The following is a 144,179-nucleotide window of genomic DNA, read 5'->3' as shown; positions in this document are numbered from 1 at the left end:
AGATTATAGACACTGATGCAGCCATCATTGCAGCAAATGGACTGCAACTACATATTTTGAATTATTGAAGCAGTGGCTCGAAACTATTCAGTAGATCAGATGTATCCCCTTCCTTCATGAGATTGATGAGAATTCAGTTCTGCTCGCTACACTCCAGTGCAGAGGACTGGAGGGCATTTAGCAAGCTGAGAAAGGTCAAAGTAAGACTGTATTGGTTTCTGAACCTAAAAATTCCAAACTCCTTGCTCCCCATTAAAATGAATGAAGAAAAGCTATGTTTTGATAGATAGCATCCCAAAGACTTGCTTGAGGCATAAAGGAAAGAAACTACCATGTCTAAGACCAGGAAATGCTCATTTGCCACCTTGTAGAGCATATGAAGGAACACAGTGCTGCACACTACCTCATTCATGAAACATTATCATCTCAAAAGTTATAAGCAGCTTAAATAATGGAGATTCCAACATAGAAAATACATTAATAAGAGGGAAAAAGAGAGAGAGAGAGACAAACCAAGATACAAACTCTTAACTATAGAGAACAAACTGATGGTTACCGGAGGGGAGGATTACAGCAGGGGGGGGGGGGGGGGATTTAGATGGGGGAAATAGGTGAGGGGGATTAAGGACGGCACTTGTGAGGAGCACCAGGTGATGTATAGAATTGTTGTATCAGTATACTGTACACCTGAAACTAATATTACACTGTGCATTAACCAGCTGGAATTTAAATAAAATTTTTTTTAAAAAGGAAAATACATTACTATATTTGGCTCTTCTTTTTGGCAGATATTCCAGGAACAAAACAGCAAAGTAATTTTGCTATTGAAATTGATTGTGAAATGGTTTTTCGTACAAAAGCTGGAGTCAGATTTCACTGTAGGCAAAAGTTTTAAAAGTTTAGGAAAAGCACTAGTTATGCAGAATATTCGATTTCTGAGAAAACTTGTGACCAAATATATTTAACTCTTAAGTTGAGCTCAACTCTTAAACCACAACAGCTCCAAATTGTATGACATGTTTTTGCATGTGAGGAATACCCTCAGTCAAATATGTTAAGTGAAAATGTTAAAGGGAATCAGTTGCTCTTCGACCTGAAATAATGGGAATTTGAAATGAAGAAGGTTCTTTCGCTGCTTGTGTGCTTCTTGTTAGCGTGTCAGATCAGTCAGAACTAGGATTCTGTCACTCTTTCCCACAATTTCCCCTTCCTCTGACTCTCTAGCATCAGAGATCACAAAGAGCTTGACACATCTATTGAAAACTTCTGGAAGAAGGAAATGCGATTAATAGTGTGCTTGTACACACACACAAACACACACACACACACACAATTTCTTCTCTTTGAGTTTATTTCTGAAATTTTTCTGCTATTCTTAGCCAAATTAAATAATAAGTCTCCAAATAAAATCTTCGTTTGAGGCCCCATGATCAGTAATCTCCTGGAAAAAGAAGGGCGATATTCGTTACCAGTAATTTAGAATGCCCATGGTAACAAAAAGGGATACGTTCATCAATTAGATTTCTATTCTATCGTTTTACTAATTAATATTTGGTATATATATGAATATATGTAACATAAATTATTTGAGACACAATGAATTGAACAGTTACTAACCTACCCCCAACTTATGAATATTGCCAATAATGTTGTATCTGTGTCTCTTTTCTTTGCCTCCCTATGCCCCAGGAGGTATGACTATTATGAAATCTGTGTATATCCTGTCCCATGTTCCCCCTGTCCCATAGTTTTATCACAAATGTATTTAGGTCTAAACAGTACACTGTTTGATTTCTTGCTTTGAAGACTGTAAAACCAGAAACATACTATACACATTCTTCAATTATTTTCTTTGTTTAAGCAACATCTTGTTTCATTCATGTTGTTGCATATAATTGCAGATCGTTCATTTTCACGACTGCATGAAATCGCTTTGTGTGAATATTCTAAATATTCTAACAATTTAATGATCCATGATGTTGTCAGCAGACATTTGGGACATTCTAACTGCCACCCAGTGATCCCAGACTTTATCATCACCCATTTCAGGTTGGGTAATCCTGACTATCAACAAGCTACAAAGTTTCTTCAGTAAGAACAGGATAAGCACCATGATAAATTATAGCCCTTTGTAAGGAACAACCCAAGAAGGCTCTTTAAATCCTTCTGATCATAGGATGCTTAGCTCTACTGTAAGACATATTACTGGTTCTAATTTATTCCTTCCCTTTTTGGGATACAGGTTTTGTAATACTATAATATGCATTGTGATTAATTTGAATAAACATGGCTTGAGTTTTGAAAACTTAAATGGAGAAATATTTTCCACAATGGAAAGAGCTTGTGCTTCGGATTCAGTCACATTTGGATTTAAATCCTGATTCTGCCACTTTCTAGCTATAAGAGCTTGAATAATTTATTTAACTTACCCAAGTCTCAGTTTCTTTTTCAATAAAATGGAAACAATAATACATATCCATGTGATAGATATCATTATTAAATAATATATTAATGCTTCATATAATGTCTAGCATATAGAAGACATTTAATAAATGTTTAGGGAATAAAGGATTGAAAAATGAATAGTCAAAGTGTGAGCAAGGAGGCAACATGAATACCTACAGAGCAAAGAAGGTAACAAAACTGTGAATCAGGTGCGAGAAAATACTTAGTGGTGGGTCCTGTTAGAAGGTGGCCTTATTCCCAGGCCTACCATGTTAAACACAAGTGATGTTCTCTAGAGTTGTGCAACATGGCAGCCTTGTTTTAAGACACTTATATTCTTTTTTTAAATTTAATATGCTGGTGAAACAAAAACATGTCTGCAAGTGACAGTCCTGGATAACTATTATCCAATTCCTGATTTATAGAACTCTCATCTGGGGATGTAGGAATTATCAAATATGTGGCAAAACCAAAGCTAATATCTTTTGTGTGCCTACTATATGTCACGTATCTTCTGGGATGAGAAAAAGGAAAGTGCTGTTGAAAACACCTTGTCCCTTTGCCTGAGAATCTAAAATTCACTCCTTCTGTCTTGACATAGTCTTCTGACACTTCACTTGCTTGGTGAGTTCCTCTTTGTCTAGGCCTTGTGGAGTCCAGTCCAAGCCGAAGGGCTTCGAACACCTAAGATATGCTTCAAAACTGCAACGTACACAAATTTATTTTTTTATTTTATTTTATTTTATTTTATTTTATTTTTTAATTTACATCCAAGTTCGTTAGCATATAGTGCAACAATGATTTCAGGAGTAGATTCCTTAATGCCCCTTACCCATTTAGCCCATCCCCCCCTACGACCCCTCCAGCAACGCTCTGTTTGTTCTCCATATTTCAGAGTCTCTTATGTTTTGTCCCCCTCCCTGTTTTAATATTATTTTTGCTTCCCTTCCCTTATGTTCATCTGTTCTGTGTCTTAAAGTCTTCATATGAGTGAAGTCATATGATATTTGTCTTTCTCTGACTAATTTTGCTTAGCATAATACCCTCTAGTTCCACCCACATAGCTGAAAATCACAAGATTTCATTCTTTTTGATTGCCGAGTAATACTCCATTGTGTATATATATACCACACCTTCTTTATCCATTCACCTGTCGATGGACATTTGGGCTCTTTCCATACTTTGGCTTTTGTTGATAGTACTGCTATAAACATTGGGGTGCATGTGTCCCTTCGAAACAGCATACCCATATCCCTTGGATAAATACCTAGTAGTGCAATTGCTGGGTTGTAGGGTAGTTCTATTTTTAATTTTTTGAGGAAACTCCATACTGTTTTCCAGAGTGGCTGCACCAGTTTGCATTCTCACCAGCAGTGCAAAAGAGATCCTCTTTCTCTGCATCCTCACCAACATCTGTTGTTGCCTGCATTGTTAATGTTAGCCATTCTGACAGGTGTAAGGTGGTATCTCATTGTGGTTTTGATTTGCATTTCCCTGATGATGAGTGATGTTGAGCATTTTTTCTTGGGTCAGTTGGCCATCTGGATGTCTTCTTTGGAGAAGTGTCTATTCATGTCTTTTGCCCATTTCTTCACTGGATTATTTGTTTTTTGGGTGTTGAGTTTGATAAGTTCTTTATAGATTTAAAGATTTATAGATTTAAAGATTTTAGTCCCTTGCCTCCAAGGACGTGTTGAGTAAGAGGTTGGTGCGGCCAAGATCAAAGAGGTTTTTGCCTGCTTTCTCCTCAAGGATTTTGATGGCTTCTTGTCTTACATGGAGGTCTTTCATCCATTTTGAGTTTATTTTGTGTATGGTGTAAGTAAGTGGTCCAGCTTCATTCTTCTGCATGTAGCTGTCTAGTTTTCCCAGCACCACTTGCTGAAGAGACTGTCTTTATTCCATTGGATATTCTTTCCTGCTTTGTCCAAGATTAGTTGGCCATATGTTGTGGGTCCATTTCTGGGTTCTCTATTCTATTCCATTGATCTGAGTGTCTGTTCTTGTGCCAGTACCATACTGTCTTGATGATTACAGCTTTGTAGTATAGCTTGAAGTCCGGAATTGTGATGCCTCCTGCTTTGGTTTTGTTTTTCAAGATTGCTTTGGCTATTTGGGGTCTTTTCTGGTTCCATACAAATTTTAGGATTATTTGTTCTAGCTCTGTGAAGGATGCTGGTGTTATTTTGATAGGGATTGCTCATAATATTCTCTTGTTATTGTTTGTATTTCTCCTGGGTTGTTGTATTCTGTTGGTTGTGATCTCTCCTCTTTTATTCTTCATTTTATTTATTTGGGTCCTTTCCTTTTTCTTTTTGATCTATAGCAAGGATACACTTGATATTAATTTCTACCAATTTTATTCTTCCTATCCTCCAACCATTTTGTAATATTTCCTATTTCTGTCATCTTTCTTCAAAGCCCTACTCCCTAAAGCAAAGAGGTTCTAGGCCATCCATCTCTAATCCCATTTATTCACCTTATCCTGGAAACAATCATTTTGTTTGACTAATTGATGTAGCTCAAGTTCTTGGTTTGTCTTATGCATATTATCTACAGCATTAGTGCAGTGAAACCCTTCTCTGCCATCCCATTATTAATTCACATAAGTTATAGTCAACCATACAAAATTTAAAACATAACTGAGCATATTTCAAGGCCGAAATGTACTGAAAAATAGTGACTACATTCTACCAAATTCTGACTTGTAAAGTACTTATTGAACTTGAAAAATATTAGCTATTCTGGCCTCTTTCCCACCCTTTTGAAAACCTGGTCTTATATATATCGCCCACTATTGCCACTGGGTGATTATCCTAGGCTTGTCATCAATCAGAGCTGGTTGCCTTGCATGCCTTAGGGATTTCATTTTATCTTGCCTAACCCTACCATATATCGCCTGGCAATTTCAAATAATATCTTTGATGATTTTCTCTTTTCTCACTATGTTAGAGGTATCTGAAACACAGAACAGGTATAATCTGACCTGCCCATTTTGTAGCATTGCTATGACCAGATTAATAATAAAAAATGATTAATACACAAATTAAACATTATATGATAGATGACATATAATAGTTGCAACATTCCAACCTTTAGGACATGTTGGCTTCATTCATAATGGCTGGGAAGTGAAGAGGTCTAATCTGGCTTTCCTACTTCTCTCTGTTGCATGCCTCATGATGTAGTACTCCTGTTTCTTCTTCTCTGGTTCCTTGTATGTCTGCATCACTTCAGATCTTTCCAGAACCATAAGCAACCTTCTGGCCTATCATTTATTCTCAGTTCTGTGCTCCATTCTCCAGGCTACTATGATATCCATGAGGACTAATTCTAATGAGGAGGGCTAAGGTAAAGCTCATTTCCTTTCTGAGAACATGTATGTTAATGTCATCCCCCTTTTGTGTTGTTAGTATGTCAGCTGCTCACTATAGTGGCATGCTTCAGTAGGAAGAGCTTGCCTTCTAGTCTTTATGCCCTTGGGAGACTCTCCCCCATTTGAGAGCAGCAGAGCAAAAGCCACCCACTGCCTATTTATGCATTCAGCTAAAAATGGAAAGGAAATATTATTAATACTGGCTTAAGCAAACAGTTTATTTCTCTTATATAAGCACAAATTTAGAGGCAGGAAGCCTACTGCAACTACTTTACAATGCTGTCACAGACTAAGGCTCATCTAGGCTATCTTTTTGCTCTGTGTACTAAGCATGTAGTGTTTGTCCTCACATTTACAAAATGGCTACTGCACCTTCATATATCACATCTGTATTCCAAGCAGGAAGAAAGCAGAGGGTATTTGTCATTTTATTACAGAGTTTATCTCCTGGGCTTCCCTTCCCAAGATGTCTCTGTTTACATTACCATTGACCAAAATAATCCAGCCTACAATCATGGCTGAGAAATCAAGTGTTTTTACTTTCCAGTCCTCATAGTAGAAGACACAAATTTTACAAACATATTACTCTTAGAGGTTGCCAGAGAATTTTTCTTAAAGTTTAAGGAAATTTTATTCATGAAATATATATTTCTCTATGTATATCTGTTACACTTTATTACGATTTTGACAAGGGTGCTTAAGGCACTACATAAGTAACTCTCAAATGATAGACGTTTTGCAAAATAACTAATATCTTAAACATTATACTGCAGGGCCAAAGTATGTGAAATAAATAGGGGAAGATAACAGGGAGAGGACAGTACAAAAAGAAGTGCATTAGGAAATGGAAGAGGAGAGAAAACTGAATTCAATATGATAACAATAAGTTAGTAGCTATCTTAAGTACTTGTTCCTCAAGACCAAAGTCAACTTGTACTCAATCTCATCTTCCCAGGATGCTGATGAGGGTGGTGCAGGAGAGAAAACCTCCAGATCTTCAGTGCCTCCACAAAAACATGTATGTAATAATTTTCAAATATAGAAAAATTTATTGATTTTATTATGCTACAGAAAAGTATTAGACCACAGGCTTAAAAAATGTTGTTTCTATCTGAGGAATTCAAAACAATTATTAGACTTTAAAATGTACTCAGAAGAAATTTGTTAGCAATATGCTATATATAGAAATTATAGTGAATCACAGATCCTTTTCTCGGGATGCCTGGGTGGCTCAGCTGGTTAAGCATTGGACTCTTAACTTAGGCTCAGATCATGATCTCACAGTTCATGAGATTGAGCCCCGCGTCGGGCTCTGTGCTGACAGTGTGGAGCCTGCTTGGGATTCTCTCTCCCCCACTCTCTGTCCCTCCCCCCACCAAAATATAAACTTTTTTTTTAAAGATCCTTTTCTCAATCTTTCTCTTTTCTTCCATTCTTTATTTTGTGCTCTCATGCTTTCCCTTACTCTCCTTTCCCTACACACATATGCATAAACACACACAAACTAATCCAAATGATATTGTATTTCCTAATGTTTTGATAAAATATACATTTTAATAACAAATATGCCTATTTGTAAATAAAAGCAAGGTATTAGAGTAGTAAAGCATATGGTTTAAGAGAACAAATGTTTTAAATTATTCCCTTTAGTTCTCACATTTTTTTTTAATTAGACAAGATAGGATGGCAATAACACCTTCCATTATCTGACCTTCTCCTTTATCCTAGCTTATACCCTTCTGCATAAAAATGCAAATACAATTTGCTACACATTTATTATGGTGCCCAAAAATAGTTACAAAAAATGTTATTTACATCTAGGATATGTCTCTAACATCCTACTACAATAATAATAGCTTCCATTTCCAGTAACACTTCAAGATCCACTTTTAATGTTTACACATATATCTTGAATTTGACAATTGTGAATATATCTGTAACCATATTATAATCAATACATTAAATAGAAATCTCGGGGCGCCTGGGTGGCGCAGTCGGTTAAGCGTCCGACTTCAGCCAGGTCACGATCTCGCGGTCCGTGAGTTCGAGCCCCGCGTCAGGCTCTGGGCTGATGGCTCGGAGCCTGGAGCCTGTTTCCGATTCTGTGTCTCCCTCTCTCCCTGCCCCTCCCCCGTTCATGCTCTGTCTCTCTCTGTCCCAAAAATAAATAAAAAACGTTGAAAAAAAAAAAAAAAGAAATCTCATGAATGGGATTTGATGTTTTATCACAACAAGATAAACAGTTGCATTTTAAATTTATTAATTCATTTGACATAATTTTTTGAGGCCTGCTCTGTACCAAATATTATGATTGCTTCTTTTCTTTTCTGAAGCCTGTGATTAAAGGCTGGAGACTAAGCATGGGGTGTATCTTATTCTCCACTCAGTTGCTAGCATCTAACTTAGTATCTGGCACATAGTAAGTGTTGAATAAACATGTGTTGAATGCATAAATAGACATTCATCTTAAAAGTCTGTTTCTGTTTTCTGGTTCACTTTTTAGTCATTGTGAATCTAAACTTTTCTTTCCAAAAAAGTAATCCTTTTCCTTTCAGCAGACTTTCAGGCTTGAATGGTGGTTACATTTGTTTCCCAGCCATCTACGCATGTGCCAAACTGCTTGAAGCAGTATTTGAGTGAATTCTTAAAGCATCTCTCTTGCTCTTCCCATTCACCATTACCTGAATTCAGATCACGAGCCAGGAACTTCTTGACTATCTTCTCAGAGACATTCTGTTGTGAAAATCAAGCACTTTAAGTAAAAGCATCATCGAGTCACCCAAAAGATTGCTCAGCAAAAATTATCCTCCCCACAGAGGGCAAAACTTCTATGAATATCCTTTTTAGGTTCATTTTCTTAAGAAGTATAAATGAATAGAACATTAAATTTCAATAATCTTAAAATAAATAATGCTAAGATTGCTTTCCTTCTGAGAGAAAATATTCAGGCCATGTTGTGACTACTGGGAGTTTCCATGTAGTTCTCAGGGATTCTGGAACCATCTTGTACTTTCAACAATATGCCACAATACTTTATGTAAACTGTTTGTAAGGTTAATGGCCATATAAAATAAGGCTAGTGGAGGTGAATGTTTTCTTTCTAAGAAAGATTTTTGTATGTGAGAACACATGTACTGGATTGTTAAGGTTACAGTTGTGACATATCAAGACTGTGTGAGTTTATGCTGCATACTATACATATTTTATTAATAACTTTGTGAATCATCTCAGAGATGCATCATAGATAGAGTAAAAAATTTTACATATACTAGACATGTCTAATTCCATATTTAGAACCAACTGCCAGCCCACCATGACCCAGGGCCTAATTTTATGACTAATTATGAAGCAGGTAGGGCATGAATTATCTCTCATCAAAAATCATTCCAGGTCAATGAACTTCTAAATAGTTCCTGGAGCTACCTGCTCCCTCATGCAATTCATAGGAATCCATATGTTTAGATAGCTACAAATGTTCTCAGAAGCTGTGAATTCTAATCCTGTTCTACCACTAAAGTGCTTTGTAATTCTATATTGCTTTTCTACTCCAAGTTTTTTTTTCCCACTATAAAAATGAATATGAACATAATACTCTTCTCACGAGGACATTGTGAGGTATAATTAATTAATGTATGTAGCACATTCTGGGAAACTCAGAAGAGAGATATTGTATAAGTATAGAGTATTACACTAAAATCTCTAAACTGACTTAATTATACAACAATGCACATTTTCAATATGGATATTGTGGTGCTGTATTTTCTGTGCCAATATTATAATTTAAAGTAATTATAGCAGCTTTACTTTTCAAAAAAAGACATCTTTTTCTTAGAATACCAGATGCCACTAGTCTTTTAGCTACGGTTACAATGATAGCCTTAGTAAATTCCTATTAGGAGCCAAAAGTCATATATAAGAAATTCAATGAGAGTGAGGAAAATGATTGCCACAGTTAGTCTGGACTATGGATGTTTATAATGACATGCTGAGACCATTAGTGATGCATTAGTGTTCAAAGGGTGGGCTTACCATGGTTCTGCATAGAGAGTCAAATTTGAATTTAAAGCAAAACTTGATTAAATAGTGTCTATGTAGCAAAAGGCAACAATTTTAAGGGGTGGGGAAAACTGAATGTCACAATGACAACCCTAAATTTTCTTTTGTTTGTTCTACCAAATTGAAAGCAATAACAACCCATCATCCACCTATTATGCATTAAGTCCCATAACTTGTCAGCTGCTGAAATAATTGTCCAACCACTTAAATATTTCCAATATATGTCAGCAAGCAATGACAGTGTCAAATTCTCCCAAAGTGTAGAATTTATGATCTTAGAATCTACTTCCTTTCCCTGTGGAATCCTATATATATGTATGGGATATACATTAAACCCTACTTCTAATAACAGAATTATTTGAACTTATCATGCCTGTCATCTGTTATTCTCAAAGTATTTTACTAGTAATAAATAATCTGTGAAATTTTTCTGTGCTATGGGCATTACTACTTGTGTTTCATCAGCATGTCTCTGACTCTGGTCCCATCTATTACTGCCAAGATGTCTGATTAGGGGAATTAGGGGTGAAACTGGAAATCAGAGCTAGATTGCAAGACGGGTGGCTAGTGGTTCTGCTACTTTTTTGTGTGTTGTACTTGTCAAAAAACTTCCAGCTGTAGTTTCACACAGGGATCAGTTTCAAAGCCTGACTCCCTGAGGGCGCCTGGGTGGCTCAGACGGGGGAGCGTCAGTCCAGCTTTGGCTCAGGTCATGATCTTGCATTTTGTGAGTTCAAGCCCTGTTGGGCTCTGTGCTGACACGTGCTCAAACCTGGAGCCTGCTTTGGATTCTGTGTCTCCTTCTCTCTGCCCCTCCCCTGCTCATGCTCTGTCTCTCTCTGTCTCTCAAAAATAAATAAAGTCTGACTCCCTAGCCAAACAGCAGTGCAATGAAAGTCAACACAGCAGTCACAGGCCCGGGACAAAAACACTGCCCTAATTCACACCTGTTCTGAGCTCCTGCAACCTGCACTTGATTCACTGTTCCTTGCTCGTGTTTCCATTCCACTCTCCCAAGAAACCAACAGAAGACCAGAATGACCGCTCACTTTTTCTGAGATGATCAAGTGGAACTCATAATAATCTTAGAGCATTGGCATCAGGAGTAGTATATCTTGCTTGTCTATTTCCTACTTTTTTGTGATAGTAACACTGCAAAAATAAAGTTGCAAGGATAGTAAATGTATAAGGGGAGGCATTGGATGGTCAAGTGGTTCCCATTAAACAACTTAATAAATATTTGTCATTTCAAATATTGTATAATACACAGCCTCTTCAGTTTTCTTGTGGTTGTTAAACCTCTGACCCTAAGCACCAAAAGATTATAAGTTTATTATTATCTATTTATTAGTATTTGTAGATAATGCCTAAGTAACACTACCAGCCTTAAATTAATTTTAATTAATTTCCAACCTGCTTGGCTATTTCTTACAAACTTTCATTAATCATTTACACAAAGAAATGTGAGTCTTGTATAGAAATGGAAATTCTTCAGATTTGTGAAGATGTCAAGTGTCCTAAGTGTATTCAGAAGTTCTAAAGTAAATATTAGAGCTGGAGTGAAGTCTTTTTTTTTTTAATAAAAATGTGAAAGATCCTGGAGTAACTGACATTGTTCAAATTATCAAGTAAAGCTTCTGAACTCACATTTTTATATCCTTTCTTTCCCAATTCCATGCAGTAAAGTGAAAAGATCTATATTAGCACTGCAAGTGGTTAAAAATGCTGTTTGCAGACCAGACATTTTGATAAATTTCAGGAGAAAACATGGATGAGATCATATTCAGAGTGCTGACCACATAGCACCTTTGTGAAAAGTAGAGAAGGACACCCTCTGGGGAGACAGAGCCCTGAAATCACAATCACATCTCTCTAAATGCTAAAGGGACCCAATATTCAGTTCTTGATCTCTCCTCTACCTACCCTTACTCATTAGAAAGTTCTCATGTCTTTAAATATCATCTTAAAACTGACAGCCAGATTTGTATTTCAGCCCCATTTGCCTGTCTCAGCTCTTGATTCATGTATCTGTTCACTCAGCATACCCAACTTGATATCTCATTGGACAGTCAAAGTTAAAATGGCCAAAAATAACTCTGGGTTCCCTTACCCTCACCCAAACCTGATCTTTCCTAAGTCTTTCCCATTACAATTAGTGGCACTACCCTTCACATGTATATTTAGCCCAAATTCCCAGAAATCATCCTCAATTCTTTTCCCATCTCCTACGGTAACCCTGAAGCATCATATTTACCTTAAATCCCGAATCAAACCATTCTCACATCCTTTCTGCTGTGACTAGCTAGTACAAGCCACTATCATTTCTCATCACGACTCCTATCATAGCCTCCAAATACTTCTCCTGATCTTTATTTTTGCTCTCTATACAGTTCATTCTTCACGCAGCAGTTATTTTTTTAAATTATAAATCAGACCATGGCATAACACAGTTCAGATCCCTCCAACAATTCATCATCAGAGTTAGAATAAAATCCAAACATATGATCATAGCGAACAAGGTTCTATACAAAGGTTCTATATATCTGGTCACTAACTCTCAGACCTCATCTAAAACACTCTACCTCTTGCTCTTAGCCCTCCTACTATTGGTGTTTTGGTCCTTTCTCAAAAGGGTCATGCTTGTTTCTGCTGTAATATTGCTCTGGTCACCCATGCACCCATGCTACACATGTTTACTGAGCACCTATCTTAGGATAGGTTGTTTTATGCAATGAAACAATGGCAATGATGACAGCAACTGCCCTCAAGGAGTTTACATTCTTGTGCCAAAAGGAATGTTCTATCATCAAGACTCCTAAAATAGCCTCCTAACCCTTCTCCTTGCTTCTATTCTTACTCCCTTTAAAATCCATTCTTCACACAGCAATATGAGTGTGACGTGCTCCATAAAGAGGTTTTTTTCCTAAAGATTCTATATAAAACAGTGCTCTGGGTCCCTATCACTTTTTATTCTTCTTAATTTCCTTCACAGCTCTTATAACTATTTAAAATGGTATTGTGGACTTATTTGCTTACTTTTCTATTACCTGTTGTTCTCACTGGACTATAAGATTCAAAATGACAGAGATTTTGTTTTACATCCCTGTATGGGATGTCACAATACACAAGCACAGGAAAGAGCTTAAACTGAGTGGAATTCATTCCTTCTGGAAATGAAAATGAAAGGTTTCAAACTTGAACTTACCAAGTATGTGGAGTGGAATAGTCCATGGGGGGAAGTAAGGTTATTTACTAGATGACTGTCTATAAAATACCTGAGACAGTAAAGCCTCACCCTTTAAATGCCCTATATAGAATGATTGGTACAGTGTTTGTTCCAAAACCAAAGTCAGCATTATCCTCTAAAGACAGTGAACACTTCTGGAATTATCCAAAACTGTTAATGTAGCTGGTAATACCATAGAGAGAGGAGAGCGGAGACTACCGTAAATGTAGACCTTCAGGGCTAAGGGGGAAGAGAGGACAGGGAAGGCAACTCTGCCTGTAGGAAACATCTTAAGTGAAGCCTGTCTGTTCATTCCTGCACATATGTCTCCAGTCTGCCTGCTCCAGTCTGCTCATCTGCAGGCCATGATTGTTTACACTGAGCCAGAGATCAGTGATCCATTTCAGGAAAAAAATGTTTGAATATAAATCTGCTCAATTGTAATTAGAGTTAACATTTGCATAGCACTTGCCATGTACTAGGCACTGTTATACATGCTGTAAATATATTAATTTATTTAATCCTTATAACTGCTCCATGAGGTAGGTACAATTATTATTCTTCCCATTTTACAGATGATATACAGAAATGGTAAAGGGACCAGCCCAAGCCCTTCCAGTTTTTAAGTTACTTAGTAAGAGCTTTAAATCTGGAAGTCTTTCTCCATGGTCAACACACTTCTCTACTGTCTTTATAGAACAAACCTATGTCATTGCCCAATGTTAATCAACTTTGTTCTTTGTTCTTTAATAGAAATGAAAACTGTGAAAAACAAGACTTTAGATAAATATACAAAACAAACAAAAAAAAAAAAACTAAAGGAGAAAACAGGACAATTAACACCATGGGAAACAAAATTAATTTAGGATGCTAGTAAAATTCTAATAGTATCCTTCAAAGGATTCAAGAAGTTCTTACACCCATAAGACATGATCAGAATGTTTTGAAACAAGGGTAAGTCAGAAATGTGAAATATTGTTGCTAAAACTTTTTAAATAGTAGATCTAAAGAATAAAATGAACACCATAGAAGATCAACCAATAGTATAGAAAATAAAGGTAAAAAAATTTCAAGAAACATAATTCAAAAAAATAGATTAAAATATGATAAAAGTAGCTAATAAACATAAAAAAATTGATCTACAAGGTCCAACATCCAACTATTAAGAGCTCAAGAAAGAAAGAGAGCAGAAAAAGGAAGCAGGGGGGAAGGGAAAAGAGGAAATGAAAGAAAGAATGAAGGAAATGGAAGAGAAGATACATTATTAATGGAAGACATTTGGGAAAATGGCATAATGAAGCAATAATAGAATAAATTGAGACATGAGTGTATATTGAAAGGGCTTGAGTTTTAGTAGGAGAAATGTTTTAAAGACATACATGGAAGAAAACTCATGAAATATAAAAATTCTGAATATTAAGAGAAAATTCCAATATCTTAAAGACAGAAAAACTGCAGAAAATTGCATCAAAAACTTTGGATATTAGAAAATAATACAGGAGGTTCTGACAAAATCTAAAATTGGAAACTATAATTATAAATTTAGTCAAGGACTGGATACATACAAGAACTCAAAATTTACTCCCACAGATGTTTTTGTAAAAGTACTGAAAAATATATTTCACAAAACACAAAACAAACAAACAACACCAATATATTATATATATAAAGAGTTATAAATGTGCTTTCAGGAGCTATGAAATTAATACAGAATATAAAAGTAGGAAAATTACTCACTAATTACTTACTGCATAATTACTGAGTAATTTTCCTACTTTTATGTTGGTAGATAATATCTATGCAGTAAGACTAGAAACTACTGGTTTCTAAAAAGTAATTTTCTTACTTTTGTATAGATAGATAATATCTATGCAGTAAAACTAGAAACTACTTGTCCAAATTAAAACAGAAGAGGGCTCTGTGAAGCATCACTTCAAAAAGATAGATTTCTTTCACAAAAATATGACTGTAAAATGAGAATTTATTCTGTCAGTAAGGAAAAGTAAAGGCAATTAGAAACTGAGGGAAACACAAAAAGCTGTACAAGAAAGCCATGATTCTAGAATGAGAATTAAAAATGTGGCATGATTTTTAGTAATCTATGTTCTGTAAGAAAAAAAAATTCACTCAATTTTAAAACATTCAATGTTGAGCAGCACAGTTTTAATCACCTGTAATTATATTTTCTTCCCTACAGGTAAATCACACAATTTAGATATCAGTCAATGATGTTTTATAATTATTGTAAATACTTTTTTAGTTTATTATATTTAGATCAATTTATTGTCAAAGATCACAAAAGCTTTGATTATATCATAGAATTATTTAAGTTAGCATGTAAAAAAAAATTTATAAAATGACGGAAATTGGAAGAAGTCAGGGCTTCTGGGTGGCTCAATCAATTCAACGGCTGACTTTGGCTCAGGTCATGATCTTGTGGTTCGTGAGTTTGAGACTTTGTGCTCAGACTTTGTGCTGACAGCTTGGAGCCTGGAGCTTGTTTCGGCAAGCTCCCTCTCTCTCTGTCCCTCCCTTGCTTGAGCTCTCTCTCTCTGTCTTTCTCTCTCTCAAAAATAAACATAAAAGAAAAAAAAATTTTTTTAAACGTTTTATTTTATTTTTGAGACAGAGAGAGACAGAGCATGAATGGGGGAGGGTCAGAGAGAGGGAGACACAGAATTGAAACAGGCTCCGGGCTCTGAGCTGTCAGCACAGGGGCCCGATGCGGGGCTCGAACTCACAGACCGCGAGATCGTGACCTGAGCTGAAGTCGGCGCTCAACCGACTGAGCCACCCAGGCGCCCCAAAAGAAAAAATTTTTTTAAGAAATTGAAAGATGGCATGACATGAGGTAGAGGAAAATGTAAGGAAGCTAACTTCTCATATTATATATAAAGAGAACTCAATAGATTCTACCTAAAATTGGTGAATTAAGATACGGAACTAGATATTTAAAATTATTATAATAGCCACTAGAGTAATTAAAATCAGAAACAGAGTGGTAGAGGGAGAGGGGCAATTAGAAGATACTGTAACTATGATCACTTTCTACTTGCAACACTGATTCAGTCAATATTGTCTAAATCAACCAGCACTGGCCATGCATATCACTTAGAGATATAATGGTAACCTCCAGAACAACCAATTTTTATCATTTTTATAGGAAGTAATTAGTTACATGAAAACTATGAAATTCTTGATATCAAGGTGACACAATGGGTAAAATATGGTCTAGAGAAATTAGTCTTCATGTCATCTGGCTGAAAAATAATCAAGTGTCATTACAAAGTCAAAGTGCATGTTCTTGAAAGAATGAGCTCTTTGAGATGTGTACATTAATCTTTACTATGAATTATAACCATTCCTTAGTTCAACTGAAGGGCAAGGAATTTAAGATAAACAATGATGAGTAAATAAAATGTAAAATGTATTTAAACAAACACACTAGTTTTTGCTGCATAAAACAACCAACCAAAACATTCAGCAATAGGCTTTTATTATTATTAATATTATTTTGCTTATAGGTCAGCAATGACAACTTCTTTAACTTTTAGATCTGCTGCAATGACTCAGCTCCATAGTCCTATTTAGAAACCCAGGCTGACCGAGGCATCAGTTTTCTGAAAAATGCTTTTCTCATGGTAAAAGTTGGAAGTTTCTGCAAGGATACATGAAAATACATGCTGTCTATTGAGGTCTAAGTTCAAAATTTACACATTCACTTCTACCTTCATGCCATTAGGCAAAGCATATCACACGCCCAGTCTCAACATCAATGGGGCAGAAAATATACTTTCATGGGGGCAGGGGAAAGGAATAAATACTTGCTGAACAGTCTTCTAAGCTACCACATACACGTAAATGAAATCATTTCTTTCTATTGAGCACTACTGATTTCATTCAGAAATACATTTTAGGAAATTATTATTCCAACCAGACTTTACCTGTCTTTGTTTCTCAAGTATTCTCAAAGGCCAATAAAAGCTTTACAAGTCAAGATGCCAATAAAACTAAGTTAATAGAGTAATATATAACCAAGCCATTATTTATCATCTCACTACAGTCAGACACTAAAGAAACTGCATGGTAAATTATTCTCAAAAAGGAAAAGTATCATTTATTCATTGTCTCATCATACACATTTATGTATACGTTATATTCATTCTAGAAACATAACATTCATCTTTTGTGTGAATAGAATATGTATAGCATTTTTTTGTATAGCATTTGATAGGAAATGCTTACTTTGTTCTGTTGAATAGCACTACCACTTGGAATATTAAAAATAAATTATCACATTGGACACAACATAGTCTGGTGAAGTTTGACTGAAAGTAACGGTTCTCAAATGAACTTCTTAGTATATATTTAAAAGCTCTTTAATCATAAGAAACATTACTTTTCACCCCCCAAAAATTACTGTACAGTGACTTATCTTTTCTTTGATTTAAAAGGAGAAATATTATAGTCTTTAAAGGTAAACATTGATTTGAATTTCACAAATGAAGCATAGCTAACCATTAAGATTTTTTTATTATTTAGATACAGCTAAAAAGAACAGTAATTTTAGGCCTAGAGACATATGGATTTGGTTGATTGGCCAGCATGTTCAACAAGCTAAATTCATTTTAGAAGCATTTCAAATGAATCGGCTGGTAAACTCCAGGCAGAAACAACAACAAGCTAAGTGAGAAGTAGGCCATTTTTCTCTTGATGTTTCTTTGTTTCTCTTTTTCACCATCTTTCTCCATTTCCAGGCTGGGAAATAAAGTAAGTCCTCATGCAATCCTAGTTGGATAACTGTTGTGGTCTTCTTGCCCTGCCTTCCTAGAATCTCCCAATCCCCTCAAATTTCAAAACTGTTAAGACCTACACATATTTTAATGATTAATTTATCTGTACTAGAAAGAATAAGAGTCCTACAAAGACTTGTGTGATCCTCAAACTCTAGAAAACTTATTAAAGGAAAAAAAATCAATAAAATTTACCCTAAATTGAGTAATTCAAATTTGCTGCAAATACATATAGATAGATGGATGGATGAATAGATAGGTAGATAATAGCTAGATACTAGCTATATAGACAGATAAGAGAGAGGAAGATAGACATATAGGTATATATATGTATGTGTGTGTGTGTGTGTGTATACATACATATTATATATATCCATACACATGTATATGTATATATATGTGTGTGTGTGTATACATCCTAATAAACCTACATAGATGCCATGCATTATTTTCATGATGCTCCTGCATAAAATAATCTCACTAAACCACTTTGAATCTATTCCTGACTTATATTTTCATAATAAAGCAATGACTTGGGGCAGCAATATCAGTGGACCCTTCATTAATTCAACTTGGCCAATGTCTTCCACAACCAGGCCAAACTGATAATATTTCCTGGTATGTAAATAGGGAAAGCGAAATACTTAGCAAACAATTATGACGCTTAGTAGGTAGTCACTAAATCTTTGTTGAATGATTCAATGAATGAATCCTATACAAATATGGCTCATTTTTTTAAATTTCACAATATTTCAACTCACAAACATTGGAAATGTCACTTGGTGAAGGAGAAAATGGGTATCTGTATTTAATTCCTTCTACATGAATGCTTAAAAGATTTAAATACAGATTTATATGATAAATTTTTCCTGAATGTATTTCTTGAACAATCTTTTTGTTCCCCACCAGCACCACTGCTTTAAATTATTGATTTGTCATTAAAGTATAAGTCAGGAATACATTTAAAGTAGGTTTAGTGAGAAATGTTTATGTGAGAACATCATGAAATAGTGTTCTCTATAAATTTATGGGTATGTAAATGAATACATTTATTTTTGAAATATTCTATGAAAGAGTTTTACGGATGTGGTCATGAAAGTGTGCTGTTCAGGTCTCTTACTATTAAGAGCAAAATTCACAGGAGGCCTCCGTGGCTGATGCTTCTCTAGATCTACCCCATCCTTGGGCCAGTCACACCAAGGCCAGGCTTCCAGACAAAGACTGAACATAGTGAAGGAAATATGCTCAATCTTACAAGACTTGGCACTACTTTAATGAATGACTTTGGCTCAAGGGCTCTGTATTAGCCTGACTAAAACTTTCTTAGAGCTGAGCTTTGGTCTGAGACTCTTTTTCCTGAATTCTTCCTTCCTTCCTCCTCTCTCACAGGTGTCAAACCTACAAGGCACTTTGAATGCTCTTCCCACTTGGTCTGGCTCTGTCCCCTTTATCTTTTATAGATTTCCCCCAATATATCTCTTGGACTTCCAATCCTACCATATCATCTGTTTCTCAGACCATCCTAACAGAGCTGAATAATTCAACTTAGATGAAATTTTATTGATTTTTTTTTCTCTTTAAGATCTTCTCCAGGGTTTGAGGATCATGCAGTCTCTTAGAGAACTCTTACTCTAACCCATACAGGTAACATATTAGAATTAACCATTGAAAAATGTATAGGTTTCAACAATGTAGAACTTTTATTTACAATGGGAAGTGCAGAAGGGCAAGGCAACCCCAAAATTGGTATTTAACTAAGTTTGTATGTATGTTAGGCCCCAGAAAGGAGATGAGACAGAGAAATGTGGCCTACTTCTCCTTTACCCCACTGTTATTCCTGCTTATACCTTCAATTGCTATTTCAATTAAAATACTTCCAAAGTGAGTTCAGGTTATTGAACAAAATGGTTGTTGAACACAACCAGATCCAGCAGATATTACCATTATGTCTCTAAGCGCAAGAATGACTATTTTAAGAGAGTTTAAAATGTAGTTTTAAAAAATGTAATGGTTAGCCATGCTTCATTTGTGAAATTCAAAGCAAAGTTTATCTTAAAAAATCTTATAAAATGACCCTATTTTGGTAGAATTCACAGAAAATTAAACTAGTCAAGCTATGACTTTTTTCTAAAAAAAAAAAAGTAGTATTTCTTATGTCTAAGGAGCTCTCAGATATATGCTTATGTTAATTAATTTTAAAAACTGCATTTTAATCCAATTTAATTTTCACTAGGATGGCAGCAATGCTTCGGATGTGCTTTGTCTAGCCAATGTGACAATTCTTTTTTTTTTTCATAATTTTATATGAAGCAGATTTCATTGAATTATTTCATTATTATTTTATTTTCATAAACATGAAAATAATTTTGAAAGAATGCCTGGAAGAGGAGAGCAATAGGCTGTATAACTTGTAAAAACGTTACCACATAACATAAAAACTACAATATATAAATAGTTGAATTGCTTGACAAAACAGGAAAAACACATTACTTGAAATCATTACAATTGCATACCTTCAAAAAATGCAAGACTATCAAAGAAAAATTCTTTGATTCTATCAGGGAACATTACTGAGACATCTGTAAGACATCTAGGAAAAGAATAAAATAGTGCTGAGAATTTTGAAAGAAAATGTGAATAAAGAGACCAGTTAGTGCTGCTTAGAATGAGTATGGGGTTTGCTGGCCTATAGAGGAAGCCACTACAAAGACCCATCAAGGTAACAAATTTCTAAGTCCCAGACACATCACAGATTCTACTTCTCAAGTACAAGGCTGAGCTCCCTTGTCCCATCAGGAGTGCCCTTTGGAAGATATGTAATCATGACCATATCATAATGTGCCCACTCAATACCTCTTCCTGGCCATGTATGAGTGGAAATGAGACATGATGGAAATATAGCAGGTGAGAGGGAGTTATGACACAGGTTAGCCAGATCTCCCTCCAAAGGCTACTGGCAAAGAAAAACCCTGGTTTGAATCAGAAGATCCATTATTTATTAATATATTTTACTCATCGTAAATTGGTTGTCTCCCCCCAAAACCACCCCTGAGAGAACATAAACTCAGGGGCAGGTGTCTTTGCAGATTTTGTTCGCTTATGTGCTCAAGCACCAAGAATAGTGACAGGCACAAAATAGGCATTCAAAAAATAACTGGATCGAATGAATAAATCTCCTCCCTCAGTAAACTGTCAGACCTTTAGGAGTAAGAATCATGCTTAATTGAGCTTTGTAAATCCAGCATCCAGTTCACTGACCGAGGCCTTTTCAGCATCAATGAATACATGTTGAATTAATTGACTGATTATTTGGAAGTAGAACTAATAGAAAAAAAAAAAAACTTTTCCTCCCAACTCAGAGATAGCACATTGGAAAGCTGTCTTTGGGCCACATGTATAAGGCTTTGGATTGTCAGGTGTCCTGCAAATTCTTCTAATCAGTTGTGAGTTTCAAGGACAAGAATGAGAATGTATTTCATTTTTCTATGGTATCCAGACAGAAGCTGATACAATTCTCAGGACAGAGCATGACTGAGGGTGGCATTTCTCACAACTCAAGCATTTATTTTCTCTTTTTCTTTTTTAAATGTTTGTTCATTTATTTTGAGATAGAGATAGAGAGCACAAGTGGGGGAGGGGTAGAGAGAGAGGAAGAAAGAGAATCCCAATCAGGCTCTATGTTGTCAGAGCAGAGCCCTAGTAGGGCTCGATCCCATAAACCGTGAAATTATGACCTGGGCTGAAATCAAGACTCTGACGCTCAACCAACTGAGCTACCCAAGCACCCCAGAACTCAAACATTTCTAGAATTGCTCCTTCCCCCTGCACCTCTGCTACACCAATATATTTTTCAATTATTTACTACGAAAAATTTTAGATTTACAGAAGAGTTGTTAAGATAGTATAGATAGTTCCCATGTACCCTTTACCCAATTTTCCCCAAAGGTAACATTTTATATAACAATGGTACTTTTTGCCAACACTACAAAATTAACATTGGTACACTACAGTTGGTATTTGTATTTCACCACTTTTTCCATTGTCCTTTTTTTTTTTTAGCTCCAGGATCCATGTTGCATTTAATCATAATGTCTTCTTAGTCTCCTATAACCTGTGACAATTTCTCAGCTTCTTCTTAGTCTCCTATAACCTGTGACAATTTCTCAGTCTTTCATCATTTTCCATAATCTCAACTAACAGATATTTTTGAAGATTTGTGGTCAGGTATTCTGCAGAATGTCCCTGAATTTGGGTATTATCTATTGTGTTATGATTAGACTAAGGTTATAGATTTGGGGAAAGAACAGCACAGAGGTAAAATATATTTGTCTGTTAATTTTGAATATTCCAAATGATATTGCTATTTTACAAAGCAATGTGAGCATTTTGTATCACATGCATCTCGTGTCAAAATTGATGTCAGTTTCTGGTTACACTAAGCCTAGAAATCCCAATAGATAGCTCTTTTGTGTACCAGAACAATTTAATGCATAATCTAGATGTACAAAGGTAAGCTGGAAGCCTAGTCTGCAGTGGAGGTCAAGGCCTATATTAAATGGTTGGGTGAAAACACCTACTCCTGTTTTGGTCCTTTTAGTTACTGATCCCAGCAGTTGCTGGAAAAGAGGAAATAAGAGCCTACTTGGTGGCATATACCAAGTTACTTATATTGATGTCATGGGGCATTACATATGGTGTAATACTTGACACATAGTAACCGTAATAAGTATTTGTTGAATTTATAAGTAAATGACTAAACAGCCAAGTCACAAAAGCACATCTCCTGGTACCAATGACAGAATATTAGGCTTTCAGGACAATGGATCTGACCCAATATATCTGCAATTTTTCTCTTTAGGGGTCATAGTAATCTAAACAATTAGCTTTATAACAGGTAGTTGAGGAGAAGCTGAGAAAAGATCTCATCAAAGATTACACTGAATATAAAAGCTAGAAATTAAGTTGAGCCACATATAATAAGGATCTTATTGCTTTCTTTTCAAACCAAAAGGAATAATTCTAGAAAAAATATTTGTGTTTTCCTTATTTTAATTAGATCTATGTATCTAACAACCTTAAGTCAAGGCCTTTACATGTCTTACGTTGAAATAAATTGTATTGTGGTCAGTGTGGACCCGAATTTTCTTTCTCTTGCCAAACTTAACTGTTGGATATATTATTGGTAGTATTTTATTTTCGTCATTTTTAGCGTTTCACTTGGAGGAATCTAAAAATGCACACATCACTGAAAAGACAGTTTTTCTATTTCTGAAATAATTCCTCCTTAAAGAATGTTCCTGGTTTAAAGAAAATTCGGAAAAGGTTTTCTCTTTGAAAAAACTCATACGATTGAAGGGATTTCACCTTCAAAGAGTTTTACTCCAGAGGGAGCCCCCTTTGAGAATTTTAAGCATTGCATGGGAAATGTATTCTTTGAAGATTTTCATGTTAAAAAACAGTTGCATGACTTGGGTATCCTCTTTGAAGTTTTTTTTAAAAACAATATTGAAAGGATTTCCCCCTTTGAATGTTTTCATGTTACTAAGTACTGCTTTTCTGAAAAATGTTACTCTCTACTCAAGTGGTTTGCTTCTCTTTTCATTTTCCCCCATTATTACCATACATTTTATTATTTGATCTAATAGGAGAGATAGAAGATGCTACCTTACGAGGACTCCTCCTATATATGGTAAAACTAGAATTGGATTTCCCAGTCTCACCCTGCATCAGATCAGAATCAGAAGTACTATAAAAGATTACTACCCCATATAAAGAACCAACGCAGAAATGTGACCTCATATAGGAGGTTTTATAAGAATTGGTGATGTCTGGATGAATTACTCAAGAACATTATAAATTAGTTATAGGTAATAGAGAACACATCAATGAATAATCTCTTCATAAAATCCCTAAATCATATACAGCTAAAGAAGAGACAAAGATCTTTTGGGGTAGATCGAATGAGGCATATTATCATGACCAATATCAGGTTTCCCTCATTTGACTAACTGCCAGTGAGACTCTACTATGTCCTAGGTGCCAAAGAGGACACGGAATAAATAAGACATCAACGTCACTCTAAAGTTTACAGTCTTACAAGAAGGCATAAAATGCACAAAAATAACTATAACCTCAGGTCTTGTGTTAATAAGTGCATCAATACTAGAAAGCTCTTATCAGAGTTTAGAGAAAGGAAAGGCTATTTGTGATTAGGGGGATAACAGTCTTCATATAGGAAGGGACATTTCAGATAAGCATTAAAGCAATGTTTTCAATTGAAGAATAGTAACCCATATTTGGGTCAAGACTCAATCTGATGGGATAACACTAGCATTTTCTTTTAATGAAACAGAATGGGAGAGAACAGAATACAGCACAATAGAAAAGAAATTTTATAACACTCAAAGTAAGGGAAAATGTGCTTTCTTGAAAATTGTATTGCATTTTATTTTTAAGTACATGCATGTGCCTGTATTAGTTGTGACGTAAAATACATTTCTTACAGTGAGTCTCAGTAAGATAAAGGAAAACAAACAAAAACCACTTGAGAGCCACTTGCTACGTTAAAAGATGGGAAAGATTTCAAGGAGGAAAATGAGCTAGGATACATTTTTGGCAGAAGTCAAAAGACAGAAACATATTAAAGGACAAAGTAGCTCAATATCTGGAAGATAGAATTCACAAGAAGAGTGAAATAAGGTGGGAAAAGTAATACGTGGTAAGGAAAGGAGTGACTTTTGGAGGAATTTGAACTCTAAGCCAAAGACCTCAGGTATTGTTCTAAAGTAGAGGGGAGCTACTGAAGACTTTCGGACAGGAAGTAACAGTATCAGAGTACGTAGTAGGAAGATTAACCCATCAGTGATAGATTGCGGGAAGTAGAAATTATAAGTGGGAGAGATATTAGTGGTACATTGCAATAATGACCGAAGGAGAGTGGTGTTTGTTATTTCAAAAATAAGAAATATATATATAAATCTAAAAAAAGGGTAAAACATCATTACTATAGTCTCGAATAGAGATGTATTATTCTTATAAGGAAATAAGTTTTAAAAAAATCTTTCCCTTTAATTGTGTTCTTTCAAATAAGAAGAATAAAAAGTTACAATATGATGTGACACTATACCAACACTACATATAAATTACCAGCAAACTACTACAAAACTGGCAATGAATTCATAGGCCTTTTCCTGTTTTCTTATTTTTAGCCTTAGGCTTTCCTTTTCCTAATCATTTAGAAATTATAACTCATAGACTTCTTTTTATTTTATTTTAATGTTTATTTTTCAGAGACAGTGAGCACAGGTGGGGGAGAGGTGGAGAGAGAGGGAGACAGAGGATCCAAAGTGGGCTCTGTGTTGACAGCAGAGAGCCAGATATGGGACTCAAATTCACAAACCTCGTGATCATGACCTGAGCTGAAGTAGGACACTTAACCAATTGAGCCACCCATGCTCCCCTCAGAGACTTCTTTTAAAGTTATATCACTGTTATATTTAGTAATTTGTACATAGAGGTAGAATTCATATTGTTAGTATGTCTAAGAATTACCATAACTCGAGAACACCCCTCAAAGGCCAGAATCATATATTATGCTTCGTTAGATTTCAGTACAAAGCACAATATCTGATGCATAGTAGATAATTTTGCTATATTTGATAAAGAGAACTACAGAAATCCCAGTGAAATTTGGATTTCAGATAAACAATGAACTTTTTTGGTATAAACATGCCACATTTCAAATAAACAACAAATAACTTTTTGAGTAGGCCCCAAACATTGTATTACATGGTACATATTTACATGTTCATTGTTTTTATGAAATCTAAATTTCATATTTTATCTGGCAACCCTAATAGATGTTCACTAATGTTAAAGGAATGAGTGAATGCTTGTATGTGGTCTTTTTTATTGTGATACAATATATGTAACATAAAATGTATCATTTTAACCACTTTTAAATGTAGGATTCAGTGGCATTTAGTACATTCCCATTGTTGTGCAAATATTACCACAATCCATCACCAGACTTGTTCACCATCCCAAACTGAACCTCTGTACCCATTAAACAATAACTCCCCATTACCCCATCCCTCAGTTTCTGGTAATCACTATTCTACTTTCTGTCTCTATGAATTTGTCTATTCTAGATCACTCACATAAGTGGAATTATGCAATATTTATCTTTGGTGTCTGCTTATTTCACTTAGCATAATGGTTTCAAGGTTCACCTATGTTGTATTATGTATTAGAATTTCCTTCCTTTTTAAGGCTGAATATATGCGTTTTTATTAGAGCATCTTCTTAGGATGCTGGCATAAAGATCACCCTGTAATGCTCATACAGCTTTCAAGCTTTGCCCCAGTTCCAGCACTTTGAGAGCCAGAATTGTGATTCTTCCTATTGCCTATTTCAAGTCAACAGCTTTCCATTCCCAGGAACAACACAAAGTGGGGTCAGAGGTCAACACCACCTGTAACAGAATCATTCAACAAACTCATTCCCTTCTTCTGTCCCTTAGTGTTGCTGCCTTCAGCAATCATACCTTCTCCCTTTTCTGGACTCTGTAGCTTATCATCCCAATCCTTCCAGACCAGCCACCATTCTAGCTCAGCTGAATTTCCTGATTGTCTAGCCATAGATCCCTAACAACCTTCTTCCCAAGTGTTACTCTGTACTGGGGGTGATAGCCCATTACAATATGTTCAGTAAGCAGTTTTAGTGAATATTTGCTAGCATAAGTTGAGTTCTTTTTTATTATTTTGAAAATTTACAATCACTGACACATTGTTGGCCATTTGAAATGATGTTTGGTGACTATACATTTAATTCCATGGTAAAACTTTTAAAAATCTTTGAATTTATGTTTATATAACAATATTTTGATACAGCTGAGATTTGTTTAATTTTCAGCTCTATTAAAGCAATTTTGTACCATTCTTCATATATATGAGATGGTTGCTAGGGAACTATTCAATGTAAATATCAAGTAATGCAGGTTTGTGCTTCAAAGGGCAAAGAGCTAAATTTGAGAGATCAGAGGGAGATAATAGTGGGTTTTTTTTTCCCACTTGAAAAAGTAGAGAGATATTGCAAAGTCTCCTTATGTTCCTATGCAAGGTGAGTCAACCATGGCACCCCATGCCTTGCCTCTCATGACACTTACCACATCTTACAGTAAGGATGGCTTTGTATTCCCTCTTGTTCCCTCCTCAATTCCCTAACACAAACTCAGGTCTACTGTAGGCTCTCAATAAACACTTCTTGTTTAAGTAAATAAAGGGATAAACTTGCTAGACAAATAGAGTAGCTTCTTTGCTTTTTCTTCACTTTGCCAGGATTTTTCTTTCTTCTAGAAACAACAATCAGTTATGCAGGCAATCTAGCACTGGGAAATGGATGTAACCCATCATCCTGACCCTCACACTGAGAGTGATTAGCTCAGGAATGGCATCGTGATCCAAACTTGACCAAATCACAATCAATTTTGGATTTTTGCTGTAACTCCTAGAAAAAGAGAAGCCCTCTTTCCCCTGAGTCACGAGGGGTCTCCCTATCAGTAAAGCCAACATAGAGCAGACCTGACCAAGAGAAAGACTGAGGCCTCCTGCCAAACCTTGAGTACCTGAATCCAATTCTGCCTGACCTTTTCTATCTCTGTACTTTTCACCTTCAGCAGTCAATGAATTCCCTTTCACTGTTTAAGAGTTTGAGTTTTCCATCACTTGTGAACAAGAGTCTTGTCTGAAGTAGCAAGTTTTAAGGTAGATGGCCCACTTGAAAAACCATAATAGTTACAAGCAAGATTTCTCATTGTGGAGGTAATTTAAATAGCTCTCAAATTTAACTGTTGTTGTTGTTGCTGTTAACTGTATAGTAGACATTGTTGTTGTCCTTTTCCAAATCTATAACTCCACACTGAATTAGCCAGGCATTTTGAGTAGAATCAACCTTACTTCCTACTATGGTACTCTAAGCACTTGAAATCCTTGTCTCACAGTGATCGTTTAAGGATAGGTGTGTGGCCTTAGTTGATCCAACCAGAGTGAAAACCAGAACTTAACACTCAATGGTTTTAGAAAGAAAAATCTCCCTTCTGAATGGATGTGGTGGGCAGCTATATGACCTGGAGTTGCTGCAGCTATTTTGCTACCATGAGGAAAGCCAGCCTGAAGAGAGTCAACACATAGAGAAAGACAAACCTGTGAAAATTAGGAAAAAGTAAAGTCTAATTTTTAATCAATATAGTCTACCTCTGGGCTTTTTAGTTCATGAATGAGTATGTTCTATTTATTGTTGAAGCCAATTGAATTTAGTGTTCCGGGGTTTGGTGTTTAGTGTTCTTGGGTTTGGGAATATTATGTTAAAATATCTTAATTAAACCACAATCAGTCAACTGATAAAATAAGAAAACTCACTGCAGAGTGCCTTATTTTGCTAAAATACCTCTTTTGAGGAGCCAAAAGCACCATATTTGAAAGTACCTACCAAAGATCATGGCGAGTAGGAATACAAGAAATAATGACTTAATTGCTGAGTGTTATTTTTAATACTAGCTATCATTTTAGTTATACCAGGCAATCCTAAGGATTTGACATGCACTTTTTCATTTAATTCTCACATCAAATTACAATAACCATAATGATTGGTTCAGGGTTAGACATATGACCCAAGCTATCCAGAGTGAATCTCAAAACTTTTGTAGGAGATACAGAAGAAGAGGCTTGCTTTTTCCATTGGATATGAAGTTGCAAGAATACAGGCCAGAATCATCTTCACATAATTGATGAAGGTCCTCTCTGAAAATGGGACCAACATAGAAGAAACAAAGCTAAGAGTTAAAGAAAAAGCAGATCTTAACGTAATCATTTAAAGTTCTGTGCTCAAAGTTTTCACCTATTCTGTATCATTTATCTGCTTCTGTGTGTGAAACAAACAAATAAGTTCAGTGGCTTAAAACAATAAGCATTTATATTTGCTCACAAGTCTATGCATCAACTGAGTAGCTATGTTGACCTGGTCAGGCCAGTTCATTTTGACTAGGCTTACTTATATGTATGTGGTCATCTAGGGACTGACTGGTCTATGAGAGCTTCATTTACATACATGGTGGTGAATTGTCTGTAGGCTGGGGCTAAAGAGAACTATAATTGATCTTTCATTGTCTGACAGGAGAGTCCATGCTTGCTCACATGGCTATAACAGTGTTTTAGGGAGGGAGCAGAGAGTGTATAAGGACTGTTTACTCTTGTATAAGGACCATCAATTCTGCCAAATGCTATTGGCAGGTCACAGGGAAGCCCAGATTCAAGTGGGAGGGAATAGATTCTGTGTCTTGATGGAAGTCCCATTGGAAAGAGTGTGGATGCAGGGAGGCATGAAGAATTGGTTTTTAAATAAATCTACCACATGGGCCTAAATTAAGTTCTACTCTTAGATGTCGCAGTTATGTGAAGCAATAAATTCACTTTAAAAATTTTTTTTTTATGTTTATTCATTTTTGAGAGACAGAGAGAGAGACAGAGTGTAAGCATGGGATGGGGCAGAGAGAGAGGGAGACACAAAATCTGAAGCAGGCTCCAGGTTCTGAGCCAGACAGGGGGCTTGAACCCACGAATCATGAGATCATGACCTGAGCCAAAGTCGGACGCTCAACCGACTGAGCCACCCAACAATAAATTCACTTTTTAATCAACCTTATTTAAATCTAGTTTTCTATCTCTCATATCTCTCAGTGTTTTAACTGATACAATGATTGCTTCCTCTTTGTAGCTGTATTTTGGGCTCCTCTAGAGTGAGAGTCACATACACATTTAGGTCCCTCAAAGTTACTCTTATTAGGTGCCTGAAAATTTTACTGTTTTAAGCTACTGTAGTAGAGGAAGCATCATACCAGGACTGTCCAATAGTAGCCACTAGTTATATGTGACTATTGAGCACTGAAATGTGTCTAATATATATAACAAACTTTTAATAGTATTCATTTTTTTAGTATTCAATTTTTTTAAAATTGATATTGAAATAGCCACAGGTGGCTAATGATTAGCCTTGCAGCACACATCTTGACTGATAATCTCACTTATGCCCCAGGCTGGCTGAATGACTATGGGTCAGTCATAGAAGCCTTCTAGTGTTAGATCCCTTACCTATTTGATGAAGTGATTAGACAAAGTGTTATCTAAACAAACTCTTAACTTTAACATTCTATGATTTTAAGTAATTCAGTAATTTCTGCTGGAAGGATGAAAAATTCTGAGGGAAGTTCGGTATTTTGTGAGGATATACAAATGGTATGAAAGATTTTTTTTCTTCTTTAAAGTAGCATTTATAGCTCTTTTTCTTGCATCAAAAGTCATATGTGAGCACTAAGGAAAACTGACAATAAAGGAAAGAAGAAAATCAAAGTCGACTGTAACTGGGATGAACATATAATTTATTGTCCAAACAGGCACTTTTGAGAGTGGAAAGGGCACTAATGACAATCACAATGGGACAAGTAGAATCAGGAACTGTCCCAGACCAACTAGGCTATATGGCCACTGTGTACATAACCCACAATGTGCCTTAATAGAAACTAACAGCATAACATGCGGCTAACACAATGTGTCCAGGTGTATATGCTTTCTGTTACCTGTCATACTACAGGGATAGATTTTATAGTATATAAAGAAAGAAATGGATAATATAGCTAACAGTCAATTCTTCAAAAAATAATTGTTTCCTCTGGCTAGAGCTTCAAAAGGTATTGAGCAATGATGAATTAAAGATCAGGATACCAGGAGAGTACCTCTATAAAATATTGCAGACTAAAAACAAACCCATGTCTTTTAACAGCCACTCAAACACAGGGTAGAATTTGCCTCTTCTATTACTAGAATTAGAAGTCTTTTGTGAAGATACTATTTCTTTAATTCTAGGAAAATAGAAAAAAATAATCTCCCATTTATGTGAATGATAATTTGCTTACAAAATAAGATAGTTTTAACTATGACAATAATAATGGTGGTTTTTACTTTCTTATTACAACATTGGAAATAATTTTACTTTGAAAATAAAATAGACCTTGAAAAGATCAACTACTATCAATTTTATGTAGCATTTCAACCAATAATAACTACTTCATTTTCTTTTCTTTCTGAACCTAGCTGTATCTTTATATTTAAAGTGCATTTCTGGTGGACAGTATATAGTTGGTTCTGTTTTTATCCAGAAACTGATAATATCTGTCGTTTAATTGAACTATTTAGGCCATTAATATTTAATGTTAGTATTGATAAAATTGGATTTAAATCTATCACCTTAGTTTTGTTTCTTCTTTATCCTAGCTGCTTCATCATTTCCTTTTTCTTCTCTTGCCTTCTTCTGATTTTTTTTTGTTTTTTTTTAAGTTTTTATTTAAATTCCAGTTAGCTAACATACAGTGTAATACTACTTTCAGGTGTACAATGAAGTTATTCATCAATTCAGTACTACACCCAGTGCTTATCATAACAAGTGCACTCCTTAATCCCAGTCACCTATTTCACCCATCTTCACACACCTCCTCTCTGGTAACTATCAGTTTGTTCTCTATAGTTAAGAGTTTGTGTCTTGGGTTGTCTCCCTCTCTCTCTCTTTCCCCTTTGCTTTTTCTCTTGTTTCTTAAATTCCACATATGAGTGAAATCATATGGTATTTGTCTTTCTTTCACTGACTTATTTCACATAGCACAATACTCTCTAGCTTTATCCACATTGTCGCAAATGGCAAGATTTCATTCTTTTTATGGCTAGGTGATATTCCATTGCATATATATATATCACATCTTCTTTATTCATCTGCGCATGGACATTTGGGCTGTTTCCGTAATTTGGCTACTGTAGATAATGCTGCTATAAACATTGGGGTACATTTATCCCTTTAAATTAGCATTTGCTTATTCTTTGGGTAAATACCTAGTAGTGAAATTGCTGGATTCTAAGGGTAGTTCTATTCTGCCTTTTTTGAGGAACCTCCATACTGGTTTTCAGAGTGGCTGCACGAGTTTACATTCCCACCAACACTGCAAGAGGGTTTCCTTTACTCCACATCTTCTCCAGCCCCTGTTGTTTCTTGTATTGTTGAATTTAGCCATTCTGACAGGTGTGAGGTGATATCTCATTGTAGTTTTGATTTGTATCTCCCTGATGAAGAGTGATGTTGAGTATCTTTTCATGTATTTGTTAGCCATCTATATGTCTTCTTTAAAAAAATGTCTATTTGTGTCTTCTGCCCATTTTTTCATTGGATTGCTCGGGGTTTTGGCGTTGAGTTTTATAAGTTCTTTGTATATTTTGGATATTAACCCTTTATCATGTATGTCATTTGCAAATATCTTCTCCCATAACACAGGTTACCTTTCAGTTTTCTTGCCTTCTTTTGGATTATTTTTATGATACTATTTTATCTTTTCTGTGGACTTTTTGTCTATAATTCTTTGTTATATCTTTAGAGTGGTGGCTGTAGGTTTTACCATATGCATCTTTGATCACAATCTCCCTTTAAAAATTATACCATTTCTCACATAATGTAAAATGCTTACATTGTTGTTCCATTCTTCCCCTTCCACCCCACAAGTTATTGTTATCATACATTTACTTCTACATATGATATTTTTTATCATTGCAACACTGGAAAACAATCTTACTTTGAAAATAAAAGACATGATGGGGCGCCTGGGTGGCGCAGTCGGTTAAGCGTCCGACTTCAGCCAGGTCACGATCTCGCGGTCCGTGAGTTCGAGCCCCGCGTCGGGCTCTGGGCTGATGGCTCGGAGCCTGGAGCCTGTTTCCGATTCTGTGTCTCCCTCTCTCTCTGCCCCTCCCCCGTTCATGCTCTGTCTCTCTCTGTCCCAAAAATAAATAAAAAACATTGAAAAAAAATTTAAAAAAAAAAAAAAGAAAATAAAAGACATGAAAAGACAAATTTTATCATTTTTATATAACATTTCAACCAATATTAATGACTTTCTTTTCTTTTAACTCACCGTGAGATGTTATTAATTTCTGCTTTAAGCAGTCAATTATCTTTTGAAGAAATTTTATTATATAAAAATTTAAATATAAAAATTTAAATATACCCACATACTTACTTTTTCTAACACTTTTTATTCCTTTATTAAGATTTAATTTCCATCTAGATTTAATTTTCCTTTTATCTGAGAATCATTTTTTTCTTGTTGTATAGATCTGCTGATATTCTCAGCTCTGTGTAAAAAAATTATTTCCTTTTCTTTAATTTTTGGAAGATATTTTCCCTGGATATTGAATTCTTAGTTTGACAATTTTTAGCCAGATTCTAGCTTGGCAATTTTTTCAAAACTTTAAAGATGTCATTGCATTTCTGAATTGCAATTTTTTTCTGATGAGAAATCTGCAGTTATTCTTTATTTTCTCTGTATACTTTTAAGATTTTGTCCTTATCGTTAATTTTTAGCAACTTGCATATGATGTGGCTTTATGTGGGTTTTTGTGTGTTTATTCTGCTGTGTTTGTTGAGTTTCAGATTTGTGGTTTTATGGTTTCTATTAAATTTGGAAACAATTTTAGTCATTAATATTCCAGTCTTCCCCTCTAAGTGCAAACTTCAATTACACATGTTTTAGACTATTTAATATTGTACCACAGGTCACTGAAACTCTACAGTTTTTTTTTTTCGTCTTTTCTTCCTTTTTGTGTATCAACTGGGAGAGTTTCTATTGATTTCTATGTCTTCGAGTTCACTGATCTTTCCTTCTGCAGTGTCTAAAAACTCCAGTAAGCCCAACAAATCAGGTTTTTTTTCATCTCAAATATTGTCTTTTTCAGTGCTAAAATTTTCATGTGATTTTTCTTTATTTTAGAGAGAGGGAGCACAAGCAGGGGAGAGGGGTAGAGGGAGAGAAAAAGAAAATCTCAGTCTCCATGCTCAGCACAGAGCCCAATATGGGGCTCAATCCCACAACCCTGGGATCATGACCTGAGCTAAAATCAAGAGTTAGTTGCTCAGTCAACTGAGCCACCCAGGTGTCTCTCAGTGTAACTGTGTAACTCTTCCTTTTTTTTTTTTTTTTTTTTTTTTTTCTTTGTGACTTTGGGGGGGGGGGTCTTTTTTTTTTTTTTTTTTGAGAGAGAGAGTATGTGCATGTGTACATAAGCACAGGAAGTGCAGACAGAGAGATGGAGAGAGAGAATCCCAAGCAGGATCCATGCTGTCAATGCAGAGCCCGACTCAGAGCTGAAACTCATGAACCATGAGATCATGACCTAAGCCAAAATCAAGAGTCAGACACTTAACCAAATGAGCCACCCACGTGCCCCAAGAGTATTCTTAACACTAGTGCTAGTGACCCCTACTGTTAAGGTATGACCTTTCTGGGGTTCCTATTGAATGTCCAAGGAGTTCAACAAGGGCTCTCTACTATAGCTTATTACAACTCAACTCTCTCCCAGTCCTGTGAATCTCCTGGCCCTGTGTGAGTAATGGGAATTGCTCAGCTTATAGATCCTCAATCATTTTTGACCAGCCTTATGGAGTTTAACCCTATGCATGTGTAGCTCAGTGTTCACTGGTAGACTCAAGGATAACTCTTGAAGTGTTTTGGAGCTCTTTCTCTGTTCTTTCTTTCCAGTTCTCATCAGTTCAAACTGCAGGTGTTTTGCCTCTCTTAAATCTCATATCTGTCACCTCAGCTTATTGAGAGTGTCATTTTCTGTTTTGCTTACCTTTCTCCTTACCATATTCCAGAAAGTGCCTTCAGGCACAAAGCTGGAGTGATCATAAGGTTTGCCTCATTTATTTTTTTTCTCAGTCACGCACTGCCTGTTGCCCAATATATGAAAACAGTTGTTTCTTTATATATTTTTTCAAGTTTTCTGTTTGTTGCTGTTGTTGTTGTTGTTGTTGTTTTTAATGGTAGGAGGGCAAGTCAGGTTCCAGTTACTCTTTAATGGCCAAGGATGCTCATGAGCCTAGCCCAGATTATTAACCGTGGTTGACCTGTCTTGACTCTTTGTTAGGGAAGTTTCTGTTTTCCCCTCCAGGTACTGCTGCTATATTAGTTGAGAACCCTGATATCACTGTACAAAAGTATGTTCAGTCTGATATACTCCTGAAAGCTGGAGACAGAACATTGAAATCTTAGAAAAAGAAAACATAGCATGGCCTACTTCCTGAGGCTATTATTTCTGCTGTAGCTCAAGGATCATGTCCCCAGTATAGCTGAGCCAGATGTCCAGACTGGTGAACCTTGTTGCTACCAGGGATTTACTCAGGATCTTGGCCATTATTTGTTAACCCAGAAGGTCTTAATTTCATTAACATTCTGTAAACTGTTTATGAACATCTGCATACAGTATGTATGAAATATTTCACAATACAGATTAACAGTTTTGCTAACAGTAAGGATAAAATGTTGGAATTATGAAGTTCACATTTTGTATTTTAACCATTGTGAGGCAAACATATTCTGGTGGGCACAGTGTTATCGTAAAATAAAAAGCAAGCACACAAACAAACAAAGAAATAAAAACTTACATGCCTGGGAATGCAAGCTGGTGCAGCTACTCTGGAACACAGTATAGAGGTTCCTCAAAAAACTAAAAATAGAACTACCCTACGACCCAGCAATTGCACTACTAGGTATTTATCCAAGGGATACAGGTGTGCTGTCTTGAAGGGACACATGCACCCCAATGTTTATAGCAGCATTATCAAAAATAGCTAAAGCATGGAAAGAGCCCAAATGTCCATCGATGGATGAATGGATAAAGAAGATGTGGTATGTATATACACACACACAATGGAGTATTACTCGGCAATCAAAAAGAATGAAATCTTGCCATTTGTAGCTATGTGGATGGAACTGGAGGGTATTATGCTAAGTGAAATTAGTCAGTCAAAGACAAATATCATATGACTTCATATGAAGAGTTTAAGAGACAAAACAGATAAACATAAGGGAAGGGAAAGAAAAATAATATAAAAACAGGGAGGAGGACAAAACAGGAGACTCATAAATATGGAGAACAAACAGAGGGTTACTGGAGGGATTGTGGGAAGGGGGATGGGCTAAATGGGTAAGGGGCATTAAGGAATCTACTCCTGAAATCATTGTTGCACCATATGCTAACTAACTTGGATGCAAATTTTTTAAAAATTAATTAAAAAAAAGAATGAAAGTAAAAAAAAAAAAAAAGATGCCTACCCCTAAACAAAGTTTAATGATAGAGGTGAGGGAGTAATTGATGGATCAAGGGCCCAGATGGTATAACATCAAGGAACTGGAAGAGACACCCTTCATGCTCAAAACTAGAGGAAAGGAATACATATGAATGGTTTATATAAATTATTTTGTAGGTGAGAGATCTGAAAATTCAGAGAATTTCTGCATAATGGCCTAAGTTTTGTCAATGAAAGTGGGCTGAAAGTGAGTGGAGAATTGGATGAGATTTGTACAGATTTGGAGTAGTAGTTGAGGGAAAGGAAGCTCAAGGGATTAGTAGGAGAAGCCAAGGATCTGGCTGCAGTTTGAAATTATGATTTTATGGCGGCAGCATCTGTAAGACTGGGAGATTTTTTGCCTAGTGGTGTCCAACCGCTCAGGTGTAGGAAAGAGAAGATGATAGTTTGAAGTTCTAATTCAGTTTTTGTTGCATTGAGTTGAGAGGGTAGGGTTTCAGAGTTTTTCTGAGTAGCAATTCAAAGCTTTCTTTAGATAATCAAAATCCACCTTTTAAAACTTCTCTCTCATCTCCTATAAGGGGGAGAGGTAAAATCAGTCCCCCAAGGGTTCTCTTGGGAAGAACAAAGTATAGTATTATTTGGAAGAATTATTTCTTGGAGTTGTGAGTGAGACCCCCAAATGTATATTGAGGCAATAAATGATGCTCACTAAAATGATATGCATGAGAGAGGGAGGAAATTTTGGTTTGCTTCAACAGAGAAGGAAAGAGTACAAAAACAAGAAGAAAGAAGGAAGGAAGAGAGAGGGGCTACTGATGTCTAACCCCAATACAATATAACAACTCCTCACGGTCATCGCTAAATATTCAGGGACATTCTCACAAAGACTTAGTGGAAACTAATTTATCATGTCAACTACACCAGGGACTGAATTTCACATACAGGTTAATGCAAGATGTACAAATGCAGGAAATACAGACATAGGATCTGGAAGCAGAGTAGATCATGAGAATTTCAGTTTCTAGGACTGGACATTAGCGATCCTTCAAGTTCACCTTCAGAGGCAGGAAAGCCCCATGATAGCTTCTAAAGGGCAGGATTCAGACTGATCCCTCTGTATCTCCTGACTGCCTATCATATGCCTTATACATACAAAGCATTCAATAGATAACTCTATTCTGAGTCATCCTCCTTGAGGATGAATGCTACCTTTTACAAGAAGAACAGAAGGAAAAGAGTGACTGGATCTCTGACCTTTCACTGCCTTCAAATAAACAACACAAAGCACAGCTCAGCACTGTCATTTTCAAATAACAAGGGCACGACATTTTCAAACATTAGAGTACTGTGATAGCACATGTAAATTTTCCAAGAGAGACTGTATAACCAGAAACATGTGTGCATTCCAGAACTATTATACCCTTGTAACAACCCTGTGCCAAAACTGATAGGCATCTGTTCTGAAAGGTGAATGCTGGCTCTCAGTTCTCCTCTGGTCCAGAACCTTATCTGGAAGAAAATTTGTCAGGTTGGTCACTTTTGGAGCTAATGCTGGATTAACCAATCATATTAAATTTGTGTTTAAGATGACAGCAAAGCTGGGGCACCACATTTTTTTTTTCAATGAAATGCTTCCAAGTATAGGAAAATGTGTTGGGCAAGGTTTAGTTTGTGTTTTGTTTTTTATTTTTTAATTTTAGATTATACTGGGAGCTGATGAGATGTGAATAGGAAAGTTTTCCTCAACCTTGTTAGGATCCCTGGCTGAGTCTGACAATTAAACTGATAAAGACAGATTAACAGAAGAAAAGCATACACATTTTATTGACATTTTACATGTACACGGGGGCCTTCACAGGAGAATGAAGACCTAAAGAAAAGACCAGAGTAGGAAGGTGTTCCTTTTTGAAGAATGAAACAAAGAATTTGTGAAGAATTGGTAAGATACAGGGGTTTGGGTTCAGGTAGCAAGTGGTGAAGAAGTAACTACAAGATAAGCATAAGTTTAACAAGGTTTGTACAGATTTCTTGACCTCAAATTCCCCATCTCTGGTTATAAGAATGTCACCCTTCTTCCTTGTACAGGAAGAATATCTTTTACATCGGAGTTTCACGAGTTGTTTCAGGGAAGAAGGGTAAGGAGGATGGTGGCAAGTTATCTTCCTTCTTCTGCCCTTTTCTCAAAATCCTCCAGCTTAAGACATTCAAATGCCAAATTCTCATATTTTGGGATACCATGTCCTGAACCCCGTAAGATGGAAACTATACTTTTCTTGGTTTTGTTAATAATTATGTCTTCAAAAATTACACCGTAGCACTGCCTGGGTGGCTCAGTTGGTTGAGCGCCGCCTCTAAATTTCAGCTCAGGTCATGATCTCAGTTCATGGGATTGAGCCCCTTGTCAGGCTCTGTGCCGGCAGCATGGGTCCTGCTTGGGATTCTCTTCACCGCCCACACCCCTCTGCCTTTTCCCTCACTCATGCTTTCTCTCTCAAATAAACACTTTTTTAAAAATTACCCTGGAGGTGGATATTTTCAGCAGACATAATGGTGTTGCATCCTAAACAAAGAGGTACCAAACAAGTTGGAATAGTAACTAAAGAAAAAGAAATTATCCAAGTTCATTTGACAGAGATAAAGGGCAGAAAACATGTCACAATTTTGCAGTACTCATTCAGCTATCAAGTCTTAAGCAACTCAAGCTTACAGTTAACAATATGTTGACTAATAAAAATCCTTGGGGGACTGATTTAACGAATAGATAAGAATTATTCAAAGATTAATTATAATTAGCATATCAACTGTATGCAAATTAACTACTTCTGAAAGTACTTGAGGGTATTGAAGGTGCTTAGAAACAGTTGATAATCTACATATTTTTAAACATTCTGCTAACACTAATACAATTAAATTGTACTGTTCATAAGCAAGGAATTATTTTTGACAAAGATGAACTCTATTCCAATTTAACTCAATCTCAGAAGTTCTAAATCACACAAAATCGGAATATTGTGAGGAGTATTTTGAAAGGTTTTATTGTAGTTTTTAAGTTCTCTTTTTTCCTTTTTTTTTTTTTTTTGTCTTTTTAGTGATATTGGGAAGGAGTTCCAGAAGATGTGGCCATAATTGACATGAGTACAAGAAGGTCCAAAGATATATTGTATAAACTATTAAAACCTATCTTAAAATATACCCTAATTGGTCACAAAGCATTCCATAGCACATATAACATCTGAATGACCAGATTGGTATCTTCTTTTTAACTACATCCTTGTGCCCAATGGGATACAGGGAAAGATTTAAAAAAGAAAGAAAGAAAGAAAGAAGAAAAAGAAAAGAAAAAGAGAAAGAAAACCACTTCCCCTGCCTACCATAAGTTCTCCAACTGGAACCCAGTAAATTAGACAGACAAAAGACAGATTAACAAGAGAAAAACAAACAAGTTTACTAACGTATATTTCACACGTATCTGAGAGAAACTCAGGGATTAGTAACTCAAAGGGGTGGCTAGACCTTGGGCTTATATAGCATTATAACAATGGAATCATAATTTTTTTAGAGCAGCTGCAAGACAAAGGGAAAATACCTCAAGATTCTAGGGCTCAAATCATGGGAAGACAACTATCTGGGAAACTAATGGTAGATAAAGGCTGGTTAGTAAAGTTTGTTACGTAGATTCCTCGGGTGCTGTCTCCAGGCTGATAAGGGACTAAAGTTGTTCTTTATGTGTTCTTCCTGGGGGAGGGGGAGGAAGGGCATCTTTGTAAAATCTTGTTTTTAGATAAATAGGAGGAGAGCTTTTTTCATATTTGCTTTTTTTCGATTGCCTTCAGCTCAAAATCATCCTTATGCCAAAGTGGCATGTTTTGGGTGGCAAAGTCTTCTACCCTTCAAAGGACAAGATTTTGTTTATTCCTCCCCAAACTTAACAAAACTCTCTGCATTTGAAAATGTGAGAACAAGATAACTTTTTATGAGATATAAATAAACTTTTTCTAATTAATATCAAAAGCAAGTCCATTAGCCCATTAACCAAGGTAAAATCAAGGCAATATTATCATATTATCAGGAATACTACAAGTGGGAAAATATCTTATTGGCCTATTAAAGAAGCTTCATATCAAAGACAGTTTCCAGGCTATACTACGTGTCCTGAAAGAGTAATTTTAACATAAATATCTTGAAGCTTAAGTATCCTTTATGTATTTCAATGCTAAAGAGAAACTATAAATTCTTTGTATTTGCTTTTTTCCCTTTTGAGATATCAAATGTGGCAAATAGATAACAATTTTAGGAAAGTCTTATGACTTCAAAAAGTTAAAATTTCAATGTGTACCCTAAATCTCTACCCAAGTATCTTATAAAGACCTCATGTCCTCCTCTGCTTAAAACCTTCCAACAACTCCCTGCTGCATTTCCCTTAAGGTTCAAACTCATCAGCATGTCTTACACAGACATTTGAGGATCAGGTTTCCTCTTCACTCTCCGTTTCTTACACCCAAATCTTCAACACTATTATCATCTCTCTGTGTACCGGTTCTGAGCACTTTATTCTCTCTTCTGACTCCCTGATTTGCAAATGCTGTTTCTATATCAGTGATGCCTTTCCAGCCTCATCTACTGGCAACCTAACAGTTAAAGCTTCAACCACCCAGCAATCCTGATCATGTATCTTCAACCCTCTCCAGCTTACATTAAAAAGGAAAAATTGTGGTGGCGACCTCCTTTGTGCTTTACCTAGTTGTGCTGGTACTGCACTGAATTTTTGGGGTTTTTTGCACCGAATTTTAATGACTGATTTCCTCATATCTTCTCTCTACCAGAAGTCTAATTACTTGAGGCTGAGGACAGTTGGGTTTTTTTGTTTGCTTGTTTGTTTTCAGTAGCTTGCACAGAGATTGAAACATGGTAGTTTTTTAATAAATACACATTAGATAACTGAATTTTCAAAAATTTTGAACAGCCACAGTGAATGTATTTCTGCATCTTTATGGGTCTGGATTACCAAGCCTACAGGCTCATTCTGCTATCTTTATCTTCTTTTAAGTCTCTGCTTAAATGTCATCTTATCAGAATGGCCTTTCCTAATCTCCCTATTGAAACATATCATTCAATTCTCATCTATTACCCTCATTCTACCCTGCCTTGCTAGTTTTCTACATAGCAGTTATCATTTTCTGAAATACACACACATATATATATATATAATTTTTTTTTCTGTCTCTCCCCCTGGAATGTAAGTTCCTTGAGAGCAGAGTCTTTGTTTTGTTCTCTACTGTATCTCTAGTCCCCAAAATCGTGTCTGAAACATAGAGAGTATAAATTTCATTCATTTAATAAATATTTATTGAGTGCCAGGTACTCTTCTAAGTGCTTAGGATACATTGGTGAACAAAGTAAGCTTTTTCCCTTGTGAGTTGCCAGCAGGAGGAAGTTGTGGGGGAAGAAAAAAAAATAAAAAATCAACATAATAAATGAGGAAAATATTTCCTAGCTTGGAAGATGTTACGAGAAAATGAATGTAGAGTAAAAAGGATCAGGTGTGTGAAGGGGACAGTTTACGCCATTAAATAGGGTGGTCAAATAAATATTTATGAATAAATAAATGTTTATTGAACAATACATATTTGTTCAATGAATGAATGAATATCTTATATTTCATATAGTCAGCTATTTTATATATATTTAAACTAGGATTAGTTAAATAACTTTAGCTCACTAACAACAACATGAATGAAAACCTTTGGAATAGAAAATTACTTCGTTTGAATGGGATATTTTACCTAATGTAAGAAAAAAAGTTAAATGATTCATCCTACTCAGTTTAGGCAGCTAGAAGAGGAGCAAACTCTCCTAAATTATCAGTCCATCGCTCTTTCCATTACATCAGACTGGTTCAAATCCAAACTTTCATTTCTGAGTTGACCTACTAGCCTTACAGAAACACAGCACATCTTGTGTATGTAGGTAAAGTCAACTTGTTTTTCTGTATGTCAGTCTTCCATGCTATGAAACAGGATAAGGAAGAACAGATTTGCCATCTGGTATGCAGGCATATCACTAGAAATATAGTGTTCCTAAATGAACTTTCTTCTAACTTCCCACTCTTGCTCATTTGTCTTATATATCTATGTAATTACTTATTCATATATTCAAACATTTTTATTGAGTGCCAATTCTGGTCCAGGGACTGTGCTAAGCACTTAGGATGTAGAGATGATTGCCACTTGATTTAACAAAGTCTATCCATTAATTCGTTCCACAATTATTTGTTGACTATGTACTTTGTGTCAGGCATTGTTCTAGGTGTTGGGAGGGCAGCAAAGAACAAAAAATGCAAATTCACTGCTCTCTTGTTAGTTGCATTTTGGGAGATGAGACAAATAATAATCAACTAAACATATAGATACACAATATGTTAGGCTGTTAATTCCTAAGAAGAGAAAATGAGGAAGGAAATGGAGTGATGGGATACAGCCGCCTATTTATTTATTTATTTATTTAGAGTTGGTATTTTAAATAGAACTCTCCGAGAAGGCCTACCTGAGCAAGACTTGAATGAAGTCTTCTGAGCAAGACTTGAATGAAATAAAGGAGAAAACCCTGTAAAGATGTAAAGAAGAGGGGCGCTTGGGTGGCTCAGGTCATGATCGCACAGTTTGTGAGTTTGAGTCCTGCGTTGGGCTCTGTGCTGACAGCTCAGAGCCTGGAGCCCGCTTTAGATTCTGTCTGTCTGTCTCTGTCTCTGTCTCTCTCTCTCTCTCTCTGCCCCTCCCCAACTTACACTCTCTGTCTCAAAAGTAAATAAACATTAAGTTAAAAAATGTGAAGAAGAGCATTCAAGACAGAAGGCACTGCCTGAGGCTGACTGTCTTTGGCAGTGGGTTCTAGATACAAGGCAGCCTATCTCAGTGGTGTGCTAGAGCCAGCTTGAACATGCCCTCAAGAGCCAACTATGCTCACTTTTTCCATGTTTAGTCACATTTGTAGCTTGAAATCAACCTTGTGGAAGTATTTATGTCATGAAAATCAACAAACATAACAAATCAGAGTTTTTCTCCCAAAGAGACTCTGTTCTCATGCACTGAGGGAGGGGAGACTGGTAGAGGTGAAACCATTTACTTAAGGGCCAAATCTGACTTCTGTGAGATCAGTTCTCTTGGTGGAGACCTAGCCAAAAGGTTCTGGTTGTTTCTTTATGTATCCCTTCCTGGACCCCAACACTTGAGGTGGGGGAGTAACCTTAGTAGTCACTGCTCCCAGTAATTGGTAAATGGCATCAATGAAAAAGCCCTTCCTCCCTACTCTTGCACTTATGTGTCACTCCCAATTTTTTAAAATGTTTAGATAACACCTGTTTTATCATGTTCACAGTACCACCAACAGCTAAACCTGAAAGAATAAAAAAGCTAAGTAAAGGACAAGAACAGAAAATACTACCAAGTGAGTAGGGCATAATAATAGCAATAATAACGTTAAGGTACCCAAATAGAAATATACAGTGCATTTGTTAAGTCCCAAAATACTCAACATAATAGAACTGTTATCACAGTTTTTAAAGCTTTATGTCAAGTATTAACATGATAGAAATGATAGTTAGGCAACTGATACATTAAAAGAAATGTCATACAACTTGTTTTTTTGAATTAATTGACAGTGTATGCAGTTTCAATTAATAAGTAATATGTATATGTATATATGTAATATGTAATATGTAATAAGAGAGAATCTTATTTTTACCCATTTTATATAAATGATAGAAGATTTAGTTTATAAATGGGGATCCTGTACAGAGATACAGTAGTTAAAAACAAAATAAAGTGTTTACTGATTATAACCCTTTGGTTGCAAGTAATAGAAACAACTTGAGTGGCTTACAGAAAAGAAAGAGAAAGAAAGTGAAAAGAGTTAGTTAGACTCATGGGTGAGAACATCATTACACCTTAGGAAGAACTGGACCTAGAAACTGGAAAGCCTGATAGACAGGCAATATAGCCTTTGTTAGTTAGTGTTGCTCTCTCTTTGTATCAGCTTCAATCTTTTATTCCTTCATGCAGACCAGTTACCTCCACTCCTTATATTCTCCACACGGTAGAATATAGTTGTCCAGTATTTCTGAGTTAGGGTGTTGCCTTTCTAATCACTTAAGAACACTGACTGAGAGTTTTTCTTCCTGTATCTAAGTTTCTAGGTGGAAGAATTTGATTGACATACTTTGCTAGGCTGCCCATTCTTGGCCTAATTAGATATGGCCATAGGAACTGGGCTCTTGCATTACAAATATGGCTGCTGAAAGCCCATCATGTGAAGAGAGTCAAGGAATTGAGAGAGAGAGAGAGAGTTCACAGAGAAAGAACATGTATTTTGAGGCTAAGCAAATATTCTATAAGTGCCCCCATCAAAATACTTCATACCAAATTCAATAGTAGAAAGGGACTCAAAAAATCACCTAGTTCAATCCACTGCCCTGTGCAGTGATCTCTTCCATCCTCTCTCTGATGGATACATTCAGCCTCTGCTTGAGCATATAACAGAGAGCTGACTAAAGCATGAGGCCGCTCATTCCAATGTGAGGCAGTTTTATTGTTAGAAGGTTCATTCTTGCACTGAGCTGAAATTTGCCTCTCTATAACTTTAATCCCTTCTACTTTGTGGAACAATAAATAATATGCTTAAGTCCTCTTTTTACATGACAGCCCTTCACTTATTTGAGGACGACTAACATGTTCTTCACTGGTTTTCCCCAGGTTCAACATCTCCAACTCCTTCAAACATTCCTTTTCTGATATGGATCCCTCATCCTTTGCTATTTTAATAGCTAGTTTGCTTTTGATTGTCTAAAAAAGACGTTCCTACTCTAAATGTATAAAGCAATAAAGGAATCACCCTGGCTCACATCACTGGCAAGTCTACTAGAGTCAGTCTTCAGAAACTAGGTGATCCAGCAGATCCCTTCCTCATTCATTCGTCAGCAAATGCTTGAGAAGTATCTACTCTGTGCCAGACATTTGTATTAGGTGCTTGAAATACATCAAGGCCAAAACAAACTGCCATTCTAGAGCTTATATTCCAATGAGAGGGGGACAGATGGTAAGCAATACATATAAAAAAATAAACTACATGGTACATTAGAATGTGGTAAGTGCCTTTAATAAAAAGAGTAGAGCAAGGAAAAGGGGACTGAGATAATTGGAGCAGGGTGGCAGGTGGCTGTATTTAGTAGTGTGATCAGGGTGCATCTCCCTGAGATTTGAATAAAGGCTTAAGGAAGAGAGAATCGGGGGAGGCATGGGAAGTAGGCAAAAGTATTTGCAGGAAGAGCAGAGAAACAGTTTAAATGAAGGCCCTAAGGAAAGACAGTGCTTGGCATGTTCCAGGAACAGCAAAAAAGGCTAGCACATGGCAAAGAACGAGCGAAGGGAAAAGTCATCAGGATTGAAGACAGAGGACAGGGGACCAGATCATCTAGGATTATAAGTTTTTATAAGGATCCTGCCTTTTACTCAGAATGAAATCAGGTTCCATTTCAGGGGTCTGAGCACAAGAGTGACATGACCTTACCTACATTTAAAAAGAGTCTTCCTATCTCCTACTCAAAATAGATTGTTGGGAGGTAAAAGTTTCTTTCTGTCTTTCTGTAGGTTTTACATTTAGGTAAGTTCATTTTGTGATTATAGTGTGGTTGTTTGCAATGATCAGAGCTGCATACCTCCACATTTGTGTCCATCAAGAGGGAGATGATGATTATTACCCTCATCAAATGATAGCAAATTTCATGCTGATAGACCCACTCCTGAACCAATCCCTGGGCTCAAAGGAATGCCATATTCTGATTGGCCTTAACTAAGAATTACCCGAAACTATCACTATGGAAGGTCAATGATTACCTTGATTGGGTTCTCCATGAAGCTGGAAATAAAGGCTCAACTACTCCACAATAGAGAATAGAACGAATATTGAGCTGCCAACAATAATGCCCTCCAGAAATATACCGGTCTAATGATTACTGTTTTCTTAGCACTTATTCTAAGTAAACATAATCTATGGGCAAAATTTGAGTAGAATACTTTCATTCCATTAACAAATCCTAAGATCGTAATTGTTTTTGCTCGATGCTTTATGATTTCTATAGAGGTTCTGTCATCAAACCATATATCCCCTAATATGTAGAGTGTTTTGCAGCTGTTTCTTTATTTTTTTTTTAAGTTTATTTATTTATTTTGAGAGAGACAGAGAGAGAATGCAAGCAGGGGAGGGGCAGAGAGAGAGAGGGAGAGAGAGAATCCCAAGCAGGCTCTGCGCTGTAAGTGCAGAGCCGCATGTGGGGCTTGAACTCATGAACTGTGAGATCAGGACCTGAGCCGAAACCGAGAGTTGGGCACTTAACTAACTGAGCCACCCAGGCACCCCTTTAGCTGTTTCTTTTAATCTAAATATGAGACCTTACATTCCTTTCAATACCATCTTGAATGTGGATTCTATCTTCCTGACACAGGTTATCTGTCATTTGCAAATTTGGTAAACATACTTCATTGTGAATATTAAATAAGGACAAAATCATATTCTTCTTTCTTTTCTTAAAAAGCCGCTTTGTTTCTCTAATAGAAAGTGGGTGTAGGGGGTCCGGGGATCATGGACGGAGGTGACAATGCTCCAAGAGAGACATCTATTGTAAAATAATTAAGAGATTTAACCAAATCTGAACTATTTTCAGCTCTCATTTCTCAGTTTTTCATTGCCAGTGTTAAGGAGCAAATGTATTCAAACTACTTAGAAAACTTTAGAAATATTAAAAGATTTTGAAAAGGCCGATGGTTTCCATCTGTTATTTGGTTTCTTTCTTTGTGAAGTTATCAAAGAAGAATTTAGTCAGGAAGAGCTACTCATTCCAGGAATGATCTGAAAACCTGCATTTTTATTTGCAAATCACTTGTCAGTTATCATTTATGTGGCTATTTACATAAAGCTACGTGAATTATAATGTGGATTTTATAATATATTTATAACATTTCAGAGTTTACAATATTTTAAAGCAAAATGATGTTGTTTCCTTTGTATGTAGCATGTTTTTTCACCTTTTACTTTTCTGTGTATTTTTCTTTACTTTTCTCATTCTCTTCCCTACTTTAGTTCTTTATGCATGATCATTCTAAAAACTGCTGATCCACTCAAACTATTGTGTTCTCTTCCAAGAATAATCTCTATTATACGCACAGTATAGGAAGGACAGCCAGCTATGCTGAGCTTTTTTCAGTGAGCATGTAGATAAGCAGTCACTTTTGCTGAATACAAAAGAGGCAATGTTTGTGCAAAGATAGTCCTTTGCTCACTGCCATCTAATCCTTTCGTTTTTTAATGTAAAATGTATTTTTATCAAAGTAACACATGCACAAAGCTTAACAAGTAAATAGTTCTGGAAGATTTATCACAAAATAAACAAAACCAAAACTATACTCTTCTGTCTCACCCTTTCCTTATCCCCAAGTACCATGCCCCAGAAACAACCACTTTGAACTCTTTTCCCTGATTTTTCTGGTATTTACCTCTATGCTTCTGAATAATATACTCACTTGCTATTTTCTCACCTATCAATTCTAGACATTATCTGTTGACTTTCTACTTTGGAGTATGAGAATTCATATTCCCACCACACACACACACACACACACACACACGCACATCCATACTTCTCTTCTATCCTCTCATGATAGTGTTTCATAATATTAATTTTGTTAATATTCAATGCTCGCATTGTGTGAAGACATAACTATTTTTTACAACTGATCCATAGAGTGCACTGTGACTTATTTCCTTACAACTTTTTATTTATCTGAGTTAATTTCTTACCCTATGCTTGCCAACAGCATTACAAAACTGCTCAATATAGTCAGACATTTTTGGTCTATATAAGTTCTTTGTTTTGTCTTAGAGACATCTTTCCTGGGGCCTTCTGGTCTCATATCATATTGGAACCCAAGAACTGCTATATAGCTGTGTAGCTGTTGGCCTGAGTGTTCTTTGATCAATATCTAATTTATTTCTCCTCTCTTACGTGTTGGATGTCTGGCTTCCAGGATACCATATTTTCTTTACTGATATATTCCCTCATTGGGAAATACATCTTCCAGAAGATATCAAAGAAGAAATGCATAGGAAACAAACTTTTTGACATATAAATTTAGTGTATTTAGAAGCATGTTTATTCTATTTTCACACAGATTGATAGTTTTGAAAGGAATCCTTTTTCTCAGTAGTCAGGAAGCTTTGTGCTATGTTTCCTAGGGAAGGAGACAGGTGGGCATTGACAGGTGAAAAAGAGTACCCGAGTACAGTTTTATCTCTAATTTCTCTTATTGTAAGTGGGGCTGAGCATTTATTTTTGTTTTTATTTTTCTGTAATATTTGTTCAGATTCTATTTGTATGCTTTACTTATTTTTTCTATTTGGCTGTTGACTTTTTTATTTGTAGTAACTCCTAATATATTAAGGAAATCAGCCCTCTTTCTTACAATAGGAATTGCTAACATTTCCCCACAAGGGCTCACTAACCTGAAAGACAATTTGATAGTATTTTTAAAAATTTAAAAATGCATTCTACCCAGGAATTTAGTTTGTAATATAAAATGACTTAGAAACACAAATATTGATTGCAGAATTATTTGTAAATACTAAAATTGGAGGCAACCTAAATGTTCATCAATGAGATCCAGTGAAATACATCATGATTTACTCATTTGGTGGAATATTATGCAGCCATATACAAAGAAAGAGACAGTTCTAAATGTACCAATAAGGAAAGATTTCTATGATATATTTTTAAAGTTGAAACATAAGTTGCAGAAGTGTGTACTGTAGTTATTACTTTGAAATAAAAACTGATACTATGTATCTAATCAATTTATGCATTAGAACATTATGCAATAAACTGGTAAGATGGGTTGCTTCTGTAACAGCAGCTGGGGAGAAGAAATAGGTGCTTTTTCTTTTTGTAACAGCTTTATTGATATATAATTTATATGATATGAAATTCACCAATATTGAGTATATAATTCAATAAATTTTAGTATATTTGGTATATGTACAACTATCACTACAATCTAGTTTCAGAACATTTCCATCAGCCTAAAAAGAAACCTATGTTAATTTACAATTATTACCCATTTTGTCTGTAGGTATTTACCCTTTCTGGGCATTTTGTATATGCTTTTATACCTTTGGAATTTACTTTATCTATTTTGAATTTATATCACCTATTCAAAGATACATATCAAAAAAATAAACGATATAACTGATCACATTATTATTCTCTCTTCTCATAAGAAGAAACTGCTTTATGAAAACGTTAAAGGAAGCCTTTGGTACTATATGCAGATGAGAGGAGACAGGAATAAAATCAGAACATTATGAACAAGATCCTATTTCCTACTTTTATTGCATCCATATTAGACCTCATTTTGTCTTAGCATACACTGAAATTTAGATTTAATCATTGTTCACATAAGTGTAAATCTCTGTAAAAGGTCAAAACATTTACCACTCAGAAGGGAAAGAACAAATTGTTACACTGAAAAAAGATATGGGTATGAAAATAATACTGTACAGGCACTCACTTTTTATTGCCTTTTTTTTTTTAGGAATCCATAAACACTAATATAATCTTGTCATATATTACAAAGGTTGGCCATGTGCTAATGTTGAGATTAATAATCTGTCTCATGGTTAACTCATAAAAATCATGTAAATTTAGATTTGGATGAGGTTTCAAAACTTACCTATGACATTTTCCCAGATTTATTCCACTAGATACCAGCCAATCTAATTACTTCAATGACATCTTTAACCTTTGTGAAAATCTCTATATCGATTTATTATATGGATACTGTTGATTGTTAACAATCCAAGAGCTAAATTTGTTACCGGTTTCTTGTCGAGTGAATAACAGTTAATAAGTAAAATAACTATGATGATAGCAGTCTTTATTGAATATTTACCATAACCCATCACTGAACTAGAGAGATACTTTACATACATTAAGGCATTTAGACCTCACAACCATCTAGGATGAAGTCCCTATTTTAAATCCCTTTTTCATTTTCAGTAATAAATCCCATATTTTCAGTAACAGAAACTTTTTCCTGGAGGAGTTAGTGAACATACCTAATGTCACACAGCTGCTAAATGAAAGAGCTCAAATCTGAAACTAGTTTTTAATCAACATGTTTTTGTGATATACATTGTTACATTAGCCTCTTTTTGACTCCATGTTATATTTTTGTCCATTTGTCTTACTCCTTATTTGACTTTGATATTTTGTCTAGTATTTTATATGTCTTGACTTGTAAAGAACTTTAAATCTTTTCTAGAAAGTGGAGGGTTTAAATAAACAATCATATTGACTATTATTTGTTCATACTCTTGTACTTTATTAGGAGAAAAAATAGAGAAAAACGTGGTTTTGTGAATATTATAATATCTTTTGCCATTTAAGGACAAGCTTCCCTCATGGAGACAGTTTGTCTTTGACAATCAATCAATATCGATTGAGTCAATATGGAGAATACAGAAAATTATGCTAGAGTTCCTGTCCTTTGGGAGCTTACATATTTAATTGTTGAGGGAAATACATGTACAAAACCACAAATATATGAAAAGTGATAGGACTGATAATGGGTCCTTTATATATTGTAAGTCAATGGTGAAGGCAAAGGCATTGTTGGAAATAGATTTTTTTTTTTAATTTTTTTTTTCAACGTTTTTTATTTATTTTTGGGACAGAGAGAGACAGAGCATGAACGGGGGAGGGGCAGAGAGAGAGGGAGACACAGAATCAGAAACAGGCTCCAGGCTCCGAGCCATCAGCCCAGAGCCTGACGCGGGGCTCGAACTCACGGACCGCGAGATCGTGACCTGGCTGAAGCCGGACGCTTAACCGACTGCGCCACCCAGGCGCCCCTAGATTTTTTTTTTAATATTTATTTATTTTTGAAGGAGAGAGAGAGAGACAGAACACAAGGGGGGGAAGAGCAGAGAGAGAGAGACACAGAATTCAAAGCAGGATCCAGGCTCTGGGCTGTCAGCACAGACCCCAATGCGGGTCTCAAACCCACAAACCGTGAGATCATGACCCCAACGGAATCATGACCCCAACTTCACCGACTGAGCCACCCAGGCGCCCCCGAAATAGATTTTTTTTTAAGGATTGCCAATCCCTGAGGTAAATAACATTTGTATACTTTTAAGAGTTCTATAGCAAAATATTTGGACAAGATGCTCTTTAAGGTCTGTCCACCTTAAAAATAGTATTATTTTATGAATTGTATAGAACGTAGCGGTTAGTGCAGTGAAATACCAATCAATAAAGGAGTAACAGGGTTGCATGTAGGAGGTATAGACCCAGAGTGGGCACTGAGAGTAACTGGAGAATACAGAGAATACTTGTCCTGTGTGTGTGTGTGTGTGTGTGTGTGTGTGTTGTAGTTCGGGGTGATGGATGGAGAAGAGGGTAAGTTGCCGGCCAGAGTCACCCCACTAAGCACATTTCCCCAAAATGGATGCTTGTTCAAATTTTGTCGAGCCCCTGAAAAACATGTTAAAGGAAAGGTCCAATATACTATTAGAATTAAAATGAAGACTGTGAGATACACAGGAAAGGGAGTCAATTTGTGTGGCCCATTTCAATGTTCCTTCCATCCCTAACCAATGAAGACTGAGGCACCACTCTCATCCCCACTTTCCCTTTCGAGCTCCCAAATGGTAGATCCTAACTATCGCTGCATTTTTCATACCTATTCTTTATTACAAGGCTCCACCTGTGTTCTTTTCCATCCAAGGTACTGTGACTGTTTCCTGTAAGTGCTCATTATCATCAGCTGAGGTGAGAATTACATTCTCCCAGTTGGCAGGGAACTACAAGGGTCTGGAAGCAAAAATCTAGGTTCAGTCTGATTTGTACAAAGCAGTGGTTTCATTTAGTGGGGTAAAGGTTGTGTGTGTGTGTGTGTGTGTTTGAGAGGATGGAGAGGGTCTGCAAATAAAAGATGGCGTAGGAGGACAGCTATAAAATGGTTTTCCCTTTGCCCAAGTAGGTCGAGGGTGGCCAAGTTGGGACCTGGTTTGGAGTTAAAAGTGGAGGCTGCTTGGTGGCAGTCGTGCAGTTCTGGGACCACCCCCGTGAGATCCAGGGCAATGGGTGTCAAGGGTTGAGAGGTGTTCCAACCACGCTGCCCAAGAAAGACATCAGGGACTTCTCACAGGCGCGTGCAAAAAGAAGCTAGGCCGCCCTGCTCCACCGCAGCAGGCCTGCGCCCACAGGGCGGAGGGCGGAGGGCCCCAGGCGCGCGGCCGCGCGGAGGAAGAGGCGGCGGCGACGGCGCCCACTCCCCCTCGTCCCCGCGCCCCGCCGCTCGCCTCCCGCAGCCGGGCGCCGGCGCGCTCGGCTCTTTCCGCCGCCGCCGCTGCCGCGCGCTGCCCCGTGCGCTCCGACACCTTCGGCAATTTCCGTCGGACCCTGGCCGCCATTTTCTAGCCGCTTGTGTGTCTCGCTGGCTGCGTGGCTCGGTTCTTGTGAGCGAAGCTTTGTCCGGTTCGGCAATGGACGGGTATGTAATGGGGCCGGGAAGGAAGTGTGTGAGAGGGGATTTGGACCCTCCTTCGGCCCGGTTCGGGGTCGGCCAGAAACCCTCCGGCGGCCCCTCCCAGGGCTGGGCTGCCGTTACCCAACCCCCGCCCCATCGCACACACCCCTCCCTTCGCTTCCCCCGGCGGGCTCTGGTCGAGAAAATGAGAAGAAAGCGGGCTCGTAGACTGGAGAGGCATTGGGGCGATGGCGGGGGCGACGACCCCGGAGAGGGAGCGGGCACGGACTTGGCGGCGGGGGATGGGGTGGGAACCCCAGAACGTCTGGCCCGTCCCTGCCCCCTCTAGGAGCCATTTCGATCCGTAACCTGGGACCCGAACCCTGGGTAGCCGCGCCTGTGGGAGCGAATGTTGTGGCCAAAGAGAGAGGCCTGTGTGGGGGTTGTTAGGGGATGGGAGAAAGGCGTCTGTGTGCACCCCAGCCGTCCTCCATCTGCCGGGCCTCGCCCGGCGGGCCCAGGCTGGGGGAGATGCCGGTGGCGGGAGCTCCGGGGAAAGCTAAGTGGGAGCCGCTGGGGAAGGGGGGGGGGGGGGGGGGGGGGCGTGCGGCGGCGGGAGGAAGGGGGAAGGCAGATGTCATACTCCTTTGTTTTCACTTGAGTCTGGTAGTGGGGGCGGGAGACCGAAAAAAAATGCCTTTTTGTGGGGGCCTAAACGTTCAAGGCTTGGCAAAAGGGCCCAGAAATTAAATCATCTGAAAAACCCAAGTGTTTGTGGTCGGCATCAGTCACATGGGCAAAGGCCAACAGCCATGGCAGAAACAAGAGCAGATAGTCAACACAGGGCCATTTTTTTTTTTTAGCCACTTTGACCGGTTTCGGGAAAAACAAAAAGCCAGAACCGTGCTGCATCTTTGAGAGCCCTAGTGCAGGTAGAATGCTGAGTGAGGTGAGGGCAAGGGCTTTGGGAAGCGACCAGGACCGGGGTCTCCCTGGTACTTAATGCTCTACATCTGAAAAGACTCTTAATGATTTAATTGTTGGAAAGGAGGCACCCTTGAGGGCGAAAAGAGAGCTGTATTGGGCCCATTTGGGGGTATAAAAACGAATCATTTAAAAAGTACATCTATTAGAATCAGTGGCAGTATATGAAGAGTCCTGTAAAATATGAGTTTATTTTAATTAAGTGTTTGGAGTTTGGTGTTTTTAAAAGATATTAAGGGAAGACCATATCAAAGTGAACAAAGTAACCAAACTTAAGTTGTCCGAGAGGTTATCTAGAGATAATTTTCCACATGAAATCTAGATCTAAAGAAGTTTGCTATTTCCCCAGGTTAACATGAAAATTGACGGCAAAAGTTGGCACTGGAATTCATGTTTTCTGATTCTGTCAGGATAACTAAATTGTTTTAAGTTTTAAACTATTAATCTAAGTATACTAGCTTTGTGGAAATGGCATTATAGTTCTGGGGTTTTGTTCTTTTTGATATTTAATAGGTTATTAAAAAATACCATGAGTTTAGTGATTTCATCTTAAGTTTGAAAGCAGTTTTTAGAAAACTGAGTTTAAAATAGTACAAAGAATTGTCACTGGCCATCTGTGTATCTGTTTTCCATTTGCATGGTTAGTGGAAGATTTATGAATGGTGAACTACCCTAAAGTTTTAGAGACCAACAGTGATCATTAAAAGAATAAGAGGTTGAAACTATTTTTTTTTTCTTTACAGAATTGTCACTGAGGTTGCAGTTGGCGTCAAGGTAGGAAAAAATTGTTTGAAACTAATGAAAACAGAATGGCTGAATCTACTATTACCATCAACGGAAATTTTTAAGTTAGCTTTTGAAAGTTAGAGTTAACAAAACCCAAGTGTAAAGTGTTTCATTTAATTTTAAAAGTTGGATTATATAATTTATAATCTAAATAGACAAAACTAAGTTTTTCTAGAAAGTCTGTGAGAACATTCTAAAGTAGGTATGAATGGTGTTCAGGGAATTAAAAATGCTTTCAGACATGACTTTTTGTGAATATAAAAATGATATCCCAATTTTCTGAGGGGAAGTTATGGTTTTAAGTGGGCAGATAAGTGATTTGACATAAATCATATAATTTTATTAATCTAAGTGTTTCTAACTTTTGATTATGAAGACTAAAATGTGTCCGTAGTGAGCCACATTAGAAATCAGTTATCTTGATCTTTAAAACAAGCGAAACTTGTTTCAGTAATTAGCTTCAAATTAGAGTCAGAAGTTAAGAGCTGGTTTGTCTTTCTATTAAAGGAAAATAGCTGTTATGGTATAGATCATTTGGAATCTTTCCCTCACTTTTTGGCCAGGAAAACTACTCCTTTAGACCTTAGTTCTAATACTTAGGCCTTTGATTTCCTTGAATCGTTGCACATTTTAACAGCATAATATGTTAAAATTTTTGTTTGCAAACCTGTCTGCCGTGTTTGGGCATGATCCTTGTCTTCTGTCTTTTTAATTTTTCAAGCCTGGCACAACATACTCCAAACCTGATATACAAATACTTGTTGGATGCAGTAACATTTCCCCCTTTCAAGCGTGAGTAGTCTTGAGAGGCTGTGTCCTTAGTATAGTGATGGTGACTGTTCACAGTATTTTTTGTGATAGTCTTTAGAATACTTTAGGGAATATTTTGTATTTCCTTGCTTATTTTCTGTCCTCTGCCCTGTAGTGCACTGGATACTTTTCCATGCTTTAAATTTTTTTTTTTAATGTTTTATTTATTTTTGAGAGAGAGAGAGGGAGGGAGACAGAGCACCATTGGAGTGTGGGGCAGAGAGAGAGACAGAGAGAGAGAGAGAGACAGAATCTAAAGCAGGCTCCAGGCTCTGAGCTGTCAGCACAGAGCCCAACACTGGACTTGAACCTATGAACTATGAGATCATGACCTGAGCCTGAGGTTATGACCTGAGTAAAAGTTGGATGCTTAACTAACTAAGCCATCCAGGCTCCCCACTTACCATGCTTTAATATTTAGGCTTATTTGTTGAGTTTCTACTATGTACATTGGGGGAGAAAGAGCTTTTTCTGGGGAAGGCATTTTTATTTGGCAGTGTTATTTTGTAAGTTGAGGTAGTTGCAGGATTTGAAATCGGGAATAGCTCAAGAGTGCAAGATGTAAAATGTATAGTTACCATTCAATTAGGTAGGTATCCTGTGGAATTTTGTAAAAGAATGAATGACCCAAGTCTGAGTTGTTCACTGTTAGTGGGTGAGGAGAGAAGGAATTCAGACAGGAGCCACCATGAGTAGGCCCAGAGATAGGAGGAGACTCGGGATTGGATGTCCAGGTATGGTTTATTGGTTCTACCAGTTTCTGTGTTAGTGGTTTGAGGAGAAAAAAATGGAAAATGATGTAAAAATAATTGCCAACCATTTTTTTTATCCTTTGTTCAATATAAAAGTTTGAATAACCGAAGTTTTGTTTTATGAACTTTTCTGAGACAGTGGTTAAGAATTTTTGCTTTGGAGTCATGCATATGTACAAGTAGTTAAGTTCTCATTGTATATATATTTCTATGTGCCCTTAAAAAAATTTAAAGTGGAAGGTAGGTTTCCCCAAATCCCAGTCCTGTTTCTCAGGTGTAGGTAATTATGTTAAATTTTTTCCTGGTGCTTTTTTCCCCTCTGAGGTGTTACCATTTTGTATATTATCAAACATTAGCATCCTTGCTTACTTACACAGGTGGATTCATAACACATGTACTGGCCCACATCTTGCCTTTTAAAAACATAACTTTATTGAGATTCAATTTGATATAAAATAAACTGGACATATTTTAAGTATACAGCATCTATGAGACCATTATCACAATCAAGATAATGAACATATCATTTTGCCCTTTTGTAACCCTTCCTTCTGCCTTTCTTTCTCCAACCACTGATCTGCTTTCTGTCACTATAGGTTGTTGGCATTTTATAGAATTTTAAATGAATCCGTATGTACGCCCCTTTTATTTGGTCTTATTTCACTGTGTGATTATTTTGAAGTTTACCCGTGTTGTCTGTCAATAGTCCATTCCTTTTTATTGCTTAGTAGTATTACATTTTATGGATATTCAGCAATTTATCATTCAACTCTTGATGGACATTTGGTTTTTTTTCCAGTTTTTGACTATTGTAAATAAAGCTGTGAACATTCCTATAAAAGTCTTTGTGTGAACTTTTCGTTTGTCTTGGGGAAATACCTTTGATGGGAATGGTTAGATCATATGATACACATATGTTCTTAACTTTTTAAGAAACTGCAGACTATTTTCCAAAGTGGTTGTATAATTTTACATTGCCACCAATAGGGTATGAGATTTCCATTCCTTCTGCATCCTTTCCAATGCTTGTCTTTCTGATTCTAGACATTCTAGAGGGGGTGAAGTGGTAATCTTGTGGTTTTAATTTGCATTTCACTAATGTCTGTTATGTTAAATATCTTTTCATGTGTTTTCTTTTGCCAGCTGCATATCATCTTTGGTGAAGTATCTCTTGAGATCGCCTGCCCACTTTTTAAATTGGGTTACTATTGAGTTTTAAGAAGCCTTCATTCTGGTTATAAGTCCTTTATCAGATATATGGTTCATAGATTTTTTTTTTTTTTCCCCATTTGTAATTTCATTCTCTCAGTAGTGTCTTTTAAAGAACAGCAATTTTTAATTCTGATGACCTTTACCATTTTTGTCTTCTTATGGCTTGTACTTTTCAGGTCTTGTTTAAGCCATCTTTGCCTAACCCAAGGTCACAAAGATTTTTTTCCTTTGATTTGTAATAGAAGTTTCATAGTTTGGGTTTTGCATTTGAGGTTTTTTTTTTCTTTTTTTAATATGGTGCATTTCTTTTTTGGGGGGTATGGAGTTAAACTTTTTCCAGCACTGTTGAAAAGGCTGTCTTTTGTTCATTGAATTCGCTTTGCACCTTTGTCAAAAATCAGCTATCTGTATGAGTGGTTCTATTTCTGTACTGTATCCTTTTCCATTGACCCATTTTTGTCCATGTAGATGCCAAAAACATACTGTCTTAATTACTGTGACTTTATGTTAAGGCTTGACATCAAGCAATCATGGTTTTCTTTATTTAAAGTTGTATTGGCTCTTCTATGTCCTTCATATTTTTATAGGAGTCAGTTTCTACAGAAAAGCTTGCTGGGATTTTATTGGAAGTAACTTGAATGTAAAAAGCAATTTGAGGTAAATTGACATCCTGACAATGTTGAAGTTTCCCACTCATGAACACAGTTTATCCATTTATTTAGATCTTCTTTAATTTCTTTTAGCAGTGTTTAGGTTTTTTTAAATTTATTTTGAGAGAGAGTGAGAGTGCACATGTGTGCAGGCATGAGGGAGGGGCAGAGAGAAGGGGAGAGAGAGAATCCCAAGCGGGCTCTGTACTGACAGTGAGGAGCCCGATGCAGGGCTTGAACCCACAAACCGTGAGATCATGATCTGAGCTGAAATCAGGCACTGGATGCTTAACCCACTGAGCCACCTAGGCGCCCCAGCAGTGCTTAGTTTTCATTGTACAGTTTTTGGACATTTTTGTCAGATTTATTCCTATTTCAGTATTTTTTGGTGCTGTTATAAATGGTATTTTTAAAATCTCAGTTTCTAGTTAGTAGTGGAGAAAAACACAAATATTTTGTGTATTGTTCTTGTATTACTCTTGCCAAACTCACTTGTTAAGATATAATAGCTTTTTTTGTAGACGCTATCAGGTTTTCTACATAGACCATCTTACTTTTTCCTTTCCTATCTGGATGCCGTTTTTTTCCTGTGATATCTTAGTACAGTGCTGAATAGAAGTGATGATATTAGGGTGAACCCCTAAATGCTATTCTTTCTTAAATGTTTGGGCAATTCACCAGTTTTCTTTGTGGAGGTTTTAAATGACACATTTAGTTTATTTAATAGATCCAGGACTATTCAAGTTATCTATTTCTTCGTAAGTGAACTTTGGTGATTTGTGCCTTCCGTGTGAATTAGTCCATTTCATCCAAGTTACTGAGTGTATTTGCATAGAGTTGTTTATGATAATTAGCTTTTTATACTGTTGATGTCTGTAGAATCTGTAGTGCTGTCACTTTTTTCATTCCTGATATTGATCATTTGTGTCTTTTTTTCGTTGTCAGTCTAGCTAGAGATTATTGATTTTGTTAATAGTCTCAAAAAATCAGCTTTTGGTTTCATTGAGTTTTCTGTGTCCTATTTTATTGATAACTACTGTTTTAATTTTCTTCTGCTTTGCATTTCTTTTTCAAGTTAGTTATGTTGAAGCTGGTATTGTTGACGTGATACTTTTCTAACATAGAGATTTAGTGCTATGTATTTTCCTTTTTTTGTTTTTTTAATTAAAAATTTTTTAATGTTTTTATTTATTTTGGAGAGACAGAGTGTGAGCAGGGGAGGGGCAGAGAGAGGGAGACACAGAATCTGAAGCAGGCTCCAGGTTTTGAGCTGTTAGCACAGCTGGGCTTGAACTTGTGAACTGCAAGATCATGACCTGAGCCAAAGTCAGATGTTTCACTGACTAAGCCACCGAGGTGCCCCTATATATTACCCTCCTAAGTACAGCTTTCGTGGCCTCTCTCAGATTTTTTTTTTAAAGTTTATTCATTTTGAGAGAAAGAGAGAGAACCCCAAGCAGGCTCTGCACTGTCAGTGCAGAGCCGGATGTGGGGCTGGAACTCGGGAACCATGAAATCATGACCTGAGCTGAAATCAAGAGATCCATACTTAACCGGCTGAGCTACCCAAGCTGAGTTACCTAAGCACCCCTGCATCTCTCTAGTTTTGACATGCATACTTTTTATTCAGTTCAAAATGCATTGTAATACATTTTTCTGCCCCATGTGTTATGAGAAGTATGTTATTTATTTAATTGCCAAATATTATGAGTGTTCCATAGATGTTTGTTACTTTTTTCATTTAATTTTTTTTTTTTTAGTTTGTTTTTGAGAGAGCTAGAGCCCACGTGCACTTGCGCACACGCATGTGGGAGAGGGGCAGAGAGAGAGGGAGACACACTCTGAAACAGGCTCCAAGCTCCAAGCTGTCAGCACAGAACCTGATACGGGGCTCGAATCCATGAACTGTGAGATAATGACCTGGGCTGAAGTTGGGTGCTTAACCAACAGATGCCCAGACGCCCCAATGTGTCTATTATTTTAATTCAATTCCATTGTGGCTAGAGAACATGCTGTAAGACTTGAATCTTTGTAAATTTGTTGAGACTTGTTTTATGATCCAAATATCACATATCTTAAGTTTTATGTGCACTTGATAGAGATGTGTATTCTGCTCTTGGGTAGTGTTTTATAAATGTCATTTGTTTATTGATAATGTTGTTGAAGTGATCTCTGTCCCTCTTGATTTTCTGTGTATTGTGCTATCACATTGAGAGAAGGATATTGAAATTTCCTCTTTTACCTGTGCATGTCTTAAGTTTCTCCTTGCAGTTCCAGTTTTTATTTATTTATTTTTTTTAAGTTTATGATTAGTACATAAATGTTTAGGATTACTATGTCTTCTTTGTGCATTGACTCCTTTTTTATTATGTAGTGACCATTTTATCCTTGGTAATACTCTTTGCTTTAAAATCTACTTTTATGATATAGCCATTCTGGCTTTCTTTTGAATAGGGTTCACATGGCATATCTTTTTCCATTCTTTTACTTTCAACCTATTTGTGTCCTTAGATTTAAAATGTGTTTTTTGTAGATAGCATAAAGTTGGAATTCCATTTTTACATCCAACTTACACTCTCTTGTTTTGACTAATAAGATTAGTTTTAAAACTACTACTTTGCTGTTTTTCTGTTTGTGCTTTGTGTTCTTTGTTCCCTTTTTCTGCTGTCTTTTGGATGGATAATGTTTTAATTCCATTATATCTCTTGTTAACTGATTAGCTTATAACTCTGGTTATATTGGTGGCTGGTTTTAGGAGTTGTATCATACATCTTTAACTTACAGTCTTCCTTCAAGACTTATTTCTTCTCTCTTGGCCTCTGTACTATTGGTATCGTATATTTTACTTTTGTATATGTTACACGTCATATATTATTTGTTGAAACAGCTAATTATCTTTTAAATACTACTTAAACAATAAGAAAAATATTTTCTATATTAATCATAACACAGTTGTGTGCATGCATTGAATTTTCGGGGGGATTTTCCACAGATTCCCAGAGCTGCCTCTGTGCAACTCTCTTTGGTACTTTGCTTCAGAAACCCTACTTGCTTTGGTCTCCTTGGACTCATGTCCTCTTAGGGAGTTTTTGAAGTTTGGCCATTTTCTCCACCTGGGCTGTGCCATGGCCTGGTCTTTCAAGATAGTAAGCTGGGGCAATCATGGACTGACCTTGTTTTCTGAATTTCAGGGATCATTGTCCATCATTGTCTGGTTCTTGAAAACCATTGTTACACGTGTCATGTGTAAATTTTTTTTTTTTTTTTTTAAAGTTTCAGTGGGAAACTCGTGCATATTACACTGTCTTGCCTGGAAGTACAAGTCCACCTATTTTTTTCTTTTTTCAAAAAAAATTACATAATGTGGTCTGTAGTTCTAGATCTGCCTCATTCTTTGTTATATGGCTACACCACGATGTAGTTTCTATGTTGATGACATAGTTTGATTCTAGTTTGTAGTTAAAGAGTATGTGGAAATATTTACAATGGAAGTAAAAATCCTGTGTCAAATGAAATTTACAGTTAAAAAGTTTATGAAAACCAGAATGCCAAAAGGATTCTTTCCACAACTATGTATGGGAATGCCTGGGAATCTTTCTTACACTTCTGTGTAAAATTGATTTCCTGTACACATTGTAGGTACATTTTCTTACAGATTATTATTTTGAATTTCTTCATGTAGTGTTGGACATATAGATTTATTTGTATTATTAAGGAGTATAGTTTTTTTTTATTTGATCTTAAATGTTTTTAGCTTCAGGTCCTTTACTTTTTAGATGAGATTATAATAGTTTTGAAGATTAAATGTGATTATGCATAAAAAGTATTTTTCACAAGCCAGGTCTTCAGTTAATATTAACTGATTTGCACTACATATAGAATATCTGAATTTTATAACTTTAGGGTTTGTTGAAATTTCATTTTTCATTACCCTTATAAATTTGATGTAGCTACTCAGTTGATTTTAGACTTGTTTCTTTTTGGTTAGCTTAGTGAGAGTATAAAAATAAATTTGTGAGTTTTTTTTAAAGGTTTTTTAAAAAATTTATTTATTCTGCGTGGGAGCAGAAAGAGAGGGAGAGAGAATTCTTAGCAGGCTCCACATTCAGCACAGAGTCTGACAAGGGGCTTAAACTCATCAGGAGATCACGACCTGAGCTGAAATCACAAGTTGGGTGCTTAACCAACTGAGCCACCCAGGCGCCTCGGAAATTTATGAATTTTTAATAAAGAGATTTGTTGCATTTCTGTAAAATGGTTTTTTTGTTCTTTGTAATTTGTAATTAACTTCATGGTTTCATTTTTATACTCTTAACCATTTTGCCACTGAAATCGCAGTGTAATCGGCCTTTTACTGAGGAAAACAGAAATGAATGAAGTGATTGCACAGTAATTCAAGATTATACTCCTTGTGGTAAAATGTTAACTTTTTGAATGGATATTTTAAACAGTGAAATTGGTGCTAGCTCTCATACTAAATTAACTACTAAATGAAGCCTTTAAAACTGGACAATAGAGGACATATTTGTTAAAATAAGTTATTAGCATTTTCCATGTTGGATCTCACTGGTATATAGAAAGCACTGTTTGTAAATTGCTGAACTTAACTGAGATGTGAATTCACCAACGTGGGCTTTTTAGATAATTGCAATGAAATAATGCGATCGAATATAACTGGTTGTTTATAATAAGTGTGTTATTAAAAACTTCTGTTTGGACTTTTAGAGTGTGATTTTTCTTAAAATGCTACATATGCATGCTTAGGTGTTTATATTTGAATTGCAAGTTGCAGACATTTATAGTGTGTCTACAAAATGCCAACACTGTTAACTGGCAGTTCAGAAACACTGAGAATATGTGCTCTTTGAGGGTAGAGGTAGGGACCTTATTTGTTTTATTGTTCTTCCATCATCAGTAGTATGTGTTAAGTAGTACATACACACTAAATATTTAATAACTCCTAATGGGTCTGGCTTCAGTATGCTTATCATCTCACTTATCATCCACTTATCAGTGAAAAGATAAACATCAATTTTATTTCATAACATTCTTCCTATTTGCTGGAGATCCAAAAGAGCTGTGTCTTCTAGGACCTCATCTGGTTAAAGAGATAACACAAGGTTTAAGCAAGTGCCTATGACTGTTATAAAAGAGATTAGTCTGGTTTGGTAGGATCAGAGTAGACCTCACGAAAGTAGTGAGTTGTGACCTATACATTAAAAATAGTTGGGGAGAGGAGGTGAGTAGTGTATGGTGAGGGAATGACATGGCCAGAGTTGTGATAATGGGCTGGCACAAATTGAGAACCACTGAATAGCTTTTGTGTCAGTAGATTTGTATATGAATTTGAGAGAAAGATGGCATATAGGTTGTAGAAGGTCTCAAGTGCAGGTTATGAAATCTGTACTTGATCTGGTAGGCACTATTCTGTAAATACTGGTAAGTTCCCATACATAAAAAAAGTAGCTCATTATTATCCTCTTGTTAGAATTTGGAGAATTAACTCCAAAAAGACTGGCTTTGTTATTACGTGGGGTGCTATAAATTAGAATCCTGAATCTCTATAAATTTAAAATTTAAACTCTTATGTGGTCTATTTGTGTTGCTAAAGTGTAATATTTAGTTTTGGACATACTGCATTAGGGGCTTAAGGTGGTTAAGTAATATTTTTACTTTAGAAGTGGTAAAGGTATCACAGAAACTTATCATGAAAGATGTGTTTTTGAACAATGATTTTTTATACCTATTGTGAAATTTGAACATAGAAAAAGACCTGATAGTTATGAACCACTATTTGTCACTTAGTCCCAATAATCATCAATAAACCATTGCTAGAATTTGTGATATTCACTGTACTTTTCTATGTTATTTAAAAAAAAATTTTTTTTTTATGTTTATTCATTTTTGAAAGACAGAGAGAAAGAGCACAAGCAGGGGTGGGGCGGAGAGAAAGGGGGACACAGAAACTGAAACAGGCTCCAGGCTCTGAGCTGTCAGCACAGAGCCCGATGTGGGGCTCGAACTCACGAACTGCGAGATCATGACCTGAGCCGAAGTCGGATGCTTAACTGACTGAGCCTCCCAGGCGCCCCTCTCCTATGTTATTTTGAGATGAGTAGCAGATACAGTATTTTACTTGTAATGTTTTGGTGTGTCTCATAAAGATAAGATTTTTTTTTTTTTTTTTGATATAACCACAATACTGTTAGGACAGAAAAAAAAAACATTCCTTAATGTTATCAAGTGCCAAATTAATGTTAAAATTTTTAATTTGGGGGCGTCTGGGTGGCTCAGTCAGTTGAGCATCCGACTTTAGCTTAGGTCATGATCTCATGGTCTGTGAGTTCGAGTCCTGTGTCCGGTTCTGTGCTGACAGCTCAGAGCCTGAGGTCTGCTTCTGATTTTGTGGATCCCCCTCTCTCTGCCCCTCCACCTCTTGTGCTCTGTGTCTCTCTCTCAAAAACTAAATAAAAACATAAAAAGAAAATTGAATAAAAAAACATTTTAATTGTCTCATAAAGGTCAAAGTATTTGTTACAGGGTTTTTTTTTGTTTTTTTTTTTTTTTTTTTGGTGAGAAGGAGAGATCAGGATGAAACAAGATGAGCAAATTCAATAGGTTGATAAGCCTTTTTTTAGTTTTTTTTTTAATCTGCATGTTATCCTTTCACTCGTGAAGTTTTTTTTTAACATTGCATTTTATTAAACATTTTTTTTCATGTTTTATTTTATTTTTGAGAGAGAGAGAGACAGAGAGAGGGAGCAGGGGAGGGACAAAGAATCTGAATCAGGCATCAGGCTCTGAGCTATCAGCACAGAGCCCTGCACAGAGCCTGATGCGGGGCTGGAAATCACAGGCAGTAAGCTCATGACCTGAGATGAAGTCGGATGCTTAACCAGCTAAGCCACCCAGGCGTCTCATTGCATTTTATTTTTGAAGAATACTTGTTGATTCCACAGAATTGCCCCCCGAGTCTGCATCTACTAATTGTGTTCTGATGTTATAATTTAAAATGTTCATGTATCTGTCAATTGGTGTTGGATCTAGAGACTGTCATATTCTTTTTGTTTGTTTTTGGTAATATTTTATAAGTGGTGGTATGTTTTTACATTAGAAGACATATATTTGATTTTTGTGTGTGTCTGTAATGTTATTCCCAATAATATTTCTTATAATAACTTCTTTCACCTTTTTTGTGTTCATCATTGTCTGCTCAGCATAGTTCAGTAGACATCTGTTATCAGTATTCTTAAAGGATATGTAAAAGAAATGTATCTTAAAGTTCACTTAAAATTTATATGATGGAAAGACAGTATTAAAGTTCAACTTAAATTGTAGTTATTGATGGTAGACAAGAATTTTTTAGTGGAGGTCTTGTCAAGAGCATGTGATTTAGAATTTGCTAGCAGGCTAGAGTATGGCCTCTCTATAACATTGAAGGTAATCTCTGAGCTTTAGTTTAACAGATTTTTAAATGGTCTTAATAGGATTTACCTCAAAAGTTGTTTTGGAGATTAAATGAAATAACATGTAAGATTTAGCACAGAATGGCACATAAGTGCTCAAATGAGGATCATGGTTGTTACTGTAGCTCTTTACTCTGTACACCTGATTTGGGAGGAGCACCACAGTGGACTCCCAAATATGAACTTTTTTAACTGGCTATTAGAGACAAAATTTTTTCTTTAAAAATTAAAATTTTTAAAAAGTTTATTTATTTTTGAGAGAGAGTGTATGCACACATGTGCCAGGTAGGGGAGGGGCAGAGAGAGAGGGAGACTAGGATCTGAAGCCAGCTCCCCGCTGACAGCAGAGTCTCTGATGCGGGGCTCAAACTCATGAGCCACAAGATCATTATCTGAGCTGAAGTCAAATGCTTAACTGACTGAACCACACTGGTGCCCCCAAATTAAATTTTTTATTGTATAGTTGACATACATAGTATTAGTTTCAGGTGTACATAAGTTTTTTCAATAGCTTACTAATTTTTTTTTAGTAATCTCTGTAATCTCAAGTAATCTTTAGTAATCTCAAGACCCCAAAATCAAAGGAGTCGCATGCTTTTCCAAGCTGAGCCAGCCAGGTACCCCCTCAAGTGTACATAAGTTTTTTTGTTTTTTTTTTTTTTTAACATTTATTTATTTTTGAGAGAGAGAGAGAGAGAGCATGAACAGGGGAGGGCCAGAGGAAGAGGGAGACACAGAATCTGAAACAGGCTCCAGGCTCTGAGCTGTCAGCACAGGGCCTGACGCGGGGCTCGAACCCACAGACTGCGAGATCGTGACCTGAGCCGAAGTCGGATGCTTAACCGACTGAGCCACCCAGGCGCCCCTGTACATAAGTTTTTAAGAGAGCTTTGAGTCCAGGTTAAAAATAGCTGGGCAGATAACCCTACAGAGAGAATTAGTAAATTAAAACATAAAAATTACTCAGAATTTAACACAGAGCAACAAAAAAGCAGAGGTTAAAAGAGGAAAGGAAGAGAAATTCTAACAAATTATCTAGACTACCAGAAAGTGAAAGTTAAAGATTGCAGGGAAGTGGAATATGAAAGTTTAAAAACCTCCTAATTTACCAAAATTGATGAGCTTCATGAATTCTTAGATTTAGGAAGCACAAGAAAACCTAGCCACGTCACAGTGAAAGAGCAAGCCATTAGACACACGGAAGAGCTTTAAAGCAGCCATAGAAAAACCAGATTTCCCAAGAAGGAGTAACAACTGTAAAGATACAATATGCTTCTTCAGCAACATGGGGATCCAGAAGATGGTGAAATAGTATCTTCAAGGTGTTGAATGAAAATAAGTACCTACCTGTTATTTTGTAGTCCGCTAAATTATCACTTAAAGAGAAGAACAAAATAGTCATTTCAGAAACCCCTTTTCCCTTCACCCTCCCCCAAAAAAGGCAATTGAGGAAATTTATCAACAGACTCACTGAAGAATTTCTAGAGTTTATGCTGTAGGAAGAAAGCTGATGACTCCAGAAAGGAGGTTTGGGGTAGGAAAAGTAAGGTTAACCAAGAAGTTGGTAGGCCTGTGGGTAAATATAATTATTGACAGTATGAGAAAGTGATAGCAGTGATTGTTTGATTTGGGGTTTAAAAAGTTGAACTAAAAATATTATAACAACGTGTAAGAGAGTAGTTGAGTAACTGATGTTTAAGTTCTGATGCTTCTAATATTGTTTTGAGCTATGGTGTCCATTATAATAGCCACTTGTCATACGTACTCATTGAGCACTTGACATATGGCTAGTCTAAATTGATCTCCAGTTGTAAAATGTACATAAACTTCCAAGACTTAGTATGATAAAAAAATGTAATTTTATATTTATTACATGTTGATATTATTTTGTGTTCAATAAAATTGTGTTCTTTTTTTGTCTTTTAAAAATATGGTTATTAGAACATTTAAAAGATCGTCTTACATTATAAGATCATCCTATATGCTCATCTTACATTTCTTTTGGACTGTACCAGTCTGGAGGGTGGAAATTTTAAGACTAAAGTGAATCAGATAAATTTATATTTTAAAATTGTAAGGGTCAACACAGTAAACATAGGGATAGAATATATAACTTCTAAAATAATTGGAGAATTGGGGCGACTAAAATTAAAGACATCTAATCCAAAAGAATTCAGGGGGGAAAAAAGTAAAAAAGGTCACAAAGTGAACTCATTTTAATGGTGTTAGGAAAGGTTCATTGGAGGGTTCCTTTCAGCCTTTAAATGTAGAATTTTGAAGGTATGGAGTTGGACTTAATTTAACCCTAATTATCTCCCAAAGTCTCCATTTTCAAATACCATCACATTGGGAATTACAATTTGAATGTATGAATTTTGGTGGTCATTAACATTCAGTTCATTGCATCCTGTATTTCCCTCCACTTCCACCCCAGGTAACCACTATCTTGAATTTGGTGTTTGCCATTCCTGTGAATGTCTGTACTTTCCCTGTGTGTGTTATTTATGTTTTGTGTCATAAGCAATATATGGTTTTGTTTTACATGTTTAAACTATGTATATGTGCCACATGCTGCTTGTATTCTCTAACTTGTTCTTTTTGTTCAATGTTATTATTTTTTAATTTTTTAACGTTTGTTTACTTTTGAGAGAGCACAAACGGGAGGGGCAGAGAGAGAGAGGGAGAAACAGAATCTGAAGCAGGCTCCAGGCTCTGAGCTGTCAGCACAGAACCTGATGCAGGGCTCGAACTCTGACTGTGAGATAGGTCATGACCTGAGCCAAAGTCAGACGCTTAACCAACTGAGCCACCCAGGTCCCCGTTTTTGTTTTTTTTAACCCAGGTTTACATGTGGCTCTAATTCATTTTCATTGCCATATGGTATATGATTATGTGAATGTACCTTACCCTACTGACAAATATTGTTTGTTTCTAATTTTTTCCTGTTATAAATTACTGCTGTGAGTATTCTTGTGCATGCATTAATAAATGCCACTATTCAGGTTTCTCTGGAAGTGGAATTGCTGGATTATATTGTGTGTCTATTTGCAAGTTGATATTGACATGTTGCATTCCTAAATGGTTGTGCTAATTTATACTTTACTAGCAGTGTATGAGAATTCTTGTTTCTGTACGTCTTCTCTGATAATTGGCGTTGTTGGAATTTTTAATTGTCAGACTGAGGAACATGTGAATAGATCTCTTGTTTTAGTTTGAATTCCCTGAGAATGGATACATTTTCTTATTTATAGGCCGTTCTTGTTAAATACCTGTTCATGGATATAGTCTATCCATTTTCTTTTTAATGTAGTTTTTATCCTTTTTTAAATTGTTTCCTAGGAGTTTTATACATTATGGGTCCTAAAGCCATGTTACTTACGTACATTAACTCCTGTCTGTGGCTTGTGTTTTTTTTTTTTTTTCATTGAATAGAATTTGGAAATTTTAATGTCACATTTATGTTTTAGTTCTAAGAAATTTTTCTTTAACTCAAGATCTTATATATAGTGGTTTTTATCATGAAAGTTTTGAAGTTTTGGTTTTCACATTTAGGGCCTCAGTCTACCTGGAATTTAACTTTATGATAAAGTTGAATGATTTTTCCCCCCTTATGAATAACCCATTTAGTACCAACTTAATTGAATAGTTCATGTTTTTTCCCCACTGATCTGCAGTGTCAGCTGTCAGATTTCCATAGATGGATGGAACTGTTTCTGGGCTATCTGTTCTGTTTCATTGTTTGTCTATCCTGTACCAGTACCACAGTGTCTTAATTTAGTGTAGCGTCACAGTAAGTCTTGGAACCTTGTAGAGTGAATTTCACAACTTTGTTCTTCAAAATTGTCTTGGCACTTTCTTTACCATGTGTATTTTAAGATCAGTCGGCTGAGTTCCATGAAGACTTTTTGGTTTTGATTAAATTGCACTAAGTTTGGGGAGCTTGACTGGTTCAGTCGGTTGAGCATCTGACTCTTGATTCGGCTCAGGTCATGATCTCATGGTTCGTGAGATGGAGCCCTGTGCCAGGCTCTGCACTGACTGCACAGCGTGCTTGGGATTCTCTTTCTGCCCCTCCCCTGCTCCCATGCATGCTCTCCCTCTGTCTCTCAAACATTTAAAGAAGTTTATAGGGTAATTGTAATATTATATTTACATTATCAATAAAATAAGATGGCAGTGCTTGAGCTCAAAGGTAGGAAACTAACATTTGAAAAATTTACCTCTTTCTTCCCCATAATATTTTCTGCAATTATAGAGGTTATGCTTAATGCATTAGCCAAAAAGGAAAGTAAATTAAATCACCAGTGATTTTACCGAAGTTAATCAGCACTGTATATACTTCCCATCATTTCCTCTATATATTACAAAGATTTTATGCAGCTTATATATAAAGGGTGAGGAAAGAGGGATACGTCTTTGATAAATGGTTCAATTTCTTCCAAAGTTACTAGTTTATTTACTGCTTTCTTAGACAATTATATTTTACTGGGCTTCAGATATCTCAGAATTCTATAGCATTTTTAAATTCCTTTTTATTGCTAATTTTGATAATTTGTATTCTGTTTATTTCTCTTGTCAGAGACCTTATTTTACTGGTCTGTAAAAAGAATCAGCTTTTCTTATTTTTTTTTTGTTTCTGTAATTGATTAATCTGTGCTTTTATCCTTATTTTTCTGCCTCACATGAGATTTATTTTATTGTCTTTTAGTCCACTTGAGATCCTGAACTCATTGACTTTCTTGTTTAAAAATGGATTCAGGGGGCGCTCAGTCTGTTGAGCGTACGATTTTGGCTCAGGTCATGATCTCACGGTTCATGATTTCAAGCCCTATGTCAGGCTCTGTGTTGACAGCTCAGAGCCTGGAACCTGCTTCAGATTCTGTGTCTCCTCTCTTTGCCCCTTCTCTGCGTGCGTGCTCTCTCTGTCTCTAAACTAAATAAACATTAAAAAATTTTTTTTCTCAGACTGTCTTATTGTACTGTACTCACCCTTGTGATGAAATAATGGCTATGCAAGGAGATGAAGTGAGGTGAATGACATAGGTGCATTGTGATGTAGGATTAGGATGCTCTTGACCTTCTGACAATACCTCAGAAGAAGGATCATCTACTTCCAGGCTATGGTTGGCCATGAGTAACTGAAATTATAGGTAAGAGGGGACAACTGTATATGACTTGAAAATATTTTCTCCCATTCTGTAGGTCCTCAGGTTGCCTTTGGTGTCAAATCCAAAATATCATTGCCTAGACCCTTGTTAAGGAGCTTAGCACCCTATGTTTTCTTTGAGTTTTATGCTTTCAGATCTTATATTCAAGTATTTAATTCATTTTGAGTTAGTTTTTGTGTATAGTTTGAGATAGTAGTCTAGTTTCATTCTTTTTATATGTGGCTGTTCAGTTTTCCCAGCACCATTTATTGAAGAGACTGTTTCCCCATTGTATATTTTTGCCTCCTTTGTCATAAATTAATTGACCATATATGTGTGTGTGTGTGTGTGTATGTATATGTATGTATGGTTGCATTTCTTTTCTATTGATCTATGTATCTAGTTTTTATGCCAGTACCATCGTGTTTTGATTACTAGTTTGAAATTAGGGAGTGTGATGCCTTCAGCTTTGTTCTTCTTTATCAAGATTGCTTTAACTCTTCAGGGTCCTTTGTGGTTCCGTACAAATAGTAGGATTGTGTGTTCTATTTCTGTGAAAAATGCTGTTGGAATTTTGATAGGGATTGCGTTGAATTTGTAGATTGCTTTGGGTAGTATGAACATTTTAATGATACTGATTTTTTTCCAAACCAGGAGCACAGAATGTCTTTCCATTTATTTGTGTCAATTTTTTTTCCCTTTTTAAATTTTTTTAAAACTTCATTATTAAACTTTCAAGATACATAAAAAGGAGTGTGAATGGTAATGGTACAATAATACACAAATCCTTCCTGTTGGATAATATTAAAGTAAATCTCAGAGATCATTTCATGTCCTCACTCAATACTTTATTGTGTCTCTAACATAATAATCTCCTAAGGATGATATTGATACCATTATTATACCTTAATAAAATTTAAAATAATTTCTTAATATCTAATTTCTAGCAGTAAGAATTTTCCATTTGCCTCAGAAATGTCTTGGCGCCTGGGTGGCTCAGTCAGTTAGGTGTCTGACTTTGGCTCAGGTCATGATCGCACAGTTTGTGGGTTTGAGCTCCGTGTCAGGCTCTGCGCAGACAGCTCAGAACCTAGAACCTGCTTCAGATTCTGTGTCTCCCTCGCTCTCTCTGCCCCTTTCCTGCTTGTGCTGTCTCTCTGAATAAATAAACATTTAAAAAAAAATGTGTTTTTTTCTCTTTCAAATCAGATTCCAAGGAAAGTCAGTATGCTGATTTGGTTAACGTCTTTTAAGTCTCTATAAAGATAACTATGAATCAGTTTACCTTCCATTCCCTTTATTGCTTTTTCTTTTATTGCTTATTAGAGAAACCGGGTCATCTATTCTGTACAGTTTTCCACTTTGTTGATTTTGGTGATTATACTTCCATGTCATTGTTTTACATGTTCCTCATGTCCTGTTTCCTGAGGTGAGGCTTGATCAGATTCAGGTTTAATTTTTAGCAGGAATATTTTGTAGATGCACTGTGTGTTTTTCCTGTTGTATCACACACACCAGGAGGAACATATCTCATTATCTTTTTGTGACGTTAACATTTATCAGGAGGTTCAGGTTTGGTTAGCATGATGTATCCAGTATAGAGTGCTCCCATTATCCTTTCATACCTTCTTGATTTTATTAGTTAATAATTGCAGTTTCGTTGGGTATTGCAAAAATGGTGATCCACTCCTCCCCCTGCCCCCGCCTATTTTAGATTTTTCTGTTAACTTTTTACGTCAGTATTTTGTCATACTGGAATTCCCTTTTTATAAGAAAACAGGCTTCTACATTTATTTCCCAGTCTTATTGCAATGATCATTCTTTAAGAAGTCTTTAATTTTTCATTTTGAGCTGTTGAGAGCTTATAACACCAGTAGCTATGATACCTACTTGCTTGAAGTATCATTTCTTGTTCTAGATCTTAGCCATTTCTTTAAAAAAAATCCTGGTTTCTTTGGGTGAGTAGTGGTCCTTAAGAGACCACAGTAACGTGGGTGCAAAGGTGCTAATTGCTGTTAGGTGGTCATTCAGAGCCCTTTTAGTGAACAGAGCTAGCAAATAATTTGGAGACATAATATTGTGAGCTCATTTGTTATTTCCAATTTAACTTTACAGTTTTTACTTTTCTGATTTTATATTTCTACCTCTTGTATAAATTGAATAATTTTGCTTGCTAACATTAAAATTGTAACATATGTACATATATATACACTAGTTAGTTAAAAAGGAACATCAGTATTACACTGACATTATAATTACTGAATACAGTTTAATGTTTCTTTGCAGTTATTTTTGTCCTTATAGTATAAAAACAGAATATCAAAGTTTATTGAAAGAATTCTGTGTGTGGTTCTACTACCAAGCTGATAGGTTTCATGTTTTCATTTGGTTTTGATTTTTAGGGATTTTTTCCCCCCTAACATTTTTGGCTAAATTTTCCCAAATCAAAAGTAAAATAAACTACATTTATAGAAGTCTGGTTAATACTTCCTGTCCACTCTCCTTTGCTTTGTCTATCCCATTATAGGTGTCATTTTCATCAATTTTTGGCTTATCCTTCTTTTGTGTAATGTAAACAAATGTGAATTGCTTCCTACATTCTCCTTCCCATCACCCTAGAGAGAGTGACAGTGTATACAGGTTATAACAGCTACAACTTCCTTTTTAATGATAAGTTTATCCTGGAGATCACTCCATGGCTGTACAGGGAAATTTTTGTCTTTTTTTTTTTTTTTTTTTTTGTACTGCTGTATAGAAAATATATGAGTGCCTCCATTCCCGATAGCTTGTTGAATAGAGTATATTGTCCAGTGATTGGGGTTTTGCCAGTCTGATAGATGAGGTGGCACCTAAATGTAGTATTAATTTGAATTTGTTTTTTTCTATGATCAGGGTTAAACAGCTTTTCATATTAATCTTTTGCCCAGTTTTTTAAATGGGGTAACTAGTCTTTCTAAAATTTTATAATAGTCTGCATTTGAAGTTTATATTCTCATTTTGATCCAAGTTATATAGGAATTATTTCAAAATTTCATCTGATTAAAACATTGAATTTTCAGAGCGCTGCCTGGGTAGCTCAGCTGGTTAAGTGTTTGACTCTTTGATTTCAGCTCAGGTCATGATCTCAGGGTCGGGAGATCGAGCCTCTTTCTGCCCCTTACCCCCTGTATCTCTCTCTATTAAAAGAAAAAAAAAAGGTAAAACAATTGAATTTTGTTCAGTTTTTTTCCCCTCAAAATATTCTGTTTGAGCAAATATGGTTTGCACAATTTCTTCTTTATGGAATTTATTGAGTTACTCATTACATAGATTATGATCTGCTTTTGAGACTTTCACAGGTATTTAAATACAAGGATGAATTGCACATAACTGAAACATCAGTTGGAGAATTTAAAAAACCGTAGTATACTAATATACTAGAATGCTACGAAGCTGTTGATAAAATGAACTAGATTAGTAGTGTTGATCTTTTTTTTAAAAAATCTCTAAGCTGTTTTATTAAATGAAAGGAGAATGGTGTTAAGCAGCAGGTATGGTGTGATTGTTTTGTATGAATATTAAAAATGTAGATATATATACATTTTTGGAAAGGAATTGTATTGAATTTAAGGACAAATTTTGGACTGTGGAGAACTTTATGTTTTCTATCATTTTGGACTTGAAGTTTCTAAATATTTGGAATTAATTAATATGGAATGTTTTCAGTGCTGTTGTATATGCTTATGTGTTACCCTGCTATGAGTAGTGACTGCCCAGAATTATTTTATCTTTTTCATATTTTGTCATGTAAATGACAAAAATGTATTGTTTTATATTTTTAGTTTTGTGAAAATGGTATGCCTGTTTTCTGTTTCTCTCACTTGTGTTTTACCTTAACAGTGTTTTTAATTATTAGCCATGCTTTTGTATATAGTTATGTAATACTCTTTGCAATGTAGTATTCATCTGTTAAAATACCCTGATCTATCTCTTTTTTTGTTGGAATTCCTCTGGGTCATTTACTGTTTTTGACTTTAAGAATAATGCTGCTCTGAACATATTTGTACTACTTGGTTCATGTGTGCAAAAGTTTTTGAGGGTACATATCTAAGGACAAGTATTGCTAGGATGTACAGTGTGTTAAACTTCATAAGGTAGTACAGATTATTTGTCGGTGTTTTGCTCCAGTTAATGTTAACAGTAGTATACAAGAGTTCTTACTGTTTCAGATTCTCATCAGCAGTTGGTCAAGTGTTAAATTCCTTGGTTTTTGCCATCTTGGTATGTAATAATTTCTTTGGTCTTTCTTTATATTTCCCTAATTATTAATGAGGCATTACATCTTTATTTTCCCCCGACATATTTATGGTCATTAGTGTTTCTTTTGTGAAATTTTATGAAATATCTATTTATGTCTTTGCCTAATAAAAATTTGAATTTAACCAACTTTATAGTTTTTTATGTATTGCTATTGATTCCTGTTATTTATGTTACTCATATCATTTCCTAGTTTGTAGATTTCCTTTTCACTTAATACTGTGTTTTGATGAATAAAAACTGTTAATTTTAGTGTATAGAGTTTTAATATGGCCATGAGTTCCCATTGCCATCATAATTAAAATTATTTATGTGTTCTTTTTCCACCATTTGAATCTTTGCCTTGTTCTTATTGATATCTTTGCTGTTGATTGTTGGAAATCTTTAAAGCCATCTCTAGTAATAGTTTTTATGTTTTCATCTGTTGTTGGGATACAGTTTCTTTTAGAGAAATTTTGTGGCTACTCTGTAGGAGTATTTTCTCACACGGTTCATTTTCTTGTGTTATAACTTAAAAAGTCCTTACATGACCTGAGGGTCATAAAGGTATCTTCATACGTTACAAAATTTTTAAATTAATGCCTCTGACATTTGTCTAACCCATCAGAAAATTACTATTTTTTGTGTATTGTATTAGATAGGGATCCAATTTCAATTTTTGTGACCTTATAGAGATAACCAGTTAAATAAAAATGGCAGTGCCATTTCTTCACATTACGGGTAAATATGTGTTAGGGTGAAGGCTAAGTTACTGTAATAAAATGCAGAACATAGTGGCAGAAATAGGCAAGTTTATTTCTCATAAGCCAAAGTCCTGCTGGCTTAAAATGGTATCAGTTTGTACCATAAAGGTTATTCACTAGGCCAGCTTCATCTTGTGGCTTCCTTATTTCCTAAGCTTTTGTTCTTGTCTGCATGGTTTGGTGATGTATAATTGTGCTGTCTTGTTTCATTTTTTTCCTTTGATCATTCTCAACCTGAGGTTTGTCAAGGACACCAGGAATAGTCATGTGAGTGAGTTCCTTCCTTTCTGAAAATCTAGTTTTTCTCAGGAACTTGATGTTGGCATCCTTGCCCCATGACTTTCTGTCGTGGTTCCTTTTTCTCCAGAAAAGAAAGTCTTTGGGCAGTTCTTAGTCCTGAAACCTGGCAGAGCCCAGGACTCTTGTCAGCCTCAGCCTCCAGTTATTGCTTGCCTTCCTGGTAGTTTCAGCAGCTCTTCCACCTGGGAGTGACGAATGGTACTTGGATTGTACTATTATGATGAACATAATATCTAATAATAAAATTTAAAAAATTTCAAATACTGGAATGATTGTAAAATGTCATTTAAATGTGCTTTTATACTTATCCTATGTGTTTACGCTTATGTTTTCTTTGACGTATAAGTTGTATCTTTCCATGTTAGCATTTTTCTGATTGTTTTTGTGGGATACTAATTTCTCATGAAATGGTCATTATACAGGAAAAAGTTTCTGTGGTCAGATTTTAAAAAGCACGTCAATGCGTATCTTAACACTTCATTTCTTTTTTTAACGGAATCTAAAATCAATTGACATCCATCTTAGATGAATTAATTATAAAAATATGCATTTTTAGTAGAGATTGTTATTCTGAATTTAAGTTCTAATTTAGTTTGTTTCCATAGCCAGTATTGTAGAACAACCATCAATCACGATTCTGTTGAGTCATTTGATTTTATATCTTTTCCAAGTTAAGCATCAGTGTCAAGATATAGCAAATAAAATTGTCCTATAAGTTAATGTGGAAACATTAATGTTATTGGTACTATAGAATCACTTATTTTGGGCATAGTAGTGGTAAGCTTTATATTCAGTGGAAAGGCCAACATAACTTTAAAAAAAACTTTTTTTTAATGTTTATTTTTGACAGAGTGTGAGCAAGCATGAGCGGGGGAGGGGCAGAGAGAGAGGGAGACACAGAATCTGAAGCAGGCTCCAGGCTCTGAGCTGTCAGCATGGAGCCCAATGCGGAGCCTGAACTCACAGCCCGTGAGATCATGACCTGGGCCCAAGTCGGACGCTCAACCGACTGAGCCACCCAGGCACCCCATAACTTTTTAAAAAAATAATGTTTATAAACATATTTTCAGTAATTTTGGTAAAAATATCAAGAATTGCAAATAATTTTATATTCTGACTCTGTTATGAAGGCTGTTAAACCTACTGTATTTTAGCAGCATGTGTGAAATCATTTGAGGGAGAAACAAGACCACAAATAGAATGTTAAAAAAAAAAATTAATTCATTATTGAACATATGTTGTAGGAAGGAGAGTGTTCTGCACACCACACATCAGAATTACAGGCTTTTATACTTCAGAAGACCTAAGATTCCTCACCCCTTATCTCCAGAGTTACTTATGAACCCCCACTGGTATGGAAGGATTATGACTCCCGCAAACATCTAAAAAGTAAACTAATAATATATATATACATGAAAACAGGTCAAGTATACTTTTGAAAAGTATGGGAGTCTGTGTTTTCTGAGAACTTGGGCAACTGTTAATAATAATCAGCATTCATTGATTAGTCAACAGTTATATATGGACCCTGTGCTTGGTTGACACTTCAGAATATTATAGTGAACACTGCTGCGGTGGGCTAGGCACACTGGTAACCACTGTTTGTGTGTTACAGCATTTAATCCCAAGGATTTTAATGTAAATACTTTCTCCATATTACAAATGAGGAAGTTAAAACCTAAGATAGTTATTTACTAGTTACATAGCTGGTAGGTGGAAACTAAACTACAGAGCTCCTTTTCTTAATGCAATATTGCATACTTGTAAAAACAATGAAAACTAGGTTAATCTATTACATCAGTAGACTGAAAAAAGAAAAATCACATTTGACAAATCTAACATCCACTTATGACAAAGGCTAGAAATAGATGAGAACTTCCTCAACTTGATGAAAAATATCTACAAAAAATAAAAAGCCTGCAGGTAACATCGTACTTAATGGTGAGAAACTCAACACTTTCTAAGATTAGGTACAAGGAAAGGACATTCCATCTCATCACTTCCTTTCAACATCCTATTGGAAGCTTTTGCTAATGTGGTAGGGCAAGAAAAGAGAAAAGGTGCACAGATCAAGAAAGAAGAGATAAAATCGTTGTTCACAGATGACATGGTATATGTAGAAAATCTGAAAGAACTGAAAAAAATCTAGAACTAAGAAGCAATAATTGCACTGTTGCAGGATTCAAGGTTCATATACAAACATCGGCTGCTTTCCTATATATCAGTGGTGAACAAGTGCAATTTGAGATTAAAAACACAGTATCACTGACAGAACCGCAGAAAGTGAAATACCTAGGTATAAATCTGACAAAATATATAGAAGATCTATGTGAGGAAAACTGCAAAACTCTGATTAATGAACCAAAAACCAAAATAAATGGAGAGATATTCCATGTTTGTGGATAGTAAGACTCAGTATTGTCACGATACCGGTTCTTTCCAGCTTGACGTACAGATTTAGTGCAATCCTAGTCCCAATTACAGCAAGTTATTTTATGGATATCAACAAACGGATTCTAAAGTTTCTGTGGAGAGGCAGAAGACCCCAGAATAGTCAACACAATATTGAAGAAGAACAGAATCGGAGGACTGATCCTGCCCAATTTCAGCACTTACTGTGAAGCTACCGTAATTGAGACAGTGTGGTTTTGGTGAAAGAATAGACAAATAGGTCAGTGGAGCAGAATAGAGATCCTAGTATAGAGCCCCCTGTAAACATAGTCAGCTTATCTTTGATGACAGAGCAAAGGCAAGACAGTGGAGCAAATATGGCGTTTTTAACAAATGCTGCTGGAATAATTGGACATCTACTTGCAAAAGAATGAATCCAGACGCAGTTAACACTCTTCTGAAAAATTAACTCAAAAATTAACTCATAAACCTAAATGTAAAATGCAAAACTGTAAAATTCTTAGAAGATAATATAGGAGAAAACCTATATGATCTTGGGTATGATGATGCCTTTTTAGATATAACACCAGCGACACAGTCCATGAAAATATAATTGATATGCTGGACCAAATTAAAATTAAAAACTTCTCTTTAAAAGACAGTATCAAGAGAATTAGAAGCTAAGCCCCAGACTGGAGAAGGCATTTGCAAAAGATACATCTGATAAAGGACAAAACAGATCAAGAACTCTTAGAACTTAACAGTGGGGAAACAATTAGAAAATGGACCGAAGACCGTAATAGTCACTTCACCAAAGACGACGTACAGATTGCAAAGAAGCATATGAAAAGATATTCCACAAAACATGTCATTGAGGAAATGTGAACTGAAACAAGATACACACCTATCAGAACTGCCAAAATGTGGAGCACTGACAGTCTTTAATGCTGACGAGGATGTGAAGCAACAGGAATTTTCGTATGTTGTTGGTGGGAATGCAAAATGGTATAATCACTTTGAAAAACAGTTTGGCAGTTTTATAAAACTAAATGTACTCTTACCACACAATGCAGCAATTGTGCATCTTGGTATTTACCCAGAGGAGTTGAAAACTTAATGTACACACAAAACCCTGCACACAGATATTTATAGCAGCCTTATAGTCAAAACTTGGGAGCATCCAAAAGTCTTTGTGGTATGTCTAGACACTGGGATAATTTTCAGAAGTAAAAGAAAATGACCTATCAAGCCAAGAAAAGATAAGGGGGAACCTTAAATCCATGTTACTAAATGAAAGAAGCCATTCTGAGAAGTCTACATACTGTATGATTCTAACTATACAACGTCCTGGAAAAGGCAGAACTCTAGAGACCGTAAAAACTTAAGTGATCACCAGGGATGGGGTTGGGGAAGGATGAATAAAGCAGAGCACAGAGAATTTCTTAGGTCAGTGAAAATCCTCTATATGATATTATAATGATAGAAATACATCCTAACACATTTGTTCAAACCTGCTGAATGTACAACATCAATACCCTCTGGTAAACTGCAGACTTTCAGTGATTATGATGTGTCCATGCAGGTTGATCCTTGGTAAAAACTGTACCACTGTGGTGGGAGTTGTTGATCATGAGGGAGGCTATGTATGTATGGGGGAAGGGAGTAAATAGAAGTCTCTGTTGGCTGCCTTCTCAATTTTCTTGCAAACCTAAAGCTGCTCTTAAAAATTAAAAGAAAAAAAAGAAAGCTTGGAAACATTTTTATTATTGGTAGTGAGCCAATACTTAGGTGAAAGGAAGAAAGGAAGCCCTGTTGGCTTTGTGGAAAAGAGAGAGATTGACAAAGTTAATTTTCTATTTTAGTGGTTACAATTTTAAAATATTTTAAAATACTGCCAATAGTGTATGTAACACCTGACATTTGTTTTTCAGCGAATACTTGGAAAATACAGATAAGTGATGGATTAATATTTTTAAGTTTAAAGATAACTTATGTTAATGTGTTTCTGTTTTTTCTAGAGAGGATCTGACGAACTACTCTCAGGCAGTGTTCTCAGTAGTCCAAACTCTAATATGAGCAGCATGGTGGTTACAGGTAAGTGTTACTCTCTTAACAGTGTTTAATTTAATTATTTGCCATTTTATGGGTCAGAATATTAAAACTAATATTTAGTCTGCTTTACCAGAATAGCCTTTTATAATTTATGGTAAATGTTTTAAATGTTCCTGTTGGAAAAAAGAAATGTTTCTGTTGAAACACTACAGAGGAAGTTTTATTAGAGTATATATGTGTCAAGTAAAATACCTAAAATTGGTCACTTTTGTGGAGAAGTAGTGTTTTTGCCCTTTCTTTAATCACAAAAATATAAACTTTTCCTTTCATGTTAAAAGTCCCCTCATTCTTGCCCCTTTTATCCTTTTGTTTTTAGTTTTTGTGTTTGAGTGTCTTACAGAAAAAATTTTTATAATAGTTCCCCCCCACCTCCCCGGGCTTGTTTTCCAAGTTTTGCAGTGGATGCCTGAAACTGTAGATGGTACAAAACCCTGATATATACAGTGTTTTTTCCTGTACATACATATCTATAAAGCTTAATTTATAAATTAGGCACATTAAGAGATTAACGAAAACTAAAAATAGGACAGTGATAACAATAAACTGTAATAAAAGCTATGTGAATGTGCATACTCTCTCCCTCTGTCTCTCAAAATATTGTATTATACTCACCCTTTGTTTTCCTGTGATGGTGTGAGATTATAAAATGGCTGTGTGATGAGATGAAGCAAGGTGAATGATGTATAGGCATTGTGATACAGTGTTAGGGTACTGTTGGCCTTTTGACAGTATTTTAGAAGGAGGATCATCTGCTTCTGGATCATGGTTGACTACTGGTAACAAATCATGGAAAGTGAAACAGCAGATAAAGGGAATTACTATATTTGAAGTATTCTCTATCCCACAAGCTCTAAAGCCCAACTAAATAAAAGTCAAAAGATTGAGCTAGATAGTTTTCATTTCTGTGTGCTTTCAACCTTTTTTTCTTTGCTATAACAATATTTTAATTCTTTGAATTGGGTTTTTTAATGTTTTCTCCATATTATCTTCATAGGGTATTTTTCTTAAATTGTATATATGTCTGAAATAAAGTTGGTTGTGTGTAAGGTCTGTCTAAACAAATATAAACTAATTTTTAGACTCTTGTTTTATGGATCAAAATTTGATATGGGGATAATGATGATGATAATGACGATGAATTAATTATTCTGCCTATACCCCTGCATTTTACACTGTTCACCTAAAACCGAAGTTCCTTTTTTCTGAACCCTTTCCTGAATTACTTGCTTGAGGAATTAATTGTTTTGGGTAGTAAAAGGATTGTAAAAAACTAGAAGCATTTTGATTTATTTCAGGTAGCCATTGCTTATGTATAGGTGCGCCTTGGCACACACATACATATGCCTGGCAGTTCAGTTAAGTAAAAACTATAATGAAGTACTTAACGTAGTCATAATGATGTGATAATGAATTTGCCCACACATCATTATTATTGACTTTTCCGTGATTACAAAACAAAATCACTAGGCCATGATTTTGATAGTCAAAATACTGTGTACAAATAATTGAACAAATAGGTTCAAATGTCTAACGCTGCTTTGCCACTTTGATCTTTTTAAAACAATACATATAGTGATGAATAGTTGAAATGTTTTAAAAATTAGTATGTAGGGCTATGACAGAATAACTGATAGCACCTTTTCCTTCTCCTTCCATGTGCCCTCCAAAAAAAAATAATAACTACAAAACTGTATAAAATATATTGTCTTGAATTGATGAGCAGACAGTACCAGATAAAGATCCCTGAGAGAAGGGAAATCCATGAGGGGAGTCCCATGATCGCTTTGGCTTTCTGCCTTGGGCTACCCTATTGTTGTAGCACAGGAAAGGAGAATCTAAGCAGAGCATGGAGGTCTCACTGAGCTGGAAAGATAGACTGGAATTCAAAGCTGCTCAGACATCTGGGATTTGCGAAGGGTCCTGAAAAAGGAAGCTCTCCAGGGGTTTGGGCATTTTGCAGGGGTCAGAATTCAGTATGGTGATTCACTTGATTCAGAATTTTGAATAATAGCTGGGCTGCCTGTATACAGGTTGAGAACTCTGCATGATCTGTCAGAACGGACCTGTTCTGGGGTTGAGAGCTAAAGTGGTGATTCCCAAGGTTCTGTAGTGCTCTGAGATCTTGGGAGTTCTGGGAAGTCAGAATGCAGACATCTTGGAGAGAACCTCAGGCATTCAATTTAGACTACTGAAAGCCCAGTCCTTAAGAGAATGGATCACCCATTACACTAAGCACCAACCTTAAAAGGAAGAGTGAAGAAGCTAGATAGTTTGGCCTGACAAGACAATAAGGATCACCAGTAATTTAATTGCTTGCCTAAACAAAACCACACCCCCTAAGGAAGACATGACTCAGTCTTTTTTTGTGAACTATCATTCATAATATCCCCCATACCATCAAAAATTACAAACTATGGAAAGAAGCATGAAAACATTCCATCTAATAGAGAAGCATTCAACAGGAGCGGACACCAAAGTGACCTAGATAGTGGAATTAACACACAAGGATTATAGATATTTTTAAAGCTATAGAGGAAAATACTAGTGAGTGAACACACAGAGACTGTGTGTTGATGTTTATATGACAACAGTTAGCACTAAGTGAAGATAAATAGAATTTTACAGTTGTAAGGTTTTTATTATTTACATGAAGTGATAGAATATTAACTCTAACTTAAAGTAGATTCTATTAAGGTTGCATACTGAAATAATTAAAAAAACATACAAGGAAGTACAGTTAAAAGTGAATAAAGAAAAGGTTGGGAGGACTGATTCCCTGTTTTCACGTTACAATAAAGCTGAGTAATCAAAACAGTATCATAGTGGCATAAAGAAAGATAAATAGATGAATAGAACAGAATAGAATCCAGAAATAAACCTACATAATTATGGACAACTGGTTTTTGACTAAGGTATCTATGCAAAAACCAAAAACAAAACACCAAAACACACTTGGATGTGTACCCCATACCATATTGAAGAATTAACTCTGAGTGGACCTAGAAGAAACATAGTAAAAAAATTTTGTGACCTTGGATTAGGCAGACGTTTCTTTGATAGGACCCCAAAAGTACTATAAAAGAACAAGTGGGATTTCATCAGCTTTTAGACTCTAAGTTCTTTTGCAGATACTGATAGTAGAATGAAAACACAAACCATAGAGTAGCAGAATATCTTTACAGAGCATATGGAACTTTGATCCAGAATATATATAAATTCAGACTGTATAAATGCTAAAACTTAATAAGGCAACAAACAACCTAGTGTAATAAATTGGCAAAAATACTTGATAGTTCAGCAAAAACATATGGCAAATAAGCACATGAAAACGATGCTCTATGTCATTAATCATTAGATGCAAATTGAAGTGAGATAACATTACGCACCTATTATAATGGCTAATATTTAAGAGATTGACCATACTAAGTGTTGGAAAGGATGTGGATGAACTGTAACTCTCATGTTGGTGAGAATGTAAACTTGAAGAACTACTTGGACAAAATAATCTTGCAGATTCTTAAAAAGTTAAACTACCAAATGACGTTTGTCAGCTGTTTATCTCTTAGGCATTTATGCATGAAAAATGAAGGCATATGTTCATTTAAAAAAACCCAAAAAACTAAAAAAATCAGTTGAATGTTCATAATAGCTTGTTTGTAATAAGCAAAGCCATAAACAATCCACATGTCCATCAACAGATGAATGGATAAATAGATTGCAATTTTGGCCTCGTATTCCTTTGCATACAATGAAATACTACTCAGACATGTAGAATAAGCTATTTTTCTTTTATGAAAGCTGTCTGCCCAATGTGGGGCTTGAATTCATGACCGCAACATCAAGAGTCTTATGCTGTACTGAGCCAGTCAGCCACTCCTAGAATAAGATATTGATGCATGTAATAGCAGGGATAAATACCCAAATAATGCTACTCTGTAAAAGAAATGGACGGGGGAGGGGAAATACATTCTGTATGAATTCATTTATATAAAACCCAAGGAGATACAAACTGAAGCAGATTGGATTTGGGAGTGGGGAGGAGCAAGGGGGATGGGTTGCAGAGGGTACAAGGAAATTTAGGGGTGAATGATATATATACTTTCTTAGGGTGAAGATTTCGTGGATGTTTGCATATGTCAGAACTTGTCAAATTGTATACTTTAAATGTATGCAGCTTATTGCATGTGAATAATACCTCAGAAGGGCTGTTTAAAAGGAAAAAGCCCATGGAGGAATTAAAATGGAATATTATCAAATATTCTGTTAGTGCAGTGCAAGAGAAGAACACCATGAAAACACCAGGCAATAAGAAAATAAATAGATGTTAAACATAAATGTGTAAATGTAAATTAGCAAAAAAAAAAAAAAACCAAAAAAAACCAGAAAAACCCTTTAATCTGCTGTAGTAACCACTAGCTATATGAGGCCATGAACTGTGCTGTTCCTAATGGAGATGTATGCCTTTGTGTTTCAAAAACATAGTATCAAAAGTAATAATGTAAAATATTTCATTTTTTAAAGTATTGACTGTATGTTGATATGGTAATATTTCAGGTATATTGATCTAAAATCTATTCTTAAAATTAATTTCACTCCTCATTTTTTGACGTGGTTAATAGAATATTTAAAATTACATGACTTGCAGAATATTTCCTTTGGACATTAGTGGTCTAAGAAGTCCAATTAAAAGGTAAAGATTGTCAGACTGGATTAAAAAGCAAGGTCTGACTGCAGTATCTTCTAGAGTCAGGTTGAAGTACACAGATAGGCTGAAAGTAAAGAGGATTGAAAATAATATTCTGTGCAAACAACAAGCACAAGAAAGTTCATCTGATTATATTAGCCTCAGAGTAAAATTCAAGACAGGAGTATTACCAGATATAAAAATATCATATTTTGTAGTGCTTAAAGGGTTAATATATTGAAAAACACTTTATACCAGTAATAACAGACCTTCAAAGTTTATGAAAAAATACACGTATGTGTAAAACTAAAGAGAGAAACCAGTCCATAATCATTGTTGGATAGTTTAACATTTCTTATAGTAATTGATAAGACAGATCTTTAAAATAAATAGAGGATTTGAACAGTGCTGAACATTCAGCTGGGCTTAACTCACATTCACAAAACTATACCCTAACTGCAGAAAAACTTGTCAAGTGTATATAGCACCATGATCGACTATATATTAGGACATAAAATAATAGATTTCAAATGACTGAAAGCTCATATAGTATCTGATCATAGTAGAATTTGAATCACCAAATATTTGAAAATTGAACTACACAATTCTGAATAATACATGGATTGAAGATATTAAGGGCATCTTTCTGACTGAATGAAAGTGAAAATATTAAAATTTGTTGGCTCATTTGAGAAAGTACATGGGGAAAATACGTCTATGTATATACCCATATTAGAAAATACCTACTTTAGAAAAAGCTTTAGAGGTGCCTGAGTGGCTCAGTCAGTTAAGCATCAAACTCTTGATTTCGGCTCAGGTCAGGATCTCATGGTTCAGGAGTTCAAGCCTTGTGTCAGGTTCTACGTTGACAGTGTGGATGGAGCCTGCTTGAGATTCTCTCTCTCCCTGTCTGTCTGCCCCTCCGCTGCTTGTGCATATGTATGCTCTCCTTGTCTCTCTCAAATAAGCATTTTTTTAAAAAGTTTAATCTGTCAAGAAAAGAAAGCTATATTACCAATATCAGGAATGAAAGTAGAGGTACCACTACAGATCCTACAGAAACTAACTGGAAAATAAGGCAGTACTGCAAAGAGTAGTAATACCAATAAATTCAGCAACCTAGGTGATATAGACAAGATCCTTCACAAACCTAACTTACTAAAACTGACATAAACTGTTACTCCATAATATATACAGATTAGCTCTATGTCTATTATAAAAATTAGATTAGTAATCTTCTCACAAAGATTACTCCAGGCGTAGGTGATTTCACTCATAGGTGAGTTTACTCAGATATGGGTGGTTTCACTGTTGTATTTTATGAAACTTCAAAGTAGGAAATAATAGCCATCTTCAGTATACTGCTTTTAGAAAAAGAGAAGCAGAGTATACTCCAAATTCACTTTGTGATGCTGCTATAACTGATACCAGAGGATATAAGAAATCAAGATTTCAAACCAATATTTTTCATTAACATAAATGCAGATATTCTTAACAAAATGTTAGATTTTAGAATTATCATTTGTAAATGATAATTCATGATTATTAATTGAGGCGGACCCAAGGATTGTAAGGTTTAACATTTCAAAGTGAACTCAGTGTAATTTATCACAATAATAGAATGAAGGGGAAAAAATGTCAATAGGAGAATAGGACAGATACAATAGGACAGATACAGCATTCATTCATGATAAAACTCAGAAAACTGGTAAGGGAACTTCCACAGGTTGAGTGAGGGACATCCAATAAGAGCCTAAAACAAATTCCATTCTTTAATGGTGAAATATTGAATGTTTTCTCTTTAAAAGCAGGAATGAAGTAATGTCTGTTTTCACATTTTCTCCTGCTTTTTCTTTACATAGGGCAAATAAAATAGCATAAAGATTAGAAAGGAAGAAGTAAAACTATCTTCTGCTCAGTAAACATAATTTTTAAAATAAAAAACCCAAAGGAATCTAAAAAATGTTGCATAGAACTGATCAGTGAATTTAGAATGGTTATATGATGCCAGTTCAGTATACAAAAATTGTTTCCTGATATTATTAGCAAATTCCTGGAAAATGAAATGAAAAAAATCCATTTACAAAAATACCAGAAACACAAATATCAAGGAATACATTTAAAAAATAATTTGGGAGACAAGTATATCAGTAACTATATAAGATGCTACAAAGAGATATTAAAGACCTGAATGAGAAAGAAACCATGTTCATGAATTAGAAGGCTCAATATGTTAAAATGTCATTTTCCCCCATATTGGATGGAATTGAATCTATAAGTCAGTCAAGCTCAACAGGCTTTTAAATTGAAATTGACAAGTTGATTCTAAAATTTATGTGGAAATAAAAAAGGACCTAGATGAAAACCATTTTCCAAAAGAAAAAAAAAGTGACACTATCTGATTTCAAGATTCACTGTAAATTTGTGGTAATCAAACAGTTTAATATTAGCAGGATTAGTATTTATAGAATAGTGTGCAGAAAGAAGCTCCTATATTTATGATCAACTGATTATTTACAAAGGTGCCTTGGTCATTCATTTGGGGAAATGGTGCCAGAAAACAGAAACACATATGAAAAAAAGAAACAAACTACCTAATACTGTACAGAAAAGTTAGATGGATGTATATCTAAACCTAAAAAACTAAATACATAAAGCATTTTGAAAAAATATAGAGTATATATCTAACCTTCAGGTAAATGAAGATTTTTTTTTTAGAGAACACACAAAAACCACTACCCATAAAAGAATAATTTATAAACTAGACATTTCATCTAAATGAAAAACTCATCCAAAGTCACTGTTAAGACAATGAACAGGCAAGGCACGGGTTGGGTAAAGATCCTAATATTCACATATTTGTGCATATATCTGACAAAGGACTTGTATCCAAAATAGCTTAAGAATTCTTTCACATCTGTAAGCACAAACGGCCTAATTTTTTTTGAAATAGACCAAAGAAGGTATATGAATGGCTGATAAATGCACAAAAATATTTGTCATCAGGAAAACACAAGTTATAACTGCTGTGAGGTATGTCACACCCACTGGAATTTAAGCTAAAATTAAATGGATTGGCAATGTAAATGTTGATGAGGAAGGATGTGGAGCAATTGGAACAACTTGCCATTGCTGGTGAAAGTGTAAAATAGTTTGGAAAACAACTTTGGCAGTATTTTATAAAGTTAAACATGAAGACAGCTTATGACCTCGTACTTTCTGGTCTAGGTTTTTACGCAGTGTAAACATGTTCACTGTAAGACTTGTACAAATGTGTATAAAAAACTTGATTTATGATGGTCCCAAACTTGAAATTACCCAAATGTCTGTAAATAGGAAAATATCAGTGAATTGTAGTATAATCAAACAGTAGGTTACTACTTACTCATAACAAAAGAATGATTATTAACACAAAAACATGAGTGAATATTAGACCTTCTATGAACCAAAAGAAGCTAGACACAAGAGTACTCACTGTGTGATTCCATTTTTATAAAGAACAGATAATCAAGTTTTAGTATAGTAGCCAGAATAAGGGTTGCCTGTGGGTGTTCGGATGAACAGGAAGTACAAGGGAATTAATTCTCTGTGGTGTTGGACATGTTCTATATGGATTTACAAAGTTTTCAAACAAGTCCAAAATTCGTTTGAAACTGTAGAATACCTCTGGGAACCATGAGCTAGTCCTAGTTTTATCTTGCTGAAATGTGAAATATGAGAAGGGGAGTGACTAAAGTTGAGTTCTGATAGGTAGAGGTTTGCATATAAGATTTGATTTGTTATGTTAGGGATCTTGGACTTTACCAGATTTACATTTTAGAAAAGATTTTTCTTCCATTTGTGTTTCGTGGGGTATGGAGTGAAGGTTACTACTGTACACAGGGTAGACAGTTAAACACTGTACTGTAATCTCCAGAGATATTAAGGTGTTCTGAATTTTAGGTTCTTAGAATGTGGAAGAAATAATGTATCAAGAAATTAGAACTTCTGAGTTATTTGGAAGTAGACTGGTTTGGGAGAAGTATTCATTTGGGTTTAGATAATCACTAGATTGATGGATGATAGTCCCATTAACAAAGGGAAGATCATGGAAAAGGAGATTGGGTTTTGGTGGAAAGAAACAATAATTTGTTACTATCTTTTTAAAAGTATCTTTAGGAAAGACAATGTACTTCAGTGACTAAAGAATGAGTCTTGTGTTCTGATGGAATAAAATTCCTTAAAGCCTTGTTTTAACATAAGAAATTTACATGCTTTCAATTTATTTTACCTTCATTCACATTGGAAACCCTGAGTTTTAAGATGTTTTTTCCTTAACAAAAAAGATGAGAGTCTGTACATGATCTCACAGACCCCAATTTGAATATTATTGCTTATAAGAGCAAACAGCATAAAAGACCTTTAAAAACTTGTGATTCTACTTGCCTGGAAAAATATGCCATTATCAGGGTACTTGGGTGACTCAGTTAAGCAACTGACTTCAGTTCAGGTCATGACCTCACGGTTTGTGGGTTCTTGCCCCGCATTGGGTTCTATGCTGACAGCTCTGAGCCTAGAGCCTGCTTGGGATTCTGTGTCTCCCTCTCTTTCTGCCCCTCCCCACTCATGCTGTCCCTCCCTCCCTCATTCTCTCTCTCTCAAAAATAAATAAAACATTAAAAAAGTTTATTAAAAAAAATGCCATTGTCATCCAAGTGTCTCAAAAAGGTACTTTTACAGACAGTATTACAAGGAAACTTTTATGATTATCAGATACAGAAGAGGATTTCATTCTTCTATTCCAGCTTTATCCAAAATGTTTCCTCAAAATCACTTTACTATAGAATTCTGTTTCTAAAAATGTCTGTTCAATGGCCTTTCCCTCATCTGTCCAGACTTTCTATATACATGCCAGTTTTTTGTGTCAGAAAAAAAAAAAATTTTTTTTTAGAAGTGAGAAAAGTTAACGTCATTAGAATTTTAGTCTCAGGTAAATAAGAAGTCCCTGCATTAAGAATATTTTGTAATAGAGGCGCCTGGGTGGCTCAGTCAGTTAAGCAGCCGACTTCAGCTCAGGTCATGATCTCACGGTGCGTGAGTTTGAGCCCCGCGTCGGGCTCTGTGCTGACAGCTCAGAACCTGGAGCCTGTTTCAGATTCTGTGTCTCCCTCTCTCTCTCTGACCCTCCCCCCGTTCATGCTCTGTCTCTTTCTGTCTCAAAAATAAATAAATGTTAAAAAAAATGTAAAAAGAATATTTTGTAATATATTCCTTCAGAAATAAAAGTGAAACATTAAAAAAATAAAAAAACCTAGCTCCAACTAGTATTGGATTTGGCTTTTATTGAAAGGAATAACTAGTTTTCATTGGGGAGGAGGTTTGACAATTGTAAAACATGGTCTCTTTAATTTTTTGAGTCATTTCTTCATAGCTCTGGATATGGACTGTCCCTTTAAAGTATACATATTTCTGCCAGTAATTCTGATTGTTATTCTATAATAGTAGGATTTAAATATTGTTAAAAGTGTGATATTTTGCTTTATGTGAAAAAACTGAAATCATCCCATAGATTCTGGTATATGTTACTCAGAATTCTTTGAGATTTTAATTTTTATGTGAAGACATTTTTATATAATGCCATTTCATTTTGCTATAATGCTTTGAAGTATTCCAGCACATGAGTCTTCTAGTTTAGCCTTCTATTTTTTCCTAGCTCATGCGTAAGGTACTTCTGGCAAGTAGGCTGTGCAGTGCAGCTTCTTGAAAATGCAGAGTTATAGCCAGTTTTTACATTAAGCCTAAGATTTTTTGTGTGGTGGCTGTTGGACCTGACTAAACAGCTAGCAGAATAACAGAAGTATCTTTCTGTATATACCTGCATTTCTGGTCAATTCTTCTTTGGGTTTTCTGTTTTCCCAGATAGGAATGTAAAGAATATGAGCATTCATTTTTCGTAACTCAGGTTTTTTTTTATTTTTTATTTTTCTAAAGCCAACAGCTTTTATAACATTATGCTTTGCCCTGAAGCTTAACTAAAACTGATTGGAATTGAAACTGCTTTTCCTCTCAGTTTCACATTTGATAAGGATGCTACCAATGCTTTTTTATAAATGGTTGGGTCTGAAAGACTTCAGAGAATGAGAATGTACTTATCTTTTGTTAAATAGTTTCCACTGTATAAATAAGTGGAAGTATAAAGTTTTGTAATGTTGCACTTCAGGCTGATGCAGTTGAAAGTATAGAATTAGAAAATTGGTGAATGAGTGGGACTAAGGTAATAGATTTACAAATTAAATGAGCAGGTGGTTTTTGAGACCCAGGTTTTACATGAGGAAGTAAAGATAGGACTTTGGGGTCAGTACAGCTTGAGGAATTCCCACCATTACTGGGAATGTGTGCTTAACAGAAAGTTCAAACAACTATACAGTGAGTCAGGGAAGTAAGAAAACTAGATGTGAATTGTTAGGGGTGCTGTGAGAACAGAGATATGGTAAATATGAGAGGGCTTACAGTATTTTGGCCATGGATGGATTTAACAAATTACCCAGAATCTTGGTGAGACTGTTACGTGAAAACTGTGATAAACACCAGTAAAAAGCAAAGGTCAGTCAAGGGAAAAAAGAGACTGATTAAAGGTGAATGAACATGGTCACTTTAGAATTGAGGTAGAAAACCACTTTTGAATTTGGCAGAGAAGTATTCAAATAGAAACAGTTTTTGCATATTTTTACATACTATTTTGTTTCAAATTTGAGAAGAACATCTTAAGCAAAAGGCTTTAAGAAGGCTGAATAATATATGGAAAATAATATTAAAGATTTCTGCAATTTATATACAACCTGTATGCATAAATAAAAGTATTACTATATTGTTGTTGCCTAAGTTCTTAGAAATCATTTTAATTGTTACTGGTTTTACATACACAAACCAAAAGTTTCTGGATTTACTTGAGGAGTGGAAGGGAAAAGATCATGGAAAGAGGTTCAAATTATTCTTTGCCTTTGAAGAATCCTAGATCTGTAACCCAGAGAGACCCAATCTTCCTTACTTCTCTGATAGGGTAATAAATGGCATATGTGTTTTATAAGCTAAGGGCTATATATTTTCCTGTGCCCATTTTCTTTTCTAGGGCTGGAGTGTTTTTATATATGAAAGTATGCTTTAGTCAATATGATTAAAGAAGTCCTTATTTCCCAATTTCATGTTCTCATAGTCTCATTATCTAAAATGAAAACTTTAATAATATTTCACACCAAAATATAAATATTTAGTACTAAAGTATGAGTATTTAGTAGCTACCCCTTCTAAACTATTAACTAACTGAGGGAATATCAGAGTGTGACAAAAGTGTCAGTTTTGATGTTACATGGTCTTTGGAAGAAAAGGACAGATCCTATCTTGGCAATTGTGTATAATGCAATATTTGTCTTTGGGATCCTTGTATAGTGTGGTGGGTTAAGACCACAGGCCATGGAGTCCTATTTCCTGAGTTTCAGTCTTTTTCTATTACTTCCTGTCTTTTACTACTTAATGTCTGACCTTGGTCGACTTAACTAGCTCTTATCCATAAATGGGATTGTACTATAGAGTTGTACAGTGTTTGGCATGTAGTTAATTTGCAGGGAATGTTAAATATTGATGTAAAAGAAAAGTAGCTTCAAAAAATAAGGTTATTTATTTTCTTTGACTTTTCAAAATGATTCTACCTTTCCATATTATTTAACTGTTTTATTAACGTTCACAATTCACACTGCCCAGGAATTACCCAACACAAATCCAGAACAATAAACTATCCTATTTTCTTTATAATGGGAAAATGCAAGCTGTTAACCTTTTGAGGATCATATTCTAAAAATAACTTAAAAAGGGAAGCCTTTATGTATGCAATAATAGATAGTATCTTTATTGTGATGTACTTTTTTTTTGCTTTTTTTTCCCCCAGAAAGAAAAGGACAGACTAAATTAGGAAAAACTGAAATTTACTGATACCATAACCTATAACTCCTGGGGCTCTAGATTGGATTATGAAGTATTCATTCTTGTTATTCCAACAAATGAACAAATGAGAACACAAACTGTCAGGATTCTGTACTCCGTTTGCTTTGCCAAGAAATGGCTGTAGTCTTACATAAGAGTATATGTTTGTATGCCAATTATAAGTCTTAAAGTATACATGTATTCTTAAATTCCTGCTTTACTTACATTTTCGGCTAACAGACCCAGTCATGATTTTGTTCAATAAAATGCCACAAAAGAGAAAATTCAGCCTCTTTCTTCTTTCTATATATTCAGATGCTTGTGCATGTACAAATCGTCCTTAGTTATGAAGTATAGAGGGCTTCCTTTAGTTTTTCTTATTTCTGGAGTGATTAGGAGCTAGCCAGCAAGATTTTCATGGTAATATATCCAGAGGCCAGAGCCTACTACTCTTCTGTACAAAGCCATCCAAAGAGGATTTCTAAAGGCATTGGCTGGCCATTCCTGTATATAAACTTCAGTAAAGCTCTTAGCATAAAATATGACTTAAATTTAACTTAATAAGTTAATTATCAAGTGAGTTCACATATTATTTCCTAGAGATACCTTCTTTAATCATCCAATAAAGTCACTATCACACCACCTTCTTCTGGTTCTCTGCTAAGTCCATTATAATCAACAACATTTTGCTTTGCTTTATTCATAGCAGTTAATCACTATAAGAGATATTTTGTTCATGTAAGTTAGTCCACCTCTCCTACTAGACTGTAAGAGAGCATTGGGGATCTTACTGATCATTTTGTTCATTGCTGTATCCCCCAGAGCCTCAAACAGTGCTAAACATGTTCTTGACACTCAGTAACTGGTTGTTTTTTGATACTCAGTAACTCTTAAAGAATCAGTGTGTAAATGAATTTTAAAGCCACTTAGAGATCAAATTGATCTTAGAATTTTATAGATATTGTTGAATATGTATACATACACAACACACACATATAATGTTTATGGGTAGTGTTGATTTGGGGAGTACCATGAAGTACCTAAAGTTATACACAAGTGGAGTATACATATTTCTCAGTGTTATTGAGGATCCTTCATTTTAGTTAGTTTCAGAAATATCCCTTAGTCTTTAGACAATTAGGAACTACTCTTGTGGAATATTGGATAGATTGCAAGTCCTTCAAACAGTTTTACATAAAATATCACCAATTTTGTGTCTTTAGTAGGACTTTTCTTTTTGGTGAGGCTTTGGAATAAAGGCAGGTAACTAATTTGTTGGATAAAAATATATCAGTTTATTTTAAAGGTCAGAATAACAGTAAGTTAATGAAGTCCATGAGTGTTTTATATTACATAGATGTTGATAGTGACAAAATATTTAGGTGGATTAAGTGATAATATTAGTAAATTAGGAGAGACTTATTGTAGTTAAGCTGTAATGTGGATTGACTGCATGATTATTTTTACAGCATTGCCTTCTTTGATTCCACTTTTTGAGTACAATATTTTTCAAATTAAACCATTAATAATTTCTTATCACCCTAATTTTTGCTAAGTCAATATTTCACACTTTTTGTATTTCTGTTAGTCTATAATAAGATGATTAAATTGTAAGATAATTGCGTTCTTTAGCCATTGGAAAATTTCTTTCTGAAATTGCATTTTAATTTTTGCTTGTCATTTATTACTCTTCACGTGTGTGTGTGTGTGTGTGTGTGTGTGTGTGTGTGTGTATACATACATACACACACTCTGTTCAGAAACATTTACCCAGTAGTTACCTTAATTGGTAACATAATTTTATTTGATAATAATTGGTGGATATGATTTTTCTCTCTCCCTTTGAAAGCCCAGTTTTTTAATTTTTAGAAATTATTCAGGCATACTCAGCTATGTTTTTAAGTTAAAAAAAAATTTTTTTTTTAAATGTTTATTTTTGAGAGACAGAGACACAGCAGGGGAGGGGGAGAGAGAGAGAGAGAGAGAGGGAGACACAGAATCCAAAGCAGTCTCCAAGGCTCTGAGCACAGAGCCCGACATGGGGCTCGAACCCACGAACCGTGAGATCATGACCTGAACTGAAGTCAGATGCTCAACGGACGGAGCCACCCAGGCGCCCCTTTAAAAATTTTTTTTTAATGTTTATGTTTATTTTTGAGACAGAGAGAGACAGATCATGAGCGGGGGAAGGGCAGAGAAAGAGGGAGACACAGAAAGCGAAGCAGGCTCCAGGCTCTGAGCTGTGAGCACAGAGCCCAATGTGACCCAGGGCTCAATTAAGTTCTTTTTTAAACTTTGTTTTGTGGGGTTTCTTTTTTTTACACAAATGGGGAAAATTAATAAACTATTTTTTTAAATGTCTTTCAGCCAATGGTAATGATAGTAAAAAATTTAAAGGAGAAGATAAAATGGATGGTGCTCCTTCTCGTGTACTTCATATTCGAAAGTTACCTGGTGAAGTGACAGAAACTGAAGTTATTGCTTTAGGCTTACCTTTTGGTAAAGTGACCAACATCCTTATGCTGAAAGGAAAAAATCAGGTATGCTTCTTTCAGGACTTACAAAACTGTTAAGCCCCAAGCTATCCTGTGTGTGTGAATTAGCTATCTCCTAATAAAAGGGTAGAATATAGTAGGTCCTAACTTTTGTAAAAGAGCATAACAGAAGTTCTTGACTTTTCCTGGTAATGGTGTTTCAGAAATTAATACTAGGGAGCCAAAATGAATGAGTTACTGTAGTTTTAAATTTCGCCTTTTGAATTCACTTTTGGACTCTAATTGAACAGTTTTTATAATGAGATTGTGGAAAATACAAATGAAATATTTCTTTCATTGTGGCTTTGATATCAGAAAACAGGGTGGATACTAGTAGCATCTTCTCCTTTAAGTTTATCTCATGGAAGTGTTTATCTGATAGCATTAGAAGAAAACAGTCATTAATCCTAGATAATTCTTCATTTAATAAATGTATCTGTGGCAGAGGTGCCCTGGCATATTAAAATTTTGCTTTAAAATTTCTAATATCATTTAGAAGAACTTATGAAATTTAACATGCTCTTAAAATATAAATGTCACTAATCTGATATTTAATTCTTAATTTTTTTCTTTCTCTCTTGAGTTATACTGCTTTAAAAATGACTAAGATTTCTTATGTCTCTAAGAGTGGTAAAATTCTGATGTTAGAAAACGTTTAGATTTTATTTTCTTTAGCTTTTGTTGGGGGACTATATTTGTGGTATATGGAAAATAAGGATAAGTAAGGATAACTTACTTGAACATCTAAATGTAACTGGGAAGGTTATAGTCTTGTACTGATTTTTCTTATTAACTGAATATATTACACAGATACTGAGGTTTATTTGAATATAATTCATGGTATTAAAATGTTTGCTATTTAAATTTTCAGGCATTTTTGGAACTAGCAACAGAGGAAGCCGCTATTACTATGGTTAATTACTATTCTGCTGTGACACCTCATCTCCGTAACCAACCAATTTATATCCAGTACTCCAATCACAAAGAACTAAAAACAGATAATACATTAAACCAAGTGAGTATGTGTAGGTACACAAATAAAATGGCCTAGGACATATTAAGAGTCTGAAACATATTAACAGAAAGTAAAAATATTTAACCATTCAGAAGCTATGGGCATTTTCTTGTTATTTTAAAGACATTTTCTTGCAGTATGTCCCTAAGTATTAAATATTATGTTAATTTACAAAATGTATGTGAAGTCTATTATGTGCATGTTTTAAATTGGTACTTGATGAAGTAAATAATACTTTTTCAAAGCTTTAAGGTTCTAGTCAAAATGTTCATTTTCATGTTGCAAGTTCAAATTTTTGTATAGAAACTGCACATGAGATTGGGCTTACTATTAGCGTAAACTGTACAGGTCTGTTGCTTAGAGTTTTAAGGTATGTTTAATACCTTTAGTTATTAATAACTAAAATTAGGAATAAAAATGTTAGAAATAAAAATATTTCTATAAGAAACTTAAGACCTGTAGGTCTTATGAAAATATTTTTATTGAAGATGTGTGAATGGTTTTCTGGTGGGAGTGGGGGTGTTTGGGAATGTAAGAATTGAGAATATATGAATATATTGAATTTTTTTAAGTGTGATGTAGAAGATACCAATTATTTAAAATTAATATGTATATATTTTTTAAATAGCATAGGAATGATTTTAGACCTAAAAACATAGCATTTAAGGAATGGTCTTTTGGCTCTTTTAATACAGTTTTTAGCTAATTATATGTTTTATGTTTCAGTAAAATATAAACTATCTGGCTGTTTGTCTTACTGAAAATGTAATAGAAAATAATTCCTCATATATTTTAACCTTCATAAAAACTGACCTTTCCAGATCATTTTGATAGTTGATAAATAAATATTTAAAATTTTTTGTCTAAAGACCAGGCTGAATTTTCAGCTGGGTTTTGTTTTAATTTGGTAATAATTTTCATTCCTTTTGAACCAGAAATTGTACTTCTAGGAATTTATCATGAGGAAATATGCTAAAAGATATTCTATATTTATTTTACTCAGAATTTAAAATGGCATTCAGTATTTCAATTTTATTTATATATTAGTATTTTTAGTAATTTGTGAATGCATTCTCATTTTAAAAGATTCCATTGCAGGGAACATGAAAAAAGATAAGGCGTCTATAGACAAATGCATGTAAGGGAAGGGGATTTATAATTTTAAATAGAATACTTAGTGAAAACCCCATGAACAGGTGACATTTCAGTTACAAACTTCAAAGTGATTTGGAAATAAATACAATTATACTGGCCTGGACTATTCCAGACATAGGGAACAATCAATGCAACAGTTGCTTGTGTTGGGAAAACAAAACAAAACAATTGTTTTTGCAGCCATATTTTTAATTTTCAGAAGCCCTTTAATCTTTTTTGATAATCCTTTTTAGGTTACAATTAGTCAGTGTTTTGTGATTTCACAATTCTTTAAGGATACTACTAATTAATAGTATTTTTAAAAATACCTCACTCTATCTAAATTATCTCATTCTTTCAGTGTTAGCTGTTATGTTTATCTTCTGTCCATCTGTCTGTCTTCCTCCCCCCAGTTGTGTTTATATATTTTAGAAAGGACAATTAGGTTTTATTGGACTGGTATGCTTTCCTCTAGAGTAAAATAAGGAGTTTGGACACTGAGCTGGGATCCCATAAATACCAAAGAGCACCTTATTCTGGGCCTGTAAAACTCTCTTTAGAATTTCTTTCTTTTAGGGGAGGATTTTGTTGTTTTTTTTTTTTAATGATAAGGGAGAGAGATGATGAGGGAATGGGAGAAAGAGGAATTTGTTCATTACGCAGACTTTCCATTAACCCTTTGATTTTCGTCCTAGGACTCTGCCAATTTCTAATCTGACATAATGTGGCGGTTAACAGTGCAAACCCTGTTTGTTCTGTGTTCACTAAGTCTTCTTTGTTCCCATTTGTTTCCATTTATTTTCTGCATTCCAGGAATTTTGGTAAAAGTATTCTATGCTAATGAGGACATTCTCTCTATTCAGTGTTTGGGTTTATTCCATGTTGTATTAATTTATAGGCATTTTTATTTTTAATTTTAATTCCAGTGTAGGTAACACAGTGTTAATTAGTTTTAGGTGCACAATATAGTGATTCAGCAATTCTGTATGTTACTCAGTGCTTATCATGATAAGGGTACTCTTTAATCCCCATCACCTCATTTATAGGCATTTTTCTGGGCTTTCATAAATAGAAGAGAGTCCAATAAATATGAGTCAACCTTGAATTCTTCCATGATCCTTCCTCAAATTACCAAGTCTTACCAGTTCACTCTTGTTAATATCTGCCTAGTTTTCATCATCTTTCTTGCTACTTTAGTAGCTCAGACACAGTTACCTTTTGGCTGTACTGTGATAACAGCTCTCTTATTGATCTGCTTTTTTGCTTTCCCCTCTTGAATTCTTTCTCCCTCCCTACTTCCTCTCCCCTTCCCCTACACTTCCCCCTCTCCCCTTCCCTATTAGTCTCTTTCCCCTCACCCCGTCCCTCTCTCTTAAATATATATATTTATATATATTTTTTAATAGTTGGTTTATTTATTTTGAGAGTGGGGGAGAGTGTGTGCAAGTAGGGGAGGGACAGAGGGGGCGGGGGGAGAGAGAGAGAGAGAGAGAGAGAGAGAGAATGAATGAATGAATGAATGAATATATATATCCCAACCAGGCTCCACACTGGCAGTGCAGAGCTCCATGTGGTGTTCGAAATCATGAACTGTGAGATCATGACCTGAGACGAAATCAAGAGTCAGGTACTTAACCAGCTGAGTCACCCAGGTACCCCTAAGTATGTATATATCTTTGTAAAACAGACAAATCTGATTTTAGTTACTCTTCTGCAGCCATATCCTTTTCATGCTCAGGATAAAGCCCTTCAGAAGAGATGGCTACTATTTCTGTCTTACGGCTGTATGTTTCCTTGTGCTTCTACCCAAAAGTAATTGTAAATCCTCCAACCTGGCATGCTTTCTCTTATTTCCAGTCTTTTGAGGCCACTATGTTTCTGTGATGTCACTCTTGCCTGGAATATTAAGGCCTGCCTACCCTTGTGCCACTTTTCCAACCCACACTTCACATGGCCGGTTAGTAGACATCGTCAGGTCTCCCCTTAGTTTCCTCTAGAAAGCCATCTTTTGATCCACAGTGTGGGTGAGGTTTGCATTAAGAAACTTTGACACCGGCGCCTGGGTGGCTCAGTCAGTTAAGCGTCCAACTCTTGGTTTTGGCTTAGGATCTGATTTCACAGTTCAGGAGTTTGAGCCCCATGTTGGGCTTTGCACTGCCAGTGGAGAGCCTGCTTGAGATTCTCTCCCTCTCTCTCTGCCCCTTCCCTGCTAGCATGTGAATGTGTATGCTCTTTCTCTCTTTCTCTCTCTCTCAATAAATAAATAAACTGTAAAAAAAAAAAAAAGAAACTTTGACATAAATTAAAACCACATTGAGCTACTACCATGTACTGTGTCAGATTGCCTATGATTAAGATGGGTAATGCCAGATGTTGGTAACAAGGTTGGGAAGCTGGAACTTTCATATATACATGCTAAGAATGTAAATTAGTAGACTTATGTTTAAAAACTTGAAATATGTAGTAAAGCTGAGCATATACATAATCTTTGTCTTAGTAAATCTATCCTAGTTACATACCTGAGAAAATATGTAATATGTGCATCAGAAGATACGTATGAGAAAGTTCATGGAACACTAATACATAATAGTCCCAAACTAGAAATCATCTATATGTTCAGCAGCAGTAGAATATGTTGTGGCATATTCATTTGTTGGAATTTCTTAGAATACAAAAAGAATGATCAAGCTACTTATACTTGCAAAACATGGATGTATATCATAAAAATAATGTTTAGTGAAAGAAGCCAGACCAAAGTAGAACACATATGATGCCATTTTATATAACTGGGAGAAAGCATGAATGTGGCCTCTAGGGTTTTGACAATGCTCTATTTTTATCTAGTCATTTTACAGATATGTCCAATTTGTGATGTTTTATTGAGCTGTATACTCTTAGGATCCGTGTCCTTTTATATGTATATGTAATAGTTCACTAAGTTCAGTTAAAATCTTTGTTGGCAAGCCAACTCTGTTTCATCAATTAAAAAAATATGGAAAGTTATTTGTTAATGATAGTAGAAAACCTAATTGTTAAGCTAAAAAGAGAAGATGGAGAAAAGTGAATAGTACTGGGGGGAAAGGTTTGTAATAGACATATCACACACACACACCTAGGTGATATATGGAAGGGTACCCATGTTTATATCGGTATGGAATGGGTATGAGAAAGGATACAGGGTGACAGGGTTGCAGAGGAAACTTTTAACCTTTTGTTCCATTTGGATAGTATATCATGTGATTCCTGTTTTAAAAAGACATTCCATTATTTGAGGTAGGAGATGTTAGTATTTTCCTAAGTTGTGATATTTCCATGCTTGCAATAACATAAATATATGTAAGGACATGCTTCACTAGTGAAGGAAGTAATATTGCAGTACACTACTTAAAATACTTCAAGTCACCTCAGCCAATATATAGATCTGTAGGTCATATTATTGTTTAATTAGCATTTAAATAATGAGGTTTGACCAGATGGGCATGTGGTCTCTGAATTCCAAACTGCGTGATCTCCTGGTTATGGGACATGTCAATGAAATGACTTTTTTTTTTTTTGTTTCCAGCTTTATTGAGATAAAAATTGATATATTGTGTAAATTTAAGGTATATATTGTGTTGATTTGACACACGGATTGCAAAATTATTTCTACCATAGTATATGTGCTGTCAAAGTTACCAGTTTTGTTTATTCTCATATCTTTTGTGTTCGCCTTCCTTTTCATTTATCATGCTGAGTTTATATTCCTATTCATCTGCCAGTACAGCTTTTTCAAACTGTAAAACAATGTAGTAGTATTTGTTATTGTTACTTAACAGTTATTTGCCTTTGTATAGGTTTTTTGACCCCAGATAGGTAGAAATACTATTTCCTTACTGGTGAATCTATCATAGTAGTAATATTCTAGTATGTATATTTTTTCACATTTTAAAATCTCCGAAATTAAGATGTGTCTTAAGTGTCGTTGATTTGTCTGGTTTAATTAGTAGTATTTTAGAAGTTATGCTACTATGAAAAAGACTTAATATATGTCCTGAATATTTCTCCTTTAAGATTGTATTAGAAATAATAAACTTTACAGGAGTTCTTTTGGATAATCTGGTAATCCCCTTGCTGAGGTTTACTGGGTACCTTTTTTATGGAGTGAATAATGTTAAGTTGAAGTTTTATTGTTCTCTAAAAGTTTGTTTAAAACATTTTCTGATGATATGAATCTGCCAAACTATATTTTGTTCTTTTGAAAATAAATTATGTTGCCTTTCTTCGTTTGTTCCATTATCTAGGTCCCAAACCTTAGATAATTGTTTTGAAGTAAATACCAGTAGATACTTGAATTATAAACCGATAATACCTGGCTCATGGTAGGAGCTCCAAAGTATTTATTGAATGATTGTTAAATTTTGTTTAATCTGTGTGTGTTGTAGAAAAAAATGAACTAATAGTGTAACATGTAGCAAAGTTTAAATGAAAATATGGAGTGTGTTTCTAAAGTGCTTATCTTTTAATTTTCAGCGTGCTCAAGCAGTTCTTCAAGCTGTGACAGCTGTCCAGACAGCAAATACGCCTCTTAGTGGCACCACAGTTAGTGAGAGTGCAGTGACTCCAGCCCAGAGTCCAGTGCTTAGAATAATTATTGACAATATGTACTACCCTGTAACACTTGATGTTCTTCACCAAGTAAGTTTAACTTAATTTTCATGTTTACCTATAAATTGGAGAAATAAAGATAACAGTAGATAAATAATATTTTGATTTTAATTTTTTAACAGATATTTTCAAAGTTTGGTGCTGTATTAAAGATCATCACATTTACAAAAAATAACCAGTTTCAGGCTCTTCTCCAGTATGGTGATCCAGTAAATGCTCAACAAGCAAAACTAGTAAGTCTGGAGCTTGCTTTTTTTTTTTTTTTTTTTTAAATAGATAGTGATCTTTTTCAATGGTGGGTATACATAAACACATATATTGCTGATGTTACTAATATGGACATAACTTGGCAATACCATGTAGCATTGTAGATGGCACAAATTGGTATCATTTACATACAGTTAGAAAAGCTTGGTATTTGTGATAGAAATGTTTATTTCTAAGGATAGTTCTATCTATAGTTATCTATAATAATTGATTTCTGTTACTTTCCATTTTTGATTTAGGTCCAAAGTTTTATGCTCCTGAGGATATGGCAGGATATATTGTGCATGAACACCAGTAAAGATTTTGAGTGTTTTCCAGTGGGAGTTTCAGAGTAATTAATTTAGCTATCAAGACACTTGGGCTGAAATAATCATCACACATGTGGTTCAGATATTATGATAAGCTCTCAGTTTATTTAAGACTACAGTATATTTAATACTCTCTTTAAAGGCTTTTTTTTTTAAGACTGCTTTTTTGAATAGATTCCTGATCTGCTTTTTATTTCCATCATTTACGTTTTTTTTTTTGTTATATATGGAGGATAAGAAACTACTAAAAGAAGTAAAATATCTTCCCGTATCATGACCACTATTGAAAACTGCATATCATATCTTTGCTACCAACTGCCTTAATCTTCTATTTGTGTATCGTATTTAAATCTACCTTTGCTCTAGCTCTTTAACGTCTTGTGCCATGTTATCTCATTGTGATTATTATTATGTTGTTAAACGATCAAATATTCATTATTAAACCATTACATCAGCTGTCTTATCTTCCTTTACCTTCTGTCTTACCTCTTTTTTCTCCCTTTTACTCATACTTTCAAATAATTATGGTCTGTAATACTTCAGTGCTTCCTCTAGATCAAGATAGATTGTATTGAACCCAGACCATTTTTGATTGTTGCATTGTGTTTCCAACTTCAGCATGTCATTTGGGAAGCAAAAATAGCTTCAGATATTTTTGCTATACCGTTTATATTGGCATAATTGAAATGTTTACCAAGTGCTGTTATCTCGTTTTTTTCCTAATATGTAGTCAACAGAACAGGAATTACTCTTGTGTTATAAGGGGATGCTAATATTTAAAGAGGTAAATTACTTACAATGTTCACTATATGTAAGGTAGACATATTTTCAGTCTGATTTTCTCCAGTATGTTGCTACTCACTTGTTCTTAAGTTACATGATCTAATCTTATTATATTTTCCTTTTCAGGCATACATTAACACTTGGGATTCTTTTTTCCAAAAATATTGATTTCTCTTTACATGTCTCTGACCTCTAACTTTGGAGATATTTTATATTTAAAGAGTAACCAAAATCCATGTGGTATGAGGTTTGATCAGTAGCATACGGTCTAGAAGCCAGGATGTTTATGGCACTTTTCACAGCTTCCAAATATTTAAATATAGTGCATGTTTTTCTTAATGTGGAATATTTTTTGTCATCCCTTCTGATGGAGAGGGGAGAGTATTTGGTGGAAGGCAATGGAATGGAATTTAATTTGAAATTACACTGCATTTGGGGTATAATCCAATGGGGAGAGTAGTTTATGTGTTTTGTCTGAGGTAATCTATAGTAATGAGAACAAAAGATTGTACTTTAATTATGTTATCAGATATTTGAGGTTTAAATTTAACCAGTCGTCTGTGTAGGATAATAAGCATCAAATATTTGTGAGGGTTACACTCAATCATGTCTTCTCTACAAAGATCTACAGTTGTAATTCCGAGGGAGTTATTAGGTAATTATTTAATATTCATTATTTAACTATTCTTGTATCTGAACTGAACATCATTTCACTTATTAGAGAAGGAAAAAAGAGGTCGTTTCCCGAACTTGCTTGCCCCATTATCTTGTAATCCAGATTCCTTGTTAAAACATATACTTTTGATGACTCTAGTAATCTTTCTTCATGCCTGTATCCAGACTGTTGGGTGTAGCTAGAGAATATCCTGTAATCTAGCAGTTGATACCAGTTGAAGTTTATCAGCATTAATTACAAATAGGCCCTCTATTCTGCTTGACAAATGTCACCACATTTCTCCAGCATGCTGTCCCATTTTTCACAAAGACTGTATCAGAAAATTAGTCTACCAACTCTCTTCACTCCTCCTTATGAGCTTGCCTACTATTTCTCAGAAAAAATAGAAGGTATCGGATGGAAACTCCCATCAGGTTTTCTCACAAAATCCACTTATACCACACCTATCGTTCTCTTCTAATAAAAGGCATAGATAACTTTAGGACAAGTAAACACCAGATCCTGTCTTCTTCTCCCCTTCAAGAGACTTTGCACTATCGTTCATCCCTCTTTCTCTTACATTTTTCTCTGTGTTGGCTACTTGTCACCAGTGTCACAAGCATCATTAAATTTCTCTCATTTTGAGTGAATTTACCCTGAACTCCACACATGTATCACCCTTTCTCCTCCCTTTTCATTTATAGCCAGACCTACTAAATAAGCTCTCTGTTTGCTGTGTATACTTTTTCCCTTTTTATTTCCTCACCTACTATAATTTGGTTTCAGCCCCGATTTACTGAAATTATTCTTCCCAGTGTCCCCAGGATCACTACAGTAGGTAAATCTCACCAGCCTTATTCAGTCCTTACCCTCTAGGTACCTTTCATACAGCGTGAGCCATTCTCTTTCTTAAAATCTTCTCTTCTCCTGGTCTCAACACTTCTTGCCTAGATATGTTCCACCTCTCTTTGTCTCATCATATCCTTTCCCTTCTTTCTGCCTGGGGGACTTCACCTGTTCCCATAGCTCAATTATACCTTCATGACTGTGACATGCCCACGTGGCTCTTTCTAGCTCAGATCTCTTCTGAGAGACCCAGAGTAGGAACTTAGTGGACCATTAGGCACCTTCAGACTTAGTGTGATCAGTTCAGCTCCTGTCACCTACCCACTCAGCCTTTCTCCCCGCCCCCTCCCCCCCCAAAAAAAAAACCAAACCCTTCCTCACCTGTGTCAGTAAAAAGCTCAGGGTATTGAATTCCATGTCAGTAACAAGCCAGAAAACATGTCTTTTATTCCTCTTCCTTTCATCCTACCACCAAATCTTATTCTCATCCTAAATTTCTGTTGAATCTATCCTTTTGTCTCCCAGCTCTCTTGCACACCACCTTCGTCTAAACCAGGTGTTATTCAAAGTGCTGGTGTCTGATGGTACCAGGAGCGTTTGCCAAAATACAAGTCAGCATACTTCTAGTAGTGTGTTTAGTGCGCTGTTAATACAGATTCTGACACACTCCTTTTCATGCAGAGTGATTTGGACAGCTAGTCCAAGAATCCCAGAAGGCCTCTGACTCACCTCACCACTTTGAGTTCTTCCCCTACACTTATTTTTCTCCCGAGCACTAAGGATGATTCAACATAAAGTCCTATTACTTCCATTCTCAGTGCCCTTCAGTGACTGGCTTTTGTCCTTAGTGTAAACTTCTCAGTCCTTAACATGGCTTACAGAACTCTAAAGCAATTCTCAGTGTTTGTCTTTCCAATCTCATCTCTCTTCTTTTAACTAAATTGGAATTTTTTTAAAGTTTTTCATTTTATTTATTTTAGAGAGAGTGCGTAGGTGGGGAAGTGGGACAGAGGAGAAGGAGGAGGAGGAGACAGAGAATCCTAAGCAGGCTCCATGCTCAGCACAGAGCTCAACACGGGACTCATTTCCACAACCCTGGGATCATGACCCAAGCTGAAATCAAGAGTTGGACACTCAAGTAACTGAGCCACCCAGGCACCCCAACTATATTGGACTTTGTAAAATAGCTTGCATATGCTGTATTTTCTCTGATTTCTCAGGCTTAGAACCTGATGTTTCATTTGCTTCTACTGCTTTCTCTTTGTCTTTTTATGTCCACCTCTACCTGTCTTCCTCTTTCAGGTTTAGAAGTCTCTGAGAAGTCTTCCGTAAACTTCCAGCTACATCACGTCCCTTCCTTTGTTCTCACTACCACACATCAAATTTGTAATTACTTGTGAGATGTCTATATTTTGTTTTCCTATAAGTTATATAAGAGTGGGTGGCTCTTCTGCTTTGTTCCTAGAACATATATTCCTAGAACGTAGCACAGTGTATAGCACATTGTAGGTATTAGAACTTTCATACTGTGTCACAACTCTCCTAGCACTTGCGGAGAACATCACCTGCTGTGCTACAGATCTCTTCCTGTTTTGCAGTCATCCTTGTATATCTCAGTATACTACAAAATGAATTGGTTCTAAACTTTGTAGTTCATTTGCCACATTTTTAAAAAAGTTTTTTTAATGTTTATTTTTGAGGAAGACAGAGTGAGCAGGGGAGGGGCAGGGAGAGAGCGAGAGACACAGAATCTGAAGCAGGCTCCAAGCTCTGAGCTGTCAGCACAGAGCCCAACATGGGGCTTGAACTCATGAACCATGAGATCATGACCTGACCGAAGTCAGGCACTCAACGGACTGAGTCACCCAGGTGCCCCTCAGTTGCTACATTTTTATGCTTATTAAGACAATGAAGGCTATGTAAAAAACAGATTAACAGTGGAGCATTAGTGAGTGTTGGAAAAATTCAACAATCTCTTGAATTTGTCCTAAGGTTCATATATATTTCAGTCCAGTCTTCAAAAGTCTGCAAAAAAAAAAAAAAAAATGCTGGTCTACTACTAAAGTACTATAGTTCTAAATATATACATATAATGGATCTTGGTCTATGTAAACATCAGGCTTAATCTATTGATCTATTATCAGAAGAACTTGTTTCATTTTCATTTTCATGGTGATTTAGCTAAACATTCTTCATTTCTGAACTGTTGTTTTATACAGTAAATGTTTATTCTTCTAATGAAAAATTAATATATTCCCTTGTTCTTTAGTTTCTTCTAGGCTTATATCCAGCTGGAGTAGCAATTGTGATTATATAGGAGCAGGAAAAAAAAACCATAATAATCATAACAGCAGCATGGTCTTTTATAACTCACATTATACTTACACATACGTGATCTTTTGTTTAATCCTCAAAGTAACCTGTGAGGATCATGGCAGCCATTACCATCTTTGTTTTCCAGATTAAGAAAGATCCTGATACTCAGAGAGGTTAAGTAACTTGCTCAATATGACGTAATTGAATGTAGACTTTTCAGCTCTAGAGCCTGTACTCTTCTATTCCAGAGCTTTCCTGGGATGATGTTGGATTTTCTATTTCAAGTTATTTTGATTCAGGTTGAACACCTCAAGTTACGGAAATAATAGTTTTTGCCCCGTTTTATGGGACTTGCTATTATGCCTTATAGTGATACTTACTTGGCTTGAGGCACTTCATAAAATGTGTCATCAAACAAAAGTTACCTTACAAAATTCTAACAATTCTTCTAAGTACTGCCATCCAGCAAAAAATGTGTATAATAAAATTAAAGTATTAAGCAGACTATTATGGTATGACTTTGACAGGACTGTCATCCTTGTTTATTTTTTTAAATTATTTGCAGATATTTTGAATTAAAAGCATTAGCAAATGTGTTCAACTGGTTGTATTTTAGATTTAAGTAGCACTTTCTGTTTAAAGAAGATAGTATTTGTGGAAACAAATAATGTACAGCTGGGATAACGAAGAATGATGCATGATACTTGGTCCCTTTCCTGGTGGCTTTTATGTGCAGGTCTTCAATATTGGGTTTTATTGTCGAAATCCTATTTCTTGCTAATTTTCATTCCTTAAGACTGCTGATATACTTTATTCACTTTTACAGGCCCTAGATGGTCAGAATATTTATAATGCTTGCTGTACACTAAGGATTGATTTTTCCAAACTTGTGAATTTGAATGTAAAATACAACAATGATAAAAGTAGGGATTATACTCGACCTGATCTTCCATCTGGGGATGGACAACCTGCATTGGACCCAGCTATTGCTGCAGCATTTGCCAAGGAGACCTCTCTCTTAGGTATGATTTTTATTGTCTATACCACTTTTCTCCCATTTTGCCAAATGGGAAAGTGCCTATTAAAACTACAGTAAGTATAATAAATCCTCCATTTTGGAATTTAAGAAATTGTGTTAGGTTATTATTATTATTTTTTTTATGATGCATATGAATGCTGTTGGGAGAAAAGCTTAAAGTGTTAATTACAGTTCTATCAGCTATATTCCTTTCATCATCCTCAGTTTCTCTGTTAAAAGAAGAGCTCTAATAAAGAAATACTGTTGAGTTATTTACACGTTAAACTTGATTACACACTGTCTTGGTCTATGTCTAGAGTCTTTGTCCATATTCTTTAGTCTTTAGCAATTCTGATTGCTTTAATTTAGTACTGCACAGAAACGGTGAAAAGTGAACAGGTGAAACATGTAATGGGATTAGTCATATGGGTTTTTTCAATGATAATTATAATCTGTCTCTTAAAAAACAATTTAAACGAAGAATTCGCTATGAAGATTTATTCTGGTATTCACATTTTGTCTCAATCATTTATATTTCACCTTGTTCTACAATGGATTTGAGTCACCTCCCATAAAAAAAATACAAAAATTTGCAACAACTAGTTGATGGAGTAAAGATGAAGATAATAGGGAAAGAAGAATAAGGGAAAATGTTACTTTGTAAGTAAAATGAGTGATTTATAACTTAGGATGAAATTTTAGTTTTATTTGCTGTGTTTCAGAAATTCTTGACATTTGATATTTGTAAGATTTTCTTTAAATCAGAGTGTGTCCATATGGAACCCAAGATTGAGGAGTTAAAAACTAGCTCTTACAGTTTAGTTTGTGTCCCTCAGTCAGAAAAAGCATATTATAATGAAGTAATTCTTAGAAATAGATTTATATTTATTGTGGATATGTAACAATGGTGTTTTCCATTGAAAGTGCAGTATAGGTGATACATCTGTGAACAGAGACACCCTAATGCACAAGAGAAGCAGTTGACATTTGAAATTAATTCTGGTGACTTGAGACCAAACTGACCCTTTATTCTAATGTTCTAACACATCTAGCACAAGCCCTAACTGTCTTTCATGACTTTAACAGAGTCTTAAGGTTGGTAATATTTTTTTCTGACAGAATCTCTATCACAGTGTGGGCCTACTTTAAGCCTTTACTCCCTTAACTTGGCTTCTTAAATTGATTATTTCGTAATGTACCATTTTAAAGGTAAAGGCAAGAGTGAGACAATGAGTGATACATGATCTTTGATTATAATCATTACTATAGATTCTTCAGTTCTTTACTGATAGAAATGATATGATTTTTACAGAAGAGAAAACATGAACATTTATCGAGTAGCTTCTAGGTCCTAGGCATTCTACTAGGCACTGTTCAGTCACATTATTTAATCCTTAAAATAACCAAAGCAGATGATGTCTCTTTTTTGAGAAGTTTAAAAATTCACATGGAACTCGTTGAACAATTTAAGGGTAAAATACCAAGAAATTCCAGCTAGTGACAAGCATAGGACCATAACAATCAGTTCCTTGGACTCTTAAGGAGTTTGTGTGTGTGCTCATTTGGGTATAGTTAGATGTGCCTCTGTGTGTTTGGATTCTGGATGGAATACAGGTTAGAAGTCATGAAGATTCTTCTAGGGAGTTCATCACTGTTTTCCTTGTAACCTCATAGCCCTGATGAAATTTTTTTTTTAAGTAATAGTAAAACATTTTTCTCATAAATATGAAGCACTGGCATAACTAACTTGTGTCTTCCTCTGTACTTTCATTATCCATTTTTCAGGTATTGTGTATTTTTGCACTAAAAGCATATGAGTAAAGTTCACTCCTTAATAAATGTGGCTAGTGTCTTCTCCTTCGCTCTGTTTTGACTATTTTAATATATCTTTGTTTCTGCACTCTTGCTTGATAAGGAAAAAGGAAATGTTTTGTAGTGGAAATATGTGAATTCACCTTTTACTAAATGATTTCATCGTTTATCTATTTCAGTGGTTTTGGATTTTGTTATAACTGGGTTTTGTTTAAGTATCCCCAGATATTTTTTGAATGTTAGGGGAGTTACAAGATTCAAAAATCAGATAATGGGATGGACTCTGATAGTTTTGATCATTTACAAGAGGTAACCACTGTTAATATTTTTGCTCTTATTTTCTATGTAAATACGTATTTTTGTACAAAATTAAAATCACACTGCAGTTTTGTGATATGTTGTTATAATTGTTATTTTGTAAGAATTTTTTTTTAAAACTAATTTTAATATTTTTGAAAGTACCTTTGTTGGACATTGAATCTTCTTCTATACTTTTTATTAATATATATGGCATGTGACAGATACCCTGTACATAACTTTTTGTCTTTCAAATTATTCCCTTAAACTAGATGCCTAGAGCTAGAAATACTAAATCAAAAAAAGTGTTAAAGACTCCTGATTCTTACTGCAAATTTCTTTCTAGAAAGGTGATATTAAACTAATATGAATGGGGGGCGCCTTGGTGGCTCAGTCGGTTAAGCGTCTGACTTCGGCTCAGGTCATGATCTCACGGTCTGTGAGTTCGAGCCCCGCGTCGGGCTCTGTGCTGACAGCTCAGAGCCTGGAGCCTGTTTCAGATCTGTGTCTCCCTCTCTCTCTGACCCTCCCCCGTTCATGCTCTGTCTCTCTCTGTCTCAAAAATAAATAAACATTAAAAAAAAAAAAAAAAACTAATATGAATGGTATATGAGGCTGGCTATTCCACTTTTTTCCCTACTAGCATTGAGTATTATTTTTTTGATTTACTGGATATTAATTTGATAAGAATGTGTCAGGTTATTATTTTAATTTTTTATTATGAGCTAGCTTGTAATTTTTAAATGCTTATTAGACAGAAGTCTCTGAATTGGTTGTCTTTCTATTGGGATGTACATGTAAAGTGTGTTTTAAGGTTATCCATATTTCATATAAGCTGAGTCTTCAACTTGATTCACACAGTATTTTACGCTAGCCAGTTTATAGAAAAATTATTTTTAAATTTATCTCAATCCAAAGATATCTATTTATCGGACATGAAGTTAATTTTTTCCCCCACATTGGTGGATATTGTCATCTTTATAAGGAGCCACTTACTATTTTGCCTTTTATAGTAGCTTTCAGGCACCCTTTATAGCAACATCCAATATTACTTTAGTAAGGTCATGCCCTCTGGAATGGTAACTAAATCTTTTCTTTGTTTATTTGCCTGCAATGATATTTAATGTCAGGTGACTTCAACATACAACAAACTGGTATTGATGGTATTGATCCATTTCCTGCTGAGACTTCCTCAAGCAGTACTTGTTCAAAATGAAATAATTGATAGATGACCCTTTATTTCGAAGATTCTGTAAGAACACAAGTACTAAATATTTTCTGCAAATATTTAGGGAATTCACTTTACCTCGTATAATTTTATATCTAAGGATTTGGCTGAATTCGGAATCAATATTATACATTTTAATTGGTTTATTTTACATAATGGTTTATTAAGACTAGCATTTATACTTGGCTTCTCTTTTTCTTTTAGTGCTAGGGATTACAGTGTCTCAGTGTCTCAGAAAATGTACTTCTTTCAAGAAGTGAGACCTAGTGCTTTGTAAATAATTAGAAATCTGACATCTAAATACATAATCACAAATCCAGCAGACTATTAGTTATTCACGTATTCTACTTCAAAGAAAAAGGTGATAAAAATCCTTGAGATTATAAATTGAGATGTCGTTACTATGATCATTTTATCATGTTTAAGAAGTGTATTTAATTTATTAAGGGGCGGATCACTTTTAGAAAAATTGCTGGAAGTAATTTTTCATGATCATGTTGTCTACATTTAAAAAATTAGGGAAGGTACTGTGTACAAAGAGTACTTTAGAGCTTTCCATGCGTTTTGAGTTGAATAAAGTAATTGTCATCCATTTCTTCATATGGCCTTAACAAAAGTCAATACAAAACTTTTTATACGAAATCTGTTGATGTCAAAATAATTGATAATTGAGGACCGATCTAACAAACATTTGTTCATAAAGGTAAATCTGTAGTTCTGTAGGACAGTGTCTCTCAAATTTTTCTGCATGTGGAAATCACCAAGCCCTACCCTTACACTGAAAATAATGAGGAGTGTGTCCCAGTAGTTTGTAGTTTTTCAAGAATCCCAAGATGGTTTTACTGTGTAATGGGAGTTGATAAATACAGAGAAAAGTTAGTAATTTTTAGATGCTAAATTTAGCTTTTTAGCAAAGTTAACAGAATTCTCAAAAAAAATTCTTTATAGCTATTGAATAGTATTTTAATACTTTGTTTATTCATGCCAAATAAATATATTTTGGCATTTTTCTGATAGAATGTTGTCTAGCTGTTAAATTGAGTTTTTTTCCTGTTTGTTTGTGATGCATAAAATCAACAAGTAAACTTTAAAATATTCTTTTAAAATTATTTTTAAGTAATTTCTGAAAGCTTTTGTTATTTTCGAATGGGTTATTCATATGGTAGGTTTTAAAAACTTTTACTATCAAAGATTTCAGTCATCATATACCAGTATAGTGAATCCTACATTCCCATCATCTTGATTCAATAGTTTCCACACTTGTTTTATCTGTTCATCATTTTTTCTATTGTATTTTGAAGCAAATCCTTGACATCATGTCATGTCATCTCAAACATTACCATAATATCTTTAAAATAATGACATTTTCTTACCAAACCATAATATGATTATCACACCCATCAAATTTGACAGTGACTTCTTAATGTCATTGAGTACTCAATCCATCTTCAAATTTCCCCGGTTTTCTCAAAAAAATGTATTTTAAGAGTTGCTTTGTTCAGAATATCCTCTCGGGCCATATATGACATCTGGTTATTTCTCTTAAGACCCTGGTAATCTGTACTCTCCCTTCATGCCCACCCTCAGATCCATTGACTTAATGAGGAAACCTAATTATTTTGAGAAAGTCCTACAGTCTGGATTGGTGTGGCTCTTTTTTGTAGTGTCATCTTAACTTGTTTCCATGTGAACCAGAAGTTAACTCCAAAAGCTTGATTAAATTTAGATTCTGTTATTTCTATTTCTCAAGAATATTCATAGGAATACTTCATTGGTGTTCTTGTTTCATATTGTATGTCTATTGGAAGCATAAAACATCTGGTTATCCCACTTTTAGTCATGTTTTAAAATAGATTGTAGTTTAGGTGTTATGATCCTTCATTATATTGATCTAATGGTTTGAGAATCCACCAGTGATTGCTGCCTTAATTTATTCTATATGGGGGTTGCAAATGTTGCCTTCCTCCTCCCCATTCACATATCCCTTTCCATTAATTAGTTGAAAATCTTTGTAGAATTTTCCTTCATCACCTAAGGCTGTTTACCTTATAATTGGTTTGTTCTAGACAGTTTTAAATTCTTGCATTTATTTACTAGTTTTAGGTGGAAGAAATTGATGCCCAGCTTTTGTTTTTTGTTAATTATTTAAACCAGTTTATGAATGGGTACAACCTAGATTCTTCCCAACTTCTGCTTTAAACTTCAGAAACTGTAGGTTGCTTCCTGGTTCTGGTAGCCCCAGAGTGGTTTGAGATAATGGCCTTAGCCCAGAGGTGAGCAGTTTTATTTATGTAATAATAATTTTTTATTTTGGTCATAGCCAGTGGCCTAAAAAAAGAAAAGGGTGGTGGTGGATAAGGACTAAACAGAGCTAATTAAAATTTAAATATGTTTCTCCCCAAAAATAATACATCACCCTAAAATAAAGAACTGGGAAGCATTAGTGTTTCTTTACTAAATACCAAAAGAATATAAATCACTTCTCCTGCAGCTACTTATGAGGGGAAAAAAGACCCGCAGATATGAGTGTGAGTTTTTTTCTCAAAGGATTAACATCCCTTAGGTGTTCTTTTCCTTGTATCTGTGGGTATGTGCAGTCTGTCTGTTTATACATTTTTAATATGGTTCTATAAGATATGCAGTAAAAACAAACATCTTTTATGCAACATTGCAATATGCTGTTTCAGTAGGGTGATGAGGGGGAAAACTACAAATCCAGACAAATTGGAAATTAATTAGTATGTCGCAATGAGCAATAGACCAATACTCATCTATTTTCTTATAATATATTTAAGTGATGCCCATGTTTTCCCATGTGTGGTTTTAAAATAAGATACTCATTATTGTCTTTTAGATATTACTTAATAAATTTAGGTTGTTACAGTATCCTCCAAAGGTGAATGCTATTTAGAAATTCTTGTGTGTTTTTTTTTTTTCTGAACCATTCAGTAGCCTCAGAGCTTAGTCTGATTTCATTTAATTATTATGATGTAGGCCATTAAGTAGACTTTTTTAAAAAGATCCTTGTGGAAAGGAGTCTTGAGGATACTTTATACCACTTTCTAAGAAGTGGGGTCTTTTTGGATGATGGGTATTGACAGAAGAGATAAGCTGTTTTTTTCCTAACACTATTTGCTTTCCCTAGAAAAATATGGCTCCACTGTCAAAATGCCTAGATCTTTTGGGTAATTCCCATGAGAGGAATAAATATTTAGAAAATTATTAGTTTAAAAGTAGTTACTTAGATTCCACCTATATTGCTGCAGTTCTTCATTTCATTTATTTTGTAGCAAAAATATTTGAAATACTATGGCTTAGAATGAAATTGTCTGATGCATATGGATACTAATCACTAGCCATTGATTGAATATGCGTTATGTGCCAGGCATTGTTCCTAACCCTTGTGAGTTAGTCCTCACATTGTCCGTAAATGAAGTTAACCCTTAACTGTCCGCCTACTTTATCAGTTTAGAAACTGGAATACAAAAAGATGAGCAGTTTGCTCAGATTCTTATAATTAGTGGGTGGCTGAGGTATTCAGGGATGCTGGCAGTCTGGCTCCAGAGTTCATACTCCTAACAGACAATTGAATAAAATATGCAGTAGACTAGTTGGGCCTCTTAGTCTGACTAAACTCCCCCCCATGGAGTTAAAATAGAATAATGTCATACATATAGTAAATATGTAAGTCTTATAGTTTTAATTTCCTTTTTGTCCCTCCTATACTAAGGTGTTTTGTGTTGCCAAGACATTGGCTTTTTGTTGCCCAGCCCATTAGGTGTTGGACCTGGTTATTATATGATTGCAAAAACAAAAGTATTGTTCATATATCCGTTCAAAAGTGGATCCAAAATAGAGATGTATGTATCATGGAAACCAAAACATAGCAAACTGAATTTGTATTTTTATGTTTTTACAAAATACACATTAAAACTTAAATACCAAAATCTTAATTTTAGCAAAGCCTGTCTATAATATTCCATTATAAGACTGAATTATAGCAAAGAAAATTCTGGTCATAAAATCAAGCCAAATAACTCATTTACTGCAGACACATTTGCAAGTCATCACCCAACAAAGATTAAGATAATTACAAGTATACACACATTCTAGAAATATTTCCCAGAAATATGAAACTACATAAATCTTTAAAGTGTATCGGTGAATGTCATGACATCAAAAATTTTTTAAAAACCATATAATTAGAAAAGCAGTATTTTATCATATTAGACATAAATCATAAATCACACGAAAATACCTGTTCTAATTCACTGTCCCATATCTTTGGCTTTCTCATTTCATTTCTGTCTTAACATCTAAGAAGTAAGAAACTACGGTTGAACATGCCTATCTCCCTATGTGTGCATTCTTAGAAAATGATCCTGAGTCTTTGGATTATTGAACTATCCTCTATTTTCTCAGGGATGAATTTTTAAAATATTAATTTCTCAGTCTTTAAGATGTTTCTTTTAGAAAAGAAGTAATGAGAGCTGAGATAGAATTAAGTCCCAGAATTGATTGTAGTGTATTGGCTCAAGATTATAGTGAAAATGCTGGATCCTAAAAAATAAAGAGGTACTTGTTTAGATCACTGTGAGAACTACAAGGGATTATTGTCAAGCTCACACAGAAATGGGGGGGGCGGGGAACAATGTAGGGGCAGAGCTAGAGCCAGAACCGAAGTCGTCATTTGTGTAGTCTATATTCTTTCCTCTCACCATTGTGTTTTTATGAAAAAAAGGAAAAGGGGAAACAGATGAAGGAAGGGAGGACTTCTGAAATTGGTTGGAAAACTTAAGGGGATTCTGATCTCAATTGTAGACTTTCTGAACTTAAGTCTAGTGGATTTGTAGAGAACTCTTGAAAATAGATGAGGAAGTCAGCTGATGTTAAATAACAAAATGTTTGTGAATCAGTTTTGGGGTATGTTATGTGTTCTGTGTTCACTCTAATACTTAAGCACATGAAAGTTTAGCCAGAGTACAAGATTGGATTTATCCAAGTCTGGCATTGAAGAATATCAAAGAAATTTAGGCTACATTGTGAAGTCAAGTCCAGGAAGAATAGAAAGGGCTAAAATAAATAAAGGCCACAAGTGGATTCAGTGGTTGTATGGGGTAGAATTGAGAAAGATGGAAGAAGGAAGTCGGGAAAGGAGATTTAAATGTTAGAAATGGATGGCAAAACAAAAAGAAAAAGATGTAGCGAGAGAAGTTGCTAAAATGGATTGATGTAAAAATTATCAAAGTAGAAGTTTTAAAGAAATCGCGAGATCAGAGTGTTTGACATATCACAGGATGATAATAGGGGCTGAGAGAGGAGGAGGAATAAAGCCAGGTGCTTAAAAAGTCTATATAATGAGTGAAAATGTCCCGGTAACCTGATGGTTGTTTTGATGAGAAATGATTTCATGCAGAAGCTGTCTTAATTGATGGTGGTGGGACAGCAGTCTGAAAGAAACACTGGGTGGTGGGGTAGAATGATGAATAATACATCCTTTCTCTTTCCTTTGGGGAAGGGTTTATGGAGGTAAAAATGACTTTTTGAAAGGGTTATAAGAGAAGTTCCAAGAGGACAAAGCAAGCTTTTAATTAAAAAGTTTCTCTAAGGAACACGTTGAAAAAGAAAAATTTGATTGTTAATGATAGAAAAGAATGGATTCCAGCAGGTACAATAAGGAATTGAAGGGTAGGTTTGTAGAAGAGGAGGCATGGATTGAGGATAGAATAGCGTTTCTCATTTTTGTCAAAAGCAAAATTTTTAGTTTCAAATCAGGAAATAAAATGTTCTAAAACCTCCCTCCTCACCGAAAACCCAATACTTTATGAATTAGAAGGCCCTTCCAGTATACTGTGTTCAGTAGTATGTGAGACTTAAAACTACCAGATGTCCTAAACAGGGTAAAGAAGTAAGACCAAGAGAAATAATTTAATGGACTTTGGGTATAAATTTTAGAATGGGAAATGAAGGGATAAAACAAATTGTGCATCCTTAAAAATCATGGGTAAAATAATCCTAAGGACAAGTCAAGAGAAGCCTAAGGGGATGAGACATGACTAAATGTATTAGAGGATCTTGGAACAAAAAAGAATATTAGATGCACACCAAGGAAATCTGACAAAGTATGGACTTCAGTTGATGATAATATATGAGTATTAGTTGATTAATTGCAATAATTACACTAACGTAAAATGTTAATGGGAAAAGGAAGTGTGCAGGTTATATAGGAACTCTGTAGAAGCTTCAGTTTTTCTGTAAATCTAAAACTGTTCTAAAATAAAAACCTTACTAAAAACCATGGATAAATTTGTAAATGATTTAAAGGAAGTTAACAAAAAGGTTAGTTTTTGGGGGCAGCTGGGTGGCTCAGTCAGTAAGCATCCGACTTCAGCTCAGGTCATGATCTTACAGTTCGTGAGTTCAAGCCCCACATCAGGCTCTGTGCTTATAGCTCAGAGCCTGGAGCCTGCTTCAGATTCTGTGTCTCCCTCTCTCTCTGCTCCTACCCCACTCACACACTGTCTCTCTCTCAAAAATAAATAAATAAATACATAAATACATAAATATATACATAATAAATAAATACTAAATATAAAAAATAAAAAAATAAATTAGGTTTTTTAATTCTTCTGGGCAAGATTAAGGATGTCTGTGTGACCTTAAGATAAATAAGTAATATCACTTCATCCCACTGGACTTTGAACCTGTATCATATACATGGCTGTGTGTTCATCCATTTCAGTGGTGGAAGGGTTAGTAATGTGTCAGAACTAACATGAGAAATCTATAAAATTGCTGAGTCAACTCAAAATATCTGGGTGACCCACCTGATGAAGATCACTTCATATGAAAAGGATTCTTGTTACACCTTTGTGTGGCAGTTTATGAAGCTCTTTGACATTATTTTATCCTTATAACAATCCTAGAAGTAGAACAGGCATTTTTATGTCTCATCATGAACATGTGTCAATATTTTTTTCCAGCATACCTGCTGCCATAGCTAAAGATATACAGTATTAAAATTAAAAGTATTTCTACAACTAGAAATAATTTGCTGGAGCCAATGTATATAACATGTTTTATGTAATTTTTATGAAGGGGAGGTTGTAAATTTGTTGATTTACAACTAGAAGTTAACATTAATATAAATATACAGAATTATTTTTCAGAATTTATCATTATGGTGTAAATAAATAGTGCATCATGAAATATTTTGTAGGTTGTTTTTATTTTTTTTATTTTTATTTTTTTTAACGTTTTATTTTTTTTATTTATTTTTGAGACCAAGAGAGAGCATGAATGGGGGAGGGTCAGAGAGAGGGAGACACAGAATCTGAAACAGGCTCCAGGCTCTGAGCTGTCAGCACAGAGCCCGACGCGGGGGTCAAACTCACGGACCGCGAGATCATGACTGAGCCGAAGTCGGCCGCTCAACCGACTGAGCCACCCAGGTGCCCCAATGTAGGTTGTTTTTAATGTGGAAGACATTTAAGTTAAACCGAAATTTTTTTTTCCTGACTGATAGTAATTTTTCAGAGAAGAGTGTACTGAGAAATTAATTGTAGAATCTGTCGTTAGAGACTTTAAAAGTCCAGTAAAAACTCAAGACTAATTCCAGTGATTTTAGAACTATGTAAAGATGGCTTAAGTAAGCTTTTCTATCAGCATGGGGGAGGATACAGTGGAAGAGAACTACTTGCTAGTGGTATTAAAGACAGACTGCCCTCGTCTCTTAAAGTACTCTTAGGCCATACCCTGGGCTACCTAAAATGAAGAAAGATGATTTGGCAGTATCACCTGCCATAGCACAGTGGCCCAGATTGGTGATAATAAATAGAAAAGTGGGGAGACGTATATCATTTGGATAGTAGTAACAGCAGTGAAGATCTCAACAGCTTACATTCCACTTTTTGTTTCCCGTTACCTCCGTGCTAGAAGGAGGTAGTTGCATCTCCTTTGAGCCCATTTTCTCACTAGAAAATTAGCAGTCTTATTTTTACCAAAGTGCAATGTTGTTTGTTAAAAGATGGCATTCCCTGGCATTTAAAAAGTCTCTCAGATCTGTCACACTAAAAAAAGACTAGACTTTTTTTTTTTTTTCAATTTCCATTTTAAATTAATTTCAGTTCTCTCTTAATTCTCAGTGGTCATTTCTCCATGATAAGTCTTCATGTTTTAAATAATGTGCCACCAAGTTACTCCATTATAACATCCAGATTTCAATAAGAAATGTATTTCAAAAACCATTATGTGAATGAAGTTTCTTTGAACAAATTTTCTATCACCTTTGAGTATATTGGTGAAGTTTTCATTAGATCATTGTATATTGACATTGTAGAGGTGTATTTCAGAAGAAGCTTTTTTGAAAAAATGAAATATTAAGCTTAGACTGTCATGTTTAGATTTATATATTGAATTTAGGTAGATATTTTATATTTCATGAATTAATAATATTGCTTGAAATGTCAACAAGGAAAGACGAGTAATAGATGACTTCAGACTTAATCCTGGAAGTGTCAGTACTGTGTAATCTATTGCATGTCTCATTCTTGTGTGTGTGTGTGTGTGTGTGTGTGTGTGTGTGTGTGTGTATCCATCATGTTACAGCATTTTCTTTTTTGGAAGTGAATTCTTTTTTTTTTTTTTTCCCCCAATTCCTTATTTATTGATAACCACAGATGTACAAAGCATCATACCAAGAATACATGGCAGTGGTTCACAAAATGTTTAGAGATCTCTGGAGGCCCTCTTAGGGTGTCTAACAAAGTCCAAACTATATATCCATAACACTACTAAAATGTTGTCTTTTGACTTATTCTCACTAGCATACATTGCTTTAAAGGATAATAGAATATGCGATCATGTATACTTGTTCTTTTTAAAACAGTTCTTGGCTTTAATTTCTGATATGTTAAATACAACTCATTTAAAAGCTGTTTGTATTCTTCAGTAAATTTTACGAGTATAAAGGGGTCCTGAGACTAAAAGAACATTTTCATTGTGGGATACAAAGTTCAAGACTATTGTAGTAGATAAGTAGGAGTATTTTAATGAACAAGGTGGCAGTGAAGAGTAGGGATGTACAGGGAAAATTTTTATATTAATGTTGGTAACTAATTCTTCAGTTAAATTTTTCTGGCTTAGTGGGCCCTGAAAATTGTTTCTTGTCTGGTAGAATTGAAAAACCAGAAATGTAGCTGATTTAATTTTTTGTGAAAGGAGCTGCTCTCAGATGTCTTTGATGGATTTAAAAAAAAAAAAAAAAAAAAAAGTCTTTTATTCCTAAAAGGGAATTTGAGGGTTGATATTGACCTCTTCTGCATACCATGTATTTTCGATAGTATTTGTTTTGGGCCATGGACTGGATCCCATTAAGACCAAGAATCTTAACAGAATTTTAAGTTACTTTTTCCACTGAAAAGTAGCCAATTAAAGTCAGGGAAATGAGGAAATAATTTGACAGTGTAATGCCTGCATCTGGAGTTTCTGCCAGTGTGAAATAATTGTGTTGTCAACTTTAGTTGAATGGTATGTACATTCAGCCACAGCTATCTGAAAATACTTAAGGAATACTATATTTAAAGAAAGGATGAGGGGTCACTTTCTAACAGTATTCAAAAACAAAATTACTGTTAGTGCATATCTAAGAATTGGGAATGTATCCTCATACTTGCCTTTGGCAGCAAATTAAGATATCTATTGAATGTTAAATGGAAACAACCTATGAAGTGTAATCATAGGGCTATAGTATTTGACTTGGGGAAGTTTGTAACACTGTAGAATAATTGGTTAAAAAGATTCACACCGATGGATCCAAAAAGGCATCAAAGAACATGAGAAGTTTCTATTTTAAAAGTAAAATGGGTGAATGGATGGAACAAGATTGGCCATAAGTTGGTAATTGGTAAACCAGTGTGATGGGTATGTGGGATTTGTTATTGTAGACTCTCTTTTCTATGTGTTGGATATTTTCCATCACAAAAAGTAGAATCTAAAAAATAAGATGGAGAAATAAAAAAGGGGGAATCTCAAAAAGTGGGCAAAAAGCACTAAAATACGCTTATCCACAGAAAGATTGAGAAAAATATCTTTCCACTGTTGGAGTGCTTAGAAGAGATACAAAGAAATTGGAGGGAAAATTTAGAAGTCAGAAACTGAAGAGATTAAGAATTGTGAATCTTAACCTTTTAGACTGTCAGTGAAAGGCCATCATAGTTTCTAAAACGTAAAAAGACTTAAAAAAAAAAAAAACTTGGCTAAAATATTGAGAGATCTGAAACCAAAGGCAACAACACATCCTTATGACATAGACAAGAAGGCTGATGGAAAGAGAAAAGAAGAAATAAAACATGAACTTTTGGGACAACAGTACAAAGGGCCGTTTTGATCCAGGTATGTCACGGATTAACTTCATGTAGGTTGGATGTTTCCTTTTTCATGGGAAGAATAAAAGTAACATACAATTTACTTCATTAGTGAACTAATATGTATTGAGGAATCAGCTGGTATGTAAGAATTTCAGGGATGAAAGGATTTAGAGTTCATTCTTTTAATTGGAACGTGGATAAAAGATGCTGAGACAAAAGAGAATTCTCTCTAGAGTGAAGACTGGCATATCTTAAAGATGATAGAACAACAGTAAGACTGGAAAATAGAACAATAGAAATGAGAAGGAAATGTTAAAACTGGTAGGCAAAATGTGGGAAAATACTGAAGGAGAAAGCCTGTGTGGATACGGTGACGTTTTCTCATTCCTTCTACTGGGGAAATGTGTTTGAGAAATTTGTTGTGTTCATTATGACTACTTGAGTATGGAATTAAGGCAAACAAACTTCTGTAAGATTTTCTTTAAGTCATTTGAATGAATTAAATAATGATGTTCAGGGTGATAGGTCTCCAAGAACTGAAGGACTGACTTACTGTTTGTTTCATAAACTGTAGCTGTCTGGTTTCAAGTATGAGTTTATGAAGATGATAGCACTTGTAGAAAAAAGTGTGAGTTACTGTTTTGTTGAAGATGATATTTATTTTAGATGTGGCTTCTTGCTATAAACCGTGGAAGTGAATTTTTCAAATCTCTGATTTAGAAATATTACATCCTTTATGCTTTGTTTGCTTTTTCATAGGAGATGGAATATGGTATATTTAATTTTTTAACATACAGGTATGTACCTTAGCCCTAATATTTAATGATTTCATTGAAACCAGTTAATTTTCTCTGATGCATTATCAGTAAACCATTTTTCTAAATGTTATACAAATTAACTTTCAGGAACCATTTGGAATGGTCAGCCGTAAGCCATGCAGCCATCGTGCTTAAATTGGTTTTTGTAAACGACTTGTGTGTGTTTCGTAAAATATGCTTTATTTTAAAATTAGGGCTTCCTGTTGCAGCTGTTCCAGGAGCTCTGAGTCCTTTGGCTATTCCAAATGCTGCTGCAGCAGCTGCTGCAGCTGCTGCTGGCCGAGTGGGTATGCCTGGAGTCTCAGCTGGTGGCAATACAGTCCTGTTGGTTAGCAATTTAAATGAAGAGGTTAGTAAAATAATTTTGTAATGTTTATTCTTTAACTCCATTTCATTTGTGAAAGTTTCTCATGTTTATTTCATTTTGCACTTGCCTTTCTTTTTATGTACATTCATTAGTCAAAGTATTTTCTGTACGTTTCTATTTCTGAATAAAATCTATGTATTTGTTTAGGTAATATTTCCCTAGGCAGTCATATCTCTTTATATATATCTTATTATTATTATTATTATTATTATATTATTTTAACCTAACTACCTATTTTTCCTAAGAAAAATATGGTGAAGTACTGTAGTATGGCTTTTTCTTTCTGTTGTTCTCAAAGGCAAATGTGATCTAATTTGCAGATTTAACTGTAAAACAATTTTGTTCTTTGCCTTTTCTAATTATTTGCTTGTTCATTTCATGCTTATGTGTCATTGCATTTTTTTAAATCTTATTTTATGTGAACTACTCTAATACATTTTTCTTTGAAGGTTCTTCCAAAGATCTTGACGAGGCACTCTTCCAGTCTTTCTTAGTAATTTTTTCTTTGCAGTTATTAGTCATTGTCTTCTAAAAATATTTTTCAACTTTATTCCCCCTCCCCCTTGTTAAATAAAATTTATTGCTGAGTTATTTTCTTTAGTTGTACATTTTATGTCTGGTATATTTTATTTTGATTGCTATGAAAGCTGGTATGAAATGTGGGAAGCTCAGTGTATCAGTTTACAATGTCTAATTTGAATATTTGTTTCATTTTTAATTGGCCTCTGTTAATACGAACATTAAGCTTATTTTATCATTTGATACTATTGTCATTCACAGTTCTGCATGCTAAAATGTTTGAATCAGAGTGCCTTTGTTTTTCTTTTAAGAATTTTGCCTGCATTTCATAACCAGCCATGCTTATGCAGTTAAAGTTCAAAGTTTAAAATTCCTGTGCATGCTTTCCTTCCCTATGTTGAGATGAAATGCTGTAATTTACTCTTTGATATAGATGTACTTTACCCATATTTGTCTTGGATGACTACATTTTACTCAGTTTTTCTTGTACAGTACATAAACCAACCATTTTCTGACCAAATTCCTGCATTTCCTATGTACTGACCTATATTTTATTTTTTTTTTGTTCCCCAATTCCTTATTTTTTTCTTCTGCATTGCTGTTTCCCTTCCCCATTTCATCCTTTTCCCTGTGTGTTCACCTTCCCTTTCCTTGTCTTTTCCCAAATGCCCATTCCCTTCCCTGTCTTATCCTTTATTTTCCTTGTCCTTGTCTTCATTCCCTGTCTCCATTCCCTATGTTCATGCTTCTGTGCTTGAACAAATGTTCCTCGGACCAACTTGCCCCAATTAACCGCCTTGAACCATGATCCATGACCACCTCACCATTCTGCGGGAACCACCCTTCGTTATGGATGATCTGTTCATCTCCGCTCTTCCTCGACTCTTCTCTCTTCTTGTCTTACGCTGCTTGCTCTTCTCTCCTTCTAAAGATGGTTACGCCCCAAAGTCTGTTTACCCTCTTCGGTATGTTATTGTTAGCACTATACTTTTATTATTGATTTGATTTTTGTTTCACCTTAATTCTTATTTGTAGCTAGCACTTTGGCTTAAAGTTGAATAGTAAATCTTTTGCTATTTTTCTTTGCTATTTAAAACTCTCCATAGACACAAAATTTGTTTTAATGCATGCTGATTTATTTTGCATGGTCTTTAATTTAATATCATTCACATAGCTTTGAGGGTTTATCAAAAATTATTCTTTTCAAAATTCACTGTTCAAAATCTTGATCTTCTTTATTCATTTGTGAGAATGATGAGTTTGAATGAGTGATCATGTTGATGTCTGAATGTTTCATTAATATGTCAGAAAGATAATCTTCAGCTGACTTGCATGTAACATTAATTCCATTTTTGGATTACCTCTCTGTGGCTCCAAAAAAGGTGTTTATGGAGATGTGCAGCGTGTGAAGATTTTGTACAATAAGAAAGACAGTGCTCTGATACAGATGGCTGATGGAAACCAATCACAGCTTGGTAAGGTTAAACAGTTACCCATACGTCTATAAATCTGAATCTGTTAATAAAATCAAACCCCTTTATGGCAGTAAGAACCTTTATTTACTCATTCATTCATTCATTTATTTATTTATTATTTTGGATAGCCAAGGCTCAAAATGGCACGTTAACTTTCGTATTTTAATGCGAGTCATTATACATGATGAATATGTTTGTGGTTGTCTGCTGTCCTCTTACCATTCCTCAAGTACAATCCAGTGGAAAAAGGTTTAGGCTCCAGAATTGCAATAATAATTTCACATAAGAATTATGACATTTGTATTAAAGATCCCTAGTGTTTTTCATTCCTACTTATTCCCTGTGATAGAAGTTAACTGCTAGGCTAAATATAGTCCATGGAGTCCTGATTAATGTGGTGTTATCTTAATTCTCCTAGATTTTTGCTAAACTTAATAATAGAAAGAGTCACATGGAAAACGTATTTTAGGGGTACTGGGTTTTTACAAAATGAAAACCTTGTGCCACATACAATACACCATTGTTAATCCCTTTTGGAATCTTAAAATGTACTGTAGTCAAATTACACTTACATTCTTAACTTAGGTAAGTATTTTAATTAAATTAATACATCATTTGCCTTCATACACAAAGTCAGATCACATAAATCTGGAATACAACTACACATTCACAGTGTGAGAAGATTGTAAATATCAGTATGATCTTTAGCTTGTAATTCTGTTCATTGACATTCGGTGCCTCAGGTTGGTTGTTTTCATGTTGTTAATTTCGAAATTTGTCACTTACGACGTAAGGACTAGTGTATTTTTGCTCTTATGCCCAGTGAAGGTCATAAACTTGAACATGACATGGACCTTTTGGCATTTGGTATCAGATAGAAGTAAATTTTAATTTTATTATTTCTTACCAGCTTTCATGGTAGCTCAGACAACGTATAAAACTAGACCTCTGGCTCTCTGCTCTTTAAAATGGAGATACCCATCTTTAATGAAAGATGTATAAAAAAGTGCTAATCATGTTCTGGGTGTCCTTGTAAATCTTTTTTTCTCCCTCTGCTGTGTATACTTCTGTACTCTGGTAAGGGTAGTCATGGCCATTGCTTTTATGTACATTGTAAGTAGCATTTAAAAAAACATTTCTCAAGTGTTTCATTTGTTTCTCATCACTGTGTGAGCTGTGGATGACATTACCCTCATGTAAAGGATTTACAGTTACAATGGTTAAGAAGTACCTCAGGTAGAATTTAATCAAATTCTTCTGGATATTTTATATATATAATGACTATTTTAAGTAAGTGGCATTTTAGTTTTTACTATACTTACATCAGTTTGTGCTGCTAAAACAATACCACAGAGTGGCTTAAACAACAGAAATTTTTTTTCTCAGGTGCCAGTAGATTGAGTTTCTGATAAGGGCTTTCTTCCTGGCTTGCAAATGGCCACCTTCCCCGCATCTCCTCACATAGCCTTTCCTCTGAGCTCTCTGGGTTTCTCTTCCTCTTCTTCTAAGGACACTGGTCTTACTGGATGAGGGCCTCATCCTTGTGACCTTATTTAACCTTCACTATCTCCTTAGAGGTTCAGTATATGAATTTTGGGAGAATACAGCTCAGTGCATAACAGTACTTACATTTTACTAGAGCCTTGACTATCTAATAGCATGATTTGTAGTTTTTAAACCATATGTAATAGCAAATAATTTATTTTTTCTCATTGCTTTTAGGGTAGATTTTGAAGTATATGACCAGAAAAATATGTATTCACACCATTAATGCCTTTAAAATTCACACCCACATACTCAAATCCCACAGAAAACTAAGGTGTGCTGTTGAAAAAAATTAGTGAGAATAAAAAATTTAGTATGTTTTGGGGCCCTGTTCTCCCTTTGGTTTTCATAGGACTCTATTTGAAAATACTCATTGTTTTATGGTATAGGCAGATATATATTTTAAAAAAAATTTTTTTTAACATTTATTTATTTTTGAGACAGAGACAGAGCATGAGCAGGGGAGGGTCAGAGAGAGAGGGAGACACAGAATCCGAAACAGGCTCCAGGCTTTGAGCTGTCAGCCCAGAGCCCGATGCGGGGCTCGAACTCATGGACCGCGAGATGATGACCTGAGCCGAAGTCGGACACCCAACCGACTGAACCACCCAGGCGCCCCTAGGCAGATATTTTTATGTTTAGGAAGTAGTATGGGGGAAATAAAGAACATTAAGAGATAGTAGTGTTTAAATGTGAACGAGATTGCTGCAAATCTCAGAGGCCATGCTAAATCATTTTAGACCAGAGTTTTAAAATTTGCAAACTTTAAGGTGTTTCTTTAATAATCTTTCTACCATGGCTTTCTACCATGGCTTATTTAATTTAGCGTTTTCTTAAATTGTTGTTTTAAGAGTAACATATTATCCTAAATGAACTTTAACAGAATTTTAACAAAATACCAAAGAGTATTTTTATATAACTGCCATCTCAAAAGTAAACTTACTTAGTTCTTTATAACAGACCTTTAGCCACTATATTACATCTGTCAAAGTGTGCTGTAAAGTGCGTGGAAATCCTGTAACTCTAGTGTTAATGATATTTGAGCAATTTTTAAGTGTGTGTCTATATTGGCTTTCACAGAGGAACCGTCACGCATAGTGAAGAACTCTAAGTCACACTTTGAGGTATTGCCGAGATTTCAAGAGATTCCCCCCATCCAGTGGAGGGAAATAGCAAATGGTATGGAGTATAATGGGGGAAAATATAAATTTTAAAATTATGATAGAATCTAAGTCCCTATACATCAGTAATAACAACAACAAATGTAAAGTAGTAAATGCATCAGTCGAAAGGCAGGTCGTCAGATCTGATTTTTAAAAAGTTCTTTACAAGAAGCATATAAAGCACAAGAATGTGGAAAATTTGAAAGTAAAGGGATATAGAAAAGATAGATTAATTTAGATCACCAGGAAAATAAAACAGTTTTATGTGGGTGTGCCCCTAATGAAATATCCTCAAAATATGTAAATCATAAATGAATAGAACTGGAGGAAGAATTGAGCAAATCTTCCATCACAGAGATGTCAACACACCTTTCTGAATTATTTCAGGCATACAAAATGATCAACAAGGATACAAATGGTACAACACAAATGACACATGTATAGAATTATACATGTAACACATTCTTTTTAAGTACATAGGGAACATTACTAAAGCAGCCCTCCATAAGGCAAAGAGAAAGTATCATGTAGACCATATTCACTGTTGCACAGTCAAGTTAGAGCTAGTAACAAAAAGATACACTTATATTTCCCAGTATTTCATGGATCAAAGAAGTTACTTTAATAAGAATTTAGAATACTTAAAAACTAAAATAATGAAACTACTGTACTAAAATTAGGTATGTGTAGTACAGTGAAAGCAGTGTTGTGACAGGAGGTTAACTTTAAGAATGATGGTGTAAACCCAAGGAAAGAAGAAGATAAAGACCAGACTAGAAATCACTGGTATAGAAGACAGTTGAGAGAAAGAAAGAAAAGCTAGAAGCTGGGTTTTTGAATAGATTAATAAAATAGACAAGTAGATGTTAAGATTCATTTTTTGGAATAATGAGAGAGGCAACACACCTAAGTTTTTTGAATTATAAACTCGTCCTGTAGATATATATATCTATATCTATATCTATATCTATCTATATATATATATCTATATTATAGATATAGATCTATAGATATAGATCTATATCTATATTATAGATATAGATATAGATACATATATATATTTTAACCATCTTCTCATTGTTCATTGATATCTTCTTCAGAGATTAAGGGAAAAGTAGAAAATTATACTCAACCCAAAGTGCCATTTCCACTGTGCGACATTGGCTTTTTTCTCTTTTATCGTTAATTGATTGTTTCGTCCATTTATGCCATATTTCTTGTAACAGGCTTCAAGTTATCAGAGTCCCAATATTTAAACTTGATTCATCTTAAATTAGTAATTCAAGTACTCTTCTGCTTTTTGCTTAATCATTATGTATGCCTTAGTATTTGACAAGGTTTTCTTTTTTTTTTTTGAATACTTAAAAACCCTGGTACTCTACCCCTCAACTTCGGCCCTCATCCACTTCATATTACTTCATATTCTTTTGTCAGGTCAGCTGACTTGACATACTTCTCATTACCTGACTACTTCTAGAGATAGCTTTTTGGTTTTTTTGCTTTATTTTAATCCCATTAGTCTATTATCCATCTCCTCTTGGTGCAGGTGCTATTCCTAGAACTTTTTATTGTTTTCTTATATCTGCTCTTCAGTATCTCAAAGCTCAGCTGTTTATGCCGTCTTTTCATGACTTTTTGAAGATGAACAAAGATAGCTTTCTTATAACAACCTTAGTCTGCTTCTTTACACCACTTCATTCCCAGATTCATTCCTTATAACCCATGCCTTATATGATGTAGTAGCACTTTTTCATAAGCAAAGTACTGTTCACTTAAAACAATAGAATTCTAGAACTTTGAAAATATTTTATAATTCAAATAAGTTTTATAAAAGGAGTTTATGTACCATCTCTGAATAATGCAGTTGATTTTGTAAGTGAAAATTTAGAAGTATATGTGAAATGCAGTAAAACAAGTGAGAAAGAATTCAGGCCTGAGATTTTTTTTTTTTCTGTTGGCCTCAGTTGCAAATCTAAAGAAAATTACAAATACATAACACTACAGTAAAAGAATTGGGAAGAGTAAACTTGTTTTTACAAATTAGGGAAGCTGTAAGTGAAATAAGAATTTACTTTTGAATCTTTTCTGAATGGTACCTTAACACTTCTACAGCATTTTCCTTTTCAGAACTGTTTTATGTTTAACTGGTTTATATTCTTTGTGAGTAAGTAGGAAAAGATGCTTGGATTTAATAAATTGTGCATTTCTCTGGTGTCAGATTGTGTACGTACTGTTGTGAGTAGGATTTTGTCCTCATTTCCCTTTTCTTCCACCTTGCCTTTATCTCTCTGCTGTTAATACACATACTTGGAGTAGTCAAATCACACCTTCAGTTTAAAGTATATGACTTATAAAATGGTCGTAAGTTGTTGTGACTAGTGAGTAAAACATAAAACATGTAACTTATCTGTAACCTCAGACCAGTTTGCTTAGTTTAAAAATAACCCAACTGCTACCGCAGAAAGTAGGTATGTAATAATGTTCTGTGTTAGGCACTGTGCTGTGTGCTGGGATAGAGACCGGGGTTCCTACCTTCATGTCCTTTGCAGTCGGAAGGAGGAGGAGTTAGATAATTAAATTGTGATGAATTTAAGAAGAAGAAAATCGAGTGCTGCATGGGGAATATGAACCTTTCCAGAGAAGAACAGTGAGAAAGACTAGGAGGGATAATGACCAGATGAAAAATTATTGTAGCTAGAACAGCATGCACACAGGGCTAAAAGGTAAGAAAAACTGGCACTTCAAGGAAGATAGGGTTTTGTATAGCTGGAGGGTAAAGTTCAAAGAGTACAGTACTAAAATACTGTAAGTTCCATGAGGGGTGAGATGGTTCTTGTCTTACCACTTGATTCTCAGCACTAACAAAGTAATTGGTTTTGTATATCATCAATAAATACGTTCAGAGATGCTGGGGAGATCAGGATATAGTCCAAATTCATTTCTTTAACATGGCTTTATACCTTTCCTAGTCTGACCCTAAGGATTTTAGGGTCAGGTAATAACATGAGATTTGCAATTTATAGAGGTCATCCAGCTGCTCTTTGGAATAGGATGCATTTGAAAAAAAAGTAGGGAAAAATCCAACAGGAAGACAAATTGGGAGACAGAGTTAGCAGATCAAAAAATTGTGACTGAAAAGTAGAGAATTGAGAGATAATTAGGAAGAAAAGATTATCATAGGACTTGGCAGTTAGGTTATGGGGCAGGAGAGAGAAGTTGTTACAGATGAGTACTAAGTTTCTTTCTGTGGCATCTAAGTATATGATTTATCAGGATTGGCAAGGAAGAGAAGATTCATAATGAGGATTTTCATTCTGTGAAAGAGGCTGGCTTTTTTGCCAAAATGGTCTAGGGCAAATAAATTTAAATCATCTTGTCACCAGTGACTGTTGAAAACTCAAGATTTATTTAAAAATCATGGGGCGCCTGGGTGGCTCAGTAGGTTAAGTGTCCAAGTCTTGGTTTTGATTCAGGTTGTGATCTCACGGTTCGTGAGTCTCAGCCCCTCACTGTCAGCATGGAGCCAGCCTCTCTTTGCCCCTCACCCTTTCATGTTCTCTCTCAACATAAATAAGCTTAACCAAAAAAAAAAAAGATTTATTTAAAAATCATATAATTCAGTTATTTCAGCTATTCCAAAAGAAGAATTCTTTTTGTTTTGAACTTTGTTAATATTGTTTTTTAATAGGCATTTTTTTTCGTTTTATAGCCATGAACCATCTTAATGGACAGAAAATGTATGGCAAAATTATTCGTGTTACTCTGTCTAAACATCAGACTGTACAACTACCTCGAGAGGGACTTGATGATCAAGGGCTAACAAAGGATTTTGGTAATTCCCCATTGCATCGTTTTAAGAAACCTGGATCCAAAAATTTTCAGAACATTTTTCCTCCTTCTGCAACCCTACACCTATCCAATATCCCGTAAGTATTAAAGCTGGAGATTTTTAAATGGGTATACATTTTAGAAATAAAATTTGAAAATTATTATTAATCTTTACTTTTTTCCATCCAATTTTCCTAGTCCTTCAGTAGCAGAAGAGGATCTACGAACACTGTTTGCTAACACTGGGGGCACTGTGAAAGCATTTAAATTTTTTCAGTAAGCAAGCTTTCTTATCTTTAAATTAGTGACTTGATAGAAGTTAAAAGTTTTCTTCAAGTAGTTTTTATTCTTTTTGTTTATGGAAATTTTTGATTCTGTAGTGGGCAAAAATTCAAGTATTTAAGCCCTTCCTAATTTTTATGAAGTATCTAATTTTATAATTTTGTTTCAGAAGAGATCACAAAATGGCTCTTCTTCAGATGGCAACAGTGGAAGAAGCTATCCAGGCCTTGATTGATCTTCATAATTATAACCTTGGTGAAAACCATCATCTGAGAGTGTCTTTCTCCAAGTCAACAATTTAAAAAGGGGGAGGTGAAGATGGAGGGTGTATCACATTGTTTGGTGTCATCACCTATTGACTGTTCAGAAAAGTGGGGACCAGAGTTTGATTTTTTTTTTGTTTCCTTTTTTTTTTTTTTCATGCTGTTATCATTCCTTGGTTATAAAATGAAATGGCATACATAAAGGCAGAGTGTTAACTGCTATATTTCATCTGTTCTATAGGGAAGCCATTTTTATTGTCTGTTTAAATTTTTAGTTTAATTATACTTTCCTTTTTCAACTTAGTTGACATACGTGCCTTAAAAAGGAAAACTAGTGTTGCTATTGTGCATTTACTAGGAAAAAGGAATTGGTTGTCTAGGGCACATTGTTATATGGGAATTACCATATGTTTAGGCAGGGGTGTGTAAAAAGGTTAAGTTTTTGTTTCTCCTGCTTGGAACTTATTTTGAATTATTGGCTTGTCACATTTCTTTCTATTTACTCAAATAAGATACATGATACTGAGAGAATTAAAGCAGCATTTTTTAGTTTTTACTACCTTAGGCTTTATTGCTTTAAAAAAACATTGGCCTTTTGTATCTCACAATTCTGGTCTAGATTCAGTTATGAATGTAGGCATTAGTTAAAATTAACAAGATGCAGAGTATTAATTTCTTAAGACAACAAAGTGATTTCTGTAAGTTTGAGCCCTATGTGGAAAGCATTGTGGAATCTTAACCTTTTTGTACACACTCTTGTGGGACGTATCATATAAATGTCAGCACTAAGTAATGTCTTGTTTGTGGCTGAATATTTTTCGTAGATGTTTTTGAAGTTGACATGACTTACGTGCATTTAAATATATATTGCCATCCTTAGTTTGTAATTAAGATTTGGAATATGGTTGTGGATTTCTGAGCATGTGCAGACTGGTCTAGCTAGTTCAGGAACTGGTGCATGTATTTTTCAAAGATAAAGAAAGTGTACTGCGAAAATTTGCAGGAAGATTAATTTTGTGGCAGTTTTCTAAAACTGACAACCAGGTGGGACCAAAGTTTATGTGCCTTTAGTCTTAATTTACCTTGCATTGTAATATTCAGTTTTAATAAATCTTCAAAATATTTTGTATTTAGGAATAGATCTGACTTTAATAAAAACATGGCTCAGAATCTACAGGTCAAATTAATTTGAACAGTTCTTGTCAATCTGAATTGTTGATTCTGTTTAAATGACCAATACTTTTTGAAATTGATGTACTTAGTTTCAAGATTCATAGATTCTGTTATCTATGTAGACAGAATGGTCATGTATATTTTCTATTAGTTGAGTTTTTACATCTTTAGAAATGTAAAATTCAGTATAGTTTGAAAGCGGCACAATTAAAAATTAATTTTCTAACAAAGTTGGGAGGTTTGATGGTTGTTTAATTTCCTTTTGTGTGTACTCTGCTTACCTCTGTAGCATGCTCAATAAACACTTCTGTAGCTCTGTATTCACCTTTTCTGTCTTTCTCTGCTGCCTTTTCTCTCTCCTCTTCTTTGTTTTCACTCCACTGTGCTTCTGAATTCATGTTTATTCTCTGCCAGGGTGGGAAAGGAGTAATAATATTACAATTCTATGGCTTTATACCATAAATAAATCTAGATGCTGTGAAAATATACCAGCTGTTTTTTTTTTTTTTTTTTTTTTAATTTAAAAGATAGTAACTGCTTTTCAGGAGGACACCTATTAAACATTTCCCACCCTGTTATAATCTGCTTTAAAGACATAACTTTTATTATTGTATCTTGTTAATTCTCTCTATCTCTTTTGTTGTTGTTTTTTTTCCAGTAGATTTATGCACTACTAGACCTTTTGGATTTGCCATGCTCTCTCGCTGCAGTTTCATCTCTCATCTTTTGTGTCTGCTAAAGATTTCCTACTAATTTTAGATTACCTTGTGAGATTTTAACAAAAGGTACTAGATGTTGTTGGGAAAAACAGTAACATATAGTCTACTTTTGCCCGGATATTTAAAAACTTCAGGGTAATTTGTGATGTTACAATTTTCACTTTTTAAAGGAGTCCAGTTAGGGTGCTATTTGTATTACCCAGTATATTTTTGGCCACTTTTAAAAAGTAGGTATGTTGGTGTCGGGTAACTTTGGAGTTCTACATTTTGCATAGAAAGTGAGAATTAATGCAAAACTCCTACTTTAGGAGAATAAACAACAATTGGAGTAGGAGGTAACTTTAAATGTGCTATATTAATACAACAATTCACTCCTCTCCAAGAAATAAGAATATAGTAAATAAAAATAATTGTTAATTTGAGTCAGCAACAATGAGGTTATTTAGAAGCTAGGTGATCTCCTTCATGTCTTTTCTTCCTAAAATAGGATTGTGTTACCGAAGCACTCTGAGCAACAGATGTGCCTAAAGTGTATAAAAAACCCAACACCATGATTAATGAATCGTAATTGAACAAAGTTTCTCTGAACTTTTTCTCAGAACTATTGGGTGGTGGTCGAAACAGCTGATAGTAAGTACTTGCCACATTTCAAGTAGTTTTCTGTGGTTTGAGAAGAGAAGTTTGAGTTGGAAGAAGAAAGAGAAGTCCTGAAATGCACGTAGGAACTGGGTTGCTCCAGTTGCCGACCTGGGGGAGTTCACAATACCTCTGATCAGGCATGACTAGCAACCAAGGTTCTTCCCATCCAGGGAGTGGCAGATTCTTCAGTCTCTTAAGAGTACACTGTGATCCAGCCTTCCTTCCAAAGCACCAAGTCCATGAAGTGGTAATTTTGACATTCTAGAATATTTAAAATTTGGTACATTAAATTGACCCCAGTCATCGTCATCACTAGTAGTACCACTATATGCTGCAGTCTTTTACAGCGAACTGGCTAACAGGGAAGTGTTCTTAAGACTTAGCTGCTTGTTAATATAGAGGCCTTACCTTGAAGATTTAGGAAGAGAATTTTTTTCTGTAACTGAGCTAGAAAAACTTGGTTTTGACATTAATATTTATTTGGAAATGGGTTTCAAAGGAATGGATTCATATGTATTTATATCTAATGTTATATTTAACGATAGAAATGGAATTTAGCATTTGAAAGTCACTAAGAATAGCTTGACTTAAGCAGGAAGGGTAACAAATCCTTCTATATTAGTTATGTTAGGAATATATTAACTGATGCTTTTTTGAGGCATTTTAAGATTTAAGGTTAGTCTAATCAAATTATAATAAACTGAATTTGTTCCTGTAGTTCTATTTGGATCACCATATAGTTTCTAGAGGGACAAGTTACTTTCTAAGCCTCAGTAGCCTTTATAAAGTGGAGACTGTAATTCCGCTCTGCCCACCTCACCAGGGTTATTGTGAAGCTCAAACAAAAGCAGAAATACTGTGTAATTGGTAAACTGCTTATATAGGAGAAAATGTAACACCACCAGAGTTTTAGGACTGCCAGATTTGCCAGTAGTAAGCTTTATCCACAATAAATCTTACCCTACTGCCTTTTTTTGCCACAGGGAAGTATTTTTAATGATCTAAAATTATTTTATAAGTGTCAGCCTGGTAAAACAAAAGGATGGAGAATGGAAATATATAATGCATCCCAAAGCCAAATGAAAGAAGACTGGATTTATTATTATTAGCCTTGTATTTTGTTTGAACTATTTTAATATCCCAGTAATATTATTACTATAATAATATCTATGTAATTGAACATAGATATGTAGGGGTACCTGGGTGGCTCAGTTGGTTAAGCGTCTAACTCTTGATTTCAGCTTAGGTCATGATCTCACAGTTTGTGAGTTCGAGCACTGCATTGGGTGCTGCACTGACAGCGTGGAATCTGTTTGGGATTCTCTTCCCTCATTCCCTATTCACATCCTCTCTCTCTCTCTCTCTCTTGCAAAAATAAATGAACATTAAAAAAAAATATGTATTTATAATTTAGGCTCCGCTTAAAACAGATTTTTTTTTTATGTGTACAACTTTAAACGTTGCTGTGAAACGTGGAGGTAATTGTAACACGTAAAGGCTATGAAAGGAAGAAAGGATATTCTCATGAGTAGCATAGGACTTTAAAGTTTCCTCACTGATTTAATATTTTAAATAGAACATAAATCTGAAAACATGTTTGTTCATTCAGGAAAAGAGGGTATAGTATTGAGTGTTTTGGTTTGGATTTTTTAAAGCTTATTTATTTTGAGGGAGGGAGAGAACAGGATGGGCAGAGAGGAAGAGAAAATCCCAAGCAGGGATTTCTGTGCTTTCAGTGCAAAGCCCAACTCCAGGGTCTTGATCTCACAAATCCTGAATATTGTTTAGTGAAATTGAGTATACATTGGTTTCTATTGTAGTTAAATGTTTCTAGAAAATCTTAATTTTAAGCCACAGTATTGGAATCTGTGTATCAGTTAATTAGAAAAAATTTTTCTTAAATGTTTATTTTTGAGAGAGCACGCACGCACAAGTGGGGGAGGGGCAGAGAGAGGGAGACACAGAATCCAAAAGCTCCAGGCTCTTGAGCTGTCAGCACAGAGCCCAATGCAGGGCTCAAACCCATGAACCACGAGATCATGACCTGAGCTGAAGTTGGCCGTTTGACTGAGCCACCCAGGTGCCCCATCAAAAAAAATCTTAATTTTATGGTTCTTTATTCTCCTAAATATACACCTTTTCAGGTTTTTTTTTTTTTTTCATTTTAGGTTTTGCAAATAAAAGCATAAATGTTGAGGTGTCAGATTATTCACATTAAGGACAAACAAGTGTTCAAATCTGCAGAAGAATACAGACAAAATGTATTGAACACCTATGCACTTAGCACTTGATTCTTTTGACATTTTCCATACTTTATGTATAATTTTAATATTTGAGATAAAACATTACAGATTGAACTACCTCTTCTTGATCTAGTCCCTACCAAACATAATTCAATTACACAAGGTAATTCAATCATTACCTTGAATTTAGTGGTGTTTTTCTTATTCAGTGGTTGCTTTTCAAAGGGAATTTGTTGTGTATTCTATAGCCTAAATTTATTTTTCTATCTAAATACTGCAAATACTCCCATTATTCATGATGTTGAGATGATATTTTGTTATCCAACACATAAACTATAATTTTTTAAGATTCAGATACTCCCCTTATAAAATCTCATGACATTTAACCAGTTTTAGGAAGGCTTTTAAATCACTTCTTTTTCAATAAATGTTGAGTAAGCTGTTAGAGTTTCAACTTTCTCTTAATGTAAAGATGTAAAAAGTAAACAACTATTGTTAGTATCTTAAAGGCTGAAATTAGGTGTAAGAGTCTTAAACACAAATGCATCCTTTCTAGCTTCCCATTATAGCTACCCTTCTTGCAGCTTCCTGCCTCCCTCCTGTTTCAATGGAAAGAGTACTTGGCATCTTTGTTTTCATTCCCTTAATTGGCATTAGTGTTGTTATATATAAGATTTTTTAGTCCAGGAATTTTAACTCTTTATTGTGAAACATTTCAAATGCACAAACAAACAGAAGGCTAGCCCCCCATCATTGAGCTTCATTTGCCAACTTAGCCTTTCTTGTTCCTCCACAACTTCTCACCTTCCATACTAATACAAATCCCATATCTATATCATCATGAGACTCTCTGGTATATTTTCCTTGTAGTGTTTGATTCCTGGTCATAGTTGCTAGTCTGTAATACCTGGGCTAGCCTCACTAGTCAGCATTACAGTTTCTTCAGATCCTAGAACCTTGCCATTCAAAATGCAGTCCCCAGACCAGCAACAATTAGTATCACCTGGGAGCTTATTAGAAACTGTCTCTGGCCCTGTCCCTGACCCGCTGAATACATTTTGACAAGATTGGCAGGTGAGATCCATTTGGACATTAAAGTTTGAGAAGCACTCTAGAATATACTTTTTCAGTCATAAAAATCAGCTTAAAACGTGGGTTTTTTTCTGATGTGAAAATTGTTGAACATTTTTAGTATTTTAAGTTGCTGAAAGATACATATTGTTAGTAACACTAAGGAATAATTTTAAAACTGAAAAGGACTGTGCGCGCATATATAGTACACATGTATACATATATCTATATGTAGAGATACAAATGTATATAGTTTCTAACCTTGTTTTAAATACAAACTTACAGAGAGGTCAAATGAATCGTTTAGCAACATATTTATATTGACTTACCTGTACTTAGAATACAGGTCCTTGGGTTCCCAGTCCAGTCCTCCAGTGTGTCCTAACAATTAAAAGACATAGAGGCCTGCTAATTAAAACTATAATGTACAAGTTAATAGCTAATAAAAGCTAATAGTAGAAATCAATATAATTTTTTAAATTCAGTACTAAACATAAAATTTAGCTGGACAGGGAAAGAAACTCCATGTGAATTGATTTTAAATGATTAGAAAGTAACACTTTTAAGTGTTGACCCTAATTAAAATAATGGTAAAATAAAATGATGCCCTTGGGTCATTTCAGTAAATAGACAGCTTTTCGACTCAGTGAATGCTTCTTCAATCCATTTCCCGACTCCCAATTGGATAGCAGTTTCATAGTTGAAATACCTAACACTCATTGAGTGATATTGCTGGTACTCTCCATAGTTAGAGCTGTGGTACAAACAGAGATTTAGCTTTGTCATAGCATGCCCTTGGGGACTATTACCCTTAGTATAGTTTTTAGTGTTCTTTTGGCTAGCTGTTTTCTCCAGTGTCCTGTCTTGCTAAATATTTCCTGCTTACCACCCCTATTGCTGTCTCTAAACCTCGTTGCTGCTTTAGCTGTCATTTACACTGTTCATTTCTCTCATTTTTCATCCCTCCTCTCTTCTTTGTGATTAAGCTTCTTGCTCCTGTGACTTTCATTTTTGTAACCATAACCAACCAATTAACATTACTCCTTTTTCTGATTAATGAACTGACAAACGATAGTGCATTGTATGTAATATTTAGATGTTTTCCTATTTTTGTCTGGTTCAGCTTAAACTCCTTTTGCCTTATTTTTATTTTGCTTTTTTAGTTTTTGGGATCGTAACAATTCCAGATGATTCAAATCACTAGGAAGTCTTCCAGAAACATGAAGGAAGCATTGGTGTGTTTATCACTATGTTCAGTTCTGGTGGAGGGGAATTTGTCAAAGAATTGTTGTTAAAAGAGTTCTTTTAAGGAGACTTGTAAAATTCTAAAAGGTGATTCCAGTTCATTTAGTCATGATACCTAGAAAGTAAAACATGTATGTTCAAAGGCATAATTACTTATATTTTTTAAAGATGTAAGTGAAAGAGCTCCAGGGGAGATAATAACATTACTGTAGTTCTCTCATAAGTTTGGAATTTTATAATGTGAGGTATTTATATTTTATTATTCTGGAAAAAGGGGAGGCATTGATGTTCAGTTAAACTGTATTCAAGCTATCTTCTGCTACCCAGTAACAGTGAGACCTTTAAAAGCCTTAACTGTCCCATCTGTAAAGTGGGGATAATATCTACCTCAGATGTTCACTGTGGGAATGTATGTGGAATACAGTTCCATCCTATTGATAGTTTTTCTTTTCCATTGCTTGGGAAAGATTTTTTTGCATTCCATTTATGGAAGTTTTTTCCCTAAATATTACATTGGACTTCTTATTCAAAAGACATTTATTGGACACTTGCTATGTGCATTACAGGGAATTCAAAAACAAATAGAACCACAATACAGTCAGTTCTATAACAATTTTCCAACATATTTGATAAGTGTTAGGGAATAATTTAAGCATTACGTGAATTTCACATTTACATGTGTGCAATTTCATCACGGGAAACATTGATGAAAGCAAAAAGCTGCACCCAGCTAAACCATCTGTGTAGAAATTTACACAAAATGTGTTTATGTACACTCCTCAGATATCTATTGGATACCTCAGTTCTCCACGTGTATTAGGTACCACACTTAACCCATATCTGGTGTCAACTTTTTGTCCAATTTGAGGTAACCAACACTGTACAATAATAACTCACGAGCTCCAAACTGCTTGCCATTGCCACTTGAACAAGAGCAATGTAAAGTCTTTTTCAAAATAAAGTCCTATTTATAACAATATATATTTTTTAATCACTTACCATATGTAAAACTGCTGCCATTTTTCTGGCAAAGTTTCTGATGAAGTTTTTGAGTATTGTTCTCCAAACCCATTTTTTCCCATAGCCCTGTAGTTTTTATTTTGTGATTTTGCATGATGTGGAAGTTTCTGGAAATGTTTATGCTATGTTATAGTAGAACTATCTACTTTCAAGGAGCTTCTAGTCTAATTCACATTATGACAAGACAGTATATGGCAAAATATTAGACAATAGACATTGGGAAACAGGACTTGATGTTGGGCGTCACGATTTACTGATCGTGGTAGCTTGAGCAAGGCCAGTTAGTTATCTGAGCCCATTTTCTCATCTATGTTCTTTCTGTTTCAGGGTGTTATTTTTAGTTTCAACCAAGATAATTTATGCAAGCACTTTATAAAATACCAATTCCTATAGAAATAGAGCTTTGGGAATGTCTTGTACAAAGATTACCAAAAGGGCCAATTTTAAGGTGGTGTGATTATAAAAATTTTTCTGAGCTAATGGAGATATTTTTTAACCTCAAAGCCCATGCTCTTTACACTACAGTGAGTAATAACACAATGTATGTAAGTTTCTGTGGTTATTACCACTTGCGTGTTTTTAAATAACTGAATTTATTTATCTTTACAGGAGAGCACCTGAAAAGAGAGATTCCAGTTTTAAAGATTGTCAGTATGAAACATCCAGTATTGTGCTTTCAAATGAAATACTAGCCCCCAAAACTATGATTTCTACCAACTAGAAATATAAGTCAATTTTAGAAGGATTTTCTACTTTATCTGCTAACATCTTTTTGCCTCTTGAGAATTCATTTATTTTTTTCATTCAACAAATACTACATGCTAACCATGTGCCATCTTAGATGCTGTGAAACAGCACATAAAACACAGTTCCTTCTTATCATGGGGCTTTCAATCTGGTGTGAGATAAGTAAATAAGCACTTACATAGTTTAATGAGTTTTATGGGGAAACTACTGGGTGCTATCATATATATATCATACTCAACTTTTATCAGGTAAGGATTCTTGGAGGTAATTATACTTAAGAGCTGGGTTGGAGGGAGGAATGAGGAAGGGAAGGGTTGAAGACAAAATAGTGTGTTTAAAAGAAAGACACCTGAATCAAGGTTATGGCACCCTAGAGAAATTATAAATTTAACATGACTAGTTTGTAGATTATGAGACAGAAGAAGTAGAGAAACGCGTTATGATAGTAAGAGGCCAGATTATGGGCCATGGTAAATAAAGCATTTGGAATCTAAGACCAGTGATTTTTAAACACAATTATTGGTAAAATGGATTTGAGAGAGGAGACAGGGTTGATGTGACAAAACTGGTAAATTTACCCTGCTTATTAAAAAATACTTCTTTTAAATATGAAGGTTTTTTTTTTTTTTCTGATTCTAAAAAAGTCACACAAAAACTGAGTTTATTTAAACCGTTACATCTAAGAATCTCAAACAAAACGATACTGAATTAAAGAATACAAAGTTAAGGCTTCCAAAAGTATTTTTTGTTGAATACCATAAATTAAAAAGATGCTTACTCTAATGCATTATCCTGACAGTTTAAACCCTATGCCCATGCTTTTCTATATAATAAGGATTAGACAAAGGCATGGGATGCTGCATGTTTTTGGATTGTCTTTTTAAATGGTAATTAAAAGTATTTTCCCATTAAACATGGACATATCATGTTCTGTCATTAGAAGAATGCAAAATATAAAGCTTATAAATTACAACGTAAGATTTAAAATGAAATTTCAAAGCAACCATGGTATTTTAGCCACCATGCTTTAAGGACCATTTTAGGTTGTGCATCACGATAATCCAGGAATATCAGTTCACTCTCCTTTGCTGTTTAGACTGCTATTTGGTTTGAAGAACTCTAAGAATCCCTACTTTTAAGTAATATAGAAGTTTTAAATCTGAAATGCCAATTTTATTGAGTCAAAAGAATTGGTGTAGACAAATACCCCTTAATAAAAGTGTTTTAATCATTAAAAAGGAATTGAAGTCTCACAGAAAATTTAAATATTTCCTAATAGAAGTATGTTAACCATACTTTATCTTTTAACTAGTTCAAGTAAAATTATACTTGCGTTATATTCTTGAGTTTACAACCATACTCAAAGCCAGTTTAATGATTGGAAATTCAACATACTTTTCTTTACCACCTGTGCCTCTGAATTTGCTATCTACTCTGGCTTATCATTTTGTATACAAAAGCTGTATGTAATTGAGTTTAATGAAAATTATTTGAAATCAAGAAAACAAGATGTCTATGGGAATACTGAGCTTCATGATAAAGAGAATTGCCAGAAATACTTGTGTTAGCATTTGCTTGCTTTTATTTTTTTTAACATTTATTCACCCTTGAGGGAGAGCAAAATGCAGTATCTAAGGCAGGCCCCAGGCTCTGAGCTGTCAGCACAGAGCCTGATGCGGGACTTGAACACACAACTGCAAGATGATGACCTGAGCCAAAGTTGGAGGCTTAACCGACTGAGCCACCGAAGTGCCCCAGCATTTGCTTTCTTTCTGATCACTGAGTTACCATACTTAACCTGGAACTCTGTAGAGAGGTTCCTTACTACTATATGCTCTCTCGAGACCTCAAGTATCTTTTTCTCTTTGTTTTTATTATTTATTTTATTTATTTGTATTATTTATTTTATTCCTAATTGGGATGGTGTATAGAGTTGATATCCAGGCCAAATTCCAGTTTAGAAACTCCAAAAGACTGTCAAACTTGATATATATTTTAAATGACTTCATACTGAACAGATGTAATTTAGTTGTAAATAGTTTAATAGTGTTCACCTAAGGAGAAGTTAGACCATCTTGGTCTAACATGTGGCCTAGCAAATGCATAATAACTGGCAAAATTAATCCAAATTTTGTTTCCATTTGCCATATCACTTTTTATTAAATTCTAAATCTGAACATGATATACACAAGTACTATATGCTAGCACAAGAATTTTTTGTTTTTTCAAGAGTTAGAATCTTGTCTTCTGATGGGTTTGGAGAGCTGAAGTACATGGTTCCTTATAAATTCATTGAGCAAGCAAATGACAGGAAATCCAGCTTATAAAGATACAGAAGCAGCAGTCATATAACATGTAACAGAACTTCTGAAAGAAAACAAATATGGTTAGGTGTGTCTTTTTCCAGTTTTGTATCTATACACAACAATCAACACTTCACTGCATGGAGATCTGAAATCAGTGTGAGCCTTTTCTTGCCCTTTCTTCCATTGGGGAAAGGGAGAAAATGTTATGTATTCTTTAAGAATCTGTGACAAAGACATGGTCAGAGCCAACCATGGACCTAATCTAACTTTGCTAGATTCACAGCACCAAAAGAAGACAAATTTCTTTAATTTGTCTATACAACCATAACTAAAGAGCAAATTATCTGTATGATAGCTCTTCAAAGAAAGATGAAGAAAAGATCTTTATTGAATCTGTCCATCTTGGTTATTTATCTGTATAACTCTTATCCCTGACACAATTACATTAACATCTTTTATGTCCTTTGGATGTAAATCTTTTTATCATAGGGTCTAACTGAATTTTTGCACTAGATAGCCTGAACTTTCAGCTGTCCTCCATCTTTTTCCCACAGGTCAAGCATGAGAACATCTGTTTCCCCTTTTCAGATAAT

General features: G+C 35.1%; 1 protein-coding gene and 1 long non-coding RNA gene across 6 annotated transcripts; both read left to right on the top strand.

The window, feature by feature from the left end:
* Positions 1 to 52,482: 52,482 nt before the first annotated feature.
* On the top strand, positions 52,483 to 133,611 carry PTBP2 (polypyrimidine tract binding protein 2). 5 transcript variants are annotated; one of them, XM_049616759.1, is made up of 14 exons: positions 52,483 to 52,674; positions 54,378 to 54,408; positions 80,206 to 80,281; positions 95,307 to 95,479; positions 96,345 to 96,488; positions 102,132 to 102,296; positions 102,389 to 102,499; positions 108,268 to 108,463; positions 123,191 to 123,330; positions 124,799 to 124,832; positions 125,250 to 125,342; positions 131,760 to 131,976; positions 132,077 to 132,154; positions 132,333 to 133,611. In XM_049616759.1, exons 1-14 carry the CDS (start codon positions 52,667 to 52,669, stop codon positions 132,460 to 132,462), a joined length of 1,596 nt encoding a protein of 531 aa, XP_049472716.1. In that variant the 5' UTR covers positions 52,483 to 52,666; the 3' UTR covers positions 132,463 to 133,611. The 5 variants fall into 5 exon arrangements, with proteins under 5 accessions (XP_049472716.1, XP_049472715.1, XP_049472713.1 ...); XM_049616758.1 differs by having other exon boundaries at positions 132,330 to 133,611; XM_049616756.1 differs by having other exon boundaries at positions 123,176 to 123,330.
* LOC125912373 (uncharacterized) lies at positions 59,279 to 66,816 on the top strand. The gene is made up of 2 exons (XR_007454687.1): positions 59,279 to 64,205; positions 64,642 to 66,816. It is a non-coding gene; the product is annotated as an uncharacterized LOC125912373 (long non-coding RNA).
* Positions 133,612 to 144,179: the final 10,568 nt, after the last annotated feature.

Source organism: Panthera uncia (genome assembly GCF_023721935.1).
Source record: "Panthera uncia isolate 11264 chromosome C1 unlocalized genomic scaffold, Puncia_PCG_1.0 HiC_scaffold_4, whole genome shotgun sequence".
NCBI classification, from domain to species: Eukaryota; Metazoa; Chordata; class Mammalia; order Carnivora; family Felidae; genus Panthera; species Panthera uncia.
Note: the sequence above shows the minus strand (reverse complement) of the source record. Positions and strands in the feature narration are given on the sequence as shown.

Coding starts and splice junctions, on each gene's coding strand:
- PTBP2 (XM_049616755.1), top strand. Junction 125,343..131,759: donor TGGAAACCAATCACAGCTTG/GTAAGGTTAAAC, acceptor TTCGTTTTATAG/CCATGAACCATCTTAATGGA. Junction 131,977..132,076: donor CTACACCTATCCAATATCCC/GTAAGTATTAAA, acceptor CAATTTTCCTAG/TCCTTCAGTAGCAGAAGAGG.